Source organism: Oncorhynchus mykiss, chromosome 26 (assembly GCF_013265735.2).
Source record: "Oncorhynchus mykiss isolate Arlee chromosome 26, USDA_OmykA_1.1, whole genome shotgun sequence".
Taxonomy (NCBI): domain Eukaryota; kingdom Metazoa; phylum Chordata; class Actinopteri; order Salmoniformes; family Salmonidae; genus Oncorhynchus; species Oncorhynchus mykiss.
The window spans coordinates 28,362,720-28,506,898 of NC_048590.1; the positions used below are offsets into that span (position 1 = coordinate 28,362,720).

Genomic DNA, 144,179 nt, shown 5'->3' on the forward strand with positions numbered 1-144,179 from the left:
TGTGAGAAAACTGTAGACTACATGTATCGACAATTTATATAATTATTCAAAAACAGCTTGATCGGATTATTAATTGCTAAAATGTTAATAGTGGTAATATCCTGGCAATTCGGCTGCATGCTGGGCTCAGAAAACAATAGAGTTGGGTCAGGGCCAAAACTCTAATGCAGGGGTTCTCAAAGTGCGGTCCGAGGTACTGTAGAGGGTCTGCGGCCAGATAAATCGTCAAAAAAATTAATACGTAATAGTAAAAAAAAAATTAAAAAAAAATATATACATATATATATATATATATATATATATATATATATATATATATATATATAGACATACGTATATATACGTTTTTTAACATAAATATTACTAACAACAACAAATTCAACTAATTTTGGCCAAGGGATCCATGTAATAAGTTTAGTATGTAATACAATAAAATGTAATATTACTCATCAACAATTTATGTACTTAACCCTGGGCACATGGGCCTAGGAGGCTCACAGGAATATTGGTATCCACAGTACTTCACCAATTATAAATGTTTCAACCTCATAATTCTTGCATTTTTTTATATAAATGGCCTGTAATTTAAGCTTTAAAACGACAATATTTTCTCTCAGCCTCATAGAACGATGTGTTCGAATTGCAGGATATTAGAAGATGCAACAACAAACAATATCTCTGCCCCATGACAAAATGTGTAGAAATGCAGGAAATTAGCTTGAAAACTGCTAAATATTCTCTCTGATGCTAAGAGGCAGACCTTTAAAATATTACTTCCCAGAGCCCAAGACTTGGTTCATCCAGCCATGCATGCACTGCTGAAGTCATAGTAAACTCCATGTATGCTATTTTTTTCTCATTTGAGTTGTGTTCTGGGAGGGTCACGGATTAATTTTCTATCAAGAAAAGGCTCCTCGGCCCCAAAAAGTTTGAGAACCCCACTTCTAATGAACAAAAGTTTGGTGTGCGATCAAAATGATACATTGAAGAACAAATAATCTATTCCATCCAGGCTATTATGTTTTTTTTCCACAGTAAGAAAAGTCAAGAGAAGAGAAATGACACTTATGGATAATAGAAAATACTGCTGAATATTGAAAATATCAAATCTCTGTAGCCAGTGATCATCAGTAGCATATGCATACTGGATGTAGATACTTAGAGGAATTCAAATGATTGGTATTATACAGTTAAACACATTTGTCCAATTTAGTACATTTTGTGAGTCTTTCTCAGATTACATTTTCTCTTGGTAGAATAGTAGTATTTGTCTGGCTGCAGTCTGATAGGCCTACATCACCAGGTATATCTATATAGTTCTATATCTTATCTATATAATCACAGTGAAATCAAGTTGGGAAAATGCATTAAAAAATGTGCAGTTTGGTAAGACAATGCATCTAGGTTTAAAAATACCCCCAAACAAGGCTAACACTGCTTGTTTGGATGTGGCCCACCTTGAGTAGAATACTGTAGGTCAAGCTTTAGCCTTGGTTTTATGCTGTCCATTGTCCACTCAATGGGCCTCTACTGTATATCCATGTCTTACTTTTCTGAAATCCAGACTGCCACCTGTTGGACAAACTAACCATAGTCGACTATGTTACTCATCACCAATGTGTAAAATGTATAATTGAACGTAGCTCTGATTAATGACGTTTGTAGACCTATTTAAAGGGCCTACATGGCAACTGGCAATATGTGTGAAGATTTTTTTAAATAACAGGAAACCCAAAGTTTATAACAGGCTGAAATGGATAACGTCAGAGTGTTGATGTTGCTAATCCATACCTTGTCATAGATCATATTCAGACATTGAGATTTTTCACTTACTTACATCAATGCAAACTTGCATGGAGTGCATCAATTGTTTTATGTTAATTAAATTAGAAATATGGGACCCAATCATGCTTGCCTCAGAACCAGAGAAACCTGGATTGGAGCCCCAGCTGGGTTACCCCAGGATGTGCTACACTAGTGGGCGGCAGGCCTAATGACAATACTTATAGCTGGGGCGGCATTCACCTTTAATGTTTGTTTGTGGACCGCCATTATATAATAGAAGAAGAAGAAGAAGTGCATGTCAGAGCAGAAACTATACATGAAGTCCAATAAACTGTCCGTAGATCTCAGAGATAGGATTGTGAAGAGACATATATCTGGGGAAGGGTGTAAAAACCAAACTGAGCAACTGAGCATGAAGGACCTTAGTCAGGGAGGTGACAAAGAACCAAATGACTACTCTGACAGAACTACATAGTTCCTTGGCTGAGAATGGAGAACCTTCCAGAAGGATAACGGTCTCGACAGCACTTCACCAGTCTGGGCTTCATGGGAGAGTTGACAGACACTCCTGAGAAAAAGGCACATGACAGCACGCCTGGAGTTTGCAAAAAGGCACATGAAAGACTGTATTAAACTATTTGGCCTGAATGCAAAGTACTGTTTGGAGAAAAAAAGGGACAGCTCATCACCCGTTTTAACACCACCCCTACCGTGAAGCATGGTGGTGGTAGGATCATGCTATGGGGATGCTTGTCATTGGCAGGGACTGGGAGACTGGTAAGGATAGAGAGAACAATGAATGGAGCCAAATACAGGCAAATCCTTGATGGAACCTGCTTCAGAGTGCAAACGACCTTAGACTGGGGGCAAAGATTTACGTTCCAGCAGAACATTGACCCCAAGCATACAGCCAAAGCAACGCTGGAATGGCTTTAGCAGAAGAATGTGAAAGTCCTTGAGTGGCCCAGCCAAACTTGAACCCCATTGAAAATCTGTGGAAGACTTGAAGATTGCTGTTCACCACCGCTCCCCATCTAACTTAACAGAGCTTGCAAAATCTGCAAGGAAGAATGAGAGAAAATCCCCAAATCCAGATGTGCAAAGCTGATACAGACACCCAAGATAACGCAAAGTTGAAATGCAGCCAAAAGTATTGACTCAGGTGTACGAATACTTATGTAAATTAGATGTATGTATTTAATTTCAATACATTTGCTAACATTTCTATTTTAAAAAATCACTTTGTCATCATGGGGTTTTGTGTATAGATGGGTGAGAAAATATATTTTGAATATAGGTTGTAACACAACAAAATGTGTTATAAGTCTAGGGGTATGAGTACTTTCTGAAGGCACTGTGTATATAAAAATAGAAACACAACGTGCACAATTTCAAAGATTTTTCTGAGTTACAGTTCATAGAAGGAAATCAGTCAATTGAAATAAATAAATTAGGCCCTAATTTATGGATTTCACAAGACTGGGCAGGGGTGCAGCCATGGGTGGGCCCCACTGGGGAGCAAGGCCCAGCCAATCAAAACAAGTTTTCCCCCACAAAATGGCTTTATTACAGACAGAAATGCCTGTGGTGACAGAAGAACGCTGTCTGCCCCAATGCATAGTGACAACTATAAAGTTTGGTAGAGGAGGAATAATGATCTGGGGCTGTTTTTCATGGTTCAGTTTAGGCCCCTTAGTTGCAGTGGAGGCAAATCTTAATGCTACAGGAAACAATGACATTCTAAACGATTCTGTGTTCCCAACTTTGTGGGAACAGTTTGGGGAAGGCCCTTTCTTGTTTCAACATGACAATGCCCCTGTGCACAAAGCGAGGTCCATACAGAAATGGTTTGTCAAGATCGTGTGTGGAAGAACTTGATTGGCCTTCACAGAGCCCTAACCTCAACCCCATCGAACACCTTTGGGATGAATTGGAATGACAACTGCGAGCTAAGCCTGATCACCCAACATCAGTGAACCTCCTCACTAATGCGCTTGTGGCTGAATGGAAGCAAGTCCCCGCAGCAATGTTCCAACATCTAGTGGAAAGCCTTCCCAGAAGAGTGGATGTTATTATAGCAGCAAAAGGGGGACCAATTCCATTTTAATGCCCATGATTTTGGAATGAGATGTTCGACAAGCAGGTGTCCACATACTTTTGGTCATGTAGTATACCGTATATATACAATATATACAGTACCAATCAAAAGTTTGGACACACCTACTCATGCAAGGGTTTTTCTTTATTTTTACTATTTTCTACATTGTAGAATAATACTGAATACATCAAAACTATGAAATAACACATATGGAATCATGTAGTAACCAAAAATGTGTTAAATAAATCAAAATGTATATTTTATATTTGAGATTCTTCAAAGTAGCCACCTTTTGCCTTGATGGCAGCTTTGCTCACGCTTGGCATTCTCTCAACCAGCTTCATGAGGTAGTCACTTGGAATGCATTTCAATTAACAGATGTGCTTTGTTAAAAGTTAATTTGTGGAATTTCTTTCCATCTTAATGCGTTTGAGACAATTAGTTCTGTTGTGACAAGGTAGGGGTGGGTGGTATACAGAAGATAGCCCTATTGGTAAAAGATAAACAATTTAGAATGTCTGTGCGGTTGGTCCTTTTGTGTGTTGTAATTTGAGAGAACATCCACAGAAAAGTATTATTAAACAAACCTTCCCAAGCGCTGGTACTGCCATTGATATTTCTATTACCTGGCACATGCGCAAAAATATACATGTAAACACCTGTAAGACTTCAGTTAGTACGCATGCATTGTGTGCACGTTCTTCCGTCTTGTGCGAGTGCTTCAGGTGATGAGAAAGAAAACAGCGATAGCTAACACCGAGACACAAGTTTTGAAGCCTGTTTAATAATAGTTTCCTGAGGATATTTTGTCTTACATTTCTACCCACAAAAGGACAAAATCAGTAGACAACAGGTAGAGTAAATGCAAATGGAATTTCATTCAATATTTGTGACAGACAGGGGACATATAGGTTGTAGGTGACTATGTTGTCAAAGGGACAGCATAGGAACGTTGTGACTAAGTGCTACAGTGCTTGCACAGGCTTTGTTAGGCAGTTGCCGACAAGTTCACAACCGACCAAAAACAAGTAGTTGAATAGTGGTGAGGTTTTAATGGGTGTAGGGTTAGTCAGAAGGCGGAAACACATGGCTAGAGAAGATAAATAGATGGCCTCACACTCCAGTACAGTAGGTGGCGATGTATGCACCTTTCAGTTGGTTGTGATCCTCCAATACACATTTCAAGAAGAAGAATTAAGCTGATCTGCTTAAAACGTGGACAGATTTTGGGTGGTGTTTGTTTGCGCACCGCCATTATACCATAGAAGAAGATTTTGGGCGGAGTAAACACTAAAATGCTTCGCTTTTTCCTCTGTTTGTCACTAGGTACCACTTCCACAAAGTCATAAACCCTGCCTATTTCTATAATTTATCTTCTTAAAGTGTGATATTAAACCAAACTGCTAACTCTAACTAATTGTGGTTTTCATGTATTTTAAAGTTATAGCTCATTTTGAGGCAGTGTTAACCTTCCTCTCAGCAAACCCCAAATTTCCCATCAGCCACCACAATATTCACAGGCGCTCCATAGAAGGTATTTCTCATTTTGTACTAAGGACAAACCACCCAGTTAAACGTTAGATTAAAAGGTAAGTGGACTCTGTACTTGGCCACTGGTATACCTAGAACGTTGGTATTGTTGAATAGCATTGAAATATATCTTAGTACTACTGCATCAGATAAAATGAAGTTGGAACAAAGAGATCTATGTTGTGTTGTCGCGCCAGACGCCATGATTGGTTGCCCACACTGTAGCTAATAATGGCTGGCTAGCAGAGTTAGCTAGCTACTGTAGTGAGCTAAAATAGATGGCAACTGGACGTTTTTGGTAGATAACGTGAGTATCGCTAGTTAACTATGTGGTGTTCTGCGTTGTATTTCTAGCTTGTTGATGTAGCTAGCTATGGTTTTTCGACGGCATATAAGCAAGAGGTCCGTTAACTAACTAGTCGCGCGGGCGCACGGCTATGAGGAATCAACGTATCCAGTTTCCTAGCTTTTCCTACTAACGTTAGTTAGCCAGGTACGCAAAACATGTTAGCTAACGTTAGCTCGCAGCTAGCTGAAGAAAACATAGCTAACTTCGTTTGACTAACTAGCTAGTTAACAGTTTTTTTTCTAGCTAACATTAACGTAACTCTCATCCATTTTTCAGCTTCACAATGTCCGAGCTTTTTATGGAATGTGAGGAAGAGGAGCTGGAGCCATGGCAGAGACAGACACCAGAAGTTAATTTGTTGGGCGACGGTAAACATGATGATGATGATGACGACGATGAACCTATATTTGTTGGGGAGCTTAGTACTTCAAAGGGCACCATTAACACCAGACCAAGTATGTTTTCTTCTCTTTGTATGGCTCAGTTAATGTTAGGTCTCGACGTCTGTTTTCTCTAGTTTGGATAGTTTGCTTACACAATGTCCTTCCATTGGATGATTTTCCCTTAGTTGCTCTACAAAGTTGGTAAATGTGATTATCAATATAGATTGTATTGCTTTGAAAATTAACCACTCTTGTTTATGTATCTGACCTGTCTTTGAAGCGAACAACCAAAGAAATGTGAAGACCACCCCAGTTCAAAGTGGTGGAGTTGGAAGACCAAGAGCCCCTAGGATGACAATGACACACAGCTCCCCCCAAGCTCATCTCACTCAGGGTCCAGTTCCCCAGAACATCATAATTCCAGGGAAAGGGTTGAACAATGCACCTCGACCCTTAACAGCAGTACCTCCACAGCCCATCATTATCAACAACCAGGTATTTTGTGTTTAGCTATATCTTTTATTTCACTTTGCTATACATTGCAAAAAAAACGCACATTACATTTGAGTCATTGAGCAGAGACTCTTATCCAGAGCAACTTACAATTACTGCATTAATCTTGAGATGGCTAGGTGAGACAACCACAGATCAGTTGTAGTAAGTACATGCTCCCTCAATAAAGTAGTTATCAGCAAAGTCGGTGCTAGTAGGAAAATGCTGATTTTTCCATGATTGTGGTGCTGGGACAGAAGAGCTTTGACTGTTTAGTTATAGAGATGTAACTTGGCTGTAATGGTGTTGGTGCAATGTTTTAATAAACGGTTTGCCTTTTTTCTTAGGGTTACATTATGACCACACCACAGTTACCGGCCAACTCAGCTTTCCTTGCTTCCCTTGGGAAACAGTATCCCCCTGGGACATCTTTCACTGTGGTTCCAGGTAAAAATAGAAATATTACATCTTAACTTGATTGCAGGCAAGCAACAAACCAAAACATAACACACATTTTTGTATTTCAGAGCAGACTAATAATTGGAAATGAATTTAGTGAATCTATGCCCTACAAGTAAACTTGTATATTCCCTATACAGCCACAGTGCACACGTACTACTTTTTTGCTGTGTTTCATATTTGTAATGTGTGTTTTTTTTTCAGCAGGCCAGCAGCACATTCTGCAGCAGGTGACTCCAGGGAAGCCTTTACCTGGGGTTATCCACAGGCCTCAAGTGCACATGATCCACAACAACGTAGTGACCTTGTCCAATGTGCAGGGCCCCGCTGCATTGTCTTCCCAGCCCAACCGCTCAAATTCTACCAACCTCCAGATTGTGTCCCCAGTTATTCAAGCCAAAGGAAACAGCTGGGGTAAGCCAAAATATCTCACTTGTTTGACCCAGAGATATTCCTGGCCAGGTCACTTGGTAAGGAAAACTCCTGACCCTCTGTGTGACCTCATGATCTAAAGATTGCATGTGACTTGTGATAATAAGTATGAATCTTTTTTTCTCCCCTTAAACAGACTATGGCAAAAGAGGTTTACCTCAAGACCAAAACAGCACAGCTAAAAAAGCAAAGCAGGACATGGGTAGGGGTTTCCTTACATCTGTTGCATGTTCTGTTATTAGCTAGATTCATTAGCACTTACTTTTTTTATTTTTACAACTGAAATTTTTGTTTTTGCAGGGTCTCCCCACGCCCAGGAGATATTAGAAAATGGCGCACGTTTTTGTAAAAAATGTCCAAAGTGTAAATTTGATTTCTACCAACAAGTTGTCATGAAAGATCACATGGTGGTGAGTTCAGTCATTCTAAAATGCATGCCTTTAGCTGTGACAATTATTTTACATAAATATTGTATAACGTTACTATTCAGGGCTTGACATTAACTTTTTTAAGCTGCTTGTACTTCGGACAAGGAGGACAGATTTTTTTTAACACCATTTTGACATCAATGCAAGGAACTACTTTTCAAAATATATATATAAATATATATATATATATATATATATATATATATATATATATATATATATATATATATTTTTTTTTACCATAAAAATACATTTTGCTGGCCTACAGTCTGCCTATTCGTGTCTCAAAATACACCACTGCCCCTTTTAAGGTTAACCTTGAGGATAGTTGGCCACCCTTGGTAGCCTATAAAATATTGCAACGTTACAATTACAACCAAATACTTTTTATGGCTTTTATATATTAAAGGGTGTCCCTGGGACGATAAAACATGTATGCGGTTCAAAACAGACCCTTGGACGGTTCTGGGATGACGTCCAAAAATCATACAACTGCTGCACATATATATATTCCATATCCACACATGGCTGCACGCAAATGTTCCAACATGCGATTAGTGAGAACACCTTTTTCAATGTGCGAGCGGTTTCATATGACAGAGATTAAAATATCTGTAAGAAATGAAGAAGTGAGATCTAAAGCTGTATAAACTGGCATGGTTTACTCACGACTAGTATTAAGCCTTTGGCTGTTGGAAAATAATATTGATTTGAAAGCTAATAGAACATGAGAAATTCTGGTTTCAACATTTCTGTGGTCATATTTTGCCTAGGCTAGACTACATCCAGGTTTTTTAACAATTAAGTTTATTATGAAATAATAAAGTTTATTATGAAATAGTTTCAAAATGTTGGCCGCCTCCGCTCAGATTCAAGGTGGGTGATGTGCGGTGCGCAACATGCACTGTCTTTCACTCTCCGGTCTTGACCATTTGATCTGAACGAAGTGCCTTGAGTATGTTGACAGATTCAAGCCTTCAGACATTAATGTTAATTATCCTGTATTTAATGTAATTCAAATTCTCATTAAAGTTTTCCTACATTTTCTGCCTCCTCCCTCATGTCAGTATCCGTCTGGACATGAGGCTGTAGCCAATATGCATATCAATTACACTTTGACGTAGACATTTTATTTATGTACATGAAAAATAGAATTGAAAATTATTTCAGTGTTTGCTTCTCACATCCAATTCTGATCGCAGTAATTATTTGATTTTTGTGATAGATTTGTTGTCCAAATGGACAAGTAAAAAAAATGGTTCTTGTCCCAAACAAGAGGACATTTGTTAATGTCGAGCCTTGCTATTAGTGCATGAACCAGAGCCTTATATAAGGCATTTTTTAAGAACTATAATATCAACTCTGCAGATTGCAATTTGTCAGCCTATTTTAATTTAAATTACTTTAATTCCAGAAATGTTGTCCTCACCTGTTGGAGTGTGTCTTCCCCTCAACCCCGAAGTCTACTTACCTTTTTGCAAGCAAGCGCATCATGCTTGTCACAGACTTCTACTATGGTAGATTTGAGGGAGACAAACCAAAATTGCAGCAGCAGAAGACCCCATTTACCTATAAGTGCCAGAGCTGTTTGAAAGTACTCAAGAACAACGTCAGGTAACTACAGCAGACTTTGCTTGCTATGCAGCTCTGCTTTTGTTTTCAATAAGCCACTGTATTCCTGAATAATACGATTATTTGTGTCGAAAAAGGGGTGTCGTGTCTTCTGCACAAAATGTGTTTTGTATAAACAAGGTCATTTTCTAATCTAAAGAACTTTTATATCCTATTTGTCCAGTGGTATAATGAAAACAATACATTTGGCATGTCACATGTTTACACAATGCACACACATTACACAATTACTGTCACCAATAAGCAGATTGGTGGACATATCTTCTACATTTATATGAACATTTATATGTAGGAAATGTTATTGGTAATGGATGGATACATCAACCAGCCTTTCGTCAATACGTCACCCCAAGTGTCTACTGTACTGTTTTGGTGCATGGAAATGGTGTTTGTGAACAAGTGTTAAAATGAGCCCTCTGCCCATGGAGAGTGATTAACTTCAATGTGAAGAGAGGAGATTCAATGTGTTTCAGCCCTCATCACAGTTTTCTCCCCCAGGTGGATGACATATCAACTCATATTCCCACTTGGGGCCAGAGATGAATAATGGCTGCTAGTTTGGATGGTGTAAGAACTGCTCCTTTGATTAAATAACTTTGCTTCAGAACGTTGCAAGAAAAGCCACTGTAAGCTCCTTTTAATGGGCAGACGCATTTGTGCTGTACTCAGTCTGGCAGCAGAGGTCATAGTTGGTCTGCATAAAAATCCCTATTAGGGGAGCTGAGGTAACAGACTGTGCTGGCTGAAAAATGGGCCTTGCCTGCCTTGTCAGTGCAGCGGTTACATGTAGAGGTCATGCGGCTCGGTGCAGCCGTGGAACACCACATCATTAAGCTAAACAAAAAGCTGTGCGTAATTGGCGGTATTATAATGGCAATTATGCATGCTTAGGAATTGAGGTGCAAGGAGTGGTCGCAATTTTTTTTTTTTTTTACCATGGGGATCCGAAGCGCAGGTTTGGTGTTGCACTCAGGCCACGATCTGTTGAAGTATTGTTGAATGCGGCTTCACTGTAATTTGGCTCAGTACATTAAGTTTTTCTTTTTCCAAATGGTTGAAGTAGGGTAGTTAGTTATTTATGCATATATTTAATTATTTAAACGTTTGACTAAAAAGCTAATGAGCTTTTTTACAATATATTCACAACATTTATGAAATTTGCTCTGGGCGACTGGATAGTAGTTATATTTTTTTATTAATAGCTTGTTTAAAAATAACATTACAGTTTACAATGAAAAAAAATTAAAGATAAACGGCAAAGCTCACACCCATCTTTGTTTCTTTGGCATATCTTGCACTTTGCGGGACTCTTGTAGGTTCATGAACCACATGAAGCACCATCTGGAGCTAGAGAAGCAGAACAGTGAGAGCTGGGAAAGCCACACTACCTGCCAACACTGCTACCGGCAGTACTCAACCCCATTCCAGCTGCAGTGCCACGTTGAGAGTGCCCACAGCATGGTCGAATCTTCAAGTAGGCATACCAGTCAATAGCAACCAACGAAACTTCAGTGAAACCATACATTTCACCTTAACATATTGAACACTGTCTCAAGCAATCATACATTGTACATAACTTTATAACTAATCAACCTGTCCTTAACAAGTTGGGCCCATTTTTAGTCATTTGTTCTTGTTTTGTAGCCAATTGCAAGATATGTGAATTAGCCTTTGAGTCTGAGCAAGTGCTCCTGGAACACATGAAGGACAATCACAAGCCTGGAGAGATGCCCTATGTCTGCCAGGTACATTTTATCAATCATGTTTTTATATTAGTCTGTTCACAAAGAAAAGTTATTCAGTTGTTCGTAGAGATGCCCTGGTACTACAATCAGGAATTTAAACATTTAATTCAAGTTATTGAATGGATTTGACTTGCAGTCTTCCTGAACCTTTTATTATTCAAACTAATACTTTAATTGTCTTCTTCCAGGTGTGCAACTACAGGTCTTCATTCTTTACCGATGTGGACACACACTTCCGTACGGTGCATGAAAACACAAAGGATCTCCTTTGTCCGTTCTGCCTTAAAGTTCTTAAAAGTGGTCATGTCTACATGCAGCACTATATGAAGCATCAGGTAAGAGGCTTAGTTATATTGGGTACTTTTCTATTGTTAAATGTGCAACAATCCATGATCAATAAATATGTTGATTGGGTCATTTTTGATTGATGGGGCTCATGTTCTGACTGACCTGTAATTTCATGTCAGTTTCCTGATGGTTCAGCCTCTTAAAGCAGTGTGAATGCAGCAAATAGTTTTTCTCTCTGAGTTAGAGTTTTATAGCTGGCTGGTTTAAAAAAAAAAAATTGAACACTCTTGTGAGTTACCCTATTGGCTTTCTTTCTGAGGTTGGATTGATTTGGTTGTCTGCTGAACACCTTGCTGTAATACATAACTATCTTACAGCAATGTCTGCTTCCTTTCTCCTGCCTAATGGGCTCTCTGGCAAAAAACAAACCAAATCAACTCCACAAATCACTGTATGTAGCCATAGAACAAAGAAATAGCTGAACCTATTATCTACCTATATGCAGTCTTGTGTTATCTTGACTCGTGCTTTTCTATTGTACTTGTTTTGTAAATTCACCAGAAAAAAGGAATTAATCGTTGCGGGAAATGCAGGCTGAATTTCCTCACCTACAAGGAGCGTGTGGATCACAAGACTCAGCACCATAAGACTTTCCAAAAACCCAAAGCTCTGGAGGGCCTTCCTCCTGGAACCAAGGTTAAACTCTTCTTATTTAGTCTAGGAAAACATGTAAATACCTCTGTACCAAGTATCTACAATATAGATAAAGTCAATGGCAACCGCAATAAACCCTCATTTGAAAGCAAGTTCTATTACAAATGTTTCAATTACGGCATGAATTCAGATAATCTTAATTTGATCTGTTCTTTTAATACATTTTACAGGTGACTATCCGGGCCTCTCTGACAGGGCCATCTCCCAGTTCCGCCCGTGCTGCTGACAAATCCAGTGTCAGTGTCATACCAGAGGTCCCAGGCATGAAGGGAGCCATGAAGGCAGCCAATGTAAAAGCTCAGAGCAGTACATCTACCACACAGGGCAGCAGTGGGGGGAAAGGCAAGGGCGCAGTGAGCAAAAAGCTCCTCAAGCAGCAGAAGAACAACCATGTGTTGCAGAGTCTCAGGTCGGTACATCACTCAGTCAACTAGTTTTTTTTCTCATGGTGCAAACTACATAGTTTCTGTTATAGAAACTATGGTCAGGGACAATTTCTTTTCATGGTTGGTTATGAACAGGGCTCTAAATTAAAGCGTTTCATTGGTAGAACTGGTGCTCTCAACATCAAGTTAGGAGCTAATAAGGTTACATGACTGAACAACAGGTAAACAAATACCTGCGAGTGGTTTTGGAACAGCTTGTGAAATAGTTCATGAATGTATAACCAATTCACAATAGAACACTGTGCTAGAAACAATGTGTTTTCGCTGTAGTGATGGTGTAACCATGACCGTAATGAATATGTGCTTGCTTTTATGTCTAGTTCACTCAAACAACGGTACGGCGAAGCCTAATCATTACAACAATTATTATCTGGGAGATTGTATTCATAGTCGCACAGTGCTCCCAAAATAAAATGTCAGGTCGCATAGCAAAATATTTAGGAGCATATGTGACCAAAATGGTCGCACTTCAGAGCCCTGGTTATCAATATATTACACCAATCAAGTAACTTGTATGTTTAATAATGCATCTCAGAATGTTTTACTGGAGGTAATAGTACTTCAGGTATAAATGAAATAATGACGCTCAAATTAATTCTCTACTTTTTTAGTATTGGAGAAAGACGACATACCTGCATTGAGTGCTACTCGGAGATTCATGACTTCTATAGTCACTATCCCATGGTTGCAATTTGTGGTGCATGCAAGTATCGGACGAGTTGCAAAACATCCTTTGGAAACCATATGATAAGGTAAAGCATCAGATTCATAACGCATATATACACTGAGTACAAAACTTTAGGAACACCCCTACAAGGTGTCAAACGTTCCACAGGGATGCTGGCCCATGTTGACTCCAATGCTTCCCACAGTTGTCAAGTTGGCTGAATGTTCTTTGGGTGGTGGGACCATTCTTGATACACATGAGAAACTGCGTGGAAAAACCCAGCGGTGTGCAGTTCTTGACAAATTGGTTCGCCCGGCACCTACTACCATACTGTTCAAAGGCACTTAAATATTTTCTTGCCCAGTCACCCTCTGAATGGGGCACACACACAATCTGTCTCAATTGCCTCAAAGCTTAAAAATCCTTCTTAAACCGGTCTCCTCCACTTCATCTACACAGATTTGAAGTCGATTTAACAAGTGACATCAATAAGGGATCATAGCATTTACCTGGTCAGTCTGTCATGGAAAGAGTAGGTGTTCTTAATGTTTTGTGAACAGTGTGTATGTCCATTTTTACATTTGGGTTATTTAGCAGATGCTCTTATCCAGAGCGACTTACAGGAGCAAGTAGGGTTAAGTGCCTTGCTCGAGCACATCGACAGATTTTTCACCTAGTCGGTTCAGGGAGGATGTTTTATTGTTCATATTAAATATATATTATACAAAATAAAGTCTTGAGTCACCCTGAGGAAGGAACAGTGATGCTGAAACATTGGTAAATAACCATTAAATTGCTGGGAGTTTAAACATGGAGTGTGCCACTTTATTTTTATAGTTTATTTGCCGTTAGTCAGCACCTCCACACAAACCATTTTTCTGGGTGTGTGCCAGCTCATGTTTTTGAATCCATATTAAATATATACAAATATATTTTTGTCAGGTTCCATAGTGCCATCTCAAAAGAGAGATTCCGGAAAATGAGGAAAATCCCAGTTGTCCTAAGGTACGTGTCCCTAACTAAACAAATCTGGTCTCAAATCAATTCTTTAATGTTGCCATTGTTCTGCACTTTAGTTTTTGGTAATGACTTATTTATGTAGTGTTGCATTTTCACCAAATATGACCAAAATTAAGCGCCATGCTAGTTTATTCTATTCCATTAGGTTCATTATGAATCACATTTTACCTGCTGTCTTGCAGGAATTTAACCCTTGTCTGTCTGAACTGTGACTTCCTGGCTGATGCGCATGGAACTGACCTCATGAGCAAGCATTTGATTGACAGACCACACCACATCTGTAAGGTCATACTAGAGAAAGGTATAAGGTTTATCACATTCTTCACAACCAGATGCTTAGGTGTTGCATTTTGTTTATATAATAATAATAAAACCTGTCTGCATGTCATGTTTTTCTTGTCTTGCAGGAGAAGGTGGTGCTGTAGATGACGGCATTAGAGGGTGAGTAGCTACTCTCCCAATGCAGCAGATAACGAGAACATTCTAAAATAAAAGTAACACCCCTCATAGTGTTGTAATGAGATTCTCAGAATTTGATCAAATACTTGTGAGACTTCCAACTCCCTGACCTATGAGTTTGGATGCATCCATTATTTTGAGAAATCTTTACCATATACTTTTTACATTAAGCTAATTGGGATGCATATTAAGTGGATTTTTTTTATTTTTAAGAACTTCGCAAATGCAAGTGGGAGCTTTGGCCTTAATTAATACCAGAGAACATTGCTTAATTAATGTGTGCCTAAAGTTAGGTCATTTTGTCATTGGGAAGCTGCTGAAATGAAAGGTCATTGTTGAATTTCTTTTGCAAGAATATCCTCGTCTTAATTTGTTGTATTCCCTTGAGAAGCCAAACGCACTAACAATACACGAGATCAAGTTCAAATGTAATAATTTCATAAATATGTTGTTCCTCCTGAGATTTTAATATGTACAATTCAATGCTAATTGAATTGTTTGAAGAATAATTTGTCTGGACAAGGACATTGGTACTTTTGCTTCATGATTAATAACTAAATTAAATAAATAAATAGATTAAATAACTATTTGGATACTAATTCTGTGCTGATAAGCCGGTCTTAATTATGCTCTGAAAATTAATTTGACGTTTTCATTACCATATTCTAACGCGATCTCCAAAGTAGTTTTATTAAAAGGGCTCTACGTTTAATGGATTTGTCGCGATTCTCTTTTGTTCTGTTTCAGAAATAAGCAAGGGATCTCTGCTCTGATGTTCCCTGATATCCAGGTACTATAGCTGGATTGTACCTGAGAAACACATATGTTTGATTTTGAACTGTTTCCTCAACCCAGCACCTCTCTTTATTTTTACATAGAATGCTGAAACTGCCACAGTGAGTGGCGCTTTTGACCAATTCCACAGGTAATTAAAGGGTGGTCCACACAAAATAGAACCTAGAAATATTTTTCCCATCTTCGATGGAGTTGATTAGATTGATTTGGTACGTTTCTCTCCCCCCCCCCTCCCTTCTCTTTCACAGCGTTCCCAGATTGGTGGAGACCTCCAATGTCTTGTGTATCACCCCAGCTGCTGAAAGAAGGGATGGGCCAGAGGTAATGCATGTTCAGACCCAAGAGTCAGGAAGAGGTGCTGTAATTCTACTAGACAACGATGATGCAGCAGTTAACCAGCTAGGAGAGGCAGAAGTGCAAGGGCTTCCACATATCTCTACAGTGGATCAGAGCCAGGGAGTCACACAGGCTACAGAGCTAGAAACACCCATGGAAAGTTCAGTTGAGGAAGACCAGTCTTTGCAGTCAGGGCCCATGGATAGAGAAACAACCATAGGAAACTCAGTTGAAGGGGAGTGGAGAGAAGAGCAGTCTTTGCAGTCAGGTCTCATGGAAAGTGAAACACCCATGGAAAGCTCAGTTGAGGGGGAGCAGAGGGAGGAGTGGGCTTTGCAGTCAGCGACCAGGTCCCCCACTAGTTCTGTGGCCTGTGAGTTAGATGGGGAGACGGTGCGTTTGCATGAGTCATTAAGCAAACCGGAATCTGTGAGCTTTGACGACAGTAAGGTCAGCGCTTCCCTGGAGACCATCCCCTTTAAGGTTGTAGACCAAGAGGTGAAAGATATCGTGGAAGCAAAGGACATCTCGTCCTCTCAAAGTCCAGCTGACGTCCTGCATCAGAGGGCAGACGAGAAAGACATTCCCTCCAGTCCTAAAACACTGAAGGGATCGGCGTCCTCGGAGTAGTTAGAAGTGGACCGGATGTATTTTTAAGAATACTGCATATCATTGAAATGTATTTCTCTTCCCATTTTCTTAAACTTGACTGTCCTTGACCAGATGGAGATGAGCTGAGACGTGTTATGTGTTTATTAGATTTGGCATTTGGAAAAACATGTATCATTTTTTTCTAACATCAGTGCAAGATTTGACTTCTGTCTGTCAAACTTACAATTTGGTTGTAAGCTTTCAATGAAAGTGAAAATGGTACACTGAATAATTTGACTTTCTGTAGTGTCGAAAAATACAAATTCTGAATGTTTATGCTTTCCTTTATCTGAACCTGTACTCAAGTGTGAAAAATCATTGAAATATCTTCACTATCCTTCCACTGGTAGATATAGGCCTTTTGTTTATTTTGGATACCTCCTCTACTTCCATTGACATTTCATAGGTGCTTTTGTGTATTTTTAAATTACTATAATCTATCACTTTCCCTTTGATCATCTGTATGTCATTAGTTTGAGAGCACTCCAATGGACTTGAATCATTGAGGGAGTTTGAGTCAAAGGAACTGCGGCGCACCGGTCTATGGCCCGTCACATGAACAGGCAAAAGCAGTGGGGTGAACTGAAAATCTTCTTTACACTCTCTTGGGTAATTCATTCTAATCATTTTAAATCGAACAGTAGTCTGCGTTGCTCGGTCATGTCAACAGGGCAGCATGGTGCATCGTCCAGAAACACTTTGCCATAACTTGTTTGACAATTCAAGCATTTTTTTTTTTATTGTAAAGGTAGATGGTGTTTTGATCAAAAGCAATCACTTTTTCACTTGAAACCAGTATCTTATTCAATACTCCACGTGCTTAACCTACGTCAGAGATGATTTTGCCATCAGCCAGAGCGGGGCACCTGGCTCTAAAAAGAATGCAATCGCTTCATCCAGTGCAAACTCCTCCCACTGGGGACAACTGGGCCAGGTAATCTAATCCCCTCAGTGTTTCCATTGCAGTCGTGCTAACATGTAAATAAACTTTGGTAATACAGTATGAAATCTGCTATTGAGACTTGATTAAGAACGGACTGTCCATGTTCATTATGGTTGAGAGGTGATCAACTAGTCTGTAGGATCATCACTGCCCAGCTTACATGAAAAGTAATAAAATACATTGATTCCCCAGTTACCTCACAATAGTTGTTGTAAATTACAAGCATCTTGATAGGTTTAACACTGACAGGAGTGTTGACTTAGCACTGAAATGTCTTCACCTTTGCTATGAATGTGATCATTGTGCCATTTTGTGTTTAGTTTGGTGAATTTTCAGCTGATGGGGAGGTTGAGGATGCAAAAAGCTTGAGGGAGAAGTGTGACGAGTTGGTGCGTAAACAAGCTAGAGATGAATTGAATTTTTTTGACAGGTGACAGCAAAGGTGTCGCTCTTGGCCAGCATGTGCAGATAATACATACAGAATTATCCCAAGCAGTGAAGCTAGACTGTTTTCTTGCATCCTTAAAATAGACAAGAATGGGGAAGTAATAATGTCTAATTATTATGTTTTATTATATCCTGTGTGTAACATCAATCCACCAGAATTGCCTGATAGTTTTTATTGTGATCAATGGATTGTACTGTACCAGTATTAGAGGACCTGTCAGTGCAGAAAGGGTACACCACTATAGTAGTAGTAAACTAAAACCTAGATTTATCTGTTTCCTTTGTGGGATCCTCCAGACTGTATATCACTGTTCAATCTTTATTTACTTTCTTGAGGGAAATTTAACAAAAGAAACAATGAGAGCAAAGACTAAATTCTGTCATATTATTTCAGCATCTCCTTTACTGGCGGGGCACAGTAGGCCCAAATACAATACTCAGTTGTCACCTCAGGCAAAGTCGTTTTGAAGATTTACAGATGAGTTCTCAGAGGGAGGCACACTTCTGTCAAATTTCAGGGCACCTCGAGGAGCAATGCCACCTTGTGAAGTGAGAACACCTCACGTATGCACAGGCCCCACCCCCTAGTCATTTCTATCTGTATTTGTTGTGCAAGTGTTCCAAATGTCAGCTAATGATGCTCAATGGGAACACGCTTCATAGAATGGCTGACAGTATATGACAGTTTCATCCAAGGAGCAAGAGACTTTGAAAAGTGAAACTCAAAGATTGTCTCCCTTTTGACTTCTATGCATATGCAAATCCTGTAAAACCTTCAAAGTCAATTCTGGATGTCAGTACCACTGCATTTTTTTCATTGTTCCCCTCTAATCAGGGACTGATTTAGACCTGGAACACAAGGTGGGAGCAGAAAACCAGCGGGCTCTGGACCTCAGAGTAAGAGTTGAATAACCTTTCTGTAAAGGCAAGATAAAAATAAAATGTGTTTATTATGCTCCCTGCATCATTGTGAAAAGGATCAAAATGAAATGAATTGCCTTTGGATCACCTGAAATCAAGTGATATCATAGCCCCATTTCTGAAATCAAGTGAGAACATGGCCCCATTTCTGAAATCAAGTGATATCATGGCCCCATAATTTTTCAGGCTTCAAGAAGATATGCCTTCAGAAAGTATACCCCTTGACTTATTCCTCATTTTTATTTTACAGCCTGAATTCAAAATGGATTAAAAACAATATTCTCACTCATCTACACACAATAACCCATAATGACAGTGAAAACAGTTTTAGGAGTTTTTTAACTGTATTAAATGAAGTACAGATATCTAATTTACACCCCCGAGTCAATACTTTGTAGAAGCACATTTGGCAGCGATTACAGCTGTCTTTCTGGGTAAGTCTAAGAGCTATCCTCACTTGGATTGTGCAACATTTGCCCATTTTGTTTTCTAAATTCTTCAAACTCTGTCAAATTGGTTGTTGATCATTGCTAGACAACCAATTTCAGGTCTTGCCATAGATTTTCAAGTAGATTTACGTCAAAACTGTTTTACTCAGCCACTCAGGAACATTCACTCCAGTGTAAATCTGGCTTTTTGTTTAATATTATTGTCCTGCTGAAAGGTGAGTTAATCTTCCAGTGTCTGGTGGAAAGCAGACTGAAGCCGATTTTCCTCCAGGATTTTGACCGTGCTTAGCTCCATTCCTTTTCTTTTTTATCCTGAAAAACTCCCCAGTCCTTAGTGATTACAAGCATACCCACTTCATGATACAGCCACCACTGTTCTTGAAAATATGGAGTGGTACTCAGTAAAGTGTTGTATTGGATTTACCCGAATCATAACACTTTACATTGAGAAGGAAAGTTAATTGCTTTACCACATTTTTTGTTGAATTACTTTAGTGCCTTGTTGCAAATAGGATGCATGTCAATTAGGTTAGTATTGTGGAGTAACTACAATGTTGCTGATCCATCCTCAGTTTTCTCAGGGGCCTTGCGGATAATTGGATGTGTGTGGGGTACAGAGATAAGGTAGTGATTTAAAAAAAAATGTTTAAACATTATTATGGCAATGCCATTTATGACTTGTTAAGCATATTTTTACTCCTGAATTTGTACAACGGGATTGAATACTTATTGACTCAAGACATTTCAGCTTTTCATTTTTTATTAATTTGTAAACATTTCGAAAAACAATTAAACTTTTATGTGTGTAGGCCAGTGACAAAAAAATCGAAATGTAATCTATTTTACATTTAGGCTGTACAACATTTGGAGTAATTCAAGGAGTGTGAAAACTTTAAGGCATTGTAATATAATTCTTGTGACAGCTTTACTGACAATACTTCTGTCCCCAGCATCGATCAAATTAGAACTTTTTTTTATATACCAGTAATATGAAATCAAGTAATATCAGGCCCACCCTTAAGGACCTGCCAATTGGACAAATTATTTTAGAAAAGTATTCAGAGTTAACTAGACCGGGGTAATCCTATTATTGTCCTTCAATTTAAAAAAAACGACAAAATACATAGATATCCATTGTACAAACTATATTGTATTTAGATAGTTTGGAGGGGGTGTCATGGCATGGGAGAGAATTGGGACTTGTGTGTGGATGGGTAGGTGATATGTTGTCTGATTAACTATTGTGTCAATAATTTAACTGATTCTGCGCAGTACCTGTAACGTTACCTTAGGGAAGACGGGAGGACCAAACTGACTTTTTAACCAAATACATTCGAGTTTGTTAGGCACAAAAGGCGCGATGTTACCAAGACGACTGGAAGCAAAACAAATTAAGCAAAGTGGCAGATGAAGATTACATTTTTGCCTGGTGAAACATACAAATCAACGAGCGGCTTGCAACAGCTCCACGCAATGATGGTAAATGACTTGGTTGTCGATTATGTTTTCCATGAAAATGATCTAGCTATTCGATGGTTAACGACGTTAGCTAACTTTAGTTAATTTACCTAGCTAGCTCTGAGGTTCCCAAACTTCAAACTTGTTTGCGTCTGGGACCACTTTTGTGATAGACCCATCAGAATATCAGAACACAACTCCAACTTTACAGTGCGATAAAAAAACAAAAACAGGATACAAGCAGTTTTACTATAACTGCAGTGCACAAGTCTCGGTCACTGAGAAATAACATTTAAGGCTCTTTTGGCATCAGATAAAATGTTGCCATTTTAAAATACATTCCCTGCAATTCTACACATTTTGCCTTGAGGCAGAGAGAATATTTCAGTTGTAAAGCTTAAATTACAGGGCATTATGCTCAAAACAACATTTGAGGAATGCAAGAAGAATCCAGTTGAACAAATTGATCATTGATGGAGCACTGTGGATACTATATCCCTGTGCCTCCCAGGAACACGTGCATCTGGAACCTCTTAAGGATCTGACCCTTTTTAAAATTTTCGCCAAAAATGACATACCCAAATCTAACTGCCTGTAGCTCAGGACCTGAAGCAAGGATATGCATATTATTGATACAATTTGAAAAGTTAACACTTTGAATTTTGTGGAAATGTGAAATTAATGTAGGACAATACAACACATTCGATCTGGTAAAAGATAACACAAACAAAAAAACATGCGCTGATGGAATTTAGATTTTGGCCACTAGATGGCAGCAGTGTGTGTGTGTGCAAAGTTTCAGATTGATCCAGTGGAGCATTGCAATACTACACAGTAGTTTGTATCAAGTCTGCCCAAATGTGCTGAATTGGTCAATTGATACATTTCAAGTACATAACTATAGAGAACATACAAAAATGATATAGTAATACAACATTTAAGTTTACACACTCCCAGAAATGTCATACATAATGGATCATTGGCTTATACACTAACTTTCACACATCTAGATGGCAGGGCAGGGTGGGTGTAGAGACAGCAGGGGTTCAAACTTTAAACTGTAGAACCCAGTTCCTACATTTGAATATTAAAATTTATTTTATTAAACAAAACCATGATACATTTTATCTCTAAGACCCTCAGGATGACAAATCAGAGCAAGATTGAATATAAGTACATTATTGACCTTTCAGATGTGAATGTATCAAACCATTTGCCGTGATAAGTTGTTGTGCACTCCTCAAATAGCATGGTATTTTTTCACTGTAAATTTTGCTACTGTAAATTGGACAATGCAGTTAGATTAACAAGAATTTAAGCTTTCTGCCCATATAAGAAATGTTTATGTCCTGGAAAGTTTTCTGTAACTTACAACGTCATGCTAATCACATTAGTGCACGTTAGCTCAACCGTCCCAGTATAGGGACAACGATCCCGTAGAGGATTTATTAAGAACATCAATAGCGATTCATGATATTACATTATATTGTATTGCACCCTCAACTTACACAGATCCCTTGTCTAAAATTGGTTGATTCTGTTGGTGCTAGTAATATTCATTAAAATGAACCCACTTTGGAAATTAACCTAGCTGTTAGTGCTAAGTAAGCCAGGCTAGCTAGCTAGCTTGAGCGGTACTCCAAAGTGTATTTATATTTTATTATTCCCACTGGTAGTAGCCAGTATGTATTTGCTTGATATATGACATTAACTTATGCGGTCTTTCCTCGAGGCTTCATTGAGCCAGCAGCTCAACATGACGCACAGTCAGCAGCAGAGGGTGATCTCGGAATTGACGGCAGAAGGTGCAACGAGAAGACCAGACAAAACGCATCACTAAGGACAGACAATCTAATGAGTGAGGAGAGACTTGAAAAGAAGGGATACCTACGCAAGGTGCAAGGCGACGCACAATTGGCCAAGCATTGTCCGGGTTAGGGAGGGTTTGGCCGGTAGGGAAATCCTTGTCTCACCGCGCACCGACTCCTGTGGCGGGCCGGGCGCAGTGCGCGCTAACCAAGGTTGCCAGGTGCACTGTGTTTCCTCCGACACATTGGTGCGGCTGGCTTCCGGGCTGGATGGCGCTGTGTTAAGAAGCAGTGCGGCTTGGTTGGGTTGTGTATCGGAGGACGCATGACTTTCAACCTTCGTCTCTCCCGAACCCGTACGGGAGTTGTAGTGATGAGACAAGATAGTAGCTACTAAACAATTGGATACCACGAAATTGGGTTAAAAATACATTTTAAAAAAGAGAACAGATAAACCCCAACATGAGGGGGTTGGCAAGGTTGACATTAAGGGATGCCCTTTTTTTTACTGAACCAAAGTACAACAAATTCCAGTACTGATCTTTCTGATTCCTCCCCTATGTGTAGATTAAATGCAGGCAATATATGGAGCATGTAAATAGCTCATTTAAATTTTCTGGCAAGTGATCATAATCTTCGGTCAACCCAAAAATACTCTTGACTTGCCTGATGGGAAAGTGCCTTTCAGACTTTAATAAAAATCCAAGGGTTAGTGTATCAACAATAATCTGTCCATAGTTTTTGCAGGATGGATGTTTTATGTTGCTGTTAATGTTTCCTTTGTAATTTTAGTGTTGATCTCCGTGAGTTGGAGGGGAAGCTCAAGTCTGCATAACTAAACCTGGAGAGGGCCGCACAGATTGCTGAAAAGGAGTCTGAGATATGAGACAGTGGTAAATTCATAAATGTCCTTTCCCAGGGTAGAAGCGACATCTGAGACTTGAACCAAAACACTTGTTGGTTGTGCTTTTTGTGAATACATATTTTTCTCTGACATTAGCGTCTGGAGGCTGATATTGCCCGTAAGATGAAGAGCGAGCCTCTGTGGAGCAGGAGAAGCAACACCATAAGCGCTACGAGGAGGTGGTACAGTACCAGCTGGAGCAGCAGCTGGAGGAGAAAGAGCACAAGAGCCAGCAGACTGAGTGGAGACTGATGGAGTGGGAGAAGATGGAGGCTGAGAACAGACGCATCCTGGAATTTGCCAGTTACCAGCAGCTAAGGAGAAGAGCAGAATGGAGAACGTCAGAGAGCGAGGTCAGGCGAAAGAACACCTTCACCAGATGGTAAGAGGGAGAAAAGTCACTTAATTTGCAAAACACTTGGCTATGTTCATATTTAAGAACATGTTCTAGTCTTTTTTTTGTGTACAAAGTGAGAAATTATTACAACAATATTAATGGTTGTTGAGGAATGTCTTCTAGCTCACTGAGAAGATTGAAATGGAGAGGCATCAGCGTAACGAGATGGAGCGTGTTTGTGAAGAGCTTTGTCAGGAGGAGCAAGCTGAGGCTGCAAGGCAGAAACAAATCGTAAGCAAGCATATTCACATTTTATAATTTCCTAAATTTCCAAACCGCCTTTAGAGGATTCAACCCTTTTTAAACGGGTTAACAGGAAGATATGGGGAGGAGAATCAGACAGAGGCTGGAGTTGCAGCAGACCTGCCAAGAGCAAATAGCCTTCAAGGAAATGCGGAGGCAGGCTGAGAAGGTGGAGGAGGAGGCCTTCAGGCAGATGATGATGGCCAAGTTTGCTGAGGACGACCACATAGAGCAGATGAATGCCCAGAAACGTCGCATGAAGCAGCTTGAGCACAAGAGGGCTGTGGAGAAACTGCTGGAGGACAGGAGACAGTAGTACCTGGCTGACAAGGTACAGTATATTGCTCTCATCATGAACACACTTGTGCACTCTTTACCAACATCAAAGTGGTGCTATTGTAACTGAAGCTTTTCTGTTTAACACTGTTTTGTCTGCCTCAGAGGTAGTGGTACCTTAAGGAACAGTTGTTGAATGTAAGTTTGATCTCTCTTCCCAAGGAATGTGAGGCTGAAGAAAGAGCAATGGAACAGGAGAGGGAGACATTGCGTCGACAGATCATTGAGGAGGAAAGGTAAAGACTTCTCAAACTACTGGGCTATCTACCTAAGGTAAGGGAGAGGAGGTTGTCTTAGTTTTTAGTTCTACTGCAAGTGTTTTCTTTGTGTTTTTCTTTCAACTCTGGTCATTGGCTGTCAATTCTTTTGATGCAATGTTGCTCCAGCAAGATCCCACTTTTGAAACTGACTATGTTATTCTCAAATGTTAAGGGCATATTCTGGGAAGATGACCTTGAACACTGATGAGGACTTCAGAGGCAATTTCCAAAAGCGACAGGCCGACATCTTTGATGAAGAGGGCTGGGGAGATGATGAATAACCACTTTCTATACTACACCACTAGATGGCATTATTGGGTAGATGCTGTCTAGTGTTTTTTTTGGTGTATCAAATGGTGGATTTCTTATGGCGATGGTGTACTCAAATGTTGCAATGACTAATTTGTATCCCACTAGCTGCATATCACAACACCATAAATCCTATCATGGAGGTGCAGCAATTTTCAGTTGAAGCCATTTAGTAATTTAAAAAAAACACAATTTCCTTTATTAGGTGATGATGCAACTACAGTTTTAAATTGATTTAACCCCATTATTGTAATAAAATGTTAACTTTTAAAATCCAACTGCATTACAAATATATTCTGTATAAATGAACAATGCATACATACTACATGACTTACATACAATGTTAAAGGCCACATAATTAATGTTGTAGCTAACCATAAGAATACATTCAAGGCAAGCAGGATTGTATTACATACATTTTTCAGTATTGCTTTAAGATTTCCCCCAGTCAAGAGCTTTCATGAATTCCTCTTCTGTAAATGACAACATCTTGGCAGCTTCAAAATGCATCTGCTCAAGCAAGAGGGAAAATATGTCAGTTTGATAAGGAGAAATATCAATAATGATACTGCCGTGTAATAATTACTTGCATTTAATATGAAGACTTACTTTTTGCCTTTTCAGTATATCAATCAGTTTGAGCTGTTTTTTAAAACCCACTATCAGTTCAGCTTTTTGCTTTTCCAGCTTCTTGTTTTCAGCTTTTAATGTTTCTATTTTTTTATGCTCCTGGTCTGCTGTGTCCTTTTGGAAAGGATAGACATAAAACAAGTCTATTTAACCTGGGTTATGCAACAAGTGACAGAAGCCAAATTTGAATACCAAACTCCGTACCATGCTATTAGTATAGTTCCATCTATCAATACAATTTACAGTGTAAATTATGATCGATGTGATCACTAAATGCACTGATAGGTGGTGTGGTTTAATTTACCTTGCTCATCTGCTTGATCTTGGTCAGTTGTGTCTTGGACCTCTCAACTTCCTCCAAGGCTCTGTTCAGTCTTACCTCTATGGCACTGTGATTGGTTGCTGCCTGTTTTTGTGCTCTCTTCAAACCCTCGATTTCCTTTGTTAAACACACACAGGGGCAAGCTAATTCAGTGAAAGCATTTTATGTAATGTTTGTATAGCGCACCAACACACATTTTCAAAAGCACTGTAATGGTAATATTTGGTTAGATATCTACAAAAACTGACTGTCATCACAGTTACTTATTAACTTTATATTTCAGAAACGAAACGCTAATAGTTAATTTAAACCAATAATTGTTGTGATTAATCAATAGGAAGCCATCAACCATTCATTTTTCTTTTCTTTGGGAGTGGACATACAAAGTGTACAAAACATTTTGGAATGCCTGCTCTTTCCATGACATAGACTGACCAGGTCCCTTGCTTTTTTTCAATCTTTACTAACGACATGCCACTGGCTTTGAGTAAGGCCAGTGTGTATGCAGATGACTCAACACTATACACGTCAACTACTACAGCGACTGAAATGACTGCAACACTTAAAGAGCTGCAGTTAGTTTCAGAATGGGTAACAAGGAATAAGCTAGTCCTAAATATTTCCAAAACTAAAAGCATTGTATTTGGGACAAATCATTCACTAAACCCTAAACCTAAACTACGTCTCCTAATGAATAATGTGGAAATTGAGCAAGTTGAGGTGACTAAACTGCTTGGAGTAACCCTTGATTGTAAACTGTCATGGCCAAAACATATTGATACAACAGTAGCTAAGATGGGGGGGGGGTCTGTCCATAATAAAGCGTTTGTCTACCTTCTTAACAACACTATCAACAAGGAAGGTCCAACAGGCCCTAGTTTTGTCGCACCTAGACTACTGTTCAGTAGTGTGGTCAGGTGCCAAAAGAGTGACTTGGGAATATTGCAGTTGGCTCAGAACAGGACAGCACGGCTGGTCCTTAAAAGTACACGGAAAGCTAACATTAATGACATTCATGTCAATCTCTCATGGCTCAAAGTGGAGGAGAGATTGACTTCATCATTAACTGTTTTTGTAAGAAGCTGTCCGTTTAAAATACTAGCACACAGCTCAGACACTCATGCCACCAGAGGTCTCTTCACTGTCCCCAAGTCCAGAACAGACTATGGGAGGTGCACAGTTCTACATAGAGCTGCCTTGGCAACAGCTAATGTGGATTCATAATAAATACAATACAAAAACACCAGGTGAAATGCTCCACCAGTCAATGTATATCCAGCCACCTTGACACAACTGTGGGAAGCATTGGAATCAACATGGGTCAGCATCCCTGTGGAATGCTTTCCATGCCCTGACGAGTTGAGGCGATTCTGATGGCAAAAGGGGGTGCAACTCAATATTAGGAAGGTGTTCCTAATGTTTTGTACACTCAGTGTATCTCTCTGTTGTGATCCCTCCCAGTGGGAAATATTATACAACCATGTTTTACTCCACCCCTGGTCAAGGCGAGGGAAATGTCGCTGGGGGATTTCTCTGAATTCCAAAGATATCTGTCACATGAGAGCCGCACTATCGCCAGCTGCAGGAGAGGTTCACCTTACAGGCTGATCATGTTAATGAGACCATGCCAGGCATTCCCCTGCTGAGGGGTTGATTTCATCCTTCATTAACAACTGTGTCTAAGCTGTATAACGTCCCCCTCCCCATTCAGCAATAAGACATTAACAGCTATCTCAACTGCTGTCTACACACATCTAGGTTTCTCTCAAGTCACTGTTCATGGACTTTCATGGTTACAATATGTGCTGTTTAATATGACCAAAATGACTAACTAGAAAGAGAATAAATGTAATAACTTTTATCCTCGACACCCACCTTCTGTAGAGCAGTTACTTGTTGCTGAAGCCCATCACCTTTTCTGTTAGACTCCTCCGCTAAAGCTCTGTGTTTCTCTATCTGGGTTTGCTGAATGTTTGTGGTCTTCTGTAGTCTAGCTCGATCCTCCTCCACCTCCTTTATGTTGGTGCTTAAACTACTGTTTGCATCATCCTGGAACAAATAAATGTTTTATACTTGTTTCAATGTTACATTTTACTCAAAAATATACCTAATTTCCATCTCTCATATTTCTATCATTACCTTTTTGTTGCACTCATATGATAGCCGGTTTAATTCTTCTTGCATTACACAAAGTTTTGCTTTGAGAAAACGGATTTGAGCATCTAAAACACAGCACACACAAAAAATATTATACTATAGTTACATAAAGAATTATATCATTTTTAGGATATGCGAGATTATATCATTTTAAGAATATGCAAGAAGTTCAAACTAAGAAGGCTGAAACAATTGATATTCTGGAACTCTGATAAATAACTTTTTTTTTTTTAATTAATGTTTTTGCAAAGATCCATTCGTGTGCTCCAGATGTGATATTTTGCCTTTACCTCCCTTATCTCACCTAATTTGCTCACATCGTATATAGACTTGTTTATACTGTATTATTGACTGTATGTTTGTTTTACTCCATGTGTAACTCTGTGTCATTGTATGTGTCGAACTGCTTTGCTTTATCTTGGCCAGGTCGCAATTGTAAATGAGAACTTGTTCTCAACTTGCATACCTGGTTAAATAAAGGTGGAATAAAAAAACATATTGTGAATGTGTGAGAAAGCCACAAAGTGTAATAAATGAAATCAGAATTCACCTGATCCCAGCTCATCCCCAACACTGGGCATGATATCTTCCATAAGATTGTCATGAGTATCTCCATCATCCAGCTTCCCCTCAATGTTACGTATTGTTTTAGACAAGGAAAAATCCACAAAATCTTCAAGAACTGCAACATCCTCAACTGCAGCTGCCTTTGTTGTTCTGAAATAAAATAACAAATAAACAAAATACAACTCAAACAAAAAATTGAAAAAGTAAAAAACATCAGGAACTGATATCCACAATGCTGGACACTCATTAAGCCATAACCTTTCACAATCTTCCAATGTTTCCAATAGATATTTGTGTGAACGTTTTTGATAAGGAGAACATTCTTACTGTGCTTTTCTCTGGTTTCCATGTCTGTTTTGTGAATTGGATTTTGATGTGACCCTTTTCTTTGGCATTACCTGAGCAACGGAAATATGATTTGGGGAGAATTTCAATTGCATTTCCTTGATTCCTCGCCGCCTTCTCAAGACCATTGGATGAGAAGGTCAGAGGTCCCTCCCCTCTGACCTTCTCATCCAATGGGTTTTGAAAAGGCGGTGAGGGGAGAGGACGGGAGGAATCAAGGAAATGAAATTACCTTTGCGTCTCTGAGATGTTACATTTTACCTATCATACTGAATTGAATACTGCACCTTAGTAGTGGGCTTCATAACTGAAGATTCCAGCATGTTCACATTCCTAAAGACAAATACATTTGTATTATAGGCTGTTCTCATATATTCTTATCCAGTCTACTACACTGAAATGCTATACGTTTAGACCAATGCAATATTTTATTACTTGAAATCCTCCTCCTCAATGTCAACATCAAGGTGGAAAGAGATTGGCTTTGACAAGACTTCATTTTGGTCACTCTGAAAAAAAGAAAGAAAAATTATGTTTAAATAAAACAAATATGTCTAAAAATGAATGTTTTATGTTGTTTTGAAGAGTGTCAATTGGTCAGGTAGCTAGCTATCTTAAACCGCTTACCATAACCTGTTCCGCTTGCCTTACTAGTTCGGCTGTTTTTGCCTCCAGCTCTGCATTTATACGTCTGGAATGGGAGAAATATTATTTATTTTATTACAATAGCCATCTGGTTACAGCATATCATATGATACAGTCTACATTGACTCAATAGATGTTTGGCAATGGGTACAGATGTTTGGGCAAGGAACCTTACTTGTATTCCTCCTCTTTAGCAAGTAGGTCTATCGTGGATGGTTTCTTTGAGTGGACAGAGGCTGGACGTCTCACAGATTTTCCTCCTTGAGACTTTTCTGCCTTGGATGACATGGGTCTTTTGGTCTGAATAAACAAATGTAGTAAGTTAGGTAGCTAATTACAAATATATCAGTTGTTGGTTATTTTTGTCAACAGGCATATAACATTTCAAAGGAACAACGCTTTCGTTGAAAGTCAGGCTGCGTATAATATAGTTTTTAGCTAACATGCTAACTATCTAGCTAGCAGTTAGCTAACTTAGATCTTAAACAGCGATATAACTAGGACACATAAAGGTGGCTATAGATAGTTAGTTATTCTTGTATTTAACTTGTGAATGGGTATGTTAACGTTTTTTAGCAGTAGAAAACTGTAGCTAGTTGTTTGAAACAATACATTGACTCACCTCATGCATTCTTCTTTCAGACATTTTGATGTGCTGAATCTGGCGGGTGGCGTTGCGGTTGCATAGCAACAAGTCATGGCCAAATGTTTTTCTCCGCTGTGCGACAAGGCGAAGGAACACACACATTTGCTGTGCTCGCGGTTTTCCATAATCTTGACTTTGATACATTTAAGAAAAAGATGATGTTAGGGACCCATTGTGGACTAATGAACACATTCATTTGAGTTGTTTGCTAAACATAAAATGTGAAAAGCTGAAATGTGCAAATGGGGACAGCCTTTACGAAGGCTAACATATTCGCTACATGTCCACACATGGAGCATAATGCAATTGACATGTTCATGTGTTTACCATTGATTTTAAATAATTGCATTCAAATTAAATAGAAATGTCTAACTGTTATCTTACAAACTCATTGGATTATTGAAGACCACGTCCATAGTACGGCTCATTCATACATTTTTATAAAGCATTTTTACTGTGGGCATTTAAGCCAAATGTTGCCATTAGGCACACAGTACTTGGCTGCTCACCACCGCTGTGTGAGAAAAAAAAGCTCTTAATTCTTCACTCATATATGCTGCGCCTGCGCTGCCGATGCTTGACAGCAGCAGCAGCATCACATTACCGTTCTCCTAGCAGTAGGATATTATGCTGGCAGAACGATCGCATTCTTTTCTTCAAAATAAGAGTTCCCTTGCAAAGACACGCTAAACTGTGAATATAGATTTTTTTTTAATGTATTTTGTATTTATACCAGCATTTATTTTGAACGTTTGTACAAGTACTGGTATGTTGAAAGCTATTCATTTGGCTATATTTAAAGAAATGGTGACACCTTACTCCACCCACTCCTTTCACTGCAACTCAATACACGGTGGGATACTTATTGGCTTGTAGAGAGATCTTTTATACCTGTCTCAGCTAAAGTGGGGTTGGAAATATTCAGTATGGTGTAGTTTTGGATGGGGACTGTGTCGCACGGCCTGCTGCAGGCTTTTCACTCCGCTCCTACATAGCCCCCAATGCAATATACTGTAATAGACTGTTCATGGGATACATATTGGCTTGTAGAGAGAGAGAACAAGGACAGGAAAAAAACGTTTGTGGAAAATATATATATAATCAAGGCTACATTGTTCCCTAATACAGGACTAGTAAAGGCCCAGTGATTTTTTTTTATTTTGTGAATTTTTTTTTGTAAAATTGTAATTAAATAGTATTCCGATTGTTCAATGGGTGCTGCAGCACCCCTACTTCCTGTGTATGTACAACACAGTCCCACTCCAAAACTAACCATATTTGGTTAATAGAGACCCTACTGAGTATTTCCCATCCCACTTTAGCTGAGACAGATAGAAAGGTTTTCTCTCTACAAGCCAATATGTTTCCCATGTTCAATCTATTACAGTATATTACTATGGATGAGACGGAGTGAAAAGCCAGCAGTAGTAGGCCGTGCGACACAGTCCCCCTCCAAAATTACACATATTTGGTTCGTAGAGACAAAAAAAATGTTAAAAGTAAACATCTTTTGAATGAGTTATCCACATTGCAAAGTTTTGAAATGCGGGCTTTTATTTAGGAGGTTTCTTCATTAACATACAAAGTGACGTCACTTTTCGTGCTGCTGGCAGAATACTAGTCAGCATCACAAACACTTCCACCACTAGTGTTTGCAAACGCACGGGTCGTCCCAAAAGGCTGCGACAGAACCCTGGTGAAAGCCTGCATTTTGTATTCCTCTACACTTTTTTTAACATGTCTGTGCATGGTGTTCGAAATTAACTGTCTAACCATGTTTTCCCGGCACCGTTTCTACCTTGGAACTGAGGCCACGTATATCGCAAATGAGAACGGGTGGGTCCGTAATGTACAGTAGGAAAATAACTGCTTTCTCGAGGTCCAGGTTGAGGCCTGCATGTTAAAGATCCCTTTCCTCCCATCCTGAATCTCATCGTGATGACTGAGGATCAACAACAACATGATCAGCACCCGAAGCTGGGCTCTGGAATAAGCACCTTACCATCCCTAGTTCCTGGACTGCAAGGGACTGAGGCCAGTGCGTTGCAGCTCAAAATAAAGAATTCCATCTGGTAAGGAGGACCATTAGCTAGCATTGTGCCACTTTAATTGCTAGCCAGATAGCTAGCTTTGTTAACATACATTAGTTGAGCCAGCTCCATATGTTTTGCCATTATAGTGTGGCTACATCTAGCTAGCTAGCCCAGCTATTTAATTAGCCAGCTCATTACTAACCTGCAGCTACAGTGTTGCCTCCTTCGTCCATTTCCATAAACGTAAATATGTCAACCTTTGTGATTGGCGTTGACAATATGACACTTTTTACAGTTTTTCGTGACTTTCCTGGTACCAAGAGCTAATATTGTTTACTATAAATTGTCGGGCACATCATGACATTAGCAGCAAGTTATCGCTGCCTTTTTCGTTGTGGTGGACAGGTCTGGAACGGTCAAAATGGGTGATTATTCACAACCCGGGTGCTGCAAGAAACCTCGCGGTTGGTAACTAGCGAGCTGGGCCACTGAGGTATATATGGGCTGGACTTGTGCAAGGTTTCCGTATCCTCATTAGTGCACACACTCTAGACAATTTGTGTCATTTCGGGAAAACAGAATAGTATGTAGCTAGTACGCTTGCCCGCGTTATAACGAAGTTAGTTTATGGGAGAAAGTGCAGGCGTGCACAACTAGCTAACTAGGTTGAAAACCACAATCATTGTTTTTTTGCATGTCTCAACATGTATTTCAAATTCATGGCGGTATAAATGGCTACGGTAATAATAACACAGCCTGCCCTGCACCTTAGCATATTTTCATACATAATAATGACCTGCATGTTGTATCAGTACATGCCTACAAAATATTATTCGGCAACATTCAACATTAATCACTTCACATATCTCTAGGTAAAGATTTTTGCACTCATTCCTCAGTCAGCTTCCAGAATTATATACTCAATTTGCACACTGAATAATATGGTGATTTTACTTTTATGCACGTTTCACCTGTTGTCTTATCCTTTGGTTTCATATAGAAACTCCCTACATGAATTATGAAGTATCACCAGGAACCATAATATGTTAATAGATGTGGTTTGCTTTTTGCACTTGAACTGTTGTTGACTGATGTTTCAGATAATCATACTTAAATGTTCATTGTCTAACTTGATATCACCATATTATGTGGTGCACAATCATTCAGAACCGACTTGTGATTTGTCTTGGTTGCAATATTGTGTAAATGGTTTTAGATTATATATATAGTGGCATGTCAGGAACTGAAGCACACAGACTGTTTGTTTGTCTGTCAAATTACAACATTGGGAAAGTCATGACTGGCACTTTTTTATAAACTTTTCTAATCTAATGGACATCATATGAAAAATATTGAACAACTTGGGTAACATGTAACCATAGCCTAGTCATAAATTGCAAAATGCCACCATTAACATAGGCTTATATGTTAATCATCGGAAAATACACTACAGTATATTTGTTGATTCTCTGCACAGTAATCTGCTGTAAGGCCAGTGTCCCCCAGTGCTACCCCTAAACCAGTGGGAAGGAATGCGGTTCTGGATGACATTGATCCATCTGTGGGATATCACTTCCCTATTTTGATGGGCGTACGTTCCATCATCAACACATTGACTTGATGTTTTATGACAGAAGTACTGCAATTGAATTGGATAAAATGGGAAATGATAGTAGTCACAAACCACAGTTGGTTCACCTGCTACTGTCCTTCCTTCCACTGGCATACTGTTATGTTCAGCTCATAATTGTGAAAAGTCTAGACAACCCCTCTCTCTTTCACTCTCTCTCTCAGTCAATGTCATCTCTTCTGGCTCTTACTGACACCTACCTAATAAGCCCCCTCTGTTTCCATTTACTGTAACCAGCGTCCTCAACCACTGAGCACCGGACGTGCATAAATGTTGAAAAGTAGTTGAATTTTAGACATGTTTCACAAGTTTAGACAGCACATTGCAGTACATACAGTAAAGAAATGTAGAGTCGATATCAATACAAAACAGCACTGTACAGGGATTAAAGCACACTAGAGTACAGTATAATGTACTGAATGCTACTCTACTGTACTTTACTGTGCTCTGCTATGATGTCCAAACTTGAGAGACTTATATGATTGGTTCACATATGGTCTGGTCCGTACCTACCAAATGTGGTCTTGTTTGGGGGGAGCATATTGGCTATTATTCTAATGTGTAAAATAATACCCAAACATGCAAAGGAGGATAGCCCCTGAACAAGGCAGTTAACCCACCGTTCCTAGGCCGTCATTGAAAATAAGAATGTGTTCTTAACTGACTTACCTCGTTAAATAAAGTTGTAAAAAATATTTTTAAAAATTGGCAAAATCGGCGTCCAAAAATAAAGATTTCCGATTGTTATGAAAACTTGAAATCGGCCCTAATTAATCGGCCATTCCGATCAATCGGTCGACCTCTAGTTTTTGGAGAACTTGGTCAGTTTTCTACTGTCATTTTGTTACAAAACTTCACATCTGCACTGTTCTTCAAGTAAATGTGTTTTGTAACATTGTCAGTGGAAATTGTTGAATATAGTCCTTGTGCATAGAGTTGTATGGTTTGTTTAACTTTGCAATCAATGGTTTTTCTTTGGCATGCATATTAAGGTGAAGAATCTGTCTCAGCATCATTCTGTTACCATGGAATTGCCCTAATGTTAACCTACAGGTTTGAGTCCTGAATGGTGCACATTACACTTGACTGGGTGAGTACAGTCTGAGTGATAGATGATACCTATGATCTACATTTGGAGAGCTGGCACAGAAGTAAATGCTGCCTCCCATGGAAAAGATCTGTCCTTGGTTCTGGTGGCGCTGCACTGCCCTTTGGAAAGTTATGATGAGAGTTTTGCATGTCTCTCGAGTCAGTGGGAGACTGAGGATTGATTTGGCAGTTTTTATACTGAACAAAAATATAAACGCAACATGTAAAGTGTTGGTCATGCCTCTTGAGTGGCACGATGCATTGCAGTGCTAGCTGTGCTACTAGAGATTCTGGGTTCGAGTCCAATCTCTGTCGCAGCCGGCCGCGACCTGGAGACCCATGGGGCAGCGCACAATTAGCCAAGTGTCGTCCAAGTTAGGGGAGGGTTCGGCCACCAGGGATGTCCTTGTCCCATCGTGCACCAGCAACTCCTGTGGCAGGCCTGGGCGCAGCACACGCTGACACGGTCGCCAGGTGTATGGCATTTCCTCCGACTCATTGGTGTGGCTGGCTTCCGGGTTAAGTGGGTATTGTGGTATTGTGTGAAGAAGCAGTGTAGCTTGGTTGGGTTGTATTTCGGAGGATGCATGACTCTCGACCTTTGCCTCTCCCGAGTCCGTACGGGAGTTGCAGCGATGAGACAAGACTGTAACTACCACTTGGATACCACAAAATTGGGGAGAAAAAGGGCAAAACATTTTTTTTTTTTTTTTAAAGATCCCAGAAATGTTCCATACACACACACAGCGTTGTTTCTCTGAAATGTTGTGCACAAATGTATATCCCAGTTAGTGAGTATTTATCTTTTGCCAAGATAATCCTTCCACCTGACGTGTGGTATATCAAGAAGCTGATTAAACAGCTTGATCTTTACACTGGTGCACCTTGTGCTGGGGACAAAAAAAGGCCACTCAAAAATATGCAGTTTTGTCACAAAAACCAATGCCACAAATGTCTCAAGTTTTGAGGGAGTGTGCAATTGGCATGGTGACTTCAGGAATGTCCTCCAGAGCTGTTGCCAGAGAATGTAATAATAATTTCTCTAGCATAAGCCACCTCCAACTTTGTTTTAGAGAATTTTGCAGTATGTCCAACTGGCCTCACAACCGCGGACCACATGTATGGTATCGTGTTGGTGAGCAGTTTGCTGATGTCAATGTTGTAAACAGAATGCCCCATTGTGGGGTTATGGTATGGATAGGCATAAGCTACAGACATCGAACACCAATTGCATTTTATCTATGACAATTGGAATGCATTGAGATACCGTGACGAGAGCTAGAGCTGCTTGCTTTTTCCATGACTCTTGTCTCCTTTTCGGCCAGAAATACAAAATCTTAGGAGAAAGAGTGAGATTTGAATTTGTGAATTTTTCATTGTGAACAAGCTGAGTGGGTTGTCTGAGTAAGATACAGTACATCGGATTAAAATTGAGGCAAATAAGGCTGCAATACATTAGTTCAATCTGCCCTTTAAAGGACTTTATTTTAAGAATGTGAAATGTCAGAAAAATAGTAGCGATTTATTTAAGCTTTTATTTCTTTCATCGCCTTCCCAGTAGGTCAGAAGTTTACATACACTCAATTAGTATTTGGTAGCATTGCCTTTAAATTGTTTAACTTGGGTCAAACATTTCGGGTAGCCTTCCACAAGCTGCCCACAATAAGTTGGGTGAATTTTGGCCCATTCCTCCTGACAGAGCTGGTGTAACTGAGTCAGGTTTGTAAGCCTCCTTGCTCAAACACGCTTTTTCAGTTCTGCCCACAAATTTTCTAAAGGATTGAGGTCAGGGCTTTGTGATGGCCACTACAATAGCTTGACTTTGTTGTCCTTAAGCCATTTTGACACAACTTTGGAAGTATGCTTGGGGTCATTGTCCATTTGGAAGACCCATTTGCGACCAAGTTTAAACTTCCTGCCTGATGTCTTGAGATGTTGCTTCAAAATATCTACATAATTATCCTGCCTCATGATGCCATCTATTTTGTGAAGTGCACCAGTCCCTCCTGCAGCAAAGCACCCTGGGGAACACATGGTGTTCTTTGGCTTGCAAGACTCCCCCTCTTTCCTCCAAACATAACGAAGGTCATTATGGCCAAACAGTTCTATTTTTGTTTCATCAAACCAGAGGATATTTTTCCCAAAAGTACAATCTTTGTCCCCATGTGCAGTTGCAAACCGTAGTCTGGCTTTTTTATTGCGGTTTTGGAGCAGTGGCTTCTTCCTTGCTGAGCGGCCTTTCAGGTTATGTCGATATAGGACTCGTTTTACTGTCGATATAGATACTTTTGTACCTGTTTCCTCCGGCATCTTCACAAGGTCCTTTGCTGTTGTTCTGGGATTGATTTTCACTTTTCACACCAAAGTACGTTCATCTCTAGGAGACAGAACGCGTCTCCTTCCTGAGCGATATGACGGCTGCGTGGTCTAATGGTGTTTATACTTGCTTACTATTGTTTGTACAGATGAATGTGGTACCTTCAGGCGTTGGAAATTGCTCCCAAGGATGAACCAGACTTGTGGAGGGCCACAATTTTTTTGTCTGAGGTCTTGTCTGATTTCTTTTGATTTTTCCCGTGATGTCAAGCAAAGAGGCACTGAGTTTGAAGGTAGGCCTTGAAATACATCCACAGGTACACCTCCAATTGACTCAAATGATGTCAATTCGCCTATCAGAAGCTTCTAAATGACATTTTCTGGAATTTTCCAAGCTGTATAAAGGCACAGTCAACTTAGTGTATGTAAACTTCTGACCCACTGGAATTGTGATACAGTGAATAAATAATCTTTCTGTAAACAATTGTTGGAAAAATTACTTGTCATGCACTGCCGACATCAACTGTATGGATGATTTATAAAGCCAGGCACATTTAACAGTTAGGCTATTGATTATAGACCTAATTAGGTTGGTTTCCTCTCTACTCACTTTTCTTCAGACAATTAGGTAAGTGCTATTTTTTCAAATCTTATCTCCACTGCTGCCTCTGCTGCATTGTTTTCAACACCAATATACTGGTTAATTTAGCTATTATGCACATAGCAAAATGGTCTAAGAAAAGGCGCCAATTCAACAGCGCACTAATATTTCAGAACCGTGGAAAGCGACAGCTATCAAACGTGGGAGAAAGCGCATTTGATATAAAATAATATTTTTATTAGTGTTGCACCGCTGTCCTTAACCATATGCAATTTCAGTAATGTATGTCTTAGAGTGATGGACTGCTATGGCCTGCGCAATGGATCAGTCCACTCAGACAGGCGCAAATCGAACAGTTGTCTTGTACACCATGTTTTTAGTGTTCGTCACTGCTCGACTAAAGAAATCTTGGTCGATCGACAGCCTATCGACCGAACAATCGACCGGTCGACTAAATGGGGGCAGCCCTAAATATTGCTAAAGTTCATTTAACATAATATTGTTTTCTGAAGTCCTCGTTAAAGCAGTTGGGAGACTCTGGAGTGAAGGGATGTCATGTCTTTGGTGGTAGCTCTATTTAACAGTTGACCTACTGTCTTTAAACCTCTGTGAAAGTTATGTTCGATCTGATTATAGGCCAACTGTAACTCCCAGTTGTAGTAGTGGGCTGTATCTGCTCCACACACAATTTGGTGGCTGTTCTGATGGTATGTCAGGCTTCAGTTTAAAATATTCACCATCACCACTCTAGCGGAAGAATATGAGATCAGAGAGGCTCGCCGTTGGAGGGTCTCCCCACATTGATAATTCAGAATAGCACAGCTTTGGTGCTCCAGCCTTCCCGAGTGTCAGGCTATACTGTCTGCGGTTGCTGAGGTTTAGAGGTGAATGTCAGGCAATCCAATTTCTCCCTGAAGCGGCCATATTGAGGGAGGGTGGCAGACAGTGAGCCTCCAGGGCTGCCCCTTCCTGCCAGCTCTGACTGTTTACGTTCAATAGGGGGGGGGGGTGCAGGAGGGGCCAGCTGGGGGGGTGGGAGAGTCTGCTCTGCTGCTTTTGAAAATCAGGGTGCTTTTCAGGAAAAAACGATACACACAGTCCCTATTAATGTAACATTTTAGTGTTTATTATTTCAAAAGATGTGAATTATTTGAACATGTCAGATCATATTACCAGTTATCATTTTCTAATGTTGATTTGTGTTTTGACTTGGTTCTTATCTCTCTCAATGTTTCAGAATGATTTATTAAAAGGCTGAAATAAGATCTGGTGTGGTAGATGTAGGCACATTAGTTGATGATCATTCAAGGGTTTCTGAATGGGGTAACTAAGAGTAATTCAATACATGCAGCAGTTAGCTGCTTAGTGCAGAAAGGTTTTTGTTAGACAAAATCCTGCAAATATATACAATCAATCATGTAAATCTCAAGTTGTGGCGGTTGGTGCATGCCACTAAATAAACTAAAATAATTAGATCAGACATGTTGAAGTTTACCTCAGTGACCTAGTGCACCTTGGATATAGATGAATGAGGCCCTCAGAGCTGAACTCCTCTACTGCCAGCCCAGGGTTCAACAGGATGTGTTTAGAAACCAAACTTCCTCAGTCTCAACGTACATACAGTCTCAACGTAGGTACATTGCATGGCAATGAGTCCATGTTTCACATGAAAATCACCAAACTCAGAATTTAGGGACAGGGATGGCTTTTCTAGAGGAATACAAACACACTCCACTCTGATCCACAGGTCAGAGTGGATCCACTGATCCAGTCATCAACATTATTGTGTACCCTGCCAAGTGAGGTTCTAGTCCAGACTAAGTAATTCTAGATAGAGCTTGTTAGGTCATGCTCAGTCAGGGGCACTGTGTGACCAGAACTGGGGCATAATTGCTGCAGAACATTTTAAAACTGGAGTGATGTGCAGTAAGGGGCCGGCAGGGAGAATCTAAATCCTGTCTTCCCCTTTCCCAATCCCCTCCCAGCTCCCCACAGCAACAATTACTTAACGAGGCACTCTCTCGGTACCTGCCTGGCCTTACCTAGAAACAGCTTAATGAGAGGAACCTGGCAGACCTGCTTATTATCAACACTGAGAAATCCTGGCCTCACCTAGTAACAGTCCATTAAAGCTTTTACTTTCTCTGTCACAGCTAATAACAGTCTCCTGATTCTGATCTGCCCTGAATAACCTAGTAACAGCCCCTCAGTCTGCCCTGGTACCATATCACACAGCAACAACCTACCATCTGAACCTGACTTTTACTTAACTAATAAGTAAGTCCTAGGTTCTGCCCCTTCGTTGTAATAGATGATCAAATAGAAGCAACCGGCCTCATTATGACCAGTTAATGCTTTGATTCTTAGTTGTATGAGAGGCCATTGCATGAGAGCCAAGTTACCATCTCCTACTACTATGTTATCCAGGTAAACTGACTTGAATGTGGGCTGAGCCACACAGAGAGGGGTTTACCATGTGGTTCAGTTGAAGTGTCATGGACCACGCACCTCTTGAGCTGCAGAATGTGTAGGCACACGCATACTGAGTGAAAGTGTTTTCAATTCTGCATCTCTCAATTAACCTTTTGAGTTGTGTTGTGGTTCACACCAATGTCTAGGCCTTGCCTCACGTGACATTTCTGAAGGCCATGGAGAGGAAATTGGGTCAATTCAGGCTATGGGAGTAGATGTGTGTTGTTTTTGAGTGGGCGGAATCAGCAAGGGGCCACGAATCTCTGACTGTAAAAGCATTTAGCAGCCTCTTCACTGTGAGGAACTGTAGCAGGTTGTCTGAACGATTGTACCAACAGTCAGTGAGTCCGTTTTCTCTATTTGATTTTAACTGTGTGTCTGAGAGAGCTTGTCTGTCTCTTATAGGTCCTTTGACTAATATGCTGTGGGATAATTTAGGGATGGGTTGACTTTCCTTTCTGTGTTTCTAGCAGTATATTGCCTTGAGGTCAAGTCAGATTTTACAATACTTTTTATATGGATTAGGCCTAGATCCCGGTTTGTACTGGATTGAAGTCCCCTCAATGACTTTCTGAGGGAGGTGTTATAAATAGGCATTGAGTGCTATAGGACATTTATGTAGTGTCTGTCTCCATTTTTACATATGACAACGTGTTCCTAGGATTTATTGGTTACGACCAGGGAGAAGCTGGTGAGAGGGTTGTCTCATGCCTTACGTTACAGTGATTTATTAATACATCCGGTTTATGCATGGTGCTCACGTTACACTTGCGTCATACTAATTTGTCTTATGTTTCTCTTTTTTTTTTCAGTAAATCTGTACAGTCAAAGGTGGACAATATTTTGGTGAGTCTTCCTTGTCATAAAGCCTTTAACCACAATGTATGCTCTGTTCATAATTATTACACTTTCCCCCCCAATGTTTAAAGGTGGGTTTTTGACTTGAGTAAGGTCAATTTTAGGTTTCTGAAATGTAATCTCTGTGCTTATCTCACCTCTTCGCCGGTGTCGTGAGACTGTTAGAGGATGAAGAGAAGCAGCATTGCCATCTACTGTCTGTAGTATTTTAACAGGTGGTCCTATGTTTGACTTATTTATACCACACTTGATGTCAGAGCTAAAAGTAGCCCTGTTATGAAACAGCCATTGCTGACCATAAAATACTGCTCAGTCCTGTTGAATGATCTCACTGAAACTCCACTAACCCATTTAATCTTACTTCATGAGTCCTATAGTTATACTACACCGTATTTGGCTCGTAATGGTCTCTAGAAGATGGGATGAAACGATTTACCTCTGTGCTTGGTGTTGTAACCAAAACAGTGGTCATGTCCCTTTGTCATCACCTTATCTTTTTAGCCCTTTGTGTTTTCTCTCATAGGTTCTGGCCTTCAACTGAAATTCAGTCAACCAGGGTGTGATTGAACATACATTATCATCTAAAGCCCAACTTGATATACTTGAACATAACTCATCTGCAGCACATGGCTTACCTGAAAATTCAAGATGTTTACGTGTGTTCATGTGAGGATTTGGCCCTATGTACTGTAATTGAGCAAGTATAGAAATATTTTGCATGTCAATAGAGATGGGTGCTATACAACACTGAGGTAAGATCCAGTGCATTGCCAACAGGTGAGGCAGGAGAATGAGCAGAGGTCAAGGCTACACTCTAGTTACTCTGGGAAACCTGCTGTGTTTACTCAATACTGCAGGCTGGGCTTCAGCTTGTCAGAGGTGTATCTTACCAAGAGGTATGTTGAGGATAGACGGCTAGACCTGTCAAAGCAATCAAATCACCCACCACCACTGCCACATTGTAGCCTGCGTTTTGCACTCAGGCTACACATATAAGGAGGTCAACGGTTGTGTGTTTTCCTTGACCTGCCTTGCCTCTCCTCCTCCTCAGTGAAAGGGGACCCCAATCCCAGTGGTTAAAGTCCTGTCTCGTGTACTGTTAAGTGCCGAATCCAGAATCCCTGGAGTCCTAAAGTTTCACACAAATCTCCATGTTCGTGGCAGGTGCCAGAGTTCGCAAAACACGCATGAGCTCCCGTGCTCCAGTCAGCTCCCGTGCTCCAGTCAGCTCCCGTGCTCCAGTCAGCTCCCGTGCTCCAGTCAGCTCCCGTGCTCCAGTCAGCTCCCGTGCTCCAGTCAGCTCCCGTGCTCCAGTCAGCTCCCGTGCTCCAGTCAGCTCCCGTGCGCCAGTCAGCTCCCGTGCGCCAGTCAGCTCCCGTGCGCCAGTCAGCTCCCGTGCTCCAGTCAGCTTTACGGTGCTAAATGTTGCAATCTCAAACAATACCTTGCATCAGCTGCGCTCATTAAAGGTTAATGCCTTCAGTTGTATTCCACAAGGGTCTTGTGTTTTTCAATTCCGACAGACTTTGTTTTCTTTGCCTCTTAAGGATTTCTAGAGGACATGGGAAAGCACTAGTGTCTAATATGAACTGCTCTCTCTCCCTCTGTTTTCATTTACATACTGAATGTGTCAGCGGTGGTGATAAGTAGAACACATATCAATAATGAAACTTGTGTTGATACACTGTGGTTGTTTCCTGCCTCAGACTGTGTCTTATGGAGATGTGAGAGTGGTCTCTGGGGAGAGGTGGCTGTTTTTAGTCTTTCTAAGGAGTAACCCATCTCTGTGTGTGTTGAATCACTAATGCCCAGCCCTCGCTCCACTAGTAATGTCTTAGTACTATTACTAGGCTTCCACCATCAGGGTCTGCATGATGCATCTCTTTCTGGTGTCTGGCCTCATATCAAACTGGTTCTGTTCAGATGTCCTCAGTTATAGCTGCACTTTGTGTGAATATTCATTCGCTGTAGAGCTTTGGGTTCAGTTGGAAGACTGAGAGGTTAGTGGTTCTTAGAGAGAGAGAGAGAACACAAAGTAGATCATGTACAGTATCAGGCCAATGTAACCAGAGGCTTAACCTGTTAATTACCTATTTTTCTCCCTGTGTGTTATCGTTTCCTCTAATAGCTTTCAGTTTCTCTGAGCCTCAACACAACCAATCTGGTTCCTCTCACGTCTAGTTCATTCTCCTAGATGGTATCAGGCTCGGTAATAAAGTTGTCGGGTTGACGCCATAGCTCAGTTTTGCCGACACATAGCATAGCTAGTTGTGTAACTGCCATTTATGAACTTGTCTTTCATCCAACAAAAAGCTATAGTGTTGTTGTTGGCGTGAGAATACAACCAGGCTATAATTGTTCTGTTGATGTTGCTGGTACCGAGGGGACTGATATATGATTATGGATGGGTATTTAACCTTGGCCTTGTGAAGGTGCAGGGGAGTGTAGACTGTCTGCTGACACTGACTCATTTAGGATTGTCATCCAAGTGTGGACCCTTGCCCCTGTGAAGGGTGCTGTAGTTTGTAGGGTCTTCAGACCCAGGCCAGTCAAAGTCCAAATGAATTTCAGAGATGTAAGGTCTAAGTGGCTGAAGTTGAATGACTACAGAAGCAGGGCTGGGCGACTGTATGAAATTAATTTGAATGTATGTTTTAACGCAATGTTTTCAGTTTTTATGAGCATTTGTCTTTTTGGTCTCGTCTCCTTCGATCCTTCTGTGCTGTGTGCACTGTGCACCTTCCCACTCAGACACCAAGCCCCTCCCCCTGCCTCTCACGACAACAAAGCCGAAAGATCATTTCAACCTCTCTGACAACAAGTAGTTTCAACTTGCCATTTGCATTTGAGGTTTGGTCCAACAATTGGTCGATTCCCTTTCTAACGATAACCTTTTTATGTCTCAACTCCCAAGATGTAGAACAGAGCAGACCCTACTAAAATGAGAGTATCAACGAACATAATTGTGGAAAATGAATGCTCTGGTTTTGTTGTGCATGGCATTGTGGTACCACCTACTGCTAGCAGTATTTTAGTACTGTTATGTGCTAGCTGTCTAGTCTGGGTTTAAAAAATGTTCTACGATGTGATTATTTCTCTCACTATCACTTGCGGGATGGGATAAAACTTTCATACTGAACTAATTACCAGCGGTAATGAAGGTAAACCATAGCCAACAGTGAGGAATCTTGTACGCCCTAGCAGTGATGACTACTGGTATCCATATACAGAAGTGGGTAGGTTACTTTCTAAGTGTAATCCATTAGTTACTAGTTACCTGTCCAAAATTGTAATTGATAACGTAACTTTTGGATTACCCAAACTCCGTAACGTAATATGATTACATTCTGTAACTTTTAGATTACTTTCCCCTTAAGAGGCATTAGAAGAAGACAAACATGTATGTTACCAATTGAACGACATCTATTGCAGGATAAATCAATGTTAAAGTTTACATAGGTGGCCATATATGGATGTTACATTTTAATTTCTGGGTTGGTTATGTAGGCTTCTTCTAACCCATCGCTTTCTACTACATATAATAATAATATGATTAAATTATATCTTTACATTAAAAACCAAAGTCTATCAGAATTCCAGTCATTCCAGTAAATGTTATACCCCTTGATCTTCAAGAATAGGACTTGGAAATATTGAAGTATAGATTAGCCAAATTGTTTTACCTGAGCATCACCCCAAAACTAAGGACTTATTAGCCAGCCCTACTCTGTTTATGATTTTGTCATGGAGGACTGATTGGGTTCATTGTTTGTAGTTGAAAAATAAATGCTGCGTCATGGAATGGCATGCTTTGAGCACTACTGAAGAAAATAAAAGACCCACTTGTATTCCATAGGCTTGCATCCGCACTGTGTAGCTGTTGCAAGAGCGCATTTTTCACTCTGTCCACTGGTTTCAAAAACAATGATTGATAGGCAGCTTAAACTTCTTGAATTCAACCATTATTGGGTTCAAATACACCTTTTAGATTTGAACAGCCATCACAACAACCACAATCCATAAGGCACACATAGCTAAATGAGAGAGCTGCTGTGTGATTCAATACACTATGTAGATATCAATAAGAAGTGATATCCGTATCTCTATAGACTACATCACTGCTGTCATCCTTACCTCCAAGTGTTTATTCAAGTTGGATAATCTTTGGATGCCGACAGCAGTCACCATCGGAAGACCGCTTGGACTATAGCCAACAAAAGCCCATTCCTGCTCTTTTCCCGCGATTCATCAAACACATTTGGTGTGTCATCATAGTGGTCTCTGGCTTGTAGTCCGACTCGCTCAAGTGGAACGAACTTCAACTTGAACCTTTTTTCAATGCTGATTTGAATGTCATATAGAAAACAGGTGTCAAGTTTTTCCCACAAATGTTCTTTCTGAATTTAAAAGTAATCATCTAGTTTTTCAAAAGTATCTAATCTGATTACAATATTTTTTGCTGGTAACGGATTACAGTTACTGTTTTTTTTTGTAATCCGTGACTCCCCAACCCTGTCCGTATAAATATAGTTGAGAATTTGTATTGGACTTTGATTGTAGTCTATGGTTTGTAGAGTATTTGAAAAACATGGACTTCCACTTTGGAAGTGTGCTGTGTGAAGTAGTGGGGCTTGTCTGGCAGCAGCAGGGTGTGATGTCCTTTGCTCCACCAGTGAAGGACCAATAGTAGTCATGTGTGTAACGTAGCCCAGCATGTCTGTCTATTCCCTTCCACTCCATGAGACTCTCCTTCTAAAAAGGAGAGTCCAGTTGGCTCCACGACGTCTGTATGTATGTATTTACTCCCCCCCCCCCCCAATCGCTAACTCTGCTCAGTGGCTGATAACTTTAGCCATTGGTGAGCTACCGTTCCCCTAGCAACAAAGAAGTGAATAGAGAAGACAGAGGGGCAAATACTTCTATTCTTAGAAACCAATTGAACGGGGGGGGGTACGTACGCAGTGTATGTACGCTGTGGCTATGTTTGACGGGGGCTGCTGACCACACCGCTAGCAGAGGCCAGTCCAGGGGAAAGGGTTAATGACAGGGGATTTCAGTTTATCTCAGCCTGCCGGCGCTGCAAACAAACACACCCCCAGACCCGACTATGGCTGTCTGGCTCTGTGCACTCATGCCGTTAAGACACACTTGTCAGCATCTCTGTGTTTGAATGTTTGTCCCCTCCCTGCTATGGCACCCAGAGCTTCTCTTTATGGTCATGTGTTGGGTGTTTAACTCTTTTCCATAATGTTGGTGTCAGAGATGCTGCTCTGGACATTTGGCCAGTTTTGGCTGTCCACTGCAGTCTGCACCACAATGTAAAGCACTGGTCTGGTGGTCTGATGTTCCCTAGCGTTGGTGTCCTACAGCAGACACCATTTAAACAAAAGCTTGTTTACGAGAGCTTAACTGCCCGCTCCGCTCTGCTAGCCCCCGGATTAGGTATTCCTCGGATTATTGCTACCTCCGATGACTTCCTCTATGGGGGGGTTGGTTGGGTCATTGAAATGCCATGGGACTCTCTGTATCCCTTCTGCTTTTAGATGTTGTCGTGATCCATCAATCGGTATTGAAATAGTGTATTGCACTCACAGCTTCATATTAAATAAACATTTAAGTGTTTGCCTCTAAATAGTTTTTGTAAAAAAGATAACAATTAGGTGCTAGAAAAAACAATCGTACTACATGTTGGTTACTGTTTTAAAACAGTGAATATTGTGTAGTAGACAGAGGCACCAGGGCCCCTTCAGCTCATCAAGAATCCAGAACGTGATGTGGGAGCCTGCTCCTCCCCCTGCAGGGCCCTCACGCTCCGTGTTGGAGAGTTGTGCCTGGAGCCAAAGTCTCTCGTCTGCCGCCTTCTACTCCAGCAGAATTTAAATCACCCCTGCCCCACCCTATCATCTTCCCTATTCCCTTTGAAACAGCGTGTTGGAGAGGGCTGTTTCTGTTTGTAGCTCTGGGCCCAGCCATTCTCCAAACACTTAACTGGGTTGGGTTCAACTGGCACCCACCACCCATTGTAGTACTGGGGTAGAGAGAGGGTGAGAGAGAGATTGTGCTTTGTTTATTTTTCGCGTCTGTCTATTAGCCAATGTGTTTCACAGCTGAGCTTAGCAATGTGTATTTATTATGGATCCAAAGCTTTTTACTATTGTTCTTTGTCATTTATCTTTGTTTCATAGTGTAGTTTCTTCTTTTTTATTCAGTTTAGTCACATATCTCAATTTGCAATACGTTTGCCAATCGGTTGTGCAGCCAGACTTATTTGCCATACCTTTTGCCTCCTCCCTCTCAACCATACAATTTTTCAATTCCCCATCAATCCACTGGGATTTAACTGTGTGTGTGTGTGCCAGCACGTTTCAAAGCTTGTGTCTGTGTGATTGAGAGGGAGGTTAAAGCGAGAAACCGACCGTGAGTAAGAGTGCAAGCGTGATCCAGTGCTTGCTTGTTTGTTTACTGTTGTAAGTTGTACTTATCTGTGGCATATGTGGCCACTTGCTGTTGCAGTAGTTGTATTTCTGTTAGTGTTCTGCCCAGGCGGGGAGTGGAGGTGGTCACTGAGCAGTGGAGATCAGATCATGGAGTAATACAGCCCCAAAGCCCTTCTGTCACGACATCTGTGAGACCCAGTGCTGCACGTGCCCCACCCCGACATTGTTGGCATGCCTTCCAAAGTCTCTCAGTGAAATTGCTTCCAAATACGTAAACCATCATCCCAGTTAATGTTTGTTGATGTTTTGTAAAACATGTCATAGACTTTGGTAGCTGGGCTACAGCCCTAAGGCATCTATCTGTCTGTGTGACACCCTAATCATCTGCATTCACATGGAAAAGTCTGCCTCCAGCGTTATTTGACTAACTGCAAATAACTGTCTAAAAATAAATAGAAAGTAATGAACTTTAAAATGCATTTTGTTCCACCCCCAGACTGTCTGTTTGTTAGGTTAGCAGGTATCAGTGTTTTAAAGTTATTTCACTGTCCCATGGTAGCTGCAACAACCCCCTCTGGATATTGCAGGGATCCATCACCTCGTATTTATCCTCATGTTCCTTCAAGGTCTTCTGATAGGGGGTTTTCCCACATAGTCCTCTTTAAAAGAACAGATATCATATGTCTCATGTTGTCTTCTCACACTTCAAACCCCACAATCTCTTAGCCCATAGATCACATTTCAAACAAATAATCTGAACATAACTCCACACACATTTTGGTATTTCTGTGCATTCTTGACAAGGGCTAAAATCAATATCCCAAAACGGTATCCAATATCCAAAAACAACACGTTTTTTCTGCGAACCTACACTTCTCTTTTGTGGTGCTAATGTAAGGGTTTATGTCAGGGGAAACAGTGTTGCAGTAGTCTAGTGTGTGGTGTGGGAATTTTGGTGTTGGCATTGCCCTAAAAAATGGAACCGGACTGTCGGATTTCTAGAGAACCGAACTCACACCACCTTTCGTCTCCGGTCGCTTCAGGGACTCTTTTGAGGGGCCTGCGTTCCTTTTGAAGTGTTGACACTGCACCAACATTTTTAAGCGAACTGCGCTGAATTTTTTTGTTGTTGCTAAAAGGGACCAAGTGTGAAAAAATCCTTAGGAGCTCTCAATACACACACACACACACACACTAACCCTCTCCCCTCGATGGAAACATTTGTTTGATCTCATTAAGAGATTTCCTCATGGCTTTTATCATTGTGGCAGGGATGAGGGCCCCCTGTGTTGATCTTTAACACCCTGTGGTATTTGTTGCACACACACGTTTTAGAAACATTCAGAATCCAAGAGGTTGAAGGTTTTTGTGTAATTTTGTTTATCCTGACACTCGTCCACATTGATCTTAGCTCGAGCACTGTTTATCAGGATGCATCCAGGATCCTTCTGAACGAGACCTCATCAAGATCAGTGGTTCTCTCTGCCGCAACTTCCACCCCTTCCCGGATTTTTTAGTCTCTCCTTTACATCCCTAATCTCATTTGCAGGAGGGGGGGGGGGGGGGGGGGGGGGGGGGGTTGTTCCTGAACACTGCTGTCTTTTAGGGTGTTTTTACACATTTTGAGCAGTAGTTAGAATCAGTTTGATTATTTGTTACAATGTATTTTTTTGGGGGGTCCGGTTTGTTTCACATTGTCAAATGAACTAAAACTCCTAAAACAAATACGTGCCCATGCACAAAAATGTGTTTCTTGGACAAAAAAATGTGGTGTTCTATGCGTTCCCAGGTGCGGATAGTGTTCAAACTAGTCCAACCAAACTAAAGGGGATTGTTTGAAATGGTTGTTTTAGGTTTTACTGGAACTGAATAGTCTTTGTCGTAGATTTCATAACTTTTGAATTAAAAAGGTTACGCTGATGGTGCCTCAAGTCCTACATAGTACAACTAAACACTGTGTTACTACAGCAGAAGCAATGAGAGCACCCGACTTCACTCAGTGGAGAATAGACTAAGAATGGATCATTTAAACAGGAAACGTTTCTGTGTTATTCATGCTCTTCAAGCTGGAGTGGAAGGCAACCTGTCAGCCTTTGTGGAATGTATCTTGGTGGATTATTATAGTAGTGAGAATGAAAAGAATAATTTTCTTTCTCATGAACTGGACTGCCAGTCTGAGAGAGACATCAGTAGAGCATGTTAAATCAGTGGAGTGATAAAGACTACCATGAACACTACTACCACCGATATTTAAAAATTTTGCTGCCTTTTAAGCATTCTACTACAGTTAGCACACACACACGGACGCAGATGTTGAAGGCACTGCTTCTCAGTGCAAAAGGCGTGACTACAGTCCCTGGTTTGAATCCAGGCTGTAGTACATACGGCTGTGATTGGGAGTCCCATAGGGCGGTGCACAATTGGCCCAGCGTCATCCGGGCCGTCATTGTAAATAATAATTTGTTCTTAACTGGCTTGTAGTGCAACATCTGAAAAATAGCGCACTTGGTAGTGTACCGGTGCTCGACCAGTTGGCAAAAGCCAACATCACCCACGACAGAGAATGGTTGATTGTCAAGGACAATCATTTCCATTATCTTGGCTTTAATGGGTTTCGCCTTTGAGTTGTCTCGCTGAAATTTTCTTACTCTTTCAAATAACTGCTTGACTTGTTGACTGCTCGATCCACACAGCAGACGTTGTGGGCTAGGTTAGGAATGCTGTGTGGCACGTGTAGCGCCAAATTTAACATGGAGCGTCATTACACCATGTTATATAGGTATGCACGTTAGCTTTGACATCGTTTTTTTAACATCGGCTTTAAACTAGACATCTGGCCGATACCGATGTTGGCATTTTTAGCTATTATCGGCCGATTCCAATATGTTCACCGATATATCGTGCATCCCTACTGTTTGTTATTAAATCCCTCTTCTTCCCTGTGCTCCGCTTTTACAGCAAGATGTGGAGACGTTTACAGACATCGAGAAACTCTACCTCTACCTTAAGTTGCCTTCTGGTCCCAGCAACAGTGAAAAAAGGTAATTGATCATTCTGTCATTTGATTGAACATAGTTTGTTTTGTGTCATGTCTAGATGCAGTTCCACACAATTTGCACATGACTTAGCCTGTTGTTCATCTACCCCATTATCCATTAGCCTAGTAGCATAATATAGATGTTCTGCACCCTATCCTATCCCCACATGCTACAATGGTTGTCAACATTAGCTTGGACTGTGGTTAAGTCAAACTCTGCTCATTATGCCATACTCTCTCCCTTAGAGAGAAAATAGGCTTCGGCTGTTTAAAAAAAATTGCATTGATTGATTTGATATTGAACTACCGGTTAGGGGGGTGTGTGTGTGTTCAAACATTCTCTCTTCAATAGCAAATAAGCTTTGGTGCTGTTGATTTGATAATGATTTCCCACATATGACTATCACCTGTGTGTGTGTTCTGATTGAAAATCCTTACTTAATAACTTATTAATAACATCTTTCCTCAACCCTTCATGTTTGACCTTTTTGCAAAATATGTGTAGATTTATGCCTTGTCTTCTCTCTAATGTATATTTGATCTGTAACACACACACACACACACACACACATACGCACGCTTAATTCCAAATGACCCAAGCCCATACTCCCTAGGAATGTGTGCAGATCTGAGACGATTGGATATGTATTAGGCCTAAGGAATACTGTAATAGCTTTACTTCTGATAGTCTAAGAGGAATTTCCCCACATTGTTTGAACTTATCCAATCCTCTCATCTACAGAAGTGTCCAGGGGCAGTGGCTTGAAGTTAGTTTAGCATCAGGTGACAAACACACACTGCTCATTGATGTTGTCAATATCATACCTTGATTGAAAAGCAATGATCAATTCCTACTTGTTCTCCACATCTAATCCTCATCACCTCAACACCTCAACTCCCCAACACTCCACACGATGCCCATCAGGACTGAGAGAGGGTCTGCCAGTCCTGGAGAACTGTCATGGTACATAAACCTCTCTCACTTACAACACAGAGACATGGGGGTGATGTGTGTTGGTTGCGTTTGAAAAATGGGGCGGGAAAGGTAGATCCGACTGTAAAATGTTTTTTTTTGTGATTGTATTGTAAATAACCTATTTTCTCCTGCTTTCTCTAGCAGTGATCAGAGCTCCATGTCATCAAGCCGCACTCAGCAGATGCACGCGTTCAACTGGATTCGCAGTCACCTAGAGGAACACCCAGAAACCTCTCTGCCCAAACAGGAGGTCTATGATGAGTACAAGTGGGTATCTGACTGAGAAAGGGGACATAGGGAAGTGTGAAGCACTGTTAAATACAAATAAAAAACTGTCACCCTGTTTTGATGTTCTGGAAAGGGACACCGGACCAATTTAGAAACATATTGATAGCACTGTGTACAGGTATTTTAGGGAATTTGGGATACCTGATAGGTTAAATTCCATACCAGGTGTAAATGGATGGATTTACTTTTGAATTTGATTTCCATGAGTACTTGACTTCTAAGAGGTTTCACAAGAACAAGGTACACATTTGTATGGCCGTTTTATTTTATGACATGAGATACATGTTATGAAAGTACATAACATTTGGCTGTTACTAAATAAATAAACCTTTAATATACACTGCCAGCTATGAAGGATCTACACACTGCCAGCCAAAGCACCAATATAAATAGATGCAGCAAGCATGGGAAAAGATGTGCACCATGTGTTGGTAACACTAGAACGGAAAGTCTGAAATGCTATGTGACTGTTATGTAACACGCAGTTTGACGTCCTCATTCATTGCAAATTAAAGTACTAATAATGTTTCAGATTTCTATGGGAATGTCTTCGCCCAGATGTCACTGTTTTGATGTGACTGTCTTTTATTTGATATTTAACATAGTTTATTTGGTTTTACTGAGATTTCCAATACCTTGTTTATCTGAACCTTACTTCCCCTGTACAACAAATGTTTACTGTCTGTGTCTGTCTGCCTCTTGTTTGTTTGTTTCAGGAGCTATTGTGACAATCTCTGCTACCACCCACTGAGTGCGGCGGACTTTGGAAAGATCATGAAAAATGTATTTCCAAACATGAAGGCACGTCGACTTGGCATGAGAGGCAAATCAAAATATCCTTCACTGGAATGGTTTGTAGCAAACAATCTGGCCTCTCTGGACTCTGGTCGCAGAACATCTGTTGTGTCAGTTCATGGAGCCTCTAAATATAGAACTGAAATTAAATCAAATAAAGCGGCCTCTGCCTGGAGAGTAGTATAGTAGGACAGAGACACTTAGGGGAATCACTGTGTTCTTGACCTTCAGGAAACAATTTGTGAAATGTCTTTTCAATGTCTTTTCCATGAGATCACGACTCTAGACTTGGCAAAGCTACAGTCTCCAATGAGATTAGCGTCCGTTAAATTAGTCAAGTGACAAGTGACTTCGTTCTTATTAAGGTGGAGTTCAAAAAAAGAATAGCATAAAATACTTGCGTATGAATGCAGTTTTTATTTTCAATGCTGAGCCTTTCTGAAATAGACCTTGTTTTTATATGACGGTTGCAATGGCAGCGGAAACTCAATATGAGCGACCAAGTCAAATCAGACCAAATCAGAACATCTTGAGCTGTGGCTTGCTTAGTGATCTATATCTTCCTTTTTAAATGAACTATTTTATGTTACCAAAGTTAATACACACTCTACAAAGTTCATTCAAGATCACACTCTTGGACCTATTTGTCTGTATTTTATCATTTGTTTTGTGTGAGAGAAAGTGAGTCATTCATAACTGTGCTATAACTCTGAGTAGCTCTTTGCCTGGTTGTGTGAGACACCTCCTAAGTGTATGCAAGTGTTCAGCAGGGAGCACCTGCTGTCACACTCTCACACACCAGAATCTGATAAAAGTCTAGCTCTCACCACAAATCCACAGTGCCTTATTTTGGCAGTGGAGTTAGTGACTGATGCTGACTGGGAGATAGGTCGCAGTTGTAAATTAGAACTTTTTCTTAACTGGGCCTACCTGCTTAAATAAAGGTGAAAAAAAATAATAATAATAGCCGTCTCAGCTTCTTCCTCAGATCTGTCTGAGTGACAACTGACCTTCTGCCCTGAGTCACTTTTCTTACCCTATCCTGTGGGGCAATCTCAGTCTCTTATGGCTAGAATGGTCCCTGAAGCACTAATGCCTGGCTCTTTACAGACAAACAACCAACATATTTTAGCACCTCCATAAATTAACTCTTAAATATTTGACCGTTTAGTGTTTTTTGAACCTTAACCCCTGCTCACATACTGCTATAGTGGACTGAGGAAGAAAGCCTTTGTCCACATGCCATCTTTACCCAACCTGGAGTTACATAAAACAGGGGACGGGGTAAGTTGTCTGTCTGCCTTCCTCTCTCAAGGTCTTTACCTTATTTAAATAGATTTTCAAGAAAATAAGTAAGAAATGTTTGCCTAACTGTAGTCCAACCATAACATAACTTTCATTAATTGAATGTGTTAGGAAAAGGACTACGTTTTGAGGCTTCATATTGAACTAAAAGTAATACAGGGATATGTACGACTATAATTCCTAACACCTGTACGTGTGCCTATGTTATGCTTCAGTGTGAGGTGCTGGAGGCCTCAGGTCAGCTGTGCAGTGCGGAGGAGGAGGTGCGCTCTGCGGCCTGTGGCCTGGTGTGTGAGTGGGCCCAGAAGGTGCTGAGCCGCCAGTTTGATGCTGTGGAGGACCTGGCTCGCTTCCTCCTCAACAGCCACTATATCGGCACCAAATCTGTGGCAGCCCTCACTGTCATGACTGGTACACCAACAGGTGACAATACAGTGCATCCGCAAAGTATTCAGACCCCTTGAACTTTTCCACATTTTGTTACGTTACAGCCTCATTTTAAAATGACAAAGCAAAAACAGGTTAAGGCTTTTTTGCAAATGTATTAAAAAATAAATAAAACTGATTACATAAGTATTCAAACCCTTTACTTAGTACTTTGTTGAATCACATTTTGGCAGCAATCACAGCCTTGAGTCTTCTTGGGTATGACGCTACAAGCTTGCCACACCTTTATTTGGGGAGTTTATCCCATTCTTCTCTGCAGATCCTCTCAAGCTCTGTCAGGTTGAATGGGGAGCTTCGCTGCAATGCTATTTTCAGGTCTCCAAAGATGTTTGATCGGGTTCAAGTCCGTGCTCTGGCTGGGCCACACAAGGACCTTCAGAGACTTGTCCCAAAGCCACTCCTGCGTTGTCTTGGCTGTGTGCTTAGGGTCGTTGTACTGTTGAAAGGTGAACCTTTGGCCCAGTCTGAGGTCCTGAGCGCTCTAGAGCAGGTTTTCATCAAGGATCTCTGTACTTTGCGCCGTTCGTTGTTCCCTCAATGCTAAATACTTATGTAAATAAGGTATTTCTGTTTTTTATTTTTAATACATTTCCAAAAATGTATATAAACCTGTTTTTGCTTTGCCATTTTAGGAAAAGGCTGCAACGTAACAAAATATGTGAAAAGTTAACGGCTCTGAATACTGTCAGTGTGCACTGTATGTTTTGATAGTCAAACTTCACTTGTCCTTTCACTGCCTCATGTATGGTGAACAGTGAAATGTTTCCATCTAGTGGCAGATATTTCTCATTGACCTGCTATAGTGCATTTACATACCACCTCCTGTCAGTCCCTAAAAGCCATCCCATTAGGTACAGATGTCAATTCAACGTCTATTCCACATTGGTTCAATTACATTTCATTGAAATGATGTGGAAACATCATTGATTCAACCAGTTTGTGCCCAGTGGGATAGTTATGCTTTCTTCAAAATAGAAGCTGCTCTGTCTAGGAGGACCATGACAATTTGTTAACTCAAAATATGTGTTAACCTGTTTCTGTCTTCCTCTGTCTCCTCCCTTTAGGAGTTAAAACGCCACTGCCATCCTCAGCATTCGCACCAACAGCTGAAGCCCACTCCTTCCAGTCCCAAGTGAAGACCCTGCCCTCTCCCTCCATCGATGCCAAGCAGCAGCTCCAGCGGAAGATCCAGAAGAAGCAGCAGGAGCAGATGCTGCACTCCCCCCTCCCCGGAGAGGCTCAGTCTAGGCGGGCTGACGGGGGCACGCCTGGGGTCGGCTCCATTACCTGTAGAAGCCCAGCCCTGCTCTCCCCACATCCCACCATTGGCATTATGGTAGCTGCAGTCCCCAGCCCCATCACGGTAAGCCAAGCTTGTATTCTACTTCTGTGTTTGTCTAAGCTTACTCTATATATCCCACTGTCTTTGCAGTGTTCCTGTTACTCATCTATACAAGCGATGACTTTGTGTTGCCTATATCACATGTGCAACAGAAGCTATTCATAACTGGAGTTATGAAAGTGTTGCATACTTTTACAGTTGACATTGGAAGTTTACATACACTTAGGTTGGAGTCAATAAAATTTGTTTTTCAACCACTCCACAAATTTCTTGTTAACAAACTATAGTTTTGGCAGGTCGGTTAGGACTAGAGGTCGACCGATTATGATTTTTCAACGCCGATACCGATTAATCGGCTGGTTTTTATTTGATTTATTTATCTGTAATAATGACAATTACAACAATACTGAATGAACACTTATTTTAACTTAATATAATACATCAATAAAAATCCATTTAGCCTCAAATAAATAATGAAACATGTTCAATTTGGTTTAAATAATGCAAAAAACAAAGTGTTGGAGAAGTAAAAGTGCAATATGTGCCATGTAAAAAAGCTAACGTTTGAGTTCCTTGCTCAGAACATGAGAACATATGAAAGCTGGTGGTTCCTTTTAACATGATACTTCAATATTCCAAGGTAAGAGGTTTTAGGATGTAGTTAATATAGTATTTATAGGACTATTTCTCTCTATACCATTTGTATTTCATATACCTTTGACTATTGGATGTTCTTATAGGCACTATAGTATTGCCAGTGTAACAGTATAGCTTCCGTCCCAAATCATAGACTTAATTATAACATAATAACACACAGAAATACGAGCCGTTGGTCATTAATATGGTCGAATCCGGAAACTATCATTTCGAAAACAAAACGTTTATTATTTCAGTGAAATACGGAACCGTTCGGTATTTTATCTAACGGGTGGCATCCCTAAGTCTAAATATTGCTGTTATATTGCACAACCTTCAATGTTCTGTAATAATTACGTAAAATTCTGGTAAATTAGTTCACAATGAGCCAGGCTGCCCAAACTGTTGCATATACACTGACTCTGCGTGCAATGAACGTAAGAAAAGTGACACAATTTCACCTGGTTAATATTGCCTGCTAACCTAGATTTATTTTAGCTAAATATACAGGTTTAAAAATAATACTTCTGTGTATTGATTTTAAGAAAGGCATGGGTGTTTATGGTTAGGTACAGTCGTCCAAAGAATGTGCTTTTTTCGCAAATGCGCTTTTGTTAAATCATCCCCCAGCGTTGCATCGATTATATGTAACGCAGGACACGATAGATAAACTATTAATATCATCAACCATGTGTAGTTAGTTATAACTAGTGATTATGATTGATTGTTTTTTATAAGATAAGTTTAATGCTAGCTAGCAACTTACCTTGGCTTCTACTGCATTCGCTTAACAGGCAGGCTTCTCGTGGAGTGCAATGAGAGGTAGGCGGTTAGAGTTTTGGACTAGTTAACTGTAAGGTTGCAAGTTTGGATCCCCCGAGCGGACAAGGTGAAAATCTGTCGTTCTGCCCCTGAACAAGGCAGTTAACCCACCGTTCCTAGGCCGTCATTGGAAATAAGAATGTTTTCTTAACTGACTTGCCTAGTTAAATAAAGGTATACAACTTCTTTTTTTTTTTTTTTTTTTTTTTTTTTTTATCGGCAAAATCGGCGCCCAAAAATACCAATTTCCGATTGTTATGAAAACTTGATATCGGCCCTAATTAATCGGCCATTCCGATTAATCGGTCGACCTGTAGTTAGTTGCATGACACAAGTAATTTTCCAACAATTGTTTGCAGACAGATTATTTCACTTATAATTCACTGTATCACAATTCCAGTGTGTCAGAAGTTTACATACACTAAGTTGACTGTGCCTTTAAACGGCTTGGAAAATTCCAGAAAATTATGTCATGGCTTTAGAAGCTTCTGATAGGCTAATTGACATCATTTGAGTCAATTGGAGGTGTACCTGTGGATGTATTTCAAGGCCTACCTTCAAACTCAGTGCCTCTTTGCTTGACATCATGGGAAAATCAAAAGAAAGACCTCAGAAAATAAATTGTAGACTTCCACAAGTCTGGTTCATCCTTGGAAGCAATTTCCAAATGCCTGAAGGTACCACATTCATCTGTACAAACAATAGTATGCAAGTATAAACACCATGAGACCACGCAGCCGTCATACCGCTCAGGAAGGAGACGCGTTCTGTCTCCTAGAGATGAACGTACTTTGGTGCGAAAAGTGAAAATCAATCCCAGAACAACAACAAAGGACCTTGTGAAGATGCTGGAGGAAACAAGAAAAAAATGTATCTATATCCACAGTAAAACGAGTCCTATATCGACATAACCTGAAAGGCCGCTCAGCAAGGAAGAAGCCACTGCTCCAAAACCGTCATAAAAACGCCAGACTACGGTTTGCAACTGCACATGAGGACAAAGATCGTACATTTTGGAGAAATGTCCTCTGGTCTGATGAAACAAAAATAGAACTGTTTGGGCATAATGACCTTCGTTATGTTTGGAGGTAAAAGGGGTAGTCTTGCAAGCCAAAGAACACCGTCCCAACCGTGCAGCACGGGGGTGGCAGCATCATGTTGTGGGGGTGCTTTGATGCAGGAAGGACTGGTGCACTTCACAAAATAGATGGCATCATGAGGGAGGATAATTATGTGGATATATTGAAGCAACATCTCAAGACATCAGTCAGGAAGTTAAAGCTTGGTAGCAAATGGGTCTTCCAAATGGACAATGACCCCAAGCATACTCCCAACGTTGTGGAAAAACGGCTTAAGGACAACAAAGTCAAGGTATTGGAGTGTGTATCACAAAGCCCTGACCTCAATCTTATAGAACATTTGTGGGTAGAACTGAAAAAGCATGTGGGAACATGGAGGCCTACAAACCTGACTCAGCTACCCCAGCTCTGTCAGGAGGAATGAGACAAAATTCACCCATCTTATTGTGGGAAGCTTGTAGAAGGCTACCTGAAACATTTGACCCAAGTTAAACAATTTAAAGGCAATCCTACCAAATACTAATTGAGTGTATGTAAACTTCTGACCCACTGGGAATGATGAAATAAATAAAAGCTGAAATCATTCTCTCTGCTATTATTCTGACATTTCACATTCTTAAAATAAAGTGATTATCCTAACGGACCTAAAACAGGGAATTTTTACTCAGATTAAATGTCAGGAATTGTGAAAAAACTGTTTAAATGTATTTGGCTAAGGTGAATGTAAACTTCTGACTTCAACTGTACATCTTATTAATACTTTTTTGTGTCATGTTTTTCTATGCTGTATATGCAGGTACAAAGGAGCAGGCAGCTGATGTCCCCCAGTCCTGTGGGAACATCGGAGGGCAAGATTCTGCCTGTCAACTTCCAAGTGGTGACCCAGTCAATGCAGCCTGTCAAGTGTCCCAAGACCCCTCAGAATATCCCAGCCAGCCCTGTGGGGGACCGCTCTGCCCGTCACCGCTATGCCCAGATCCTGCCTAAACCCTCAGCCACCAGCGCCATCACCCTGCGCTCTCCCCCCACCCTGCTCATCACCAACAGCCCCATCAAGACCGTGATGCAGCCCACACCCCACATCAGCTCTGTCAACGTGGTCAAGATGACCACCATATCCCTGGCTCCCAACTGCAGCACTACAACAACCTTAACAAACACCACCTTAAGGCCTGCCTCTGCTGGCATGGGCAGCACTGTAGCCCTGGAGGAGAGCAGACCCAGCCCGCGGGCCAGGAGTGGCTCTGCAGCCCCCATCCTGTCCCCCTTAGCCAGGTCAGGCCGGGCCACCACCACCCCTACCATCGACATCAAGATGATTGAGGGTGAAGCCATAAGTGAAGGCAGTCCGGCCCTGGGTGCTAGCAGGCTTACTATGGCTCAGGAAGCTGCAGGGGGCCAGAGGGCTGGAGGAGCTGTACCAAGGGCTGCCAGTGTGCCCATGCCTCACACTAAAGGCTCCCTGGGACTGGAGGCAATGGCTGGAACCAATTGCAATGGCAAGTCCTCTTTGCGCAACAACACTGTGGCAGCTACAGCTGGTAGCAATAATAACACCAATAACGAAAGTACTTTGTATTTGACGGTCTCCAATCAGAATACCAGCACCACTCTGTCACCCAATGGCGGCACTGTTGCCACATCACTCATCGCCTCCAAGAGCCCCAGGAAACGCCCAGGCGTCGGCCCCGAGTCTTATCCCACGCCTGTCAAAAGGGTCTTCGTCTCCCAGCAACCTCTTGGGGGCTCCGATGGTTACAGACATGGGATTGGTGCAGGAGTGAAGAAACTCCCCAGGACAGGAACCCCGGTCAGACCTGAAAGTGCACCAGCCATTGGTAAAGTTACTGTGAAACTGAACTCCACTGTCCCAACTCGAATCCTGTCACTCTCTGATACCCCCATCGGAACCAGAGGCTTCCAGACTGTTGTCAAGCCACAGAGCTCCGTGCAGAGTAGAGACACTCCGATCACCATGGACACTAGCAGCATCAGCAACATTAGTGCCCCGGCTGGTCATGCACGAATTCAGCACCAGCAGCACATGACAGGTAACATGCAAGCCATGCCCAACAGCTCTGCCCTACCGGAGCAGTCTGCTGTGAGTGACCTGAGGAACACCATGTGGGTTGGGGGCCAGCTGGAGGGAGGTAAGCAACAGCAGCAGCAAGCCTACGCCCAGCAGATCACAGATCACAAGCAGGCATCCACACCGGTCATGGAGCCCCTGGCCATGATGGGCCAGGCCCCAGCCTCTAGCCAGCTCTCCATGCAGACAGACATGGACTACTTCCATTTCAATGATGACGATATGACCCAGGACAGCATTGTGGAGGAGCTGGTGCAGATGGAGGAGCAGATGAAGCTCAACAGCAGTCTGCAGGCCTTCGGAGCTAACGTGACGCTGCAAGGCCAACAGTCTGTAATGCAGGGCAACATGATGTCCTCCAACCAGACAATGACCCCTTACTTCCAATCAGTACACAGCAGCACCACCCCTGTCCAAAACCCTACCCTAACTCCCACATCCACCTCTGAGATGATGGGAGGAGGCCAGGGCCTGACTAGGGAGAGCCCCTGCTCCCGCATGGCCCCCACCACCCCGGTGGACAGTGCCCTGGGGAGCAGCCGACACACCCCCATCGGCACTCCACACTCCAACTGCAGCGGCAGCGTGCCCCCCAGCCCTGTGGAGTGCAGGAACCCCTTTGCCTTCACTCCCATTAACTCCAGCACTACAGGCTACCACGACGGCAGCATTGTCTCCAGCAGCCCTGTCAAGCCCATGCAGAGGCCCATGGCTACTCACCCAGACAAGGCCAAACTGGAGTGGATGAACAATGGTTACAACAAAAGCGGGGGGAACTCCATCAACGGCATCAGTATCCTCCCCAGCTATCAGGACCTGGTCGACGACCACTTCCGAAAGCCCCATGCCTTCGCCATCCCTGGCCAGTCCTATCAGTCTCAGACGAGGCACCACGACGGACACTACGGCCGCCTGACACCCATCTCTCCGGTGCAGCAGCAGGCAGCCAGTATGGCCAACCTGAACAAGCAGGAGAGCTTCGCTGTGCCCGCCCCTCTGGACAACAAGACCACCAGTACATCTTCAGCAAGCGGGACCTTCCGCTGTCGTAGTGTGAGCCCTGCCGTGCGCCAGCGAAACCTGAGTGGCAACCAGAGTGGCAACATCCCCCGAACAGTGGTGTCCCCCTTCACCTCCCCCGTGACCCCCGAGATGATCAACATCTTCGCCAACAGCCATGGGGACGTCAGCAGCATGGCACAGAGGAGCCAGTCTGTGCCTGTTAACGTGATGATGCAGACGGAGGTGCTGCCCATGCAGGGCCAAACCAACAGCAAAAAGATCACCAACGTGCTCCTGAGCAAGATGGACGGGGACAGTGACGACGCGGTGCGGGGCCTGGGTATCAACAACCTTCCGTCCAACTACACAGCCCGCATGAACCTCACCCACATCTTAGAGACCACTCCCAGCTTCCCCAGAAGTGCCAACCATCAGACTCTGATGACTTCCAACACTCAGAATGCGTACGAGTTTCAGAAGCCTGGTTACCTCATGAAGAACTCTAGGAACGAACAGATGATTCTCTCAGCAGGTGACAGCCAAGCACAATCGGCTACTGGAGAACAGCAGCATCAGCAGAGCCAGCCTATGCTGCTGGCCCAGAACCTTCAGCAGCAGCAACAACAACAGCTGCAGCTAGATTTCAGCACCACCGTTAAAGACCTCTTAGTGGACGGCAGCCTTACTCCTGGCAATCAGCTCGTGGGACAGGTGTCAGAACTCAACCCTGTGGGGTCTGATTTTCGATTGACCTCTGATCTTTCCAGTAGCATCAATGACCTGAACAATTTGGACACAAACCTTCTGTTTGACCCCAATCAGCAGCAGGGACAATATGAAGACTCTACACTGGAGGAACTGAAGAATGATCCGCTGTTCCAGCAGATTTGCAGCGAGACTGCGAATTCCAATGGATTTGATTGGCTGGAAAGTAAAGACCAGCCCACAGTCGGGTTAATGGGTTAATATGGGCTCTGCTTTTATTTCATGAAGGTGAAATGGTTTGTTTATACCTATTGTTTTGTAAAAATCTTCTTTGTAATTATTCACATTGACATTGTATAGCACACTGCAACACTCGGGATACAATGACTTTTGTCCAGTCTAAGTGCCAGGCTGAACAGAAATGATCACACTTACAAATATGCTGGTTTTCTCTCACAGCTCATCGCTGGTGCTGACTCATCCATTTCTCCCTCTTCAGACATCATAGTTTTTCAAGAGCATTTAGATCAAGACAGTAGAATAACAAGTATTTTTACATTTTCAGAAGGACAGGATATAAAGAGAGAGATGTTTGGTAATCTTTAAGAGATCTGTAGACTATCATTTTGGATAATGTTTTTGTTCAGGAGCTGTTGACTAAAATAAGAGGTTTGGCAAATAATTGGCAACTGTTCCTCCCTCTGTAAATTGTTTTACTTCCATTGAGGTAGATCTGAAGATAGACTTCATCAGACAAATCATTTGGAATTGCTTTAGAAGCATACTGTTGTGCAAGAACGGTAAATGGGGTGTATGCTCACCTAATATGCCCCTGTACCTCTCAATGAAGAGTTGAGATACCTCGAGAGTGCATTTGCAGTAGCATGCACTGGTACTAATGTTTCTCATTGCCGTTTCAAGTCTTCTTAAGGATTGCAGGTGCAAGACAAATATACCAAAATCAATCGATGGTTAAAAAAATTCCCCCATAATCTGTAAATAAAAATGTTTCGTTGGTCTACTTAAAGAACCATGTTTTAAATATTTCCACACTGGTTGGAATAATACTGTGAAAATGATAATGCCCTTTTAGTGTAGGAGCTGTTTGAAAAGACCGCCTAAAATTTCAGCCTGTTTAGATGAGATGGAGTTTTGGCCTGCATGGTGACATCACCTGGCAGTATATGTATTTAATAGACCAATAAGAAAGAGTTCCAAACCTTCTGCCAATAACAGCTAGTTTTTAGGTTTCCCCTCCCTACTCAGTCCTAGCAAAATTCTTGCTTGAGAGTTTGTTCTTTGCTAAGAACCTATTTTTATTACTTTTTGCCCATTTCTTTCAATTAAATCACAGTAAGGTACTTCATTTTTACCCAGAAATAAATTATTTGATATTGAGATAAAAAAAAAACAGCTGTGTTCGACCTTTAACATACATTGTTTGCAATGATATTGAGGCAAACTAGTTCCATTCTCTCAGAATTTGGATTTTTACAAGTAGGAAAACGGCAGCTGTTTGAAAAAGAATCTGTGACTACAGAATATTATTCAAACTATAGATTTAAAGGTCAAGATATACTGTCTGTATACTAAACTTGTCAGAAGATGTCTGATTGTCCGTTTTGCTGAAATGTTATGCAAACTTTACAAATAAGATATTGACCACTCAAATTCCAGTGTGCATGGTACAAAAAATGTAGGCTATTAAATTGAGATTTGAATGTACTATGTCTTTTCACCTTTTCAGATTTCCCCTCATGTCCCAGTAGTTAATGCACTTTGAGTACACTGAAACTCAGAGCAGGTAGCTGAAGAACAACAGATGGTATCTGTTAATATTGTCATTTTTTAGGCTTGCTTCTCCCACATTTTGCCCTGAATGCTGACATTCTTACTGTAGTTGAGCTCCCCTGTCCTTAGTGTCGAAAGGATTGCTTTGTTTAGAATCGTATATGTTTATAAGAATTAAAACAACCATAATAAAGACCTGTAATGGGGATAGCTTGCACTTTAGTGACTGCAGAACTAAAGGAAATAGGCTTTAAGATGGAGGACAGTTAAATCTTGTATTTAAACCGTATAATGCAGAAGATGACCCTTTTCACCTCTGTCAAGCTTTTTAAGACTTGTGTAGGGCACTGGTGGGGAGTTTTATTTACGTTCTTTGACTATTTGGCGGGTATCATTTTAATTAACAGAAATATATTGATTTAAGTAAGGAAGTGGAGGAATATATGAATAGGAATTTAACCTTATGACACCCCTATACCAAAGTGTATTGACTGGAGATGACCCTGCCCTGTTTCAGTCGTGTATCTATTTGGGGGAAAATGACTATTCTGGTTCTGATTTATTTTAACACTATGCATTTTTTACTTATCAAAGCGGCTGCTACTGTCAAAGTAGGTTACTGCAGGTTTATGTAAATGTATGTAGTTTTTCCCTTTAAAAAAAAAATGTCATGTTACATACATTCAGTAAAAAATGTGATGGATATGAAGTAATTTAGATTCAATTAAAGTTAATAGTTTAGTTTAATATTATGCCATTAGATATTCAAAGTCCTTCCTATAAAAAGGCACAAAAGTGCATATTTTACCGTCATACATTGAAAGCTATTCCCCTTACATTAGTCTAGATCCAGTAGAAAATACAGTATTATGGAATACTGTAATACAGAATTACATAAACATTTGTATAAATTGTCATTTTCTTCCCCTTGAATAATGTTCTTGTTGAGTTCATTAATCCACTGCATTTTATTCTAACAGTGAAGGGACGTGTTTCACCTGGAAAAATTAGTAAAAAATTGAGTGGTAAAGTATGGGTCATCTACTACAGGTTTAAATAGCTTATAGTATAGTGAAGAACAGTGTGTGAATAAGGCATGCAAATCATAAAGGGAATAGCTAATTGGCCAGATCCTGTGGTTTTTATGAGCTTTTAATCTTCTGAGCCTTATATCCATACCAAAGAGTAACTAATTAGTGTGAGAAAAAAAAGCATTAAATAGTTGTTTTTTTTTTTAGAAGAAGAACCCACAAATAACCCAGTCATTTGCCTATTTGCCTGACATCAGTCAAATACCTTTATATGGCCATTTGGAATTGTCCTTCTTTCAGGTGGGATGGTTGAAAATAATTTGAGGAAATTGTGAAACTGGCAACTGATCTGTAGCACTGGAAAACATGCTGAAAACCACACTACTGTTCTGGTTTATAAAAACCAATGTAGCAGGACAATATTGGGGTTAATTCAGTTGACTGTTGTAAGTGTTCCTCTCATTTTGAACCCCACAGTTTGTACGTATGAAAGCTCTGACACTGTATTGATATAACTTAAACTGGTTCTGTGCACCTGCACCCTCTGAAATGCTATATTGGTGATTTTGGATCAGGAGCCAGCTAAACTGTGCTTGGCCGCTGGCGCCCTTTCTTGTACAGATAATGCTGTGTGTTTGTTTTTTTCTTAGCTTGGTGTTTTTTTGTTTGCTTCCTGAGATTTATATTGGTTGGCTTTTTACAGAAGACGTCTGCTTCGAGTGAGAAAATAGCATGGGTATTTAAAAAAAAAAAAAAAGTATTATATTACCAGGTTGCATAGCTATCTTTCTCTGACAGATTTTGTGCCAAGAACATTGCAATGGACATCGGAATGTCATGGTTAAAATTTCAACAAGCTTTGAAGGTTCATGTTATTGCACTAAACATTTAATGAACCAAGGCATTGGCACCTCTTTTAGGACAAATGCATTAATTGAAGCAACCCAAATATTTTTTTAAAGAGCTTAACTAAGTGAAAAAATAATTGAAATGTCAATCAAAAAAATATGAGAACGCTAATTGTCTTGTGTAGCAATGTACCTTAATCTCAATGAGATACTTTTTTATTTTTTACTTCATTCTCATGAGAATATGAAACTCAATTTAAAGAAACATTTAAACAGAAATATTCTCAAATAAATCATTCACCATGTTAATAAATGATATGTGTGCATGTTTGTAGAATTCTATTGTACAGAGTATTTGTAACCACTTTGCTGTAATTCAGGATTGGTCCTGTCAATCGGAACAGAAAGGTATAGCGACTCACAAGTTACTTGCATTGTTTGACGTTTACTAATTCAGATTAATATTTGTTCTGTATGTTCAGGTTTTGAATCCGTTCTGTTTTAGATGTTTTTACTTTTTTTATGTAACTCTGTGAAGATTTATTTTTTTCTCTCCAGAAACCATTGAAAATAAGCACTGATGTTTGTACTTAAATGAAGACAAACCCTGTCTGTTCTTCTTTAAGTGCACAGGGGCAGCTGAGTCCTGTACTTTTCACAGACCTGGTATAAAGTCCCTTTAACCCTTGTTGTTGTCTAGTGTACAGCAGACCGTAGAGTAATTTGATAAAGTTGCTTTAGCGTTTCAGCAAAGTTTCTTCTGTCTTTTTTTAATTGAAAGTGCTCACTGATGTTGAGATTTTTTTTAAAGGGTTTTTAAAACCAATAAACTTTTTTTTTAAGTACTTGAATATCTTGGTTTCAATTGTTGTTTTTCCACTCTACATGCATTTACACTACCTTCACTTAGCTAGAATCTTCTGGTTTGGTCCCACAAAGGTTTTATCCCCAGAGCTGTGATGATTCAAATAAATATGTATTTACTTTACTGTTAATCTCACTTTTGTTTTCAGTGTCCTTTTCCTCACCGTAGCTTAAGTTATTCAATATGAAGCTAAAAAGATATGGTGTGCCAAACACCACATTCCATAGATCCTATATCTATTCTAGTTGATTAAGTCACATGAGTGTGGAAGACCATGGTTTGAACTGATCTTCTCAAATCCTATTCCATAGGGGTTATTGAAAATGTTACAGTACCACAAAAGGAATGAAACCGCACTTGTGGGAAGTGTATTCACAATTTCCAATGATGTTATTTGTACGTTTTAGCATGTTTGATGTGAATGTGGTAATGATGTTCCAGAGAGTGGCTAATCTTTATATAGCCTGATGCAGCTCATGATAGAAAAACAATGCACATTTGGCATCATTTGCACCATCTGTCTGAGATATCAAGCCTGCTGATGAGAGCTGGCTAGTAGAAGAGCAGGAAAAAATGTCTGCTTCTAGTCTTTGTAAATTGCTTATAGCTCCAATGCTAATTCATGAGCTATGATCCCTTATTGATGTCACTTGTTAAATCCACTTCAATCAGTGTAGATGAAGGGGAGGAGACATGTTAAAGAAGGATTTTTAAGCCTTGAGACAATTGAGACATGGTTTGTGTGCCATTCAGAGGGTGAATGGGCAAGACAAAATATTTAAGTGCCTTTGAACAGGGTATGGTAATAGGTGCCAGGCGCACCAGTTTGAGTATCAAGAACTGCAATGCTGCTGGGTTTTCACACTCAACAGTTTCCCATGTGTATCAAGAATGGTCCATCACCCACAGGACATCCAGCCAACTTGACACAACTGTGGAAAGCATTGGAGTCAACATGGGCCAGTATCCCTGTAGAATGCTTTCGACACCTTGTAGAGTCCATGCCCCGACAAATTGAGGCTGTCCTGAGGGCAAAAGGAGGTGCAACTCAATATTAGGAAGGTGTTCCTAATGTTTTGTACACTCAGTGTAGTTCTATTGTAAAAATGGTGAGGGGAGATTACCATTTGGCTTAAAGAGCTTGTCTGCAAAAACATTCTCCAAATTAAAATGTTCTGCTGGTGAGAATGTTCCATTATGTAATGAACCAACTTGAACAGACTACTGTGCAACAGCAAACTGTGTAATTGGTCTGGTAAATACAATGTCCCACTCCATTGTCTGTTTTTGGAGTTGTTAACTAGCTGATACTGAACTGAGAATCTTCTAAAATTCCCAATGATGTGGTAGTTCAGTGATTTTGTAAATGTGTGGTAATTGAGGGAGAACAGCTGAATCAAGGCTTGAACCCAGGGCAAGTAAACTACCTCCCCAAAAAGCCCAAGATCTTTTGGTAGAGGACATATCCTCCCATTTATTATACAGTGCACTCATCGTACTCCATTCTAAACAGAAACGGGCTGAAGTTGAGAGCTAATGTTACATTTTACAATGCTGTCGCCTTGATTTGATCAAGATGATGATTGTAGAACACTATTGCTGAATTAAAAAAGTATAGTCCAAGTCCAATATTTTTTACTGATTTTTTTAAATTTCTTGACTTTTTGTACAGGTTCCAGCGAGGGACGGCATGAACATAAATACTTCTAAACAAGGTCAGTTGGATCAGGTATCTTTGAATGTGAACAACATCCTTTCGTCCATCTCATGGGATGTGGATTAACCTGTGTGTCATTCAACCGGTTTCCTAAATTATGACAACGAAGTAGTGCTTGTCTCAAGGTAACCCATTCATAGATGCTAACTACCTTTAGCTCCTATTGATGATAGTATCTTCTGGCCTGGGGAGTTTTGTTAAAAGCCCAGACGCGTGTGGTACGGTTTTGTTAACATATCAGCGAGAAATTATACTTTTTTTATGGTTAAATTACAGACCAAAGAACAGATTTCCACTGGTCTAATGTCCATTGCTCGTGTTTCTTGGCCCAAGCAAGTCTCATTATTATTGGTGTCCTTTAGTAGTGGTTTCTTTACAGCAATTTGGCCATGAAGGCCTGATTCACATAGTCTCCTCTGAACAGTTGATGTTGAGATGTGTCTGTTACTTGAACTCTGTGCAGCATTTATTTGGGCTGCAATTTCTGAAGTTGGTAACTAATGACATTATCCTCTGCAGGTAACTGGGTCTTCTTTTCCTGTGGTGGTCCTCATGAGAGCCAGTTTCATCATAGCGCTTGATGGTTTTTGCAACTGCACTTGAAGTAACTTTCAAAGTTCTTGAAATGGAAAAAAAGGAAAAAGAAATTCCACAAATTAACTTAACAAGGCACACCTGTTAATTGAAATGCATTCCAGGTGACTACCTCATGAAGCTGGTTGAGAGAATGCCAAGAGTGTGGAAAGCTGTCATCAAGGCAATGGGTGGCTACTTTGAAGAACCTCAAATATTAAATATATTTAGATTTTTTTTTTTTACACTTTTTTGGTTACATGATTCCATGTGTTATTTCATAGTTTTGATGTCTTCACTATTACTCTACAATGTAGAAAATAGTAAAAAAATAAAGAAAAACCCTTGAATGAGTAGGTGTGTCCAAACTTTTGACTGGTATTGTACATGTAGGTAGGGGTAAAAGTGACTAGGCAATCAGGATAGATAATAACAGAGTAGCAGAAGCGTATGTGTCTGTGTGAGCATGTGTGTGGTGTCAATAATATGCATGTGTATTGTGTGTGTGTGTGTGAGAGTGATTTGTAGTTTTTGTGTGTTGGAGATGTCCGTGTAGTATGTGTAAGTGTGTGGGTAGAGTTCATTGTGTGTGCATAGAGGAAGTGCAAACAAAAAAAAAGGGCCGGAAGCAAATGGTCTGAACAGTCATTTGATTCCGTTTTAGGACCACTATTGTTTTCACTATATATTTTACCTCTTGGGGATGTCATTCGAAAACATAATGTTAACTTTCACTGCTATGCGGATGACACACAGCTGTACATTTCAATGAAACATGGTGAAGCCTCAAAATTGCCCTCGCTAGAAGCATGTGTTTCAGACATAAGGAAGTGGATGGCTGCAAACTTTCTACTTTTAAACCCGGACAAAACAGAGATGCTTGTTCTAGGTCCCAAGAAACAAAGAGATCATCTGTTGAATCTGACTATTAATCTTAATGGTTGTACAGTTCTCAAATAAAACTGTGAAGGACCTCGGCGTTACTCTGGACGCTGATCTCTCTTTTGAAGAACATATCAAGACCATTTCAAGGACAGCTTTTTTCCATCTACGTAACTTTGCAAAAATCAGAAACTTATCCGTCCAAAAATGATGCAGAAAAATTAATCCATGCTTTTGTTACTTCTAGGTTAGACTACTGCAACGCTCTACTTTCCGGCTACCAGGATAAAGCACTAAATAAACTTCAGTTAGTGCTAAATACGGCTGCTAGAATCGTGACTAGAACCAAAAAATGAGATCATATTACTCCAGTGCTAGCCTCCCTACACTGGCTTCCTGTCAAAGCAAGGGCTGATTTCAAGGTTTTACTGCTAACCTACAAAGCATTACATGGGCTTGCTCCTACCTATCTCTCTGATTTGGTCCTGCCGTACATACCTACACGTACGCTACGGTCACAAGACGCAGGCCTCCTAATTGTCCCTAGAATTTCTAAGCAAACAGCTGGAGGCAGGGCTTTCTCCTATAGAGCTCAATTTTTATGGAACGGTCTGCCTACCCATGTCAGAGACGCAAACTCGGTCTCAACCTTTAAGTCTTTACTGAAGACTCATCTCTTCAGTGGGTCATATGATTGAGTGTAGTCTGGCCCAGGAGTGGGAAGGTGAACGGAAAGGCTCTGGAGCAACGAACCGCCCTTGCTGTCTCTGCCTGGCCGGTTCCCCTCTTTCCACTGGGATTCTCTGCCTCTAACCCTATTACAGGGGCTCAGTCACTGGCTTACTGGGGCTCTCTCATACCGTCCCTGGAAGGGGTGCGTCACCTGAGTGGGTTGATTCACTGATGTGGTCATCCTGTCTGGGTTGGCGCCCCTCCTTGGGTTGTGCCGTGGCGGAGATCTTTGTGGGCTATACTCAGCCTTGTCTCTGGATGGTAACTTGGTGGTTGAAAATATCCCTCTAGTGGTGTGGGGGCTGTGCTTTGGCAAAGTGGGTGGGGTTACATCCTTCCTGTTTGGCCCTGTCCGGGGATGTCCTCGGATGGGGCCACAGTGTCTCCTGACCCCTCCTGTCTCAGCCTCCAGTATTTATGCTGCAGTAGTTTGTGTCGTTGGGCTAGGGTCAGTTTGTTATATCTGGAGTACTTCTCCTGTCCTATTCAGTGTCCTGTGTGAATTTAAGTGTGCTCTCTCTAATTCTCTCTTTCTCTCTCTCTCTCGGAGGAGGACCTGAGCCCTAGGACCATGCCCCAGGACTACCTGACATGATGACTCCTTGCTGTCCCCAGTCCACCTGGCCGTGCTGCTGCTCCAGTTTCAACTGTTCTGCCTTATTATTATTCGACCATGCTGGTCATTTATGAACATTTGAACATCTTGGCCATGTTCTGTTATAATCTCCACCCGGCACAGCCAGAAGAGGACTGGCCACCCCACAGCCTGGTTCCTCTCTAGGTTTCTTCCTAGGTTTTGGCCTTTCTAGGGAGTTTTTCCTAGCCACCGTGCTTCTACACCTGCAGTGCTTGCTGTTTGGGGCTGGGTTTCTGTACAGCACTTTGAGATATCAGTTGATGTACGAAGGGCTATATAAATACATTTGATTTGATTTGAGTAACTGTTCAACAGTCTTATGGCTGGGGGTAGAAGCTGTTCAGAAACCTTTTGTTCCCAGACTTGGTGCTTTTTAAATCAAAGGTAAATGTAATTGCTAAAATATACTAAGTATCAAAAGTAAAAGTATAAATCATTTCAAATATCTTATTACGCAAACCAGACTGCACCATTTTTTAAATGTACAGATAGCCAGGAGCACACCAACACTCAGACATAATTTACAAACAAAGCATGTGTGTTTAGTCCGCCAGATCAGAGGCAGTAGGGATGACCAGGGATGTTCTCATGATAAATACATGCATTGGACTATTTTCTGTTCCTGCTAAGCATTCAAATGTAACAAGTGGGTGTCAGGGAAGATACATGGAGTAAATTTAGGAATGTAGTGAAGTAAAAGTAGTCAAAAAATAAATGGTAAAGTACAGATACCCCCAAAAATGACTTAAGTAGTATTTCAAAGTATTTTTTACTCAAGTTCTTTACACCACTGCAACGGTGTTTTGACCATGATAGGTCACACCCCTGAAGGGCCCCCGTGTCGAGGGTCAGTGTGGTGGATGTGGTGTTGCCTACCCTCACCACCTGGGGACGGCCCAACAGGATGTCCAGGATCCAGTTGCAGAGGTTGGTGCTCAGTCCCAGGGTCCTTAGCTTAGTGATGAGCTTGGAGGGCACTATGGTGTTCAATGCTGAGCTGTAGTCAATAAACAGCATTCTCACGTAGCTATTCCTTTTTTCCAGGTGGGAAAGGGCAGTGTGGAGTGCAATAGAGATTGCGTCTTCTGTGGATATGTTGGGGTGGTATGCAAATTTGCAGTGGATGTCTGGGATGATGGTGTTGATGTGAGCCATGACCAGCCTTTCAAAACATTTCATGGCAACAGATGTGAGTGCTATGAGGCAATAGTCATTTATACTGGTTACCTTGGCATTCTTGGGCACAGGGACTGTGGTGGTCTGCATGAAACATGTAGGTATTACAGACGGGGTCAGGGAGAGGTTGCCAGCTGTTCAGCGCATTCTCTCAGTACGAGTCCTGGTAATCCGTCTGTCCTTGTGAATGTTAACTTGTTTAAAGGTCTTACTCACATCGGCTATGGAGAGTGTGATCACACAGTCATCCAGAACAGCTGGTGCTCTCATGCTTAGTTCAGTCTAGCCCTTGATCAAGACTCTCAGTTGCATTACACAGTCATTGTACGAAGGCGTCTTCTGTAGAGGGGAGTTTTGTTAAGAGCTGCAACGCTCGGTCTGAACATAAACACAATCTCTTGCGGTACGATTTTGGAAGCATAAGGACCTCATCTTTCATATCAGAGAAAAATTATTAAAAAAATGAAAAAAAATTCAATTGAAACACACCTTCATAGTGTTAGTGTTCCCACACTGCCATATTTCCAGTATCTGCATCTCCGAACACCTGTGTGTAAACGGAAGACAGACGCCACAAACGTGTTGTCACTGAATAATACTGTCGGCTGCAACAGTGTTAAAACCAGTTAAAACAGTGTACAGAAGTGTGTATTTTGATTTGTGAAATTATTTTAATCTGATATGAAAGCAGAGGGATTTATGTTTCTAGAACTGTACCACAATTGAGAATCAATACACGTTTAGATGGAGTATTTGGCTGTTTTGGATTCCAGAGACAATACGCCCTTTAAACAGAACAGGTCCTTGGACTAAGGAGTAACGTTAGGCTCATTTAGCCCAATATTGGGCTTGGTTCAGTGTTGCTTGCCTCGAAGCGAGCATAAAAGGCATTTAGTTCATCTGATAGGCTCGTGTCAATGCGCATCTCGTGACTGGGTTTCACTTTGTAATCCGTGAGAGTTTGCAAGCCCTGCCACATCTGGCGATCATCAGAGCTGGTGTGGTAGGATTCGATCTTAGTCCTGTATTGACGTGTTGCCTGTTTGGTGGTTCATTGGAGGGTGTAGCAGGATTTCTTAAAAGCATCTGGAATAGTGTCCTGCTCCTTGAAAGCAGCAGCTTTAGCTCAGTGCAGATGTTGCCTGGATTCCATGGCTTCTGGTTGGGATAAGTACGTACGGTCATTGTGGGGACGACGTTGTTGGTGCACTTAATGAAGCCAGGGACTGATGTGGTAAACTTCTCAATGCCATCGGATGAATCCCGGAACATATTCCAGTCTGTGCTAGAAAAACAGCCCTGTAGCTTAGGACCACTGCCGTATTGAGTGTGTCACTGGTACTTACTGTTTTTTGTTGTTGTTTTTTGCTTGTAAGCAGGAATTAGGAGGATAGGGTTATGGTCAGATTTGCCAAATGGAGGGCGAGGGAGAGCTTTGTATGGAGTAACGGTGATCTAGAGATGTTTTCGCCTTTAGTTGCACAGGTGACATGCTGGTAGAAATTAGGTCAAATGGATTTTAGTTTTCCTGCATTAAAATCACCGGCCACTAGGAGTACCGCCTCTGGGTGAGCATTTTCTTGTTGGCTTATGGCCCTATACAGCTCATTGATTGCAGTCTTAGCGCCAGCATGAGTTTGTGGTGGTAAATAGACAGCTACGAAAAATATAGAAAACTCTCTTTGTAAATAGTATGGTCTACAGCTTATCATGAGGTATTCTTGGCGAGCAGAATATTGAGACTTCCTTAATATTAGAGATCACGCACTAGAAAAACCAGCTCCAGTTATATTTTCCTTGTTCAGTCATGACTCAAACAGGATACTACAGTTCTTCAGATCACGTTTATAGGGTAGTATCAAACGGGGATCTTCCAGTTTATTCTCCAGTGATTGCATGTTCGACAATAGAATGAAGTGTAGAGGCGGTTTATCCACTCGCTGACGTAGTCTCATCGTATTCCGCAATCCGGCCTCTATAATGCCGCCTCTTCCTTTTTCGAGTGTCAGGGATTTGGGCCTGGTCCGGATGAGCATTATGTCCTTCGCTGTCAACTCTTTGAAGTAGAAATCCTCATCCAAATCGAGGTTAGTGATCGCTGTTCTGATGTCCAAAAGCATTTTTTCGGTCATAGGAAATGATGGCGGAAACATCATGTACAAATTTTTTTTAAGATCAGCTCCAAAAAGCCCAATTGGCCAGGAGCCCTGTAAAACGTCTGCTCTTCCCTCCAGCGCCATTCTAAAAAGGCGGAAGACAGAGGGGCATACTTTATGCTACTTACCTATCTGTGTTTCAGAACACCTGTGTGTAAACAGAAGATGGATGCAACAAAGGTGTTGTCACAAAACATACTGTTGGCTGTAACTGTTAACGATGTACAGTAAGTGTTTATTTTGGATTTGTGAAATTATTTTGATGTGATATTAAAGAGAGCTTTACGTTTATAGAACTGTACCTCAATTGACAATCAACTCACGTTTAGATGGAGTATTTGGATGTGATATTAAAGAGAGCTATACGTGTATAGAACTGTACCGCAATTGACAATCAACTCACGTTTAGATGGAGTATTTGGCTGTTTTGCTGCCAGAGCCAATTCGGCTCTGAACAGAACATGTAAGGAAGGTCCTTGGACTATAAGGAGTAAAGTTAGGCTCATTTTGTCCATATTGGGCTAGTCTCAGTGGTTTGGAAAATGATGCAACATTACACAATTTGAAATGGGTACATTATTTGTCCTGGTCTGCAATGGAAGTGAAGATGCAAAACTAGTAATTACAACCATTTGCACTAACCACCGGATGTTATGTGATGGCTGTTTTGTGTCAACTTTTTATATACATTGTACATCATGTTCTTGTGAATTACTACGTAGAGGTGGAGGCGTGGTAGCGGAGGGAGGAGAGGAGTCGGGATCCTGTTGGTGGAGAACAACGCACGACACATTTGAACATTTTAACTAGAATTGTGTTTGGTACAGTTCATTTGTTAGTGAAAGGTGAATTGGTGGAAGAGCACCTACAGCGTTAAAATTCTGTACATTTTACTTTAATCGAGCTACAGGACAACTACGGGGCTGAGGATATGAGTATGGCCGCACTTCCCGAGGTCCGCGGACTTCAGACTGATGAGGTAAATATTTAGCTAACGCTACCTAACTAGCTAGCTAATTAACCAACTGGCTACGTGGGCAGACAAAATCCGTTATATCCAAGTGTTTAGCTAAATTGTCATTACATTTCTTTGGGTATTGTCAACCAAGCTGTTAGAGTTGGACAGTCAAGTCCCAACATACCAATATCCATTTTATCGAAGCAACGTTAGCCAGCTAGCTAGCTAGTTAGCATGTGTAACAGTTGATTGTCACTGAGTACGTCATCAGCTATCTGGTAGCTGTCATCGTTGTATAGGCCTACTGTTGATTAATTAGCTAGCTAACACACATTTTTTTGACCACCTATAGATAATACAATATATTAATTGAATTATCAACTAACCATGTCAGTTGGCTATAAACTCAGAGAGCATTGCCCAAAGGAGTCATGTGAGTTATTATCACGTTATTATTAATGTGGCCTAAATTGATCTTGAATGTTTGAGATCAAATAAGTATCCACGTGGAAAACCACACTTTATATTCCTGTTAGTCATTTACAGTAAGTGCCATTTATGTAGTTAACATCATTAACCTGATATTTACAGTGTTGCATTTGGGAAGTATTCAGACCCCTTGACTTTTTCCACATTTTGTTACTTTACAGCCTTATTCTAAAATGGATGAAAAAAATAAATAAAACTCAGCAATCTACACACAATAACACATAATGACAAAGTGAAAACAGGTTATTAGATTTTTTTGCAAATGCATTAAAATAAAAAAACAAACCTTATTTACAAAAGTATTCAGACCCTTTGAGGTTGAATGAATTTTCGGTAGAGCTCAGAGTCAGCAATGTGTCTCGGCACAGATCTGGGGAAGAGTACCAAAAAATGTCTGCAGCATTGAAGGTCCCCAAGAACACAGTGGCCTCCATCATTCTTAAATGGAAGAAGTTTGGAACCATCAAGACTTGTCCTAGAGCTAGCCGCCCTGCCAAACTGAGCAATTGGGGGAGAAGGCCCTTGGTGAGGGAGGTGACCAAGAACCCAATGTTCACTCTGACTGAGCGCTAGAGTTCCTCTGTGGAGATGGGGAGAACTATCTAGAAGGACAACCATCTCTGCAGCACTCCACAAATCAGGCTTTTATGTTAGTGTCCAGACGGAAACCACTCCGCAGTAAAAGGCACATGATGGTTTGCCAAATGACACCTAAAGGAATCTGACTATGAGAAACAAGATTCTCTGGTCTGATGAAAACAAGATTGAACTGTTTGGCCTAAATGCCAAGCGTTACGTCTGGAGAACCTGGCACCATCCCTACGGTGAAGCACGGTGGTGACAGCATGCTGTGGGAATGTTTTTCAGCGGCAGGGACTTGGAGACTAGTCAGGATCGAGGGAAAGATGAACAGAGCAAAGTACAGTGAGATCCTTGAAAACCTGCTCAGGACCTCAGACTGGGGCAAATGTTCACCTTCCAACAGGACAAAGACCCTAAGCACACAGCCAAGTCATCGCAGGAGTGGCTTCAGGATAAGTCTCTGAATGTCCTTGAGTGGCCCAACCAGAGTCTTGACTTAAACCCGATCTAACATCTCTGGAGAGACCTAAAAATAGCTGTGCAGCGACGCTCTCCATCCAACCTCGCAGTGCTCGAGAGGATCTGAAGAGAAGAATGGGAGAAACTCCCCAAAAACAGGTGTGCCAAGCTTGTAGCGTCATACCCAAGAAGACTCGAGTCTGTAATCGCTGCCAGTGATGCTTCAACAATGTCCTGAGTAAAGGGTCTGAATACTTATGTAAATGTGATATTTCAGTTTTTTACATTTTTTAATACATTAGCAAAAATTTCTAAAAACCTGCTTTTGCTTTGACATAATGGGGTATTTTGTGTAGATTGATGAGGGGAAAAAAATATGTAATATTTTAGAATAAGGCTGAAACGTAACAAAATGTGGATAAAGTTACTTTGCACTTTAAGCAGCAAGTAATGTGATTTATGTCCTTATTGTGTTTTTTTCCAGAATGAGGCTAGAATTCTGAGAGTGAAAGTCATAGCTGGAATTGGTTTGGCCAAGAAAGATATCCTTGGAGCCAGGTCAGTCTTGATTTTGAGGAAAATATGTCTTCAAATGGATAATCCAATCTATCAGTATCACTTTAACAAATTCAGGAGATTGTTTTTTAATGGTATTAATGCGAATGGTGGGACAGAGAAGTTAATCTCATATTAGCGAGGATAGCTTCACTGCCCCCTCCGAACGCAAAATCACGTCCCTGTGTTTTGACCACTCGTACGTTCGCCTTACTTTCTGATACAATCCCAATTCTGACACCAATTTAACGAACAGCGGTACAGGGAAGCGAACCCGGGTCATTGGTGTGAAATGCAAAAACCCTATGGATTGCACCCATAGGGTCAACCCACTTGGTTGGAATTGTAACTAGGCTCATATTAGCGAGGATTGCTTCAGTATCTTTGTATAATTCTGGTGTCTCATGTTACCAAAATACGGTGTCCTATCTTTGGTACACTCCCTTTTTAGGAAACTCGTGCTTTTGGCCATGTTATACCATAAAATACTAAATTCTGATTCTACATGATCCTTAGTGTGTACTGTGGACCCTTCCTAACTTATTGGACTCCTAAATTATCTATTACAGTTCTGTGTGCTGTTTTGCCCAAAACACAAGAGTCTAGAGTTTATAAGCAGGTCTATTGCCCCAATCATTTTACACATCTACCCACTTCATTATAAACAGCAAACTGATTATCAGTTTATACTGTAAACACTTGGTAATGAACCCATGTGTGTGGAACTTTTTTTATTTAGTCAACATTGTGGACCTAGTGGTGTGCATGCGCATACTATACTATATGGTTGTTGAAGGCACTGTGCATTTAGAAATACAAAATTATTTGCCTAATACTTATTGAATACTATTAATCAAACTTGAGCGCAAAAACCTGAGACTTGCCAAATCATCTTCAAACTGTGCTGTTCCACAGACATAATGGTTGCTGTGGTCCTGTTTTGCATTGTTGAATGGAAAGTTCAGCACCATAGCAGTGGGTTGAAAGACGGCCTTGAAGACACCTTGTGTACCCACTTCAAAATATGATATTCTTATTCATATCAAGTAGGCTTATGTTATCTTCCATGCGTTCCTTAAATTGTTACATTTTTCCTTAAATTCTCTTTAGACCGTAATGTAACTGTCCTGTGCAACCTTAAGATGGCGCTATAATCAGGAGTTCTGTGCCCTTGCATACAGGAGATGCTCCAGAATCTCCAGACTCCTTTCCCCTAAAGCCCACCATTTCCCCTCAAGGCAGTGCTGCCGAATAAACACTTTTTTTTCTTCACATGTCCATTGTAAAAGTTCAGTCGTTTTTTTCAGTGCAACTAGTTATGGTTCCGATGACATCATTGGTTTGTGCTCCATATGGCCTGTGGGATAAAACTGTTACATGCTGAGATGTTCCCTCGTTTGATCTTTGGGCACACCAAGGGACAGATAGACAAGTTGAGCGTTGTCTTTTTATTTTCTATCACAGTGATCCATATACAAGAGTATCCCTTTATGACCCTGTCAATGGAGAACTAACAAGTCTTCAGACTAAAACAATTAAAAAGGTGAGTAACTGCGCTAGCTGAATAAGTACAGAGCATTTATTTGTTTGTTTTTGTAAGTATCCTATTTACATTTGAAATGCATTGTCATTTCCAGACATTGGATCCGAAGTGGAATGAGGAATTCTTTTTCAGGGTAAGTCAAATGTATGGTAAAAAGAGCATTGTGAATTCTTGTGAATGTGTGTGTAGTTTCTGTTTTACCCAGGGCTCTGAGAACATTTAAGACTCAACCTTTCAAAATGTTGAAAGACTCAAAAGACTCAAAATTCTCTCTCTTTATCGCATCTCTTTTTGCTGCATGCCTCCATGTAGTATGGACAATTAACTGCAGCCTTATTTCCTAGCCCTAACGGCTCAGTAATATGTTGCCTATTAGTGTTTGAAACTGCTCCAGATTCTCACTGGGAGGTTTAACATTTCACAAACAGCAAGTTAAAAGTCAGAACGCGAAACATGTTATGTTCATGTCTGCAGACATGGGTGTTTAAAATTAAAAATAAAATAAAATCACAATGTTCATGGGTGTCTGTACATTATGAGCACCAACAGGAAGTCCTCCACTGTGTTGAGCATTGTGATTGGTCAGTAAGACCCACACAGCATCCTGTGACTATTGTTGCCCCTTGTTCCTATCTTGGGCATGTAAACACAGCTTGATTGAATGTTGAACTGAAGGTGTGAAACAGAGCCTCTCAGTCAGCTGGTGTTGACGTGAGTCTTTGCTCTGAGGTTTTTGTGTGGAGAGCTGCGTATAGCAAGGTCCTTCTGTCCTGATTTGTTTTTCATTAGGTTGATCCTCTACGGTGAAGGAACAGACATAAATATTCACAACTCTTCTTTAGTAGCTATGGGGGCACAGATATGAATTTTAAATGTTAGTGTACCTTGAGACCTGAAGTTCAAGGACACAATTCAAAAGCTGGAACTTTTGCTGACGGAGTTTGAATTCGTTATTTCAACAAAAAGAGTAGGTTGTTTGGATGGTGGATTCCTAAGCCTATTGTGGTTGCAAAAATGTAATCTTGATGGAGAAAACCACATCTTCTGCATGTGGAGAAAAAGCAGAGAGCTGGGTAACTTCTACCTGCATCTGGATGTACCACATAGCAGGAGACTTGGCCCATCTCGCCAGGAGACCGAGGGAGATATTTTAAATGTTTTAATTTCTCTGGCCCTGGACATTGAGCAGGAAGCTTTTGTGTGTGTGTATATATAGTTGCACACATTCACTAAAATATACACCATGTTTAAGCCTTAGACACTCATTAGCCATGTCTAGAAATGATGGCAGTGTTGCACAATGTCTCATTGCCCTGGACAATGATTCAACATTCTCCCAGTGATCTGAAATCTAAAAAAACAATCACGTCACCATGCCAGTTGAGATTTCTCCATCTCCTACAGTCTATTCAGGGCTTTCTCCATCATGGTTTCTTGGTACAGTAAATCAGTACCTTAGTGTTACAACAGATGTATACGTCTAACAGGTCCCTGCACTTTGTAGTACTTGTCCCTATTGTGAATATTATTATGTTTATACCTGCCCTGGAACTCTATATAGAACCTTCTTGATAAAATAACGTGTCCAACCCATGTCAAAATATATTTTTAAACACCTGATTCCCTAGCCTATCTCATCTTTTGATTGTTCTTTTGAAGTTAATCATATAAAGTAAACAAGTTATATTTGACGAACGCACTCATATATATTCTACAGGCGTTGCGGCCTATTTGGCCCACCTTACCAATGTGGCAGTGTCAATAATGGCTTCATTTAGCAAGAGGGCCCGTTTTAACAGAAACACATTTAATTTTCCAGTGGTCATGAAATGCCTGGGGGCAGTGACTTTAGTTACAATGCCCCTGTGCTCCACTTCCCAGCTCTGCCAGGTGGTTTTCTGACGTATTTTAGTTATAGATCATTCTCTCTGTTTTAAGCATTGAGAGGAAATACACCAAGTTTTGAAAATATTTGAGAAATATTTTACAAAAAAAATGGTATTGTTAGTTCTGTGTTAAATGGGATGGGTTTTGTAATTAAAGCTGGGTATCAGCAGATGGAGGATCCAATTAGCTTTCATTAGTCCAGTCAGCGATGGATTGAAACAGTAGCCATGTTTGGTGCGAAACCTACTAGTTTTCAAGGACCTGTTTGTGCTTTGTCTTAGCCCTGTGGTATTCTGGCTGGTTGGCTATCTTTGCTTGTGAGTGGAGCTTGCTTGTGAGTTGATTTTAGCTTTGACAGCTGACATTGGTCATCAGCCATTTGTGGTGCTGAGGACTGTGCTATTGGGGAGTGGGCTTCCTCCAAATATCAATCAATCAATCAAATGTATTTATAAGCCCTTCTTACATCAGCTGATGTCACAAAGTGCTGTACAGAAACCCAGCCTAAAACCCCAAACAGCAAGCAATGCAGGTGTACAATCGTGGCCAAAAGTTTTGAGAATGACACAAATATTAATTTTCACAAAGTCAGCTGCCTCAGTTTGTATGATGGCAATTTGCATATACTCCAGAATGTTATGAATAGTGATCAGATGAATTGCAATTAATTGCAAAGTCCCTCTTTGCCATGCAAATTAACTGAATCCCCCAAAAACATTTCCACTGCATTTCAGCCCTGCCACAAAAGGACCAGCTGACATCATGTCAGTGATTCTCTCGTTAACACAGGTATGAGTGTTGACGAGGACAAGGTTGGAGATCACTCTGTCATGCTGATTGAGTTTGAATAACAGACTGGAAGCTTCAAAAGGTGGGTGGTGCTTGGAATCATTGTTCTTCCTCTGTCAACCATGGTTACCTGCAAGGAAACACGTGCCGTCATCATTGCTTTGCACAAAAAGGGCTTCACAGGCAAGGATATTGCTGCCAGTAAGATTGCACCTAAATCAACCATTTATCGGATCATCAAGAGCTTCAAGGAGAGCAGTTCAATTGTTGTGAAGAAGGCTTCAGGGCGCACAAGGAAATCCAGCAAGCGCCAGGACCGTCTCCCAAAGTTGAAGGTAGAGGGATTGAACTGCTGAGGACTGGGGTAAAGTCATTTTCTCTGAATCCCCTTTCCGATTGTTTGAGGCATCCGGAAAAAAGCTTGTCCGGAGAAGACCAGGTGAGCGCTACCATCAGTCCTGTGTCATGCCAACAGTAAAGCATCCTGAGACCATTCGTGTGTGGGGTTGCTTCTCAGCCAAGGGAGTGGGCTCACTCACAATTTTACAACTTCTCCCAACCATCCAGGAACAGTTTGGTGACGAACAATGCATTTTCCAGCATGATGGAGCACCTTGCCATAAGGCAAAAGTGATAACTAAGTGGCTCGGGGAACAAAACATAGATATTTTGGGTCCATGGCCACGAAACTCCCCAGACCTTAATCCCATTGAGAACTTGTGGTCAATCCTCAAGAGGCAGGTGGACAAACAAAAACCCACAAATTATGACAAACTACAAGCATTGATTCTGCGAGAATGGGCTGCCATCAGTGGCCCAGAAGTTAATTGACAGCATGCCCGGGCGGATTGCAGAGGTCTTGAAAAAGAAGGGTCAACACTGCAAATATTGACTCTTTGCATCAACTTCATGTAATTGTCAATAAGTCTTTGACACTTATGAAATGCTTGTAATTATACTTCAGTATTCCATGGTAACATCTGACAATATCTACACTGAAGCAGCAAACTTTGTGGAAATTAATATTTGTGTCATTCTCAAAACTTTTGGCCACGACTAGAAGCATGGTGGCTAGAAAAAACTCCCTAGATAGGCCAGAACCTAGGAAGAAACCTAGAGAGGAACCAGGCTATGAGGGGTGGCCAGTCCTCTTCTGGCTGTGCCGGGTGGAGATTATAACAACATGGCCAAGATGTTCAAATGTTCATAGATGACCAGCAGGGTCAAATAATAATAATCACAGTGGTTGACGAGGGTGCAACAGGTCAGCACCTCAGGAGTGAATGTCAGTTGGCTTGTCATAGCCGAACATTGAGAGTACCTCTACCGCTCCTGCTGTCTCTAGATAGTTGAAAACAACAGGTCTGGGACAGGTAGCATGCCCGGTGAACAGGTCCATAGCCACAGACAGAACAACTGAAACTGGAGCAGCAGCACGGCCAGGTGGACTGGGGACAGCAAGGAGTCATCACGCCAGGTAGTCCTGAGGCATGGTCCTAGTGCTCAGGTCCTCTGAGAAAGAGAGAATTAGAGAGAGCATACTTAAATTCACACAGGACACCGGATAAGACAGGATAAATACTCCAGATATAACAGACTGACCCTAGCCACCCGACACGCACTACTGCAGCATAAATACTGGAGGCTGAGACAGGAGGGGTCGGGAGACACTGTGGCCCCGTCCGACGATACCCCCGGACAGGGCCAAACAGGCAGGATATAAACCCACCCACTTTGCCATTGCACAGCCCCCACACCACTTGAGGGATATCTCCAACCACCAACTTACCATCCTGAGACAAGGCCGAGTATAGCCCACAAAGATCTCCGCCACGGCACAACCCAAGGGGAGGGTGGCGCCAACCCGGACAGGGAGATCAGTCAGTGACTCAACCCACTCAAGCGACGCACCCCTCCTAGGGACGGCATGGAAGGGCACCAGTAAGCCAGTGACTCAGCCCCTGTAATAGGGTTAGAGGCAGAGAATCCCAGTGGAGAGAGGGGAACCGGCCAGGCAGAGACAGCAAGGGCGGTTTGTTGCTCCAGTGCCTTTCCGTTCACCTTCACACTCCTGGGCCAGACTACACTCAATCATAGGACCTACTGAAGAGATGAGTCTTCAGTAAAGACTTAAAGGTTGAGCCCGAGTCTGGATCTCTCACATAGGTAGGCAGACCATTCCATAAAAATGGAGCTCTATAGGAGAAATCCCTGCCTTCAGCTGTTTGCTTAGAAATTCTAGGGAGAGTAAGGAGGCCTGCGTCTTGTAACCATAGCGTACGTGTTGGTATGTACGGCAGGACCAAATCGGAAGATAGGTAGGAGCAAGCCCATGTAATGCTTTGTAGGTTAGCAGTAAAACTTTGAAATCAGCCAGTGTAGAGGCTATCACTGGAATAATAGCAGCCGTTTTTAGCACTAGTTTCTGATTTTTGCAATGTTACGTAGAAGGAAAAAATCTGTCCTTGAAACAGTCTTGATATGTTCGTCAAAAGAGAGATCGGGGTCCAGAGAAACGCCAAGGTCCTTCAGGTTTATTTGAGACGACTGTACAACCATCAAGATTAATTGTCAGATTCAACAGAAGATCTCTTAAATAGAAATCAGAAGCTTGACGCTTGCCTGAGTTTATCCGCATAGACAACTCATGTTTTACAGACCCCTCATAACATGGCTGGTCTCGTTCTTACTCAAATCTGGTCATGACTCAATCATGACTCAATGCATAAACACTCAACTTATTTACAGTAGGAAGTGTTCGGGGTGTTTTCACAAGTACAAATATATTGTCTGGTCCTCCTTAGCCATTTTAAAAAGCATGAATATTAAAAAGTGTTCAGTGTTCAGCGAAATAACAACACAATGTCAAATACAGGTAGCAAAGTCAAATAATTAACATCCAATCACATTAACTGTTACTCTCTCACGGGAATTCCATTAACTGTCCGTATGTAGCTAAACGTAGCTGCTGCTCATTCCGTTTGCTCGAAAATTGATAAGGCTACCTGTGAGATGGGGGGGGGCTGCCCACAGCTCTTAGCCATTTCCTTCTGGAGGATGAAGGCATTCACCACTTTTTTTGTGGTCCATGCCCCGGCACCGTCCTTCACACGCCTGACGACGTGATCTCCACTGAAGGACTTGTGGATACTGGAGCACATGACCACCTCTCTGGTATCCATCCACTTCACAAAGAGCAGGCCATCTTCACGGATCCATCGCATGGTACCCCGCTCAGCCCGCTTAGGCATGTCGTTCACCTTTGTCTTTGGAAAGCCCACTCTGTTGGTCCGAATAGTGCCACAAGCCCACACATCCCGCTTCCTCAGTTCTGTAAACAGGGTAGGCTTGTGTGGAAGTTGTCCACAAACAGTTTGTAGCCCTACCCCAGCAGTTGAAAATCCAATAACTCCATAACGGAATCATAACGCAGTCCATTACCGGTAGTAAAACTGTTGATTCTGACCTTTGAGGCTACCAACCTCTCATCGATGGACAGGTTCTGGGTGGGCTGAAAATAGGTCTTGCATGCCTCAACGCTGTTGGGGTAGAGAGGTTTGATTTTGCACAGCCTATCAAACCTTGGTGTGCCTCTCTTCTTGTCATTCTCCCCATCAACTTCTGGGTCACTGATGTGAAGCGCCTGTGAGATAGTCAGAAACCTTTTACAAGACATGACAGTCATGGGGAAAGGCAGTTGATAGAGAGCTGTCCCTTTAGAGTTTTAAACATTACCAGCCCCTTGTAAATGACCATTGAAAAGTAGCAGAAAGGGTCTGACATGGAAATGGTCTTCCATGCCTCTTTCTTTCCTGCCTGCTTCTTAGCCCCGTACTTATTGGTATTCGACACCAGGGAATCAACAACTGACGAGGTGAAAAACAGTTCAAAAAGTTGAAGGGAGCTGTACTTTGCAGTCATGTCTAGTTGAGGTCCTGGCTGCCTTTTGGGTCTAAAAACTGGTGGATTTGGTTCCACATTATTTTCTAACACAGAGTGCCAACGACCCTCTGGCCCTCTGTCTACAGGTTTCTCTCTTTCCCACCTCCGCTTCTTTGTCACTGACTTCACATCTCTAGATGGCCAGGTAGGTGTGGAGCCGGAGACAGCGGGGGTCCGGCTGGATGAACCAGCTTCAGAGGGAGATGGACACCTAGACATTGGCGGCTCATAATCAAAATCACTGCCACTGTGAAAGATGTAAAAAAAAAATCAGTAACAATACTTCCACATATGAGCCCTGTATCAACATGTAAAATAAACATATATATAGAGTACAGCGAACATAATCACTATGGTGAAGTGGTGAAGGGCTGTTCCATTCCATGTTTATGTAAAATACATTTTAAAAATATATCACACACACACAGTATAGCCAATGTGTACTTTACACATTTCATTACAGATTATATTTTTATATATTGCAAATAAAATAAGAAAATCTATAAAACAAATCTCAAATGAATAATATTTGATATTATTAATTTCAAACAATGACATTAGCATTAGAATTGACCAAACCAGCATGGCATCCTCGCCATGCAGAAAGAAACATGTCTTCCGCCTGGGAGTCAAAACTAGCTTCGCTGAAAGATTCATCTTCCTGAAGCAACTCGGTCTCGCTGTATCTATCTATTTCATCTATAATTTGGGTTAAATCTGTATACCTAGACTTTGTTTTATCTTTTCCTGATATATTCGGCATATTTTAAATATATAAACTTGTTGAAAAGGCTATTGAATATGTACTGCTATGCGTAACACCCGTGGCTCCGTCAAGTAGGATTTGCAATGAATGAACCTCTTTTACGCCAGAGTTTACGACAAAGCCTGGTCTTCAAATGTATAACCATTACATATTGCCATTTACCTCAGCTCATTGGCTATCTTCCAAGCTAGATTTCAAGATGATCCGTGGTCATTGAGCCAAAATACAGTCAATCAACGATAGACCGGTCCTACCATTGGTGCGCAATGATGTCATTGATTGGTGTCTTCAAATCGGTTTGTTTCGGTCAATACGTCCCGGGAAAAGAACCATCAAGTATGGTTGTTTTAGTAACAACCAGAGGATTGCAATGAAACCAACCATGACTGGATAAACGTTTGTTTAGTGTGTGTAATTACCACGAACGTGTCGTCCAAAGTTGAATGAGACGGAAATCATGACGCAAGCGGTTTACAAATGTTTTGTGTTAGGCTATAAAAATGGATTTTATCAAACAAAACGAACATTCACTGTGTAGGTAGGACACTTCGCATTGTCACCAGAGGAAGATCTTCAATGGTAAGCAATTTATTTTATTGTTATTTCTGACTTTCATGACGCTAATGCTTGGTTGGAAAATGATAGTAATACTTGTGTGTGCGTGGCGCCGTCCTCAGAAAATAGCATGTTTGCTTTCATAACTGCTTTTTGAAATCTGACACAGTGGCTGGATTAATAAGACGTTCATCTTTTAAATTATGTAAGATACATGTATTTACAACAAATGGTGTATTTAGATTGTTAGCTCTCTGCAGTTTCACCGGATGTTGGCCTGGTGGGACGTTAACGTCTCACCTACCCTAGAGAGGTTAAGAACATATTCTTATTTTCAATGACGGCCTAGGAACAGTGGGTTAATTGCCTTGTTCAGGGGCAGAACGTCAGATTTTTACATTGTCAGCTCAGGGATTTGATCTTGCAACCTTTCGGTTACAAGTCCAACGCTCTAACCACTAGGCTACGTGCCACCCCACATAACAGCTCTACTTGTAGTACTGCCACTACCAGCAATACTACACCTGCACCTGTCAACGACACAAGTTGTTCTGCTTCCATGAGCACATCCAATGCTAGCATCAGTAATTCTGCATTTGTTGTTAGCCCAACTATTATGGACACTGACAGTTGTGAATCTGATGCAGCCGAAGAGCTACTGCCCCCCTTACCTGGGAATGCACCGAACAGACAGGGACGTTGGACCATCGAATAGATGGCAAATATGATAAGAACTACATTGATTTGGGGTTCACTTATATTGGGAGTAATGCCTGTTATACAGTGGGGCAAAAAAGTATTTAGTCAGTCACCAATTGTGCAAGTTCTCCCACTTAAAAAGATGAGAGGCCTGTAATTTTCATCATAGGTACACTTCAACTATGACAGACAAAATTAAATTAAAAAATCCAGAAAATCACATTGTAGGATTTTTAATGAATTTATTTGCAAATTATGGTGGAAAATAAGTATGTGGAAAATGACAGACTCTCCAATACAACCCAACATTGCAGAGTTATGTGCATCCTTTCAAGCACACCCTTCTCATTAACCTGTGGTGAGTTATTCACAATTTTCGATTAACAAATACGATTTCATATTTGAGATGGTTAAATGAAGAGCAAAATTATTGATAATTATTTGTGCCCTGGTCCTATAAGAGCTCTGTCACTTCCTACGAGCAGGGTTGTGCCACAAACTCACTCATTCTTATGTTTAACAAATGTATAGTTTGCGTGTGTGGCAGGCTTACAATGATGGCAACAACATTTGAGAGTGCGCTGACCCTGGTACCAGAGGGGGTACTCAGATGGAGGTTGAATGTTTGAAGGGGTACAGGACTATAAAAAGTTTAGGAACCACTGGTCTAGACGATGTCGCCGGTGTTGATGTTCTTATTTCTATGTGGATTTTCTTTTGACTTTGTAATCAGTTTGCTTTAAATCTTCACCTAGTTTTGATACCTCTTAGGAAATTGCTCAGGAGATTTTTCCACTGCCTCTCTGTGGGTGTTTGTGACTGTTTTCATGGTATGTGAGCTCTGAGCAACATGAGGTCAAATGTCATCTTTCCACATACCAACGCATTGTGTTGGCCACTACAGAGATGTTTAGAGGGTACACCCAATTCTAAAGAAACATTCCATTTGAACTTAGAAACCAATAGTAAACAGGTCAAGTTCTATACCTAATGAAGGTAAACGATTGTTTGTGTTGTTGTGATTGACAGATACTGGGGTTCTTCGGACTATACCATGTTGGGGAAATTAAGTAGGGGTTGTTGTTGATTTAATTTGTTGATGTTCTTTGACCCATTTATTGATGTCGATCTTTTCTCTTTCAGGTTCATCCCAGGAAGCATCGGCTGTTGCTGGAGGTGTTCGATGAGAATCGTCTGGTAAGTCATTACGATATTCCTTCAGTATGTCCAGGCCTGTTGTTTTGACACTGCCACCACCGCTGCTGACTCACTTTACTGGAAGTGGAAATGATCTTGAAGGCACAGACATAGTGATTGTTATTATAATCCTGTACATATGTTTTACCGTTTAGCACTTTATGCATCTAGTCCCCCTATTTGGAGGTTCATAAGTATTTGGACAAATTCACCTATGTGTATTAAACTAATCCGAGGTTAAGTATTTGGTCCCATATTCCTAGCACGCAATGTTAAAATCAAGCTTGTGACTCTACAAGCTTGTTGGATGCATTTGCAGTTTGTTTTGTTTGTGTTTCAGATTATGTTGTTCCCAATAGAAATGAATGGTAAATAATGTGTTATCATTTTGAAGTCACTTTTATTGTAAATAAGAATAGAACATGTTTCTGAACACTTCTACATCAACCCCTTACACTCGTGGAAATTGGCCTATATGGATAGGGCCAAATTGAAATGAAGAACAATGAAAAGCATTTGCATGACCATGTTAGCAATTGAAAGAGAACACTTTTGAGATTATGGGGAAATGATCAAGCCAAAGGTGAGGACACAACAGTTCACCTGACACAAGACTGAATCCAAACATTACACTGTTGATTTTATGTGCATTTTACATTTACTGTACATTTTTCACAGCCTTTTTCAATAACGAAAATCTGAAAATACTCTGGATACATTCAGTAACATAATAAGAATATTCATTGGCATTTTGGAGTAGGTGCAAGATATAAAAAAAATATTACAAGGGTTGAGTGAGAGGTCAGAGTGGTGTTTCCAAGTGGCCACACGCCACTCCAAACTGTGCACAGTTCCTAAGTCACTTCAATGCACTTTTATGATATAGTTGAAGGAACCCTTAACTATAAGGTCCTTTTTTGAGCTCTCCTGGATTTGCCATTGAGGAACTGAAGCAAGCCCACTTGTACTTTTTTCTGTGGAACACAGCCCTGTGTCCCAACCATCATACATTACTGTTGTATACGCGATCAAAAAACTTTCCATTTATAAATCGCAATCTGGGACAGAGGGCATCATTTGAAGGCAGATTCTATTGCCAACATGGCTAGCTAAGTTATAAAATATGATCTTAGTGTTAGGCTTTCAAAAGGCACTTCAGAAGTTGAATGCATTTAAGTGCGTGTTCTGCTGCAAATTTTCTTCACAATACGACAAACACTCTCATTGTGTCCAGGACAACCCAGGGTATAACACATGTCATCCTGTAACTGTGGATCAAACATAATAACATAAACGTTGATAATGTAAATGACATGAGTTTTCAGATATGGACATGTGAAGTGCACATTTGGACTGTTGAGTGTGTGGTTTGCTTCTATAACATCAACGTGGTATTCATTATGATCCTCAAGGGTTCAACTTTCAGAACACATCGACTCCTGATTTACAGCATTATCCTCACTCAGACAACAAATGTGCAAAAGTAGACCAATTACTGGGAGGGACGGGGGCATCTTGTCTCGTGCAGCCCTGTGAACTGTAAAAGCTGAGCTCTGATGTCATGTCTAGCATGTTACTGTACAGCCACTGGTTTCCAATTTTGGTGCTTGTCAATTACAAAATCTGCCATTTTCAACATGTGGAAAGGGTTATTCTGGATGAATAAATCGTGAATGAGAAAGTTACAAAGGCATAAATATAATACCACCCCCCCCCCCAAAAGTATGTATTGGGGGTATGATGTTTGGGCCTCTAACGTTCTCACTCATCATTATTCATGATTCATTCATGATTATCCATAATCGTGGTAGCATCCACATTAGTACTGAAGTGTTCGGAAACATATTATTTTCTTATTTACAATGAAAGTGACTCCAGAATGACACACTACATTGTTTACCATTCATTTCTATTGGGAACAACAATCTGAAACACAACCAAAACAAATTACAAATGCATCCAACAAGTTTGAAGAGTCACAAGTGTGATGTAGTCATTGCGTGCTAGGAATATGGGAACATATATTACACTTTTCACTAATTTAATACAGAAGTGAATTTGTCCAAATACTTGACACCTTAAAATGGGGGGACAAGATATATGAAGTGCTTTAATTTCTAAACGGTAAAATGGATATGTATGAAAATAACCTCAAATGAAAGGTAACATTTTGTGCTCTTGCCTCAAATTAAACATTTGAGCTCAAATCCAAAATGCTGGAGTACAGAGCCAAATGAAAAGTGTCAGCTTCACTGTCCAAATAAGTACGTAGGGGAGTGTAAATGTGGTGAGTTATCACTTGATTCATTCTGACAATGGTCAGAATAACTTTTACTCCACGAATAGGCCTAGTTTATATTCAAGTACGCCAACACTGAGTAGGCCTACCTGTTTGTATTGCTACCTTCCATGTGTATTTGGCTTTCATTTGGTTATTTCTGGTCTCTGTAATTGTCACATCGACATATTTTGAATGACCCAGTTACCTCTATTTCATGAGGTCTACTAACCAGCATCAAGCAGTGAATGCCAGTTGTACGTATGACCTACAATACATAAAGGCTGGTATGTTTGTGTGCATGTTGCTGCCTCAGTCACATTTAGTCTAGATGTAGGTTGTTAACACTGACCTATGTTTTAACTTGTGATGAATACTATTATACCTTTATAGCAATTTGTCTCCATTAAATCCAGGTATTGGAAATAGAATATCCCCTTGGGTCTTATTAAGAGTGAAAGGTAGGCTATTTGGTTCTGAATACATTAAAGTAACTCAAGTATGACCAAGCAGTGATTTGTTTTAGTAGTGTTATGGTTTGCCAACGGCCACATAGCTCAACTGCTGACTGAGACCCAGGATGGTCTCCCTTTTAGTTCTAAGTGTGGAAAATTGTGCATACATGGGGCCTCGTCCAAACTTTAGACACGCCATGTAGGCCTGACTCAGACTTTCAGACTTTGTAAATTATAATTCATTGATATCAATAGATTTGCGCAGATCTTAACATACTGTACATGGGCGGCAGGGTAGCCTAGTGGTTAGTGTTGGACGGTTGAAAGTTCAAACCCCCGAGCTGACAAGGTGCAAATCTGTCGTACTGCCCCTGAACAGGCAGTTAACCCACTGTTCCTAGGCCGTCATTGAAAATAAGAATTTGTTCTTAACTGACTTGCCTAGTTAAATAAAGGTAAAATAAATGTATACAATATATCAGTGTTGATACTAGAGGTCGACCGATTAGTCGGAATGGTCGATTAATTAGGGCCGATTTCAAGTTTTCATGGCAATCTGAAATAGGTATTTTTGGACACCGATTTGGGCGTTAAAAAAATTAATAAAAAAATACACATTTAATCTTGATTTTAACTAGGCAAGTCAGTTAAGAACACATTCTTGTTTTCAATGACAGCCTAGGAACAGTGTGTTAACTGCCTCGTTCAGGGGCAGCTCGGGGGGGAATTCAATCTTGCAACCTTACAGTTAACTAGTCCAACACTCTAAGGAGACTGCCTGTTACGCGAATGCAGTAAGCAAAGGTAAGTTGCTAGCTAGCATTAAACTTATCTTATAAAAAACAATCAATCCATCAATCATAATCACTAGTTATCTACACATGATTGATGATATTACTAGTTTATCTAGTGTGTCCTGTGTTGCATATAATCGATGCGGTGCGTATCGTTGCTCCAATGTGTACCTAACCATAAAATCAATACACAGAAGTATATATTTTTAAACCTGCATATTTAGCTAAAAGAAATCCAGGTTAGCAGGCAATATTAACCAGGTGAAATTGTGTCACTTCTCTTGCGTTCATTGCACGCAGAGTCAGTGTATATGCAACAGTTTGGGCCACCTAATTTGTCAGAATTTTACGTAATTATGACAGAACATTGAAGGTTGTGCAATGTAACAGGAGTATTTAGACTTATGGATGCCACCCGTTAGATAAAATACGGAACGGTTCCGTATTTCACTGAAAGAATAAACGTTTTGTTTTCGAGGTGATAGTTTGCGGATTCGACCATATTAATGACCTACGGCTCGTATTTCTGTGTGTTATCATGTTATAACTAAGTCTATAATTTGATAGAGCAGTCTGACTGAGCGATGGTAGGCACCAGTAAGCTCATAAGCATTCATTCAAACAGCACTTATGTGCGTTTGCCAGCAGCTGTTTGACTTCAAGCCTATCAACTCCCAAGATTAGGCTCGTGTAACCAATGTGAAATGGCTAGCTAGTTAGCGGGGTGCGAGCTAATAGCGTTTCAAACGTCACTCGCTCTTGGAGTTGGAGTGGTTGTTCCCCTTGCTCTGCATGGGTAACGCTGCTTCGAGGGTGGCTGTTGTTGTTGTGTTCCTGGTTCGAGCCCAGGTAGGAGCGAGGAGAGGGACGGAAGCTATACTGTTACACTGGCAATACTAAAGTGCCTATAAGAACATCCAATAGTCAAAAGTTAATGATATACAAATGGTATAGAGAGAAATAGTCCTATAATTCCTATAATAACTACAACCTAAAACTTCTTACCTTGGAATATTGAAGACTCATGTTAAAAGGAACCACCAGCTTTCATATGTTCTCATGTTCTGAGCAAGGAACGTAAACGTTAGCTTTCTTACGTGGCACATATTGCACTTTTACTTTCTTCTCCAACACTTTGTTTTTGCATTATTTAAACCAAATTGAACATGTTTCATTATTTATTTGAGGCTAAATTGATTTTATTGATGTTATATTAAGTTAAAATAAGTGTTAATTCAGTATTGTTGTAATTGTCATTATTACAATTAAATAAAAAAATTGTCAGATTTAATCGGTATCGGCTTTTTTGAGTCCTCCAATAATCGGTATCGGCGTTGAAAAATCATAATCGGTCGACCTCTAGTTGATACTTTAGTGGCTCCTGATACCCCCATGCCCATCGGGTTGTTGTGGGAATAGTCACTGTGGTGCAACGTGGGCACCCTGACTGCGTCAGTCTCAACTGGTGAGTCATTATCACGTCCAGCCTGTGCCACTTTCATAGCATTACAGTATGGAACTGACCTGCTGCAGGCCAGGCTGACAGTAATGCCCCAGAATAGCCCCAGCCTCATACAATAGCTTTTGGTTGATATGGAGTGAAATGTCAATGACAGCATATTAAATTAAACCAGCTACTGTACATGAGGTGTCGAATGACAGGTGATGCCGCATATATCCCTTTGTGTTTCAAAGCTGCTTTATACATGAATTTAAGCTCTCTATAGTTGCCTAGTTTTGTGCCGAGCTACTGTAGGAGTGAAGTTTGTTTGTAGTAGGTATGAATGTTTAAACGTTAAAATGAAGTTGGGATCGAACATGTTAAGAAAAATCGCCAGCCGGTAAGCACATTTTTATTTATTTTTTTCCTCCCACAAAATTCAAATCACAGTGCAGTTACCACAAAACATATTACTTTCTGTAGACAGTAGGCTATAAAGGCCTGGGGAAAGTTAGGAAGAGTCGAGCTTTATTCATTTTTATTGTTTTAACGGAAAGTTACATGTTTTTCATTTGTCACATCCCTAGTTTCTAGATAATTTTTTTATTACATTTTCCAGCCCTTTGTTCTTTTTCAGTTCTTCGTTTTTGTACAGTGCCATCAGCTGAAGCTTTCATGTCTTTATCTGCGCTTCAAAGTGCTGCCGAGGGACTCAAGCATTCAGTTATTGAGCTTGCTGACTTTTGCAGTTTAACTACCAGTATCTTCCCTACATATTTCCCCGGCCACGGTGGTTTCCCAGTATGGATGCTATTCGTTTTTCTGCACCTTACATGTGGAACAATCTCAAACACCCTGAAATTGGGGGAATTGGTTCCTCTAGGGCTTTTTAGACTGCTGTTAGGGGACCCTTCATTATAATGAACTTATTTGTATTTTATGATTGCATTGTGTGTATGGTTTTGTGTGTATGATTGTGTGGATTCGTTTTTTATGATGAATGTGTATATTGTGCTTTTTTGTATAAATATGTATATTTTTATCTACAGGGCTCATCTGTCAAAATAGTGATACAAAAAAGTGTGTGTGTATTAGGACACCCATTCCTCAGTTTCATATAGAATTATGCTGAAACTCATTCCTCTTGATTTCCTGTAATTCTATACCAGTGGGTAAAAATATGTGTGGGGGCACAGCGCAGAAGAAACATTAGAAGCATAGCTGCTGCTGGGAGCCAGTAGCAGCAGAGTCTTGAGTGAGTGGCCTGAAACAGAAATGAACAGTTCTCCAGTCTGAGATGCAGAAGAGACTCCTGTGTTCTTGTTTCTAGTGAGGCGACCAGGAGGAGTGGGGCTTTTGGAAGAGGCAGGGGGGTGTCGGACACGGTCTGTCTATATTTCAGAAGGCACAGTTGCAACAAGGCTGAGGTTTGGCTGGAATGGGAGTACTGCCCTTTAAAGCCTTGGTGCAGCTCTCTGTGACTGGGTTGAGTTCAGTTCCATAAAGAGGCAGACCACTGGGGTTACTTCAGTCTGAGGGGCTTGTGCGTTTGGGTCGTGGCTCCACAGAAGAGTGCCTGACCTCCCCTGACTACTAGCCTTACAGAGCAGCCCTGAGAGGAATGTAGATTGTCACCAGAGCTATTTTGGCTATGTGCAGCCGCTAATGATTGTAATCACAGAGCAGAACGTGACTCGGAGAAGTTTTTCCTCCCCAGCAGGTCTCTTGCCATGCCACGCTCACTACTGTCTCCCAGAGATTAGAGCGTTAGACGAATGGCACGTCGGCTCCGCTTGCACTTTGCATCAAGAAGAAGCAACACGGATCCTCTGTCAGAGAGACTGAGCAGCCATGGTGAGGAGAGCGGTCTCTGTGTGTCAACCCGCAGCCCCGCAGAGATCCTAGCGCACAGCTCTGTCCAAATGAAGGTGATTCCAGGGAAGCTAGCCTTGGCTTTGCCTCCCCTGTCCCCGGAATACGGTAATTTACAGCGCTACTCATCCGTATTTATACCCAAGGTGAACACCGTCAGCAAGAAGAGTACTCTGCAGATCTCCCTGCAGCCCCGTGGCAAGCTGAATGGAGAGCTGGAGAACAGCACTGAGGGCGGGGAGCCAGGGGTCTGCGAGGTGGGAGCAGGCATTGGCTCAGACGGGGTATCCTGTAGCAGCAGCACGGCCAGCGATGCAGGCTACTGCAGCAGCAGCAGCATCTTTGAGCCAGAGTTCCCAGATCAGCGTAGGGCATCCCATGAGAGAAGTCTGCCCCGTAGGAAAGCCAGGGTCCCGCTGAGACGCTGCTCATCCCTGGTTATATTTCCAAGGAGCCCCTGTAATACACCACCAGCCTCCCCGGTCAGCCCTGTGGCACTACCCGCCCTGCCTCTAGCCAGGGGCTCCTACCAGACTTCTCACCAGCTCCAGTTGTCCCCCAGTGAGCCCCCGCAAGAGGACGAGACGGGGACCTCAAAAGCGTCCATCGCCACGGCGATGAACGGCCTGCGACTCTCTAGGAGCAGCTTTCCGTCAGCGGAGTTCAGAGACGCTAGGCCCATGGTGCATTTTAACATTCCCCTTCCAGATAAACCTAAAGACAAAATGGAGGAGTGTGAGAAGACTGACCACTCGGCTACCTTAGACAGACCGTGTCGCGACAAGGCCGACCTATCGGCAAATTTAGACCAACACTCCAGTGTGCTACTGCACTTTGCCCACCAGCGACCAATGTCTGGGAAGGCATCTAGAAACAGAACAACAGTCAATGTTGAATGTCCTGAATCTCCAACCAAGGCCCCTCAGTCGAAGGGTGAATGTGGCCCTCGCCACATTAAGCTGTTTCGCAGCACCTCTGCTTGCTTTCTCCCCTCAACTAAACTTTCAGAGAGGAGCCACATTGCCGGACTCGCAGACAATGGAAATGGACAGGAAATGCCTGAGGAAAACCATTGTCATCACACCTTACAAAGGAGCTTTTCTCTGGAAGTCCCCTACCATAATACTGGTATTTCATGTCACGTTACCAACCAAAAACTATCTAACTCTCCACATGTGCACATCCATGTGTCCCACGGATCTGGGGCAAGGGTCTCTAGCCCTGTCATTGATATAAACACTAACCACAAAAGGGATCACATGCAAAAGAGCCCTGCAAGAAAGACCACGGTGAGTTTTTTCCTTCACTGGGTGGGGTAGGATAGGAGCTTAGCAAGGCTGAGAATAGAGAGAAATTAGGCCTATGCTTTGGCCAAATGTAGTAGAACGGATGGTACATTTATTGGTTAAATTATAGAATTGATGTTTCAACTGTGTAGTGTGATAGCGTATTGGCTCATTGTGGTTGGTCTGTATTTGAACCATTTCACTTCTAACCTCAATAAATAGAGATTGTGGTATTCATGTTGTACTTGTTATGTTCGTCACCCATAAGATGGCGTATCTGAAATGCTCCATTAGATTCCATTTGAAATATGTTGTGCTGTTTAGTAAAGCAGTAAACCTACTCTCTGAGAGATGGCTAAGAGTTTGTGTGTAACCTTCAGTGATGTCCATTTGATAATGCTACCTCCTTAATTGCTCAGTGCTCAGTCTGTACCCTACATGTTGCTCTGTTTACTCAGCCTTTGGGCTCCCTGCGAGCAAGCAGGAGCAAAGTTCAGTAACTGAGAAGACAGCTACAGCTAAGTCATGCGATTAACAAGCCCAATGTGGACAAACATTCAAAGGTATTCAGTTGTATAACAGTAAACCATTAACATACTTGCACCCAGCTAAAAGAGAAAGAAAAGAAAGCCTCCCTCTTGCGATACTTGTCTGCGGCGGCCTTGTGTTTCTGTACACACGTGCTTTGGTTAAGAGGGGTTCTCTGTTTTTATTATTCTATTAATGCTTTGAGTAATCAGTTTAAGTATTTACCCCTGACTAAATTTAGTTGTGGGAAAAGCAGGGCCCCCCCCTCTCGCTATAAATAAAGCTCCTCTGAAATATTCCCCCCGACTCCAGATAGTCTGGCCCGCTGTTGCACTGGCCAGCCCTATGAATTCAAATTGAACAACGTAATACTAGAGTAGCGCTCATTTATGCCAGCCGTCCGCAGGCCTGGGGATCATGTTATGAAGGTAGAGGGTGTTTGGAGACGGAGCCTTTTACAGTAAAAGGATGGTGTGTTCCCTTCCTCGCGGGTCCCCCTGCTAGACCGTGTTTGTAAAGCATCATGTGTCAGTCCTTCTCCCCCTCTATCACTCATGTTCCCTTGCTCCCTCTCCCTCTTTGCATTTAGCAGCTTGTCAAGTAAGACCTGCACCAGCAATTAGCCAAAGAGCTATCTTTATAACAGCTGAACTCTTATATAATCTCATTTAGGACATGAGACCCTCCGCTGCATACCTCTTGCTTAAGCCCAGCAGGTCATAAGCATCTGTGCTCCTGTTTTATGACTTATTTTAATCCAGTGATAGACTCTAAGTGAAGCTCCTCTGGAAACATAATCTGAATAACAGTTGCAAGACATGTTTATTACATTTATTCCACAGGACACTTTTGTTGACATTTTTGACTGGTATATTCTACTTTTATTAGCTCCAACAGTACTGTTGCCAGGCAATGGCTTGTGCTATTTAAAAAGGGCTGACTGATACCATATGTTCCTGTATTTTGACACTGTTAGTCTCAAAGTAAGAGTTATCTCTGATGTAGGGAAAACTAGACTCAAAACGCTGGTGTATGTGTAGCCTGTCAGTGGAGCGTGAAGAGAAGGTAGACAAAAGCGTGCTGCCAGAATTAGCCACGCGGTGAGAGCTTTGGAGTCAGAGGCGAGCCCTCATGGCCTCCACTGTGGGTACATCTCCTCCCTCCTTACTTACTTTCTCTCTGTCTCTCTGTCTTTCCCACTCTCTTCTTCCCTCTGCCTCTCTGTGTTCCTTGCCTATTTCTTGTGAGCTGACCAGATGCCTTTTGGACATTGACAAGGCTAAGCACCATCTTGATATGAGCCCTGATACTTCACTGAGCCTGATAAAGTGACCATTTCTCCTGATCAGTCGATACACCTTAACCCCTATTTGGCTGTTTAAAGGGCAAAAGAGTAGCAGCCCCAGAATCATGATCAGCAGTTCAGTGTTGTGGCCAAACACAGAGGATAAACAAGACACCAAGCATGAGAATGAGGAGAATGAGATGAATGACAGTCTCGTAATGTAAACATTGAATCTCCCTAATCATGACGATCAGTCCCCAGGCAGTGAAGTTTTTTTTTTCATGCTCGTTTTTTGCATCACATCTGAGTGTTGTCCTGGCTGATGCAAGAATGACCTGCTTTTCCTTCCAAGGTCGTGTAAAGATACTGTACAGTAGCTGGCAAACACTGTTTTCCAAGACCAAGCTGGTTAGCTACAGTAATCAGACTATCGATAATGAATAACAGGTGACCGAATGCGTTGTTCCCTCTAATTTTTGCAGCACTGAGCAAATTTAAGGTCTGCTGAGAGCAAACTTCAATGTTGTGAAAATTCTGTGCAACTTCCTTTGTGAACACTGAGGTTGTACACCCTTTAATTTACTATTTTAATAGTGACCAGGTAGGCTACTGTGACGATTTGATAATAATCTAGCCCTACCAGAGGGGCCTACCATAAAAAATACTGAAGAAAATGCATCACATAACATTTTAACATGGAAATAGCGGTTCTATCATTCAGCCTACAGAAGCAGCCAATGTGTAGTGTTCAATGTAGGCCTACATTCCTTGAGACTTTTGAAAAAAACATGCAAGCTTGGCATTAACCTGTTTATCCATTTGTCCTTCAGATGAGGTGACTGAACATTTTGTTTGATGCAAGAAACCACTTTACAAAATAAAATATATTATTATCCCCATACCGTTATTATAGAGAATCAGACAAATTATCCTACCCTCTGCCTATTAGCTACTTAGCTTATTCAAGCCTTTTTTTAAATACAACACTGGCCATTTAGGACACAAAAAAAGCTCTTTCCCTAACTCGCTTTTCAAAGATGGCTAGAAATGTTCACATTTTGTGTTCTTGTAGGATGCAATCACTCCCACATTTCTGACTACAAATTAGCTATAAATTGGCTAATAAATCACTAACTAGCAAAGAATATGACCAAATGTACACACGTGGCTACATGTAGCTCTCGCTTTGATCTCAAAACAAGTGCATAATAATCGTTCATGCTGTAAAACAGTCCAGTTCAAAGTGAATGGCACAAATCCGTATATGGCAATGGTTGATTTGCATATAGGCCTACTGCAGCTCTGATTTGGTTATGGCGCACGTAGAGTGCAGGCCTGAGTCGTGCCTGCCAATGCAATAGAAATCCTACTCCGATGTGCTCTGCCAACAAAATCTCTTGCGTAGTTAGTTTTGCATAATAATTCTTGCATAATTCATTTTATTTTGTTATGTTGCATTGAAAGTGGCTATTGCATTGATTCAAAATGCACACAGAGACGTACAAATGCTATCCATGAGTTCATCTGACTCTGAGGAAGTGGATAAAGGGCTTCATTGCTAGAATCCTGACGTTTCCCTTTAACTAGATATCATTTTTCCAGATAGGGTCCCCAGCATTTTCTGATGTCAATTTGGGGTTGTGTGCAGTGGCATTTTTTGGAACACCTTGTCTAATAGAAATATGTGTATAATGTGCCAATGAATACATTTACAACTAAATCATCCATGAGGGCTGATGGCACGTGCTGTAAAGGTGGCTGTATCATGGAAAATGATTATCTATCTTGGCTAGTCGTGTGTGTGTGTGTGTGTGTGTGTGTGTTGTGACTCATACCTTTTGCACTTGAGAGGTAGGTAGGTGTGTGTGACTCATACCTTTTGCACTTGAGAGGTAGGTAGGTGTGTGTGTGCGTGCGTGCGAGCCGGCAAACATGCCGATACATTGTAACCACTCCCTTTTTTGTTGGACTGACTCATGAATGACTACTGTACATGACTCCCCATTACAATCTCTTATATCCTTCCGCAGACACGTGATGACTTTCTGGGGCAGGTGGACGTGCCATTACACCAGATACCGGTGAGTCAAGTGCAAGGAAATTGTTTACTTGCATAATGTATGTGGAAACCAATTCTCCTAAATCAACATGTTTCCAATCCCACGTCTAAAGGTGTAGGCTATTCTGTGCTGTTTGGTGTTCCATGTTCTCCTTTAGATATAATTTGTTGGAGATCTGTACACTTTACATAGTTATCTTCACCCATGAACTCTTCATAAGCGCACTCATGTAAACATACCCCTCATGTCAGAGTCCGTTCCACAACGTTGTCCATAGTTATGGAAATGCAGTCCTCCATGTTTGTTACTTTTTCCTACCTTTTAGATGGCATTTACAGTAGACCTATTGTACATCTGTCCACTGTCTATACAGGACTTGTTTACTGTTCATATATTATACAGTTACTGCATGCGTAGATGTTATACAGCAAATATCTTTATAGAGCATTTCAACTGGTTTTTAAATACTTTTATTTTTATTTATTTTTTCAGACAGAAAATCCTAACATTGAAAGGCCATACACATTCAAGGATTTTCTACTTCACCCGAGAAGGTTGGCATTATTTCATGATTATTCAAGCTGCTTATCCTTCCTGGTTTAACATGGATTTACTTTGTGACATTCTTATCACATTCAGCCTCTTGGCATTGCATAAATTAATTTGAATAATATCTTGAGTTCCATTCCAGTGAGTTTGCCTAACATTCAATAACCTTATTTCCTGAGGTGTATAAATTAAGCTCAAATAGCTACATGAGGTACATATTGATTTTACCTCGGAGAAAGCTCAATTTCATGTTTGAGTCCGTCACAATGATAAATTGTTCGAATGACATTTATTGTGTATTTGATATACCTAAGAGGCTCACATTACTCTGATTTAGAAAGTGCACTGTTTTCCATGTCATTTTTTTTGTGAAGTGTTTACTTTTTGTTTTGATGTAGTCACAAATCCAGGGTCAAGGGTCATCTCCGTCTGAAGATGACCTACCTACCCAAAAACAACTCAGAGGATGCTGCAGAACAGACTGAAGACATGGATGTAAGACCGCCACCCACCCAACCAACCTGCCCCCTGTCCTCCTGCCCTCTGTCCCCCTTGACCCCCTGATATTGAATATTCCCACGCAGTCACCCCCCTCCTCCTTTGATTAGACTGTGTCTAATCTACGTGCCTTGGCTGTTGCTCAGCCGGCGTGCTTCAGTATATACATGTAACAGCATATTGGTGCTCAGAGCCAGGAGAAAAGACACTAGGCTTGTTTTACCAATGTCAAGCCAAGCTGGCTGATTGCCTGCCATCTCCCTCCTGATGTAGTTTTGATAAAACCAGCCTGTCATCATTCTTGAACATGCTTAATGTAAGCAGTGGCTAGGAACACCATGTCCAAAAGGCCAATCTATATTTGTCTCACCATGGGTCCATGGCCTTTGATGAATATGCCGACATCTTCCTTAGAATGATTTGAAGCCACACTTCAATAAATTACAAGTCCCTATGATTGCCACTGAATTTTCTGAGTAGTGGCCAAGACCTTGTTTGACTTGAACAAACGTATGTAGAGGATTTGGGCAATGTTGACATCTGCATGTGCCGTGTTGTGTAACAGTTGTTTTTGTTGTGCAGCCTAGCTGGGAGTTTCTAGAGGGCCAGGACATGTCTGGTCCCAGGCACAACCACCTGCTGCCTGCAATGCCCCCTGGCTGGGAGGAGAGGCAGGACAACCTGGGCAGGACCTACTATGTCAACCACGAAACCAGGACGACACAGTGGCACAGGCCCATAGTACAGTAAGTCTGGGGTTCTCCTGTCATGTCCTTTTATTTTGACAGCTTGAACTTAATCTAGCACTATTTCAACACAATGGTAGTATTGGAATACACTAACACCTGGTTGTTCAAGAGATGAAAAGTTGACTCTGAGTATGTATGTGTGTTTCCCTGTGTAGAGACAGCCAGGTGGAGGCAGAGCAAAGGCAGAACATCCACATGGAGGCCCAGCACGCCTTCACCGCCCGCAGGCAGATCTCCGACCAAGAAGACTCCAACGACAGACACGAGTCTCCTGAGGTAACTTTCAAGTCAATCGAAGTTCAATTAATGTATTGAAAAATTCACATTAAAGTTAAATGACACTTTAAATTCATAAATGGAATTACAGTTATTCTCCTGAATTTGATATTGAAATGGAGACGAGACTCTATTATATCCTTTTGCGGTCTCTGGTACGATTATGAAACAACTGTACGTGGTGTGCAGTCCAACTATACGACCTATCTAAGGTATATAGGCCCGGACCTAAACTCAGCAAAAAAAGAAAAGTCCCTTTTTCAGGACCCTATCTTTCAAAGATAATTCGTAAAAATCCAATAACTTCACAGATCTTCATTGTAAAGTGTTTAAACACAGTTTCCCATGCTTGTTCAATGAACCACAAACAATTAATGAACATGCACCTGTGGAATGGCCGTTAAAACACTAACAGCTTACAAATTAAGGTCACAGTTATGAAAACTTAGGACACTAAAGAGACCTTTGTACTGACTCTGAAAAACACCAAAAGAAAGATGCCCACGGTCCCTGCTCATCTGTGTGAACGTGCCTTAGGCATAATGCAAAGAGGCATGAGGACTGTAGATGTGGCCAGGGCAATAAATTGCAATGTTTGTACTGTGAGACGCCTAAGAGAGAGCTACAGGGAGACCGGACGGACAGTCGCAATGGCAGACCGTGTGTAACAACACCTGCACAGGATTGGTACATCCAAACATCACACCTGCGGGACAGGTACAGGATGGCAACAACATCTGCCCGAGTTACACCAGGAAAGCACAATCACTCCATCAGTGCTCAGACTGTCCGCAATAGGCTGAGAGAGGCTGGACTGAGGGCTTGTATGCCTGTTGTAAGGCAGGTCCTCACCAGACATCACCGGCAACAACGTCGCCTGTGGGCACAAGCCCATCGTCACTGGACCAGACAGGACTGTCGAAAAAGGTGCTTTACACTGACGAGTCGCGGTTTTGTCTCACCAGGGGTGATGATCGGATTCGTGTTAATCGTCGAAGGAATGAGTGTTACACTGAGGCCTGTACTCTGGAGTGGGATCGATTTGGAGATGGAGGGTCCGTCATGGTCTGGGGCGGTGTATCACAGCATCATCGGACTGAGCTTGTTGTCATTGCAGGCAATCTCAACACTGTGCGTTACAGGGAGGACATCCTCCCTCATGTGGTACCCTTCCTGTAGGCTCATCCTGACATGACCCTCCAGCATGACAATGCCACCAGCCATACTGCTCATTCTGTGCATGATCTCGTGCAAGACAGGAATGTCCGTGTTCTGCCATGGCCAGCGAAGAGCCTGGATCTCAATCCCATTGAGCACGTTTGGGACCTGTTGGATCGGAGGGTGAGGGCTAGGACCATTCCCCCCAGATATGTCCGGGAACTTGCATGTGTCTTGGTGGAAGAGTGGGTTTTCACATGCCGAACTGGCAAATCTGGTGCAGTCCATGAGGGGGAGATGCACTGCAGTTCTTATTGCAGCTGGTGGCCACACCAGATACTGACTGTTACTTTAGATTTTGACCCCGCCTTTGTTCAGGGACACATTATTCAATTTCTGTTAGTCACATGTCTGTGGAACATGTTCAGTTTTTCTCAATTGTTGAATCTTGTTATGTTCATACAAATATTTACACGTTTGCTGAAAATAAACGCAGTTGACAGTGAGGATGTTTCTTTTTTTGCTGAGTTTATAAGGACAATATCTTACGACCATGTTTTCTGGTCCTAGCCCCTCTCTTTAGAGGCTGCTAACCGAGCAAATGACTAAATGTCAGGATGGCCCTTAACAAGATCAAGTTCAGGATCAGGGTGTTCCTCAAAGTCCCACAATAAAGTTGCACTACTGAAGTCATATCACATGTCAGTTTTGTGTAATAACGTCACTCCGTGCCAGAACAAGCAGGCCAGAACTGTTTTCTTAGCTTATAGCCAGATAAGAAGACAGTGACGTAACACTATTAAGACATCCTTCAGAACAGATGGTAAACTCTTCATTTGTCTTGTTTCCTGTCTGCTCCAGAGCTGGGAAATCATGACAGAGGATGAGTCCACCTTGTACAACAGCCAGCGCTCCCCCCCTCCACCCCACTCCCCCCTGGAGTTTCACTCCTTCTGTGATGAGCTCAGTCGCCTCCAGGCCTCGGGTGCCACATCCGGCAACCGACGTACCTCCCTCCAGGTGAATAATTTACTGGCCAGCGCTGACCGGGCTCCCGTTATTAATCGACCGACACCCAAAGCCTCCTGGGGATATGCGTCCTCCACAGTTCCAAGAAGGGACTGAAACACACGTTATAGCTTGTGTTATAACAACACAGCTATAATCATTCCCTCCAGGATTTCACTGGGATTTTTTGTGATATGCAAAACATTGATTTTGCGATGTCAATTCTAACATTTTACATGGCAATATGCAAAGTTTTTATCTGTGTGGCTTGATTGAACCGTATATGTGCACAGCTGATTGGTTGGAGTTGCAAGTCCTTGCATAATATTGTTGATTTAAAAAAACATTTCAAATGCAATTGCGTAATCTTGGAGGGACTGTAATATTTTACTGTAAGACGGGTATTAGTGCCTGTCTAGAGCTGGAGAATATGTGCCTATTAACACGTGTATGGGTAATAACTGTGGTTTCTGTCGTCTTGCTCGCTTCAGCTGCAGGGCCCTTCCAGTCATTCAAGTCACTCCAGTCGCAGAGGCAGTGCCCAGACTCTGACCGTAGAGGAACACCCTGTTCATCCTGTGGTGTGTTGCATTCCCTGAATCCCCTCCGCCCTCACACACACACGCACACACACACCGAAGCACAACACTCGTGTATTACAGCAGTATTTGTGGGATAGGGTCATCTGAGCTCAGGTTTAGCATGTAAGTGTGGCTTCCATAGTTTTCCGAGATGATGCAAGGACAGTGAGAATGCAGTCATCAGGTTTGAGCATGTAGCTCAGTGATTCAGAGGAAGTTATTGTTCTATTCACTTGAGGTATTGTTGTATGGATTGTTTGATGCCTCTCTCTCTTTATGTTGTTCAATAGTTGTTAGCAACCTCAGCGGGGCTGCCTCCAGGCTGGGAGGAGAAGCAGGATAGTAAGAGCAGACCCTACTACGTTAATCACAACAGCAGGATAACCACTTGGACACGGCCACTCATCCAGGTAGGCTGCATTCCTCCTTCTTTTGCTCTCACTCTCTCAAACCACAGTGCACTGAAGAAGTATTCAAAGTCATGTGAAAAGCCAATCAGGACCTACTTAACTTGTGTAGTTCCAGTGCCTTCGGAAAGTATTTAGACCCCTTGACATTCCACATTTTGGTAGGTTACAGCCTTATTCTAAAAATGATTAAATTGTTTTTTTCCCCTCATCATTCTACACACAATATCCCATAATGACAAAGCAAAAACCGGTTTTTAGAAACTTTTGCTAATTTTATAAGAAAATACATTTACATAAGTATTCAGACCCTTACTCAGTACTTTGTTGAAGCACCTTTGGCAGCGATTACAGCATCGAGTACTCTTGGGTATGACGCTACAAGCTTGGCACACCTGTATTTGGGGAATTTCTCCCATTATTCTCTGCAGATGCTCTCAAGCTCTGTGGGGTTGGATGGAGAGCATTGCTGCACGCTATTTTCAGGTCTCCAAATATGTTTGATCGGGTTGAAGTTCCTGTTCCACTAAAGGACATTCAGAGACTTGTCCCGAAGCCCTGCGTTGTCTTGCCTGTGTGCTTAGGGTCGTTGTTGGAAGGTGAACCTTCACCCCAGTCTGAGGTCCTGAGCGCTCTGGAGCAGTTTTTCATCATGGATCTCTCTGTGCTTTTCTCCGTTTATCTTTGCCTCGATCTTGACTAGTTTCCCAGTCCTTGCCGCTGAAACACATCCCCACAGCATGACTGCCACCACGCTTCACCGTAGGGATGGTGCCAGGTTTCCTCCAGGTGTGATGCTTGACGTTCAGGCCAAACAATTCAATCTTGGTTTCATCAAACCAGAGAATCATGTTTTTCATGGTCTGAGAGTCCTTTAGGTGCCTTCTGGCAAACTCCAAGCGGGCTGTCATGTGCCTTTTACTGAGGAGTGGCTTCCGTCTGGCCACTCTACCATAAAGGCCTGATTGGTGGAGTGCTGCAGAGATGGTTATCTCTCCCATCTCCACAGAGGGACTCTAGAGCTCTGTCAGAGTGACTATCAAGGCCCTTCTCCCCCGATTGCTCAATTTGGCAGGGCAGCCAGCTCTAGGAAGAGTCTTGGTTGTTACAGACATCTTCCATTTAAGAATGATGGAGACCCAGTCGAGTCACGCGAGCGGTGTCGATAGACCCTATTCTGCAGATTACATACTGCGCATCAGTAGCCGCAGGACTAACCTCCCAACAGACTTTACAATGGGCTTTTACACCCGGCCGACATCAAGAGCCTGCGAAGTACTTATAGGAGACTTAAACCCTTTATCCGTCTGTATTACTAGCGTCACCACCAGCCGGGCGTCGGCCACTGTGTTCTTTTGGACCTTCAAATCTGCTGAAATGTTTTGGTGCCTTTACCCAGATCTGTGCCTCAATACAATCCTGTCTTGGAGCTCTACAGACAATTCCTTCGACCTCATGGCTTGGTTTTTGCTTTGACATGCACTGTCAACTGTGGGACCTTTTATATAGACAGGTGTGTGCCTTTTCAAATCATGTCCAATCAATTGAATTTACCACATGTGGACTCCAATACAGTTGTAGAAACATCTCCAGGATGATCAATGGAAATGTGATGCACCTGAGTTCAATTTCGAGTCTCATAGCAAAGGGTCTGAATACTTATGTAAATAAGGTATTTCGGTTTTCATTTTGTAGTTATGGGGCTATTGCTGAGGATAATTTTGAATTTAATCAATTATCAATTTTAGATTACGGCTGTAACGTAAAGTGGAAAAAGTCAAGGGGTCTGAATACTTTCCGAAAACACTGTAGATAATGTTGATATAGAATCCAGTCCACCCTCCTATTGAGTATACCAATAGTGTTAATCTTCATCTCTCCTTCCATGTTCCAGATAACCTCAGAGGCAGCAGCCCAGGCTCTTCTGTCCCAGAACGCCACTGTGTACCAGCCCCCCATGCTCCCTCCTGAGGGCTCCCCCCAGCACTCCCCCGGCTCACAGAGGGAGTGTGGCTTCATGCCGGCGGGCTGGGAGGTCCGCAATGCCCCAAACGGAAAACCCTTCTTCATCGACCACAACACTAAGACCACTTCCTGGGTGAGAGAGCAAGCACCTGCATACCGCCATTCTTAAAAGGACATGGAGTACCAGTCAAAAGTTTGGATACACTTACTCATTCAAGGGTTTTTCTTTATTTGTACTATTTTCTACATTGTACAGTAATTATGAAGACATCAAAACTATGAAATAACACACATGGAATCATGTAGTAACCAAAAAAGTGTAAAACAATTCAAAATATATTTTATATTTGAGATTCTTCAAAGTAGCTACCCTTTGCCATGATGACAGCTTTGCACACTCTTGGCATTCTCTCAACCAGCTTCATGAGGAATGCTTTTCCAACAGTCTTGAAGGAGTTCCCACATATGCTGAGCACTTGTTGGCTACATTTCCTTCACTCTGTGGTCTAACTCATCCCAAACCATCTCAATTGGATTGAGGTCCGGTGATTGTGGAGGCCAGGTCATCTGATGCAGCACTCCATCACTCTCGTTCTTGGTCAAATGGAGGTGTGCTTTGGAGGTGTGCTTGGAGGTGTGCTTTGGGTCATTGTCCTGTTGAAAAACAAATGTTGATCCCACTAAGTGCAAACCAGATGGGATGGCGTATCGCTGTAGAATGCTGTGGTAACATGCTGGTTAAGTGTGCCTTGAATTTTCAATATATCACTGACAGTGTCACCAGCAAAGCACCCCCACACCATCACTCCACCTCCATGCTTCACGGTGGGAACCACACATGCAGAGCTCATCCGTTCATCTATTCTGCGTCTCACAAAGACACGGAGGTTGGAACCAAAAATCGCACATTTGGACTCATCAGACCAAATGACAGATTTCCATTGCTCGTGTTTCTTGGCCCAAGTCTCTTCTTGTTATTGGTGTCCTTGAGTAGTGGTTTCTTTGCAGCAATTCGAGCATGAAGGACTGATTCATGCAGTCTCCTCTGAACAGTTGATGATGAGATGTGTCTGTTACTTGAACACTGAAGCATTTATTTGTGCTGCAATTTCTGAGGCTGGTAACTCTAATGACCTTATCCTCTGCAGCAGAGGTAACTCTGGGTCTTCCTTTCCTTTGGCGGGCCTCATGAGAGCCATTTTCATCATTGCGCTTGATGTTTTTTTCCGACTGCACTTGAAGAAACTTTCAAAGTTCTTTTAAAGTTCTTTACCTTCGTGTCTTAAAGTAATGAGGGAGTGTTGTTTTTCTTTGCTTATTTGAGCTGTTGCCATAATATGGACATTGTCTTTAGCCTTACTTGGCAATCTTCTGTAACCATCCCAACCTTGTCGCAACACAACTGATTGGCTCAAACGCATTAAGAAGTTAAGAAATTCCACAAATTAACTTTTAACAAGGCACATCTGTTAATTGAAATGCATTCCAGGTGACTACCTCATGAATCAGGTTTGAGAGAATGCCAAGAGTGTGCAAAGCTGTCATCAAGGCAAAGGGTGGCTGCTTTGAAGAATCTCAAATATTCAATATATTTTGATTTATTTACACTTTTTTGGTTACTACATGATTCCATATGTGTTATTTCATAGTTTTGATGTCTTCACTATTACTCTACAATGTAGAAAATAGTACAAATAAAGAAAAAACCTTGAATGAGTAAGTGTGTCCAAACTTTTGACTGGTACTATATATGTAGTTTTTCTTGATCAGGTCACATGATCAAGAAATACACCCAGGCCCTACCTATAGGGTCTAGTCACGCATCATCGTGGCCAGAATGTCCACTGGACAATACTGCCATTCTCACTGCTCCTTCCTGTTTGTGTGACTTATTTCCTGTTTATCTGGCTGTTAACAGGAAGACCCCAGATTGAAGATTCCTGTGCACATGAGGAGGAGACCTTCGCTAGACCCAACTGACCTCGGGCCAATGCCGGTAAGCTTTACAATGATATCATACCCAATAATAGCATTATAAGAAGGCAATTAGCAGCCCAATGTGATGAGCCTCTTAAAGTTGAAAATTGCTGAGTGAATGGTTGATTTTTAAGGGGGGAAATGGTGGGAGTAATGTTTGTGCTATCCCTTATCTTAGCCTGGCTGGGAGGAGAGGGTCCACAGTGATGGGAGGATATTCTACATAGATCACAGTATGTATGACATGTATTAAAATGTATTAAAATAGTGAAAAATGCATACGCCTACTACCAATGCTGAATAAATCTGATGTATTTTCAGATACGAAGAACACACAATGGGATGATCCCAGATTGCAAAATTCAGCCATAACTGGACCAGTAAGTACAGATTATATATTTAAAAAGCTATAGCTAGAGAGATAGAGTAATTTATGAGGAATGCAATATGACCCATTCTCTTTTTGGAGTCAGGTTCTCCAGGTTGTCCATAGAACCGCGTAATTCATCATGTGTTCATAATTGATTTCCGGTCATTGGATCTCCCATCAATGTCTATTTTAGGCTGTGCCTTACTCCAGAGACTATAAACAGAAGTATGAATACTTCCGGAAGAAGATGAAGAAACCGGTAAGCATTGTTTTTATTTCACAAATAGGCCAGATATACAGCACATTCAAACTGTAAAAGCCTATCTTGTCTTTCTTTCAATCATCCTCACAATATATTCTATGACATTTAGTCTAGCTACATCCCCTGACCTGATGTCAACTCAGCTCTTCAGTAGAAAGTCCACTCACTCAGCCTGCTCTATCTCCAATTCCAGGCTGACATCCCCAACCGCTTTGAGATGAAGCTCAGGCGGAACGCCGTGCTAGAGGACTCCTACAGACGAATCCTGTCAATCAAGAGGGCCGACTTCCTGAAGGCTCGGCTGTGGGTGGAGTTTGAGGGAGAGAAGGGCTTGGATTACGGTGGCGTGGCCAGGGAGTGGTTCTTCCTCATTTCCAAGGAGATGTTCAACCCCTATTATGGGCTGTTTGAGTATTCTGCCACGTGAGTCTATTTGAATGTGTTAGAATTCCATTTTCAGGCAAGGAAAAATGGAACATGCCCTCAATGGGGCTTGTTAGTGAATAACATCTCTGACAGCATTATGAGTAATTTTAATGATGGGATATGTTCTGGAATGGATCAGAGAAGGATTTGGATGACTTTAGAGCTGTTTTAAGTTTCTCCTCTGCCTGTTCTGTGTCAGGGACAACTACACTCTGCAGATCAACCCCAACTCAGGCCTCTGCAATGAGGACCACCTGTCCTACTTCAAGTTCATTGGCCGTGTGGCAGGCATGGCTGTCTACCATGGCAAGCTGCTGGATGGTGAGTCTCACTGCTGGGGATTTCGCTCATGAACTTTGTGTTTGGTAAAAGATCATTAATTTGTATAATCGTAGTGTTACACGAGTGTGTGTGTGTGTGTGTGTGTGTGTGTAGAGAAACTAAGAGCTGAGGACAGCTCTATGCTTGGGCCACAAGGATTAGGTGTGTGTTGAACAGATCCTGACATGTTATTTTTTTTCTAGCCTTCTTCATCAGGCCTTTCTACAAGATGATGTTGCAGAAGCCCATTACTCTACAGGACATGGAGTCTGTGGTAGGTACCTAATACTATCTAGATTACTCTCACATCTTCCCATCACCTAATCAGATAGTAGAGACATGATAAATCAGACAGCTAAAACAGCTGTGTTTCACCATAAGAGGTAATGGTGTTTGTGTGTTGTTATTTCAGGACAGTGAGTACTTCAACTCCCTGAAGTGGATATTGGAGAATGACCCGATAGACCTGGATCTGAGGTTCACCATAGACGAAGAGCTCTTTGGACAGGTGGGACCTGCTTCCTATTTGTTGTTTGGCACAAGTATTTTCTGTTCTATCTTGTGCCTATTGAGTGAAGAGAAAGTCGATGCTAGGTGGTACTCTGGTATCAGTCATGCTGACATGACATTTCCTCCTCTTTAGACACACCAGCATGAGCTGAAGCCAGGAGGATCTGAAATAGTCGTCACCGATGACAACAAGAAGGAATACATCCAGTAAGCACCAGAGCCCTCTGCTGGTAGAAAGAGGAAACACGCCTCATACACACTGCCATGTAGTGCTGTTCAGCTGGTTACCTGTTAGTGACCCAAAAGTCACGTATTTGGCCTTAGAAGGGTTTGCTAATGGACAGTGAAACCACCACCCACCACATAATGTCTGCATCATTAGATACATTTGAAATTATTTTGAATGCTTCCATTTCAAAGTAAACCTTTTCTTTGTCAGTCTTGTCATGCAGTGGAGGTTCGTGAACAGGATACTGAAGCAGATGACCGCATTCAAGGAGGTAAACACTAGGTTTTATTGAGGTGTTTTGATTGAGTTGATAAGATTGAAAGAAATGGTTGACTTATTGCTTGTTCCTCTCTCTTGTCTTAGGGATTCTATGAGTTGATACCCCAGGATCTCATCAAGATATTTGACGAGAATGAGCTGGAGGTGGGTGTCATTCCTACCACTCTGAAATGTATGCATGACTGAGAGCCTGTCTTTCCAGATCGTTGAGTGATGTTCTATCTTGTTTTTTTCTCTCTCTTTAGCTCCTGATGTGTGGCCTGGGAGACGTGGATGTGAACGACTGGAGGGAGAACACCAAGTACAAGAATGGCTACTGTCCCAACCAGCCTGTCATCCTGTGGTTCTGGAAGGTAAGATGATACTCCACCACTAGAACAGAAGCCTCTTGATTCTAGAATGTTTTTGTTAGGGATGCAGGATTGATCGGTGACCATATCGGTATCGGACGATAATTGGTCAAAAAAAATATTATGTCTATCTGTCTGATGTGGAGACAAAGGACAATGATGGAGACTGTGGTCTGTGGCGTTTTTTTTTAAGTGGGTGGGGCAATGTGAAGAAAAGGTCTTCCTATGAATTTGGCTTTAGCGTCCAAATGGTTTGAGCTATTAGCTATAATTAGCCCATTCCTGAAAGCGAGAACTCCCAGGAACGCGTTGGATATCGCTAAATATCTGATATCGGCCCAGAATTTCCACATTGGTGCAGCCTTAGTTTTTGGGTGAATTCTCAATATTCATTCCAACTATTTGAATTATATTTTGTCATTCTCAGACTGTTCTGCTGATGGATGCAGAGAAGCGTATCCGCCTGTTGCAGTTTGTGACTGGCACCTCCCGGGTCCCAATGAATGGCTTTGCAGAGCTCTACGGTGAGTCCTCTTCTCTACTTCTCTGTATTAAGACTCATTTGTATAATACAGGGTACATTCTGGTTATGTTTTTAACCATTATTTCATTACATAGATTGATATGAACTTTGAAACATGGATTCTGAGTTGCAACCTGAGGTGTTTGTATAAGATTCTCACCTCCTAATCTTGTTTTATGTTGTGAAATCGCAGGGTCTAACGGACCACAGCTGTTTACCATTGAGCAGTGGGGAACACGAGACAAACTACCCAGAGCCCACACATGGTGAGTAACTAACAATACAGCAGTTTGGCTAATAGTCCTACCTGGTTACTGCAACAAATGTGCATTTGAATTTGGTTCTGTTTTACCGTCTTCAGCTTCAACCGGCTGGACCTGCCTCCCTATGAGTCGTTTGAGGAGCTGAGGGAGAAGCTACACATCGCCATAGAGAATGCACAAGGCTTTGATGGAGTAGATTAGGGGAGTGTGTGGCCTATGGCGCAGATGTTAAAAGGGCAGTTACTGCCAGTGAACTGAGGGCTAGCACCAAGTTTTGTGCTGTAGTTCTGTTTAATGCTGATAAAACACCTAATATCCAGGTCCAGACCTGACAACTGTCTGAGAAGATGGAGAACAATCACAGACAGCAAGGTCTTTGGTGCTCCTCTCTCCTGCACAGTGGAAGGGATGGATGATGAGTGAAAGTCACTTCTTAAATCACTCTTGGTCTGTGAAGTTTACAAATAGTTTTTTTTGTGTCTCGTAAATATGTATGTATACTTAAACCAGATCTATATACAATTTATCAAATGCATTATAGCATACAGATATTATTGTTAATCTATGATAAACATTCTATCATGAGGAGATTGACATTGGACTTCGATATACATTACCGTATATACACTGGTGTCGAAAGCGTTCCACAGGGATGCTGGCCCATGACTCCAATGCTTCCCACAGTTGTGTCAAGTTGACTGGATGTATTTTGAGTGGTGGACCACGGGAAACTTGAGTGTGAAAAACCAAGCAGTGTTGCAGTTCTTGACATAAACCGGTGCGCCTGACGCCTACTACCATACCACTTTCAAAGGCACTTCAATCTTTTGTTTTGCCCATTCACCCTCTGAATGGCAGACACAATCCTTGTCTCGAGGCTTAAAAATCCTTCTTTAACCTGTCTCCTCCTCCTCCACTGATTGAAGTGGATTTAACAAGTGACATCCATAAGGGATCATAGCTTTCAGCTGGATTCACCTGGTCAGTCTATGTAATGGAAAGAGCAGGTGTTTTCTTCCTGTTTTGTACAATCAGTGTATGTGTACGCAATTGACAGTGAATGCAGTTTTGTATAGCTTACTGAGGAAATCACAGACTCCACATTAGACTCCATTGAAAAACCATGTTGCCATTGCTTTCTCATTCTTGCACACACACTTGCAAAATATTTCCTCTGCTGTTTTTTTATTCAGTGATGGATGTATTCTTTTTTTATTCCGCTATTCCAGGGCTCTCAACCCTGTTCCTGGAGCGCTACCCTCCCGTAGGTTTTCACCTCAAACCCCAGTTGTAACTAATTAACATAATCAGGAGCACTAGATTAAGGTTGGACTGAACCTATAGGACAGTAGGTCTCCAGAAACAGGGTTGGAGATCCCTGCTCTATTCATGGGTGTTATAGAGCAGTATAATACTCTATTTTTAGGAGTACATGTATTTTTTTCAAATTGCTCTATGTAATATCTCTATTGAATTAATATCAAGAAATTGATATGGTCAATTCTCAAAGATTTCTGCGAATGTCTTTTTGCCTTTGATTTTCTTGAGGGAATTGACTGTACATATGCAGTGGAGTGCTCTATCAAAGAATGTATTGTATGAATGATAGAAAACATATGTTTACACGCTGGTATGTTTACAGATTGTTGATGAAGGAAAATATGATGGGCTTTTTCATTTCTCTTAAATCAAAATGTTATACTTGTGCTTTTATAAGGTAAAGCACTTTGTTTAAATGGTTTTAAAAGTCTTAGTGTCTTGATCTTTGCCAAACTACCAATTTCAGAATGCATACGTTGAGTATGATTTCATGCCAAAATCCTCTGCTTTTAAGTGTACATTTGACTTGAGTACATTTTACTTGCCAAGGAAGAAAAAAGTGCATTCTTTCCTTTCACTGGTAATTAAGACTTACATTACAAATGAAGGCATTGTAATTTATCATAGAATTTGATCATCCAAATCGTTTGACATGTTCTTATCCTTTTAGTTGAATGGATATATTGTTAACATCCGATACTCTATAATTCATTATTTTTAAGAGATACTTAATTTATATATTATGTCAGAACTGTCATTCTGACAACTGTAAGTGGATTTTCTATCAATGTTTTAATGAAATAAAACTTCTGTATCTTGATGAAAACATGTTTTGATTACATGCCAAAGTAAATGGCAGCATATTTAGAAAAACAAATGCATGGAAAATACCACCTAATATTCTCCTTTCATATTATACTGAACAAGAATATAAACACAACATGTAAAATGTTGGTCCCATGATTCATGAGCTGAAATTAAAGATCCCAGAAATGTGCCATACACACAAAAAGCATATTTCTCTCAAATGTTGGGTACAAATTAGTTTACATCCCTGTTAATGAGCATTTCTCCTTTGCCAAGGTAATCCAGCCACCTGACAGGTGTGGCATATCAAGAAGCTGATTAAACAGCTTGATAATTACACAGGTGCACCTTGTGCTGGGGACAATTAAAGGCCACTCTAAAATGTGCAGTTTTGTCACAACACAATGCCACATATTTTGAGGGATTTCAAGTTTTGAGGGAGAGTGTAATTGGCATGCTGACTGTAGGAATGTCCACCAGAGTTGTTGCCAGAGAATGTAATGTTAATTTCTCTACCATAAGCCCCCTCCGTCATTTTAGAGAATTTGGCAGTAGATCCAACCGGCCTCACAACCGCAAACCGCGTATAACCCATGCCAGCCCAGGACTTCCATATTCGGCTTCTTTACCTGCGGGATCATCTGAGACAAGTCACACGGACAGTTGATGGAACTGAGGAGTTTGCATGTCTGTAATAAAGGCCTTTTGTGGGGGGTAATAAAGGCCTATGCCCACCCATGGCTGCGCCCCTGCCCAGTCGTGAAATCCATTGATTAGGGCCTAATGAATTTATTTCAATTGACAGATTTCCTTAAATGAGCTGTAACTCAGTAAAATCATTGATATTGTTGCATGGTGCGTTTATATTTTTGTTCAGTATAGTTGTTTGATATCTACAACCCAGAGAATTACTTTTATTCTGCACTTTTTGATGACAGTATTTGTCTGTTTTAAGACTAGTTAATTTCTCAAGACATCAAATCAAATGTATTTATATAGCCCTTTTTACATCAGCTGATATCTCAAAAGTGCTGTACAGAAACCCATCCTAAACCCCAAACAGCAAGCAATGCAGGTGTAGAAGCACGGTGGCTAGGAAAAACTCCCTAGAAAGGCCAAAACCTAGGAAGAAACCTAGAGAGGAACCAGGCTATGAGGGGTGGCCAGTCCTCTTCTGGCTGTGCCGGGTGGAGATTATAACAACATGGCCAAGATGTTCAAATGTTCATAAATGACCAGCATGGTCAAATAATGATAATCACAGTAGTTGTAGAGGGTGCAGCAAGTCAGCACCTCAGGAGTAAATGTCAGTTGGCTTTTCATAGCTGATCATTAAGAGTATCTCTACCGCTCCTGCTGTCTCCAGAGAGTTGAAAAAAGCAGGTCTGGGACAGGTAGCACGTCCGGTGAACAGGTCAGGATTCCATAGCTGCAGGCAGAACAGCTGAAACTCGAGCAGCAGCACGGCCAGGTGGACTAGGGACAGCAAGGAGTCATCATGCCAGGTAGTCCTGAGGCATGGTCCTAGGGCTCAGGTCCTCTGAGAGAATTAGAGAGAGCATACTTAAATTCACACCGGATAAGACAGGAGAAATACTCCAGATATAACAAACTGACCCTAGCCCCCCGACACATAAACTACTTTTGAGACAGGAGGGGTCAGGAGACACTGTGGCCCCATCCGATGATACCCCCGGACAGGGCCAAACAGGAAGGATATAACCCCACCCACTTTGCCAAAGCACAGCCCCCACACCACTAGAGGGATATCTTCAACCACCAACTTACCATCCTGAGACAAGGCTGAGTATAGCCCACAAAGATCTCCGCCACGGCACAACCCAAGGGGGGCGCCAACCCAGACAGGAAGATCACGTCACTGACTCAATCCACTCAAGTGACGCACCCCTCTTAGGGACGGCATGAAAGAGCACCAGTAAGCCAGTGACTCAGCCCCTGTAATAGGGTTAGAGGCAGAGAATCCCAGTGGAGAGAGGGGAACCGGCCAGGCAGAGACAGCAAGGGCGGTTCGTTGCTCCAGAGCCTTTCCGTTCACCTTCACACTCCTGGACCAGACTACACTCAATCATATGACCCACTGAAGAGATGAGTCTTCAGTAAAGACTTAAAGGTTGAGACCGAGTCTGCGTCTCTCACATGGGTAGTAGGCAGACCATTCCATAAAAATGGAGCTCTATAGGAGAAAGCCCTGCCTCCAGCTGTTTGCTAAGAAATTCTAGGGACAATTGGGAGGCCTGTGTCTTGTGACCGTAGCGTTCGTGTAGGTATGTACGGCAGGACCAAATCAGAAAGATAGGTAGGAGCAAGCCCATGTAATGCTTTGTAGGTCAGCAGTAAAACCTTGAAATCAGCCCTTACCTTTACAGGAAGCCAGTGTAGGGAGGCTAGCACTGGAGTAATATGATCTAATTTTTTGGTTCTCGTCAGGATTCTAGCAGCCGTATTTAGCACTAACTGAAGTTTATTTAGTGCTTTATCCGGGTAGCCGGAAAGTAAAGCATTGCAGTAGTCTAACCTAGAAGTGACAAAAGCATGGATTAATTTTTCTGCATCATTTTTGGACAGAAAGTTTCTGATTTTTGCAATGTTACGTAGATGGAAAAAAGCTGTCCTTGAAATGGTCTTGATATGTTCTTCAAAAGAGAGATCAGGGTCCAGAGTAACGCCGAGGTCCTTCACAGTTTTATTTGAGACTACTGTACAACCATTAAGATTAATTGTCCGATTCAACAGAAGAGCTCTTTGTTTCTTGGGACCTAGAACAAGCATCTCTGTTTTGTCCGGGTTTAAAAGTAGAAAGTTTGCAGCCATCCACTTCCTTATGTCTGAAACACATGCTTCTAGCGAGGGCAACTGTGGGGCTTCACCATGTTTCATTGAAATGTACAGCTGTGTGTCATCCGCATAGCAGTGAAAGTTAACATTATGTTTTCGAATGACATCCCCAAGAGGTAAAATATATAGTGAAAACAATAGTGGTCCTAAAACGGAACCTTGAGGAACACCAAAATTTACAGTTGATTTGTCAGAGGACAAACCATTCACAGAGACAAACTGATATCTTTCCGACAGATAAGATCTAAACCAGGCCAGAACTTGTCCGTGTAGACCAATTTGGGTTTCCAATCTCTCCAAAAGAATGTGGTGATGGATGGTATCAAAAGGAGCACTAAGGTCTAGGAGCACGAGGACAGATGCAGAGCCTCAGGCTGACGCCATTAAAAGGTAATTTACCACCTTCACAAGTGCAGTCTCAGTGCTATGATGGGGTCTAAAACCAGACTGAAGAATTTCGTATACATTGTTTGTCTTCAGGAAGGCAGTGAGTTGCTGCGCAACAGCCTTTTCTAAATTTTTTGAGAGGAAGATTCGATATAGGCCGATAGTTTTTTATATTTTCTCGGTCAAGGTTTGGCTTTTTCAAGAGAGGCTTTATTACTGCCACTTTTAGTGAGTTTGGTACACATCCGGTGGATAGAGAGCCGTTTATTATGTTCAACATAGGAGGGCCAAGCACAGAAAGCAGCTCTTTCAGTAGTTTAGTTGGAATAGGGTCCAGTATGCAGCTTGAAGGTTTAGAGGCCATGATTATTTTCATCGTGTCAAGAGATATAGTACTAAAACACTTGAGCGTCTCTCTTGATCCTAGGTCCTGGCAGAGTGGTGCAGAACAACTGAGCTTTGAAGGAATGCGCAGATTTAAAGAGTCCGTAATTTGCTTTCTAATAATCATGATCTTTTCCTCAAAGAAGTTCATGAATTTATCACTGCTGAAGTGAAAGCCATCCTCTCTTGGGGAATGCTGCTTTTTAGTTAGCTTTGCGACAGTATCAAAAAAGAATTTCGGATTGTTCTTATTTTCCTCAATTAAGTTAGAAAAATAGGATAATCGAGCAGCAGTAAGGGCTCTTCGGTACTGCACGGTACTGTCTTTCCAAGCTAGTCGGAAGACTTCCAGTTTGGTGTGGCGCCATTTCCGTTCCAATTTTCTGGAAGCTTGCTTCAGAGCTCGGGTATTTTATGTGTACCAGGGAGCTAGTTTCTTATGATAAATGTTTTTAGTTTTTAGGGGTGCAACTGCATCTAGGGTATTGCGCAAGGTTAAATTGAGTTCCTCAGTTAGGTGGTTAACTGATTTTTGTCCTCTGGCGTCCTTGGGTAGACAGAGGGAATCTGGAAGGACATCAAGGAATCTTTGTGTTGTCTGTGAATTTATAGGACGACTTTTGATGTTCCTTGGTTGGGGTCTGAGCAGATTATTTGTTGCAATTGCAAACGTAATAAAATGGTGGTCCGATAGTCCAGGATTATGAGGAAAAACATTAATATCCACAACATTTATTCCAGGGGACAAAACTAGGTCCAGAGTATGATTGTGACAGTGAGTGGGTCCAGAGACAAGTTGGACAAAACCCATATACTCTATAGTATCCCTCTCTATCATGTTCATCTCTATCATAATTTAAGGACCGACGCCGGAGATGAGAAGCAGGTACGGGGAGTCAAATATTTAATTGTGAACAAGACAGGAACAGCTTCAGCACACTGGTAAACAAGGACAGATGACTTTCAATGCAGAAACAGGGAACAGAGAGTGGAACCCGACAGATATGGGGAAGGTAATGACAGAGGTGATTAGGTCCAGGTGAGAACAATAATCGCTGACCTGCAAGATGGGGGAAGGCAGGTGTGAGTAATGATGATGACAGAAGCGATCAATGCTGGGGAGCTTGGCGCCCTCGACAGACGGGGGAAGATAGGTAGCAGGAGTGAATTCCCCTCTATCATATTCCTCTCCAACATTTTCCCTCTATCATAATCCCTCTATCATATTAATTAAATATATCACATTCCTCTCTATCATTTTCCCCTCTATCATATTCCTCTCTTTGATTTTCCGCTCTATCAAATTCCTTCTATCATACTACCCTCTATAATTTGTACTATACATCATAATCCCCTCTATCATATTCCTGTCTGTCACGAGTGACTAGGTGTGTGAGGAAGAATCAGGCGCAGAGAGCAGAGAGTTCCACAGGAAGAAGTGCACTTTAATTCGGGACCAAAAGCAATGCCCACAACACAGGGCGCGGAAAAATATGGACCAACACAAAACACAGGGTACCAGGTCCAGAGCACGAACACACCTAATAACACACAAACGTAACACAAGAATAATCCGCACAAAACAAGGGTGGGTATACTAACTTTAAATAAGGAAGCCCATCAAGCAAACACAAAGAGACACAGGTGCAACTAATAAGATAAAACAAACAGAAAACGAAAAAGGGATCGGTGGTGGCTAGCAGGCCGGTGACGACGACCGCCGAGCACCGCCCGAACAGGCAGGGCAGCCAACTTCGACGGAAGTCGTGACAGTGGAAGACATAGGTAAACAGGGCCTCCGCAGTCTGCAGGGCTGTAGGGAGACCGGGCAACGGGATGAGACGGCAGGACTTAGACAACCGATCCACAACGACCAGGATCGTAGTACTTCCTTGGGACGGGGGAAGGTCGGTGAGGAAGTCCACCAATAAGTGGGTCCACGGCCATTGTGGAACGGGGAGGGGCTGTAACTTCCCTCTAGGCAAGTGTCGAGGAGCCTTGCTCTGAACGCACACCGAGCAGGAGGAGACATAAAATCTCACGTCCTTAGCCAACGTGGGCAACCTGTATCTCCCCCTAAGACTCCACACTGTCCTCTATATGCCAGGATGACCCGAGGAGGGTAGAGTATGAGCCCAACGGATTAGTTTATCACGGCCGGCTCTAACCGTGATGCCCTCTCCATCTCCGCATCCACCTCCAGTACTACCGGTGCCACGAGACATGAAGGTGGAAGGATGGGGTCGGCTCGATGGACCGCTCCTCGGTATCATAGAGACGGGACAGCGCGTCGGCTTTAGTCTTTTGGGAGCCTGGCCGGTACGAGATGGTGAAACGAAACCGGGTAAAGAACATGGCCCACCTAGCCGGACGCGGATTCAGTCTCCTCGCTGCCCGGATATAGTCGAGAGTACGATGGTCAGTCCAGATGAGAAAAGGGTGCTTAGTCCCCTTAAGCCAATGTCTCCACACCTTCAGAGCCTCGACTACAGCTAACAACTCCCGGTCCCCCACATCATAGTTTCGCTCCGCCGGACCGAGCTTCCTCGAAAAGAAGGCACAAGGGCGGAGCTTTGGTGGCACGCCCGAGCGCTGGGACAGCACGGCCCCGACCCCAGCCTCGGACACGTCCACCTGCACTATGAACGCTAAAGAGGGGTCCTGATACGCCAACACGGGCGCATTGGTGAACAGCTCCTTCAGACGACTGAAAGCTCTGCCCGCCTCTGCTGACCAATGCAAGCACACCGGTCCTCCCTTCAGCAGTGAGGTAATGGGAGCAGCCACCTGAACAAAACACAGGAGTTTTGTAGTAATTGGCAAACCCTAAAAACCGCTGCATCTCTTTCACCGTGGTCGGAGTCAGCCAATTACGCACGGCTGTAACGCAGTCACACTCCATCACCAACCCGGAGGTAGAAATACGATAACCCAGGAAGGAAACGGCCTGTTTGAAGAACACACATTTCTCGGCCTTGACATACAGGTCATGCTCCAGCAGTCGCCCAAGTACCTTACTCACCAGAGACACGTGCGCCGCGCGTGTGGCAGAATAGATCAGGATGTCATCGATGTACACTACCACTCCCTGCCCGAGCAGGTCTCGGAGAATCTCGTCTACGAAGGATTTGAAGACGGCTGGAGCATTCTTCAACCCATATGGCATGACGCGGTACTCAGAATGGCCAGATGTAGTACTAAATGAGGTTTTCCACTCATCCCTTCCCCGGATACGCACCAGATTATACGCACTCCACAGGTCCAGTTTTGTGAAGAAGCGCGTCCCGTGAAATGATTCCACCGCCGTAGCGATGAGAGGTAGTGGGTAACTAAACCCCACTGTGATAGAATTTAGACCTCGATAATCAATGCACGGGCTCAGACCTCCCTCCTTCTTCTTCACAAAAAATAAGCTTGAGGAGACGGGTGATGCGGAGGGCCGAATGTACCCCTGTCCCAGCGATTCAGTAACATATGTCTCCATAGCTACCGTCTCCTCCTGGGACAATGGGTACACGTGACTCCTAGGAAGTGCAGCGTTCTCCAGGAGGTCTATCGCGCTATTCATCTCTATTATATTCCTCTCTATCATATTCCTCTCTATCATATTCCACTCTATCATATTCCTCGCTATCATATTCCACTCTATCATATTCCTCTCTATCATATTCCTCTCTATCGTATTCCACTCTATCATATTCTCCTCTATCATATTCCTCTCTATCGTATTCCACTCTATCATATTCCCCTCTATAATATTCCTCTGTCAAATTCCTCTCTATCATATTCCTTTCCATCTATAAAATTCCTCTCTATCATTTTCCCCTCTATCATATTCCTCTCTCTCGTATTTCCCTCTATCAAATTCCTCTCTATTATATTCCCCTCTATCATATTCCTCTCTGTCATATTCAACTCTATCAATTTCCAAACTCTGCTCTACCCTCCATCCACTCCCCTCCCTTTCCGTCCTCCTCATCTCAGAATAGCTCCGCTCCATCGGGTAGATTTGGAATTCAACATTTTAACAGTGCAACACTCCCCAGATTTATGAAATGTAAACATTGTTTGTTTATACTGTGTTATACAGTACGCCTTGACAAAAATCAAACAGAGAGTAAACCTTTTTTATAGATTTTTTTTATTGCATTGTTCATTGCATGCAAAAATACAGTATCCCGCCCTGCTCTCTCTCTCTAATACCCAGTCTACTCATCCATCTTCAAGCTTTCATCCTTTCCCTGCTCTTCTATCACCCTCTCAGTTCCACCTCCAGCTGGCTCCCTCTTTTTCTTCTTCTCTAGTCTCTTCCTCTCCTCTTTCCTCCTCTTTTCTCTCTTCTTCTCCTCCTTTTCTTGAATCTTTCTCTCCATCTCCAAGAACTCAGCTTGAGCTTTCTCTCTCTTTTTCAGCTCCTCAGAACACCTCTTCTCTTTCTTAATCCTGTCTTTCATCATGTCATTATGTATCTTCATCAGCCCCTCTAACCTCTTTTTCTCTGCCTTTTCCTTCTCTTTTATTTCCTTCTCTCTCTTTTTCTGTTCTAACTTCTCCCTCTTTTTCTCAGCCTTCATGACTTTCTTCCGCTCTTTCTCTCTCTCATTCATCTCTTTCTTCTCCCTCTTTTTGTTCTCCTCCTCCTTGTTTTTCTTCTCCTTTCTCTCTTTCTCGTCATCTTTCAACTTCTTATGCAGTTTCTTATTTTTCTCTTTTTCCTTCATCTTCAAAAATGGGATTTTCCTCATGTGGTTCATGACCAGAAAGCCCACTCTTCCAAGGATGGTCTCTGCTCTCTCTGATGAAGCCATCCCATTGGAGCTCTTGGAATGGGCACAGTCCGCCTCACGCTTCAATCCCTCCCTCTGTCTCACCTCCTCCTTGACGCTTCTCTCTTCACTCTCAATTTCAATGCCTATCCAATAATCCTGACAGGAAGACATTGACTCTAGATGTAATATTGTTCCAATGTGTCACGTTCAATACACATTTGAGTGATCGACATACAATGATGACCTCATGGGGCACACAATTTGGAGGACAGTAATTAAGGTCCCTTGTTTTACAAATGTTAACTCAAGTGAGGGGTGATGTTTCATACTATGAGCAAAGAGCAGCAAGGTTGGGGTCAATTCCAGTCAATTCAAGAAGAACTCTAAAATTCTAATTCTCTTCAATGCTTTGAATTGAAATGGAACTGACCCCCATACCTGTAAAGTATTAGTGTAAAATAGGACACCTACCTTTGCCTCTTCCAGGGTCCAGGTCCTGGGTTCATCATTGCGGGTTGCCAGAGTTAAGTTAACATCTGGGTCCAGCTGGTGAGCGTGAGGGCAGAGATCCACCTCTTCACTAGGGCCCTTCACTTTCTGCTCTGGCTCCTTGTGGTCCTTGTCATGGATGCATCCAAGGATTGGAGGAATTGCTCGGACAGGGCTTTTATCACCTGTCAGTTCCTCTCTCTTGACAGTGGATGCAACTGCACTTGCCTCGGTGTCAACTGAGCACTCTGTGTTGTCCTCAACTGTCTCCTCTGGCAGATGGTGGTCGTTGTTGTTGTGGATGCATGGCAGAACTGAAGGACTTTTATCTTCCCAAGTGTAAATGGCAACAGTTGCTTCTTTGTCTACTGAGAACTCTGTGTTGTCCTCAACTTTCTCCCACAGCTGTTTGTGGTCAATGCTGTGGGTGCAGGGCAGCCTTAGAGGCAGTGCTGCGGGTGCAGGAAGACTCTTATCAGCTGAAAACTCCTCTTGGAGGACAGCGGACACGGAAGCGGCAGATTCACTGGCGACTGGACACTTGTTGGTTCCCTCTACTGCCTCCTCTGGCAGTTTGTAGTCATTGTCAAAGACAGGTGGCAGACTTGGAGGCAACATTGGGACAGGGCATTTAGCTGTTGATCTGTCCACTCCATCAACAGTAGCTGTGCCTGAAGTGTTCTCTGTAGCACCTGAGACCTCATAGGCATCCTCTACTGTCTGCTCTGGAGGCATGAAGTCATCGTCAAAGACTGGTGGCAGGCATGGAGGCAGCACTGAAGGAAGACTTCTGGCTGCCCATCGGTTCTCTCTCTTGACAGTGGCTGTGTCTGCAGTGGCCTCTTTGGCAACTCGGCACTCTGTGGCTGAAACAGCAGGCTGGGAGGTTTCTGAGACAATGAATGAATTGCCAACGAACCGCTGAGCCAGTGGTGGGAGGGAGAAAGGATAGAATCTGTCCTCTTCCTTTATATTCGATATTGCCACTGGAGCAACTGAGAGCTCAGTGGTTCCCTCTACTGTCTGCTGTGGTGGAATGGAGTCATCGTTAAAGAAGTGTGGCAGGTATCGATGCAGCATTGAGGAAAGATGCGTATCTGTCAATAAGTCCTCTCTTTTACCGGTGGATACATCTGCTGTGGCAACTGGGCACTCAGCAGGGACAAAGTATGAAAATACAATGAACCGCTGTGCATCCTGAGCGCGTATGGCCAATGGAGAGGGGGGATGTAACATGGTTGGTATAGGCCTCCGATTGGTGAAAGCCAGCGGTGGGAGGGAGTCAATACAGGGAGCCATGAACTCAGTGAGTGGACGGTTGGTCACATCACTCACATTCTGCGGGAGAAAAGAAACAGACATGTTGAAAGTGATCACATTCACGACATACATACTTTATGAGTCAACGCTATTTACTTATACATCACATATACAGTGCATTCGGAAAGTATTCAGACCCCTTCACTTTTTCCACATTTTGTTACCTTACAGCCTAATTCAAAAATGTAATAAATCGTTTTTTCCCCTCATCAATCTACACACAATAGCCCATAATGGCAAAGCAAAAACAGAATTGTTCCAAATTCATTACAAATAAAATGTGAAATATCACATTTACATAAGTATCCAGACCCTTTACTCAGTACGTTGTTGAAGCACCTTTGGCAGCGATTACAGCATAGAATCTTCTTGGGTATTACGCTACAAGCTTGGAAATCTTGTGTTTGGGGAATTCTCCCAATCTTAGGAGAATCCAAGTTAGGTTGGATGGGGAGATTTTCTGCACAGCTATTTTCCGGTCTCTCCAGAGATGTTCGATCAGGTACAAGTCCAGTCTCTGGATGGGCCAATAAAGGACATTCAGAGACTTGTCCCGAAGAAACTTCTGCGTTGTCTTGGCTATGTACATAGGGTCATTGTTCTGTTGGAAGGTGACTCTTCACCACACTCTGAGGTCCTGATTGTTCTGGAGCAGGTTGTCATCAAGGATCTCTCTGTACTTTGCTCTGTTCATCTTTGCCTAGATCCTGACTAGTCTCCCATTCCCTGCAATTGAAAAACATCCCCACAGCATGATGCTGCCACCACCATGCTTCACCGAAGGGGTGGTGGCAGATTTACTCCAGATGTGACCCTTGGCATTGGGGCAAAAGAGTTCAATCTTGATTTCATCAGACCAGAGCATCTTGTTTCTCATGGACTGAGAGACTTCAGGTGCCTTTTGGCAAACTCCAAGCAGGCTGTCATGTGCCTTCTACTGAGGAGTTGCTTCCATGTGGCCACTCTACCTTAAAGGCCTGATTGATGGAGTGCTGCAGAGATGGTTGTCCTTCTGGAAGGTTCTCCCATCTCCACAGAGGAACTCTAGAGCTCTGTCAGAGTCACCATCTGGTTCCTAGTCACCTCCCTGACCAAGGCCCTTCTCCCCCGATTGCTCAGTTTGACTGGGCGGCCAGCTCTAGGAAGAGTATTGGTGGTTCCAAACATCTTCCATTTAAGAATGATGGAGAACAGTGCGTTCTTGGGGACCTTCAATGTTGAGGAGAGGTTTTGTACCCTTCCCCAGATTTGTGCCTCGACACAATCCTGTTTCGGAGCTCTACGGAGAATTCCTTCAACCTCATGGTTTGTTGTTTGCTCTGACATGAACTGTCAACTGTGGGACCTTATATAGACAGGTGTGTGCCTTTCCAAAATCATGTCCAATCAGTTGAAAATACAACTGGTGGATTCCAGTCATGTTGCAGAAACATCTCAAGGATGATCAGTGGAAACAGGATGAACAGGAGCTAATTTCCAGTCTCATAGCAAAGGGTCTGAATACTTATGTAAAAAAGGTATTTCAACATTTCTAAAAACCTGTATTTGCTTTGTCAATATGGGGTATTGTTTGTAGATTGCTGAGAATTTGCATATATTCAATCAATTTTAAAATAAGGCTATTACGTAAAAAAAGGTAGAAAAAGTCAAGGTGTCCGAATTCTTTCCAAAGGCACTGTATATATCTAGTGTCCTCTCAGATGCTCTGCACCAGTCTGTACCAACCCTGGATCTTCTAGCCAATGGGTCAACAAATTGTAAAAATACATGCCCCACACCCAGCATAACATTTGACATTTTAGACATCTAGTAGATGCTTTTATCCAGAACGACTTACAGTTAGTGCATTCAACTTAAGGTAACTAGATGGGACAACCATATAATCCTGATATGAAGGTCTACGAGAGATCGCTTGGTCTAGTTATTTTTATTTATTTAAGACAACCATAAGAACTGAGGACTATGTACATAACAATACTCAAACAGAGAGACAGACACAATGCAACACAATAAAAGATGTCAGACAAAATATTGTTAGCTTACAATTCATGGCATATCGCACATTTTGCCCGTATATTGACATGTATTTGCTTTAATCAATATTGTTCAATAGAACTCTAGTCAACTTTGTCAAAGTTGGTCTTGTTACCTCCTCAATCAGGCTTGGCATTTTCCTCGTCTCAAACCAAATCCTCTTCATCTCCTTCTCCTGCTCCCTCTGGATCTGTCTCACCAGAGCCAACCTGGCTCCCAGCTCCATCTTGTATTCTGTCTGGATCTCCCTTTCCTTCAACTGACACTCAGCCCTCCTCTGTGTCAGCGTTGAACCCTCCATGTCTTCCTCCTAGCTAACAATAACTCTGAAAAATACATAACGTTGTAGTAAGTGGCGTGTTGCTCACCAAAGAATAATGCATCTCTTTACAGTGTGCACACATTTTCTTCCCATTTACTTACAATGAAGCAAGTGACAATCCTGATCCAGAGATGATTACGCAATAGGCATATCTGAATTACTAGTAAAAAGTTGGCTACTGGAAACTCGACCAAGTTCAAATGAATCAAATGGTTGCCTTTCCTATCATTATGTGCACAATATCCTTTATGACATCATCATTGTGATGCAAGGCGTTGCCATTGGAGATGACAAAGCACAACACAAAGCACTCCATAGTGGGCCTGGTTTTCACAAAACACACAAATCACTTATATCATATCATTCAAAAAAGGTTTGGGGTAGAAAATGACTGTATCCATGCAGGACCTAACTTATTGTACAGTTTCATATATTGTATAAAACAAGGAGGTAAACACTCCAGTCTTCTCTTTGAGTGCCCCTGTGTGCACCTTCATGCAAAGAGGTCTATCAATTCAACCATTTGAAATGGATGACCATTCATTTAAGAAAAACTGATTTTCATTAGCAATTTAGCAACTACAAATTAGGTAGGTCGACTTGTTTTTTTACATAACCTTCCCTTTTGGTACAGATTTATTCAGATAATTGATTACAATATTGGTTGTTATTAACACAGAGAGAGGGTTTTCTTTCATCAATATAGTGCATTTGCCATTAGCCTGGCTCACTACAACAACTAACATGTCATCTCAGGTGTCAGGATGAACCATTTTCTCACAAAAATTGGATTCAAACAAACTGTCTCTCGTCAACAGTTTCACTTGTCACCATGATTGCATGTTAGGCCTAAAAGGTAATGTAAGTACACAAGTAATTTGAAAAGTAGTTATTCTACAGAAACATAGTTATACAGTAAGTTATATTACAACCTACCTCTCCAGTAAGCAGCGTGTTCTCTCTCTCTAATGAAATAGGACATTAATAATCTGTCAGTAGTTAGTTGAATCAGTACCTTTACACTGTTCTGTTTGTCTGTACAACAGCTAACCTCCCAGAATCAGAATTTTGTGATGTCACAATGAAGGCCTCATTGCCATGATGACCCACAGAAGCTCTCATGTGTAGTCAAATGCTGGAACAATTCACTTTTTTAGCCTATGCAGCACAGTCATAACTGATATTTGCATTGAATCCATGTAACCACATTTTTTATTCAAATAAAATGCTCTACCTCATATCAAATGGTTGGCCATTCATAATACAGGTGTTTTGACTAATTCAAAGTCAATATGTTTTAGATATCACAACTAGCATCCAGGTTTACTTAGGTTATTTGTTTGATCTCAGCCTACCACTAATGTCAATGTTTACCAGTCAAACGTTTGGACACACCTACTCATTCAAGGTTTTTTTCTCTTTTTTTCTACATTGTAGAATAATAGTGAAGACATCAAAACTATGAAATAACACATACAGTGGGGCAAAAAAGTATTTAGTCAGTCACCAATTGTGCAAGTTCTCCACTTAAAAATATGTAATGTAATTTTCATCATAGGTACACTTTAAAAAAAAAAGTCCATATTATGGCAAGAACAGTTCAAAACAGCAAAGAGAAATGACAGTCCATCATTACTTTAAGACATTTTTATTTTTTTTAAATTTTATTTTTTTTATTTCACCTTTATTTAACCAGGTAGGCAAGTTGAGAACAAGTTCTCATTTACAATTGCGACCTGGCCAAGATAAAGCAAAGCAGTTCGACACATACAACGACACAGAGTTACACATGGAGTAAAACAAACATACAGTCAATAATACAGTATAAACAAGTCTATATACGATGTGAGCAAATGAGGTGAGATAAGGGAGGTAAAGGCAAAAAGGCCATGGTGGCAAAGTAAATACAATATAGCAAGTAAAACACTGGAATGGTAGATTTGCAATGGGAGAATGTGCAAAGTAGAAATAAAAATAATGGGGTGCAAAGGAGAAAAATAAATAAATAAATAAAATACAGTAGGGAAAGAGGTAGTTGTTTGGGCTAAATTATAGGTGGGCTATGTACAGGTGCAGTAATCTGTGAGCTGCTCTGACAGTTGGTGCTTAAAGCTAGTGAGGGAGATAAGTGTTTCCAGTTTCAGAGATTTTTGTAGTTCGTTCCAGTCATTGGCAGCAGAGAACTGGAAGGAGAGGCGGCCAAAGAAAGAATTGGTTTTGGGGGTGACTAGAGAGATATACCTGCTGGAGCGTGTGCTACAGGTGGGAGATGCAATGGTGACCAGCGAGCTGAGATAAGGGGGGACTTTACCTAGCAGGGTCTTGTAGATGACATGGAGCCAGTGGGTTTGGCGACGAGTATGAAGCGAGGGCCAGCCAACGAGAGCGTACAGGTCGCAATGGTGGGTAGTATATGGGGCTTTGGTGACAAAACGGATTGCACTGTGATAGACTGCATCCAATTTGTTGAGTAGGGTATTGGAGGCTATTTTGTAAATGACATCGCCAAAGTCGAGGATTGGTAGGATGGTCAGTTTTACAAGGGTATGTTTGGCAGCATGAGTGAAGGATGCTTTGTTTGCGAAATAGGAAGCCAATTCTAGATTTAACTTTGGATTGGAGATGTTTGATATGGGTCTGGAAGGAAAGTTTACAGTCTAACCAGACACCTAAGTATTTGTAGTTGTCCACGTATTCTAAGTCAGAGCCGTCCAGAGTAGTAATGTTGGACAGGCGGGTAGGTACAGGTAGCGATCGGTTGAAGAGCATGCATTTAGTTTTACTTGTTTTTAAGAGCAATTGGAGGCCACGGAAGGAGAGTTGTATGGCATTGAAGCTTGCCTGGAGGGTTGTTAACACAGTGTCCAAAGAAGGGCCAGAAGTATACAGAATGGTGTCGTCTGCGTAGAGGTGGATCAGAGACTCACCAGCAGCAAGAGCGACCTCATTGATGTATACAGAGAAGAGAGTCGGTCCAATAATTGAACCCTGTGGCACCCCCATAGAGACTGCCAGAGGTCCGGACAGCAGACCCTCCGATTTGACACACTGAACTCTATCAGAGAAGTAGTTGGTGAACCAGGCGAGGCAATCATTTGAGAAACCAAGGCTGTCGAGTCTGCCGATGAGGATGTGGTGATTGACAGAGTCGAAAGCCTTGGCCAGATCAATGAATACGGCTGCACAGTAATGTTTCTTATCGATGGCGGTTAAGATATCATTTAGGACCTTGAGCGTGGCTGAGGTGCACCCATGACCAGCTCTGAAACCAGATTGCATAGCAGAGAAGGTATGGTGAGATTCGAAATGGTCGGTAATCTGTTTGTTGACTTGGCTTTCGAAGACCTTAGAAAGGCATGGTAGGTCTGTAGCAGTTTGGGTCAAGAGTGTCACCCCCTTTGAAGAGGGGGATGACCGCAGCTGCTTTCCAATCTTTGGGAATCTCAGACGACACGAAAGAGAGGTTGAACAGGCTAGTAATAGGGGTGGCAACAATTTTGGCAGATAATTTTAGAAAGAAAGGGTCCAGATTGTCTAGCCCGGCTGATTTGTAGGGGTCCAGATTTTGCAGCTCATTCAGAACATCAGCTGAGCAGATTTGGGAGAAGGAGAAATGGGGAAGGCTTGGGCGAGTTGTTGTGGGGGGTGCAGTGCTGTTGACCGGGGTAGGAGTAGCCAGGTGGAAAGCATGGCCAGCCGTAGAAAAATGCTTATTGAAATTCTCAATTATGGTGGATTTATCAGTGGTGACAGTGTTTCCTATCTTCAGTACAGTGGGCAGCTGGGAGGAGGTGTTCTTATTCTCCATGGACTTTACAGTGTCCCAGAACTTTTTTGAGTTAGTGTTGCAGGAAGCAAATTTCTGCTTGAAAAAGCTAGCCTTGGCTTTTCTAACTGCCTGTGTATAATGGTTTCTAGCTTCCCTGAACAGCTGCATATCACGGGGGCTGTTCGATGCTAATGCAGAACGCCATAGGATGTTTTTGTGTTGGTTAAGGGCAGTCAGGTCTGGGGAGAACCAAGGGCTATATCTGTTCCTGGTTCTAAATTTATTGAATGGGGCATGTTTATTTAAGATGGTTAGGAAGGCATTTAAAAAAAATATCCAGGCATCCTCTACTGACGGGATGAGATCAATATCCTTCCAGGATACCCCGGCCAGGTCGATTAGAAAGGCCTGCTCGCTGAAGTGTTTCAGGGAGCGTTTTACAGTGATGAGTGGAGGTCGTTTGACCGCTGACCCATTACGGATGCAGGCAATGAGGCAGTGATCGCTGAGATCTTGGTTGAAAACAGCAGAGGTGTATTTAGAGGGCAAGTTGGTTAGGATGATATCTATGAGGGTGCCCGTGTTTAAGGCTTTGGGGAGGTACCTGGTAGGTTCATTGATAATTTGTGTGAGGTTGAGGGCATCAAGTTTAGATTGTAGGATGGCTGGGGTGTTAAGCATGTTCCAGTTTAGGTCGCCTAGCAGCACAAGCTCTGAAGATAGATGGGGGGCAATCAGTTCACATATGGTGTCCAGAGCACAGCTGGGGGCAGAGGGTGGTCTATAGCAGGCGGCAAGGGTGAGAGACTTGTTTTTAGAGAGGTGGATTTTTAAAAGTAGAAGTTCAAATTGTTTGGGTACAGACCTGGATAGTAGGACAGAACTCTGCAGGCTATCTTTGCAGTAGATTGCAACACCGCCCCATTTGGCAGTTCTATCTTGTCTGAAAATGTTGTAGTTTGGAATTAAAATGTCTGAATTTTTGGTGGTCTTCCTAAGCCAGGATTCAGACACAGCTAGAACATCCGGGTTGGCAGAGTGTGCTAAAGCATTGAATAGAACAAACTTAGGGAGGAGGCTTCTAATGTTAACATGCATGAAACCAAGGCTATTACGGTTACAGAAGTCGTCAAAAGAGAGCGCCTGGGGAATAGGAGTGGAGCTAGGCACTGCAGGGCCTGGATTCACCTCTACATCGCCAGAGGAACAGAGTAGGAGTGGAATAAGGGTGCGGCTAAAAGCAATAAGAATTGGTCGTTTAGAACGTCTGGAACAGAGAGTAAAAGGAGGTTTCTGGTGGCGATAAAATAGCATCAAGGTATAATGTACAGACAAAGGTAAGGTAGGATGTGAATACAGTGGAGGTAAACCTAGGTATTGAGTGATGAAGAGAGAGATATTGTCTCTAGAAACATCATTGAAACCAGGAGATGTCATTGCATGTGTGGGTGGTGGAACTAATAGGTTGGATAAGGTATAATGAGCAGGACTAGAGGCTCTACAGTGAAATAAGCCAATAAACACTAACCAGAACAGCAATGGACAAGGCATATTGACATTAAGGAGAGGCATGCTCAGTCGAGTGATCAAAAGGGTCCAGTGAGTGGAGAGGTTGGTTGGGGGTCACGGCGATTTAGACAGCTAAATCGGTAGCAAGCTAGCATAGGAGCAAGCTAGCATAGAATGGAGGTCTGTTATTAGCCAACTCTTGCGTTCCGTCAGTAGATTAGTGGGTTTCCGTGTGGTAGAGGGGATTCATCCAAATCACACAACAACAACAAAAATAAAAACAATAGATATAGTTATAGAGGCCCAAGAAGAAAAATAAATAAATAAATACAAATAAAATAAAATAAAAATTGTCCGATTGTCTATTCAGATAGCAGCCGATAAGATAGCCAACGGCTAGCAGGCCGCAGATGGGCGCCCAGGCAACGTTGCGCCGGAGGAGCCAGCCGGACAATTCCCTCGGGTAGACAACGTCGGCAGTCCAACTGTGAAGGCCCGGTGGGGCTCCGCGTAGGCAGCAAAACGGGTCCGGATAGGTGACTGCAGCCCAGGAGTGATTGATGGAACTCTTCAGCTGGCTAGCTCCGGAACAATTGATGTTAGCTCCGGAATCGACGAAAGCCGATAGTCACACGGATAGCAGCTAGCTAGCTGTGAGATCCAGGTATGGATGTCCAGAGCCAGCGGCCGAAATCCGGTATGTTCCGTTCCGAGCCGCGCTGCGCTGCACCGCGCCGTACAAAACTGGCGATAGATTCTCGAGCCAAAGGACAGCCGATGACCACAAACCGTGGTTAGCTGAGTACTAACGATTAGCCAGTAAATAAGCTAACTAGCTTCTGAACCAGCTTCAGAGTAGCTTCTGGACCAGCTTCTGGCTAGCTCCCGGCTAGCTTCTGGCTAATTTCTGGCTAGCCTCTCGGAGGATTACAGATCTGAGGTAAATAATACTTTTTTTATATAAATATAAATTGGTGAAGCGGATTGCAGGAGAGTGTTCTGAAGATGAGTTTTTGGAAAATTAAAAATGTATGTGAAAAAAAAGTTGTAAATATATCTATATATTTATATACACGACAGGACGAGGACAAAAATACGTCTGAACTGCTATGCCATCTTGGGATGCCAAGATGAAAAGTGTGAAAGTGCTCACTTGGATGTTCCTTTGATGAAAGCAGTAATGATATCGCCCCCACTTGAATCAGAAGATCAGACAATCAGGAAAATGTCAAGAACTTTGAAAGCCCCCCCCAATCCCTCTTGTACGCTGCTGCTACTCTGTGTTTATCATATATGCATAGTCACTTTAAATATACATTCATGTACATACTTCCTCAATTGGCCCGACCAACCAGTGCTCCCGCACATTGGCTAAACGGTTTATCTGCATTATGTCCCGCCACCCTCCACCAGTCAACCCCTATTTTACGCTACTGCTACTCTCTGTTCATCATATATGCACAGTCACTTTAATCATATCTACATGTACATACTACCTCAATCAGCCTGACTAACAGGTATGTAGCCTCGCTACTTTTATAGCCTCGCTACTGTTATTTTTCACTGTCTTTTTACTGTTGTTTTATTTCTTTACTTACCTATTGTTCACCTAATACCTTTCTTGCACTATTGGTTAGAGTCTGTAAGTAAGCATTTCACAAGCTGTTGTATTCAGCGCACGTGACAAATAAACTTTGATTTGATTTGAAGAACCATCAAGCGCTATGATGAAACTGGCTCTCATGAGGACCGCCACAGGAAAGGAAGACCCAGAGTTACCTCTGCTGCAGAGGATACGCTCATTAGAGTTACCAGCCTCATAAATTGCATTCCAAAGAAATGCTTTACAGAGTTCAAGTAACAGACACATCTCAATATCAACTGTTCAGAGGAGACTGCATGAATCAGTCCTTCATGGTCGAATTTCTGCAAAGAAACCACTACTAAAGGACACCAATAATAAGAAGAGACTTGCTTGGGCCTAGAAACACAAGCAATAGACATTAGACCAGTGGAAATCTGTCCATTTGTCAGATCAGTCCAAATTTGAGATTTTGGTTTCAACCGCTGTGTCTTTGTGAGATGCAGAGTAGGTGAATGGATGATCTCCGCATATGTAGTTCCCAGCGTGAAGCATGGAGGAGGTGTGATGGTATGGAGGTGCTTTGCTGGTGACACTGTCTGGGATTCATTTAGAATTCAAGAACACTTAACCGGCATGGCTACCACAGCATTCTGCAGCGATCCGCCATCCCATCTGGTTTGCACTTAGTGGAACTCTCATTTGTTTTCAACAGGACAATGACCCAACACACCTCCAGGCTGTGTTAGGGCTATTTGAACAAGAAGGAGAGTGATGAGTGCTGCATCAGATGACCTGGCCTCCACAATCACCTGACCTCAACCCAATTGAGATGGTTTGGGATGAGTTTGACCGCAGAGTGAAGGAAAAGCAGCCAACAAGTGCTCAGCATATGTGGGAACTCCTTCAAGACTGTTGGAAGAGCATTCCAGGTGAAGCTGGTTGAGAGATCGCCAAAAGGGTACAAAGCTGACATCAAGGCAACGGGTGGCAACTTTGAAGAATCTCAAATATATAATATATTTTGATTTGTAAATTATAGATAAAACGTATCGTTGCTCATTGGCCATTGGACATAAACATTAAGTTGGATATCGCAAACTCAACAATGAGTGGTTTGGAAGGAATCAGTGGCTAACTGCAAGCATTGCAATGCAATCATTAGCCTGCTATTCACTGGAGTGGCTGTGTAGTCCCAAGTCTAAGATTAAGGGTATTTTCCTAGTTTAAAATCATAAACATTCAACATTGGAAATGCTGTCAATGAAGCATTATTTGTGCCGCGCTCAAAACAACTGTTAACTCGGAACTGCAAAATCTGACTTTAGTAAGTTCAAGACATCTGGGAACTCGGGAAAAATGAGCTACGACTGGGAAAATACGTTTTGAACTTTCATCCAGCTCAGAATTGTACATTCAGAACTCTGGCCTCATTCTAGAGCTACGACCTGAAGATCACTGACGTCATCATGATTCCAGCTTTTTGTTGTTTTTGAGTTTCCAGTTCTCTTGAAAGCACCATGAATCCAGAGGATGCCAGACTTTGATAACAAAGTTTGATGACAAAACTTTCCCACAATGGACAGCCGCGCCACCTTCCTGTTCAAGTGAGCACAGCACAACAAGGTGAGTCCAAAAATGTATTGTATGCTGCTACATAAATGACGTAATATGGCAGAGAGATATATATACTGTAGCTGAGAAAGTAAGCTGTTAGCAGACCATGTGCCTCACCGAATGAATGAACTATTCCACTACCAGACAAGGCTTTGCTGATAGCCAGGTGCAGCAGTGGTACTGATGTTGGGAGTCTGCTGCTGGGACAGCTTTATGTAGGCTCTAACAGTATGTGGGCACAATCTTTCACCGTTATAGTGCAATTAATGTATTGTTTAGTGTTGTATTGTGTAGTGGTTTTGTTGGCATGCATCCAACATTTTTTATTTTCTTTGCCCCACCAAGATGTACAAACTAAAATCGTCACTTATCATATTCCCTCTATCATATTCCCTCTATCATATTCCCTCTATCATATTCCCTTCCATCATATTCCCCTCTATCATATTCCCTCTATCATATTCCCTCTATCATATTCCCTTCAATCATATTCCCTCTATCATATTCCCTTCAATCATATTCCCTCTATCATATTCCCTTCAATCATATTCCCTTCCATCATATTCCCCTCTATCATATTCCCTCTATCATATTCCCTTCTATCATATTCCCTCTATCATATTCCCTTCAATCATATTCCCTTCCATCATATTCCCCTCTATCATATTCCCTCTATCATATTCCCTCTATCATATTGCTCTCTATCATGTTCCCTCTATCATATTCCTTTCCATCATATTGTTGGAATTATATTCCCCTCTATCATATTCCCTCAGTCATATTCCCTTCCATCATATTCTTCTCTATCAAATTGCTTCTATCATATTCCCCTCTATCATTTTCCTTATATATCATATTACCCTCTATCATATTCATATTCAGGTCGCAATTGTAAATGAGAAATTGTTCTCAACATGCCTACCTGGTTAAATAAAGGTGAAATATTAATAAAATTATTTCTTCCGTCATATTCCCCTCAATGCGAGCTGTGGCAAGAAGGTTTGCTGTGTCTGTCAGCGTAGTGTCCAGAGCATGGAGGCGCTACCAGGAGACAGGCCAGTACATCAGGAGACGTGGAGGAGGCCGTAGGAGGGCAACAACCCAGCAGCAGGACCACTACCTCCGCCTTTGTGCAAGGAGGAGCACTGCCATAGCCCTGCAAAATGACCTCCAGCAGGCCACAAATGTGCATGTGTCTGCTCAAACGGTCAGAAACAGACTCCATGAGGGTGGTATGTGGGCCCGACGTCCACAGGTGGGGGTTGTGCTTACAGCCCAACACCATGCAGGACGTTTGTTATTTGCCAGAGAACACCGAGATTGGCAAATTCGCCACTGGGCTCTTCACAGATGAAAGCAGGTTCACACTGAGCACATGTGACAGACGTGACAGAGTCTGGAGACGCCGTGGAGAACGTTCTGCTGCCTGCAACATCCTCCAGCATGACCGGTTTGGCGGTGGGTCAGTCATGGTGTGGGGTGGTATTTCTTTGGGGGGCCGCACAGCCCTCCATGTGCTCGCCAGAGGTAGCCTGACTGCCATTAGGTACCGAGATGAGATCCTCAGACCCCTTGTGAGACCATATGTTGGCCCTGGGTTCCTCCTAATGCAAGACAATGCTAGACCTCATGTGGCTGGAGTGTGTCAGCAGTTCCTGCTAGAGGAAGGCATTGATGCTATGGACTGGCCCGCCCGTTCCCCAGACCTGAATCCAATTGAGCACATCTGGGACATCATGTCTCGCTCCATCCACAAATGCCACGTTGCACCACAGACTGTCCAGGAGTTGGCGGATGCTTTGGTCCGGGTCTGGGAGGAGATCCCTCAGGAGACCATCCGCCACCTCATCAGGAGCATGCCCAGGCGTTGTAGGGAGGTCATACAGGCACGTGGAGGCCACACACACTACTGAGCCTCATTTTGACTTGTTTTAAGGACATTACATTAAAGTTGGATCAGCCTGTAGTGTGGTTTTCCACTTTAATTTTGAGTGTGACTCCAAATCCAGACCTCCATGGGTTGATACATTTGATTTCCATTGATAATTTTTGTGTGATTTTGTTGTCAGCACATTCAACTATGTAAAGAAAAAAGTATTGAATAAGAATATTTCATTCATTCATATCTAGGATGTGTTATTTTAGTGTTCCCTTTATTTTTTTGAGCAGTGTATATGCTCTATAGTATCCCTCTCTATCATGTTCATCTCTATCATAATTTAAGGACCGACGCCGGAAATGAGATGCAGGTACGGGGAGTCAAATATTTAATTGTGAACAGACATAGAACAAGACAGGAACAGCTTCAGCACACTGGTAAACAAGGACAGATGACTTTCAATGCAGAAACAGGGAACAGAGAGTGGAACCCTACAGATATGGGGAAGGTATCTATCGTATGACTCTATATCATATTCCCCTCTATAATATTCCCCTCTTATTACATTCCTCTATATCAGGAACCCAGGGCAGGTTAGCGTAGTAGTTAGAGTGTTGGACTAGTAACCGGAAGGTTGCAAGTTCAAACCCCTGAGCTGACAAGGTACAAATCTGTCGTTCTGCCCCTGAACAGGCAGTTCATTGTAAATAAGAATTTGTTCTTAACTGACTTGCCTAGTAAAATAATGGTAAAAAATATTCCTCTATTTCATACTCCCTTAGTCATATTCCCCTCTAGCATGTACCTCTATCATATTCCCTCTATGGCTGCTTTGAGTGATGTATTGTTGTCCCTACCTTCTTGTGTTTTTTCCTTTTTTCTGTGCCTTACAATGTTTGTGCCCTGTTTTGTTCTGCTAACATGTTGTGTTGCCTCCATGTTGTTGTCAGGTTCTGTTGCAACCATGTGGTGTTGTCATGTGTTGCTGCCGTGCTATGTTGTCGTGTTGGGTCTATCATTATGTAGTGTTGTGTTGCCACTCTTGTTGTGATGTGTGTTTTGTCCTATATTTATATTTTTAATCCAAGCCCCCATCCCCGCAGAAGGCCTAAATGCATAAATGTTCAATTAAATAAAATATCATATTCCTCTCCAGCATATTCATCTGTATCATATTCCTCTCTATCGTATTCCTCTCTATCGTATTCCACTCTATCATATTCCTCTCTATCATATTCCTCTCTATCGTATTCCACTCTATCATATTCCTCTCTGTCATATTCATCTCTATCAATTTCCTCTCTAACAAACTCCGCTCTACCCTCCATCTACTCCCCCTCCCTTTTCGTCCTCCTCATCTCAGAATAGCTCCGCTCCATCAGGTTGATTTGGAATTCAACATTTTAACAGTGCAACACTCCCCAGATTTGTGAAATGTATACATTGTGTGTTTATGCTGTGTTATACAGTATGCCTTGACAAAAATCAAACAGAGAGTAAACCTTTTTTATTGATTTTTTTATTGCATTTTTCATTGCATGCAAAAATACAGTATCCCGCCCTGCTCTCTCTCTCTAATACCCAGTCTACTCATCCATCTTCAAGCTTTCATCCTTTCCCTGCTATTCTATCACCCTCTCAGTTCCACCTCCAGCTGGCTCCCTCTTTTTCTTATTCTCTAGTCTCTTCCTCTCCTCTTTCCTCCTCTTTTCTCTCTTCTTCTCCTCCTTTTCTTGAATCTTTCTCTCCATCTCCAAGAACTCAGCTTGAGCTTTCTCTCTCTTTTTCAGCTCCTCAGAACACCTCTTCTCTTTCTTAATCCTGTCTTTCATCATGTCATTATGTATCTTCATCAGCCCCTCTAACCTCTTTTTCTCTGCCTTTTCCTTCTCTTTTCTTTCCTTCTCTCTCTTTTTCTGTTCTAACTTCTCCCTCTTTTTCTCAGCCTTCATGACTTTCTTCTGCTCTTTCTCTCTCTCATTCATCTCTTTCTTCTCCCTCTTTTTGTTCTCCTCCTCCTTGTTTTTCTTCTCCTTTCTCTCTTTCTCATCATCTTTCAACTTCTTATGCAGTTTCTTATTTTTCTCTTTTTCCTTCATCTTCAAAAATGGGATTTTCTGCATGTGGTTCATGACCAGAAAGCCCACTCTTCCAAGGATAGTCTCTGCTCTCTCTGATGAAGCCATCCCATTGGAGCTCATGGAATGGGCACAGTCCGCCTCACGCTTCAATCCCTCCCTCTGTCTCACCTCCTCCTTGACGCTCCTCTCTTCACTCTCAATTTCAATGCCTATCCAATAATCCTGACAGGAAGACATTGACTCTAGATGTAATATTGTTCCAATGTGTCACATTCAATACACATTTGAGTGATCGACATACAATGATGACCTCATGGGGCACACAATTTGGAGGACAGTAATTAAGGTCCCTTGTTTTTTTTGTATTCCCATTATATTTTACAATACCCATAGATGTTCTTCCTGGGTCCATACTAAAAGTAATACAAATGTTAACTCTAGTGAAGGGTGATGTTTCATACTTTGAGCAAAGAGCAGCAAGGTTGGGGTCAATTCCAGTCAATTCAAGAAGAACTCTAAAATTCCAATTCTCTTCAATGCTTTGAATTGAAATGGAACTGACCCCCATACCTGTAAAGTAGTAGTGTAAAATAGGACACCTACCTTTGCCTCTTCCAGGGTCCAGGTCCTGGGTTCATCATTGCGGGTTGCCAGAGTTAAGTTAACATCTGGGTCCAGCTGGTGAGCGTGAGGGCAGAGATCCACCTCTTCACTAGGGCCCTTCACTTTCTGCTCTGACTCCTTGTGGTCCTTGTCATGGATGCATCCCAGGATTGGAGGAATTGTTCGGACAGGGCTTTTATCACCTGTCAGTTCCTCTCTCTTGACAGTGGATGCAACTGCACTTGCCTCGGTGTCAACTGAGCACTCTGTGTTGTCCTCAACTGTCTCCTCTGGCAGATGGTGGTCGTTGTTGTTGTGGATGCATGGCAGAACTGAAGGACTTTTATCTTCCCAAGTGTAAATGGCAACAGTTGCTTCTTTGTCTACTGAGAACTCTGTGTTGTCCTCAACTTTCTCCCACAGCTGTTTGTGGTCAATGCTGTGGGTGCAGGGCAGCCTTAGAGGCAGTGCTGCGGGTGCAGGAAGACTCTTATCAGCTGAAAACTCCTCTTGGTGGACAGCGGACACGGAAGCAGCAGATTCACTGGCGACTGGACACTTGTTGGTTCCCTCTACTGCCTCCTCTGGCAGTTTGTAGTCATTGTCAAAGACAGGTGGCAAACTTGGAGGCAGCATTGGGACAGGGCATTTAGCTGTTGATCTGTCCACTCCATCAACAGTAGCTGTGCCTGAAGTGTTCTCTGTAGCACCTGAGACCTCATAGGCATCCTCTACTGTCTGCTCTGGAGGCATGAAGTCATCGTCAAAGACTGGTGGCAGGCATGGAGGCAGCACTGAAGGAAGACTTCTGGCTGCCCATCGGTTCTCTCTCTTGACAGTGGCTGTGTCTGCAGTGGCCTCTTTGGCAACTCGGCACTCTGTGGCTGAAACAGCAGGCTGGGAGGTTTCTGGGACAATAAATGAATTGCCAACAAACCGCTGAGCCAGTGGTGGGAGTGAGAAAGGATAGAATCTGTCCTCTTCCTTTATATTAGATATTGCCACTGGAGCAACTGAGAGCTCAGTGGTTCCCTCTACTGTCTGCTGTGGTGGAATGGAGTCATCGTTAAAGAAGTGTGGCAGGTATCGATGCAGCATTGAGGAAAGATGTGTATCTGTCAATAAGTCCTCTCTTTTACCAGTAGATACATCTGCTGTGGCCTCTGTGGCAACTGGGCACTCAGCAGGGACAAAGTATGAAAATACAATGAACCGCTGTGCATCCTGAGCGCGTATGGCCAATGGAGAGGGGGGATGTAACATGGTTGGTATAGGCCTCCGATTGGTGAAAGCCAGCGGTGGGAGGGAGTCAATACAGGGAGCCATGAACTCAGTGAGTGGACGGTTGGTCACATCACTCACATTCTGCGGGAGAAAAGAAACAGACATGTTGAAAGTGATCACATTCACGACATACATACTTTATGAGTCAACGCTATTTACTTATACATCACATATACAGTGCCTTCGGAAAGTATTCAGACCCCTTCACTTTTTCCACATTTTGTTACCTTACAGCCTAATTCAAAAATGTAATAAATCATGTAATAAATTTCCCTCATCAATCTACACACAATAGCCCATAATGGCAAAGCAAAAACAGAATTGTTCCAAATTCATTACAAATAAAATGTGAAATATCACATTTACATAAGTATCCAGACCCTTTACCTAGTACGTTGTTGAAGCACCTTTGGCAGCGATTACAGCATAGAATCTTCTTGGGTATTACGCTACAAGCTTGGAAATCTTGTGTTTGGGGAATTCTCCCAATCTTAGGAGAATCCAAGTTAGGTTGGATGGGGAGATTTTCTGCACAGCTATTTTCCGGTCTCTCCAGAGATGTTCGATCAGGTACAAGTCCAGTCTCTGGATGGGCCAATAAAGGACATTCAGAGACTTGTCCCGAAGAAACTTCTGCGTTGTCTTGGCTATGTACATAGGGTCATTGTTCTGTTGGAAGGTGACTCTTCACAACACTCTGAGGTCCTGATTGTTCTGGAGCAGGTTGTCATCAATGATCTCTCTGTACTTTGCTCTGTTCATCTTTGCCTAGATCCTGACTAGTCTCCCATTCCCTGCAATTGAAAAACATCCCTACAGCATGATGCTGCCACCACCATGCTTCACCGAAGGGGTGGTGGCAGATTTACTCCAGATGTGACCCTTGGCATTGGGGCAAAAGAGTTCAATCTTGATTTCATCAGACCAGAGCATCTTGTTTCTCATGGTCTGAGAGACTTCAGGTGCCTTTTGGCAAACTCCAAGCAGGCTGTCATGTGACTTCTACTGAGGAGTAGCTTCCATCTGGCCACTCTACCTTAAAGGCCTGATTGATGGAGTGCTGCAGAGATGGTTGTCCTTCTGGAAGGTTCTCCCATCTCCACAGAGGAACTCTAGAGCTCTGTCAGAGTCACCATCTGGTTCTTGGTCACCTCCCTGACCAAGGCCCTTCTCCCCCGATTGC

General features: G+C 42.0%; 4 protein-coding genes and 1 pseudogene across 17 annotated transcripts; 4 read left to right on the forward strand and 1 right to left on the reverse strand.

Moving 5' to 3' along the window:
* The first annotated feature begins 5,140 nt into the window (after window positions 1-5,140).
* LOC110506543 (zinc finger protein 280C) lies at window positions 5,141-19,052 on the forward strand. Of its 4 annotated transcripts, none has more exons than XM_036963671.1 (20): window positions 5,141-5,472; window positions 6,039-6,217; window positions 6,426-6,640; window positions 6,985-7,084; window positions 7,301-7,510; window positions 7,665-7,730; window positions 7,829-7,938; window positions 9,371-9,570; window positions 10,905-11,062; window positions 11,233-11,333; window positions 11,522-11,668; window positions 12,183-12,317; window positions 12,506-12,744; window positions 13,393-13,533; window positions 14,391-14,453; window positions 14,651-14,769; window positions 14,876-14,909; window positions 15,675-15,717; window positions 15,806-15,852; window positions 15,971-19,052. In XM_036963671.1, exons 2-20 carry the CDS (start codon window positions 6,046-6,048, stop codon window positions 16,686-16,688), a joined length of 3,018 nt encoding a protein of 1,005 aa, XP_036819566.1. In that variant the 5' UTR covers window positions 5,141-5,472; window positions 6,039-6,045; the 3' UTR covers window positions 16,689-19,052. The 4 variants fall into 4 exon arrangements, with proteins under 4 accessions (XP_036819566.1, XP_036819569.1, XP_036819567.1 ...); XM_036963674.1 differs by having other exon boundaries at window positions 7,304-7,510; XM_036963672.1 differs by lacking the exon at window positions 5,141-5,472 and adding an exon at window positions 5,580-5,720.
* A 4,145-nt stretch (window positions 19,053-23,197) lies between these two features.
* LOC110506101 lies at window positions 23,198-25,156 on the forward strand (annotated as a pseudogene).
* A 196-nt stretch (window positions 25,157-25,352) lies between these two features.
* On the reverse strand, window positions 25,353-31,031 carry tex9 (testis expressed 9). Of its 2 annotated transcripts, none has more exons than XM_021586240.2 (13): window positions 30,881-31,031; window positions 30,473-30,629; window positions 30,026-30,150; window positions 29,833-29,896; window positions 29,641-29,714; window positions 29,493-29,538; window positions 29,188-29,258; window positions 28,844-29,010; window positions 28,276-28,358; window positions 28,012-28,185; window positions 26,119-26,253; window positions 25,794-25,928; window positions 25,353-25,694 (listed from the first exon to the last, which is right to left on the reverse strand). In XM_021586240.2, the coding sequence occupies exons 1-13, from the start codon at window positions 30,922-30,924 to the stop codon at window positions 25,617-25,619; spliced, it is 1,353 nt and encodes a 450-aa protein (XP_021441915.1). In that variant the 5' UTR covers window positions 30,925-31,031; the 3' UTR covers window positions 25,353-25,616. The 2 variants fall into 2 exon arrangements, with proteins under 2 accessions (XP_021441915.1, XP_036820054.1); XM_036964159.1 differs by having other exon boundaries at window positions 25,790-25,928.
* A 1,101-nt stretch (window positions 31,032-32,132) lies between these two features.
* On the forward strand, window positions 32,133-66,976 carry rfx7a (regulatory factor X7a). 8 transcript variants are annotated; one of them, XM_021586241.2, is made up of 10 exons: window positions 32,133-32,568; window positions 41,450-41,483; window positions 50,891-50,973; window positions 51,895-51,933; window positions 52,087-52,212; window positions 52,950-53,066; window positions 54,228-54,312; window positions 54,549-54,756; window positions 55,845-56,143; window positions 59,456-66,976. In XM_021586241.2, the coding sequence occupies exons 1-10, from the start codon at window positions 32,435-32,437 to the stop codon at window positions 62,714-62,716; spliced, it is 4,386 nt and encodes a 1,461-aa protein (XP_021441916.2). In that variant the 5' UTR covers window positions 32,133-32,434; the 3' UTR covers window positions 62,717-66,976. The 8 variants fall into 8 exon arrangements, with proteins under 8 accessions (XP_021441916.2, XP_021441917.2, XP_021441919.2 ...); XM_021586242.2 differs by having other exon boundaries at window positions 52,090-52,212; XM_021586244.2 differs by lacking the exon at window positions 51,895-51,933.
* An 8,030-nt stretch (window positions 66,977-75,006) lies between these two features.
* Window positions 75,007-116,130, forward strand: LOC110506546 (NEDD4 E3 ubiquitin protein ligase). 3 transcript variants are annotated; one of them, XM_021586248.2, is made up of 29 exons: window positions 75,007-75,842; window positions 77,836-77,909; window positions 79,371-79,449; window positions 79,544-79,582; window positions 89,231-89,284; window positions 101,254-101,304; window positions 101,776-101,837; window positions 102,231-102,327; window positions 102,913-103,076; window positions 103,235-103,355; window positions 105,375-105,533; window positions 106,013-106,102; window positions 106,393-106,512; window positions 108,404-108,607; window positions 110,393-110,470; window positions 110,630-110,684; window positions 110,773-110,831; window positions 111,015-111,080; window positions 111,277-111,506; window positions 111,709-111,830; window positions 112,034-112,104; window positions 112,243-112,338; window positions 112,474-112,547; window positions 112,780-112,840; window positions 112,933-112,992; window positions 113,094-113,201; window positions 113,626-113,722; window positions 113,915-113,987; window positions 114,083-116,130. In XM_021586248.2, exons 1-29 carry the CDS (start codon window positions 75,795-75,797, stop codon window positions 114,183-114,185), a joined length of 2,715 nt encoding a protein of 904 aa, XP_021441923.2. In that variant the 5' UTR covers window positions 75,007-75,794; the 3' UTR covers window positions 114,186-116,130. The 3 variants fall into 3 exon arrangements, with proteins under 3 accessions (XP_021441923.2, XP_036819302.1, XP_021441922.2); XM_036963407.1 differs by lacking the exons at window positions 77,836-77,909; window positions 79,371-79,449; window positions 79,544-79,582 and having other exon boundaries at window positions 75,009-75,842; XM_021586247.2 differs by lacking the exons at window positions 75,007-75,842; window positions 77,836-77,909; window positions 79,371-79,449; window positions 79,544-79,582; window positions 89,231-89,284 and adding an exon at window positions 95,443-97,413.
* The last annotated feature ends 28,049 nt before the right edge of the window (window positions 116,131-144,179 follow it).

Coding starts and splice junctions, on each gene's coding strand:
- LOC110506543 (XM_036963671.1), top strand. CDS start 6,046: ATGTCCGAGCTTTTTATGGAATGTGAGGAAGAGGAGCTGGAGCCATGG. Junction 11,669..12,182: donor AGCACTATATGAAGCATCAG/GTAAGAGGCTTA, acceptor TAAATTCACCAG/AAAAAAGGAATTAATCGTTG. Junction 12,745..13,392: donor CATGTGTTGCAGAGTCTCAG/GTCGGTACATCA, acceptor CTACTTTTTTAG/TATTGGAGAAAGACGACATA.
- tex9 (XM_021586240.2), bottom strand. CDS start 30,924: ATGAGCCGTACTATGGACGTGGTCTTCAATAATCCAATGAGTTT. Junction 28,359..28,843: donor TGGGGATGAGCTGGGATCAG/GTGAATTCTGAT, acceptor GCTGTGTTTTAG/ATGCTCAAATCCGTTTTCTC. Junction 25,695..25,793: donor ATATACTGAAAAGGCAAAAA/GTAAGTCTTCAT, acceptor TTGCTTGAGCAG/ATGCATTTTGAAGCTGCCAA.
- rfx7a (XM_021586241.2), top strand. CDS start 32,435: ATGACTGAGGATCAACAACAACATGATCAGCACCCGAAGCTGGGCTCT. Junction 41,484..50,890: donor CAAAGGTGGACAATATTTTG/GTGAGTCTTCCT, acceptor CCGCTTTTACAG/CAAGATGTGGAGACGTTTAC. Junction 50,974..51,894: donor CCCAGCAACAGTGAAAAAAG/GTAATTGATCAT, acceptor GATGCCCATCAG/GACTGAGAGAGGGTCTGCCA.
- LOC110506546 (XM_021586247.2), top strand. CDS start 96,028: ATGGCACGTCGGCTCCGCTTGCACTTTGCATCAAGAAGAAGCAACACG. Junction 97,414..101,253: donor GCCCTGCAAGAAAGACCACG/GTGAGTTTTTTC, acceptor ATCCTTCCGCAG/ACACGTGATGACTTTCTGGG. Junction 106,103..106,392: donor AACACCCTGTTCATCCTGTG/GTGTGTTGCATT, acceptor GTTGTTCAATAG/TTGTTAGCAACCTCAGCGGG.